At 44.5% G+C, this 144,179-nt stretch overlaps 1 protein-coding gene across 1 annotated transcript; it reads left to right on the forward strand.

The window, feature by feature from the left end:
• The first annotated feature begins 16,046 nt into the window (after positions 1-16,046).
• LOC144128642 (cell adhesion molecule Dscam1-like) lies at positions 16,047-103,715 on the forward strand. Its single transcript, XM_077662191.1, has 27 exons — positions 16,047-16,719; positions 21,390-21,577; positions 47,687-48,067; positions 48,702-48,863; positions 59,490-59,639; positions 66,321-66,438; positions 66,985-67,163; positions 69,059-69,328; positions 69,979-70,383; positions 74,111-74,272; positions 77,575-77,862; positions 78,787-78,906; positions 79,803-79,976; positions 80,905-81,043; positions 81,672-81,823; positions 88,794-88,925; positions 89,895-90,062; positions 90,332-90,402; positions 91,721-92,015; positions 92,505-92,603; positions 97,088-97,273; positions 99,125-99,421; positions 100,087-100,260; positions 100,825-100,977; positions 101,845-101,953; positions 102,045-102,425; positions 102,609-103,715. Exons 1-25 carry the CDS (start codon positions 16,712-16,714, stop codon positions 101,898-101,900), a joined length of 4,527 nt encoding a protein of 1,508 aa, XP_077518317.1. The 5' UTR covers positions 16,047-16,711; the 3' UTR covers positions 101,901-101,953; positions 102,045-102,425; positions 102,609-103,715.
• The last annotated feature ends 40,464 nt before the right edge of the window (positions 103,716-144,179 follow it).

Consider the following 144,179-nt stretch of genomic DNA (forward strand, 5'->3'; position numbering starts at 1 on the left):
CGTTTCTTGACGTCAAGCACGCCCTCCTCGAGCCTCCTACATTGGCCCATTACGACGAATCGGCCCCCATCGTCCTCCACACGGATGCCAGCCAAGATGGGCTCGGCGCTGTCCTCCTGCAAGAAGACGAGTCTGGTGACCACAAAGTCCTAGCTTATGCCAGCCGCCAGCTTTCCGACGTTGAGCGCCGCCGCCACTCTTCAGAACTCGAGTGCCTCGCCGTTGTCTGGGCCGTCGAGAAGTTCCGTCCCTACCTGTACGGCCGTCACTTCACCATAGTCACGGACAATAGCGCTCTCACTTGGCTGCAGTCCGCCAAACATTTGAATGCCAAGATTGCACGCTGGTCCCTGCAACTTCAAGAGTACAATTTCACAATAGTGCATCGGCGCGGCTCTGCCCATCAAGATGCCGATTTCCTTTCTCGCCACCCTTGTTCCGTGACGGCTTTGACGGACCTGAGGACTGCACAAACGCAAGATCCCGCCATTGCTGCCATAATCCACTCCCTTGGCACCGCCGCCGGCGCAGGCCTCCGCCAACTACGCCGGGTCTATCGAATGAAGGACGACCTCTTGTGTCATGTGAAGCGGCTCCGTGGTCGACCACCCGTCTGGTTGCCAGTTGTGCCGGCAACACTGCGGTCGCAAATCTTGCGCGGCTTACTCGACGCTCCCACGGCTGGTCACCTTGGTCGCGGCAAGACCTACGCACGAGTGTCGGAGCGGTTTTGGTGGCCTAATATGTCCAGAGATGTCAAGGAACACGTGGCGTCCTGCCAGACATGCCAGTACAGAAAACCGTCCACAGGTGTACCCAAGCCACCCCCGCAGGCTTTTTCGCCACCAAGTTCACCTTTCGAGCTGGTTGGACTGGATCATTTGGGCCCGTTTCCGAAGACGCGTGCCGGCAACCGGTATGTTCTGGTTGCGATCGACTACTTCTCCAAGTGGGTCGAAGCACTGCCCGTTCCAGACACGTCGTCCGCTCATGCCGTCGCGTTTGTGGAACAGCATCTCGTTCTTCGGCACGGTGTTCCCCGGCGCCTCATCACGGACCGTGGGAGCTGCTTTATGTCCCATGAATTCGAGCGAGCCCTCCGCTCCTTCGGCATTGCGCATTCCACTACATCCGTCAATCATCCGCAGTGCAATGGCCTCGTGGAGCGTGTTAACCGTACCCTCACGGATATACTCGCATCCTACGTCGCTCCGTCCCACACAAACTGGGATCGTTTTGTTTCTGCTGCAGCTTTTGCAGTCAACACTGCAGCGCAAGAAACAACGCATGTGACGCCGTTCTCAGTCGTCTATGGCAGAACGCCCTCCATCCCTCTCGACGCGCAGTTGGGCCTTCCCCATCCCACTGCGTCACCAACTGAATCTGCTCAACGACTTCATTCCGCCCGCCTCGACGCCCAGCGCAACCTCCTCACGGCTCACGCGTGTGTGCAAGCGGCCAACGCGGCAGCACCACCACATCCCCCCTTCGGGCCCGGTGAATTGGTCCTCGTTCGCCGCACCATCCGTGCGACTGGCCGTGCCGCAAAGCTCTTGCCCCGATACCGCGGCCCTTACCGTGTCGTTGCCCGACTCGGCCCCGTGACATACCGCCTCGAAGACCTGCCAGAGCATCGACCATGCGGTGTGCACCACATTTTCCCAGAGCATGTTTCAAACATGAAGCGATATGTCTACGGCGCCTGCGGTGACTCCGACTTAGCTACCGGGTCCTCATCAGTGCCGTCGTCGCCTGCTGGCTCCTTGCCTTCCCCACGCAATGCAGTCCCATAAACGGATCGCCGCTCAATATGCATACAACTCCCTGAAGTTAGCCTAACCGGTGTGGGACCTTCTTCGGTGACTGCAGACACCTTCGCCCAGCTCACACACTTCGAATTCAACGAAGAGTGTGACCGTTTCCTATCTGCGAGCCCACATTGCATCGCCCCAGGAAACCCTGCATCAAAGCACGGCGTGACTTCTCCGCCCCCCCCCCCCCCCCCCCCCCCCCGGTGGAAAGGTGATACGGGAATAAAAGAAGAGGCGGCGAGCGAGCGCGAGCGGCGAGCGCGCGGCTCTCGCACGAGGGAGATAGAACGAGAAAGCTTGGCCGCCGCCGGTCGTGCTTCGCCGGCTCTCCTCCGTACTGCTGCTATATTTCTCTGGGCGGGCCCGTGGGCACCCCGTGGCATCCCACACCGTAACAATATATATATATATATATATATATATATATATATATATATATATATATATATATATATATATATATATATATATATATATATATATTATATATATATATATATATATATATATATATATATATATATATATATATATATATATATATATATATATATATATATATATATATATTATATATATATATATATATATATATATATATATATATATATATATATATATATAATATATATATCGTATGAGACCATCCGGAACGCTGTACGACGAACGGTTGCATCACAATTTTGGAACCAGCCACTGTGGTGGGTTCGAAGTTATGGCGCGCGGCTGCTGACCCGAAAGACGCGGGTTTGATCCTGGCCGCGGCGGTCGGATTTCGATGTAGGCGATACTCTAAGGCCTGTGTACTGTGCGATGCCAGTGCACTTTAAAGAACCCCAGGTGGTGGAAATTTCCGGCACCGTTCACTACGGCGTCCGTTATAGCCTGAGTCGATTTGGGACGTTAAAACGCCATAAACCAAACCAATAATTTTGGAACGGAAGCCTTTGAAGGCACACAATTGAAGATGCGTATGTCGTGGGATCGAATCCTTGTCGCAAGCTAGCCTTCAACTTGGCTAGCACATGTTAACTATATGAAACGAGAAAGAGTATGACACCATCTGGAACGGTGTACGACAAACAGTTCCACAAAATTTAGGTACGAATGTTGTCGGATAAACTAGTGCCGCATTGAGGTCTTCCAGTGTCCAGTATATATAGAAGAATAACATGCATAAGATTATCTGAAGTGGTGGTAATCGGCTTGCTGTGTGCGTCAAACGGCCGCTTGATGACACACAGATACATGCCATGGTTGGTTGTAGAGAAAGTAGTGACTGTTCAACCGAACAACCAAAAACCAGCAGTGCTTGTTTTTGATACACCTACCTTATTATTAGAAAGAAAAACTTTCTGTTACATCTTCATTTTCAACTCCAGACCCTGTAGAAGTTGTACTGCGCAGGATTTTAACATTTTCTAGTTTTTAGTTTTATGAAGTTTAACATCAGAAAACAACTCAGAAAGTGAGGGATGCCGCAGTGGAGAGCTCCGGTTAAGTTCGACCACCTGAGAATCTCAGTACACGGGCCTCTAGCCTTTCACCCCTATCGAAATGCGACGGCCACGGCCATTTCATTTTCTCTTTCTAGACCAAAGAAAAAGCAACAAAGAACTTAATTAAAAGGTTCTAACTTCCAAGTTTCCAAGCCAAAATAATAAAATATTAACGCTGATATAGAGAATAACGGCCTGAGAGGCGAGCTGGTGCATGATGAAATTAACGGCGGCGCAACAAGGACACTAACAAGAAAGGGACATGCGGTGTCCATGTGCGCTTGTGGCGTCCATGTGCGCATGTGGTGTTCCTTTTTTGTTAGTGTCCTTGTTGCGCCGGCGTTCATTTCATCTGCTTATATAAACCTTGTTTTTTGCCGCTTACTAACATCTTTTTATAAGAAAAACAACCTGCCACAATCATGTGAACCGATGTGAAAAATTCAGTGATATTTTTCATGAATCACGATCGAATTTGTAAAGCTAAAGCGTCTTTTTGGCACGAGAGAAGACTTTTGGTACGTGAAGAAAAGGTTAAAAACCAGCAAACCGAATCAGGGCTGCAAAGAAAGAAATATAAAATGAGCCGCAAAGGCCACTGCTCTCAGAAGAGCGGCTCAAGGCGTAATAACTTTAAATGCCACGTGCGATTTCAGCCCTCGCCTTTCGAGCCATCACAAGCCTCACCCACGCACTGCAGTGAAGTTCTAACTTTGTAATGTTCTTGTTTTTAGTTTTAGTTCCACTTGCAAGAAAAGGCACTAGGCCAGTTTAATCACGAAATCTAATCCGTCAGACTTTGTTGCGCTGACAAATTCATTTCGTTTTAAATCCTTTCCACGTGCTCACAGATAAAACACTTCAACACACAAAGTAGAAGAGACCTGTAATTTGATTTTCCAGTAAAGCCTTTCGCTTCCACGAAATAACGAAATAAAAAAAGCAAAGTGGACACTCTTAGCGGTGTAGGCGTATCTTTCGCCATACACGTTCTCACTTGCCTTCTCACACAGTGCCAGAAAGCGGCTTGGGCTCTAATCTAAGGCAGATAAGCTGGGAGCAAAGTTATACGCAAAAAGAATAATAGCACCGAAATACGAAAACATTAGCAGAAAAACAGTTATCCTAAGCAAGAAGCCACGAATGTGAATAAGAAGCCGTAATGTGAATAAGAACTGTGGTTTCGAGCCTGTTACCTAATTAAACGGTAAATAAATGCGTGCTCGAGCCAGCCTAGTTGTGAGCTGTGCGCATTATATCGAACATAAACCTCCTCGCGACTTTCCACAGCGAGGCCTAACATTCCTATGAGAAATGGGAAGACTGCCTCACTACCTGACACCTATGGCATAATCACTCTGCAGCCTCTGTCGGGTTCTTTTTTTATTTAGAAGATTCGTCCTTTGGTATAAATGAAAGCAAAAAGTACAGGGTGGTTTTGTTAATGAATGCTGGCACGGCTCAGCTGTAGGGGCCGTGTTTTCATATGCGTGTGCCGGGCGGGCGGTGTGGGTGGTAGCCCTGGCTGCGGAGATGTCGGTCGCTCGCTCCCTAGGTCCATGGCAAGTTCCTGAAAAATGATTCAGCGCTGATTCCCTGAAGGGAGCAAGGCAGAAAGGGCGTGTCAGTAAAGAGGTTTGCGGCCTGAATATCCCCTTAATTTTTGTGATGTTTCTGAACACAGTGTTCTGTCAGAGCGCTGAAAGAATTGCTCTCCCATAGGTCAGCTAACATAGGGCAGCACTTCCTTCTTTTTAATGTTGCCAGTTGCGTTGAAGTTTTGTTCATTCAGTTCTAAAGGCCAAGATCGTTTTTTTGTTTTGTTCACTCATTACAGCAATATTGCAGGTTGCTTTATGTGTAGTCCGCGAGGATGACCATCGGTTTGTCGATCACTAGATTGTTAAGCGAGCCGCGCTTTGTTCATTGAGGTACTTTGTTATCCTGGCTGGGTATTCAACGGCAATAATTAGGGCTGCGCTTGCGTTATGGTCAAACTAAGATCAGTTATTTCCGGAGGGCCACAGCAGTGCAAGTGGCCGATAAAACAGCAAAATCAGTTCCTCAGGAGTAATACAGAACAATGTTGATTCTGTCGAGTGAGTTTATTGATCCTCCGTAATGAAGGCGGCCACCGATATTGGATATGACGCACTGCACAATATATCGTATGAGTCAGCGCGAAAGGAACAAGTATGTGCTCTGATAGTCGGCATATTACTTCGTAACAACAAGCCACTCTTTTCCTGCCTTAGTCATGAAAAAAAAAATCTGTCTGCGTACATTGCGCGCAGTACGACAGAGAGCGTCTGGCGTTGTTCTAAATCGTGATCAGTAGTACTTTTATAGCGTTGATATTTTCCAAATTCACAGCAACAAGAAGCATCTTGCGTTGTTTTAGCATCCTCCTGCATGTACATTTTTTGTTCTTGCTTTTGCAATCGGTTACTCCTTTCATGGAGAGCTCGGCGCTCTCTGTGTGAAAGATACCATGGAAATTGCCAGCTCCCCCTGCTACTGTGGCACATCATGTGAACTGATAATTTGTGAAAGTGACATTAGGAGAAGCCCGTAAACGCTGGTGAGCGTTTAAAGAACGAACAGTGTGTTTCCGCAAAATGTGCGGATGATGAATTCCGCGCTCCAGCCTAGGTGAGGAAACATAATACGGAAACATAATAAGTTGTTCAGTATATGATCCATAATGTACCAGTTGGGTAATAGATAACTAGAATCCAGATTTAACGTAAGTAACGAAAGAGAAGGCAGCCTATAAGTTTGTCTGACAAGTTTGATTTCGAAACAGAGACAGGAGGCATGTTGAATAGCTATTTCTGGGTAATCTTCTTTAGGCTTAATGCTGAGCATTTCATGGGAGATTCCTGTGATGAAAACTGCACGGGTCGTGAATTTCAGTAATATAAGCGAGGCCTTTAACAAGCGTAAATGCACTTGTTTGAGGAAATGTTCAATACTGGCGTGGCAGGTGGAAGGTGACGTTTGTACTAGCGCGGTTCTTGCTACAGTACTGTAGCAATCGCCACTGCTGTCACAGACGCCTTTACACATAATTCTCTTCGAGGCAACAAAAACTTATACGCATCTAAGGGAATCACGAAAAAACAAACATTCCTTTGCAGAAAAAGAAAAGAAATTACGGGGGTGCCTAAATATCATTAAAGAGTGAGTGAGTGATTGAAGATTGATTGGAGTGAAATAGGCGATGACGAGTTAATGAAATCATTGTAAATAATTCATTTTTTAAAAGAAAAGAAAAAAATGAGAAAAGGTGGTTCAAAGGTGCCACAATGCTCCGAATGAAAAGTGCAATGCTTGATGAGGATAATTAAGAAAATATAGAGTACGTAATTGATCAATTCAGTAATCAAAACAATTGGATTAAAATGAAAAATGCGTTGAAATGTGTTTTCAACGGGCAAGGCGTTGCGCCGAACGGGTGATGGCATTCCGTGGACTCCCTGGGAGCGCTGAAACACGCTGTCACGTTGCACTCCTAAAGGCGGAGCTTAAGCGTCCTCTAATTTTCTCCTTGTTTTTATTGGGTCCTTCTGCTTCTTATCTTTTCTTGAAGTTTTTTTGTGTACTTTGTCAACCATTTCTCTGCTCGCTTAGGTGCTTTGCGGAACTGTTTCATTAAAATTTTCTCATTCTCCTTTTCTAAGTAAACTGCGCCACAACTTTTTTGCTCTTTGCTGAGTCATTCGTTGTAATAGTTAGTATTTGTCAATTTTACACAGTCGCATTTTGGGTTCTTCCTGTGGCATCTATCTTCTGGTCTCTCCCTCCTGCCACCTACAAGTGGGTGGGTCTCTCCCTCCACATTTTTCCGCCTCCAAACCTTGGGAGGTGGCTCGGTCGTGTACCAACCGTGGAAGGAGGCGAGTGTGCACAACACAACGCTGCCGGCTCACGCCGGACACTTTTCTTCACGGTGGGGGTTCTAATGCTAACGCATTAATAAAGAACAAGATCATCTTCCGTGGGGAAATTGTATGGCTTCGTTTGCTCAACTCTTTCCTGACGAACCTTAACACTAGTACAGCGCTGAGTGGTTTCAACGCAACGCCCGATATTGTGTTTATTTAGCGAACCTCAGGAAAGCAGTGGTTTCAATGGAAATATTTCCATTGGTTCCCGTTATCTGCCTAGTTTGTGGAGGGATGCGCAGCAAACAACTAGCGTCCCCGAATTAAATTAGCAGACAGAGCGATACTTTTCTCCTTCCATCGACGGCGAGAAACAAGCCAGAAAACAGCTCGCTTTTCAATCGCAATGTTAGGAAATTTGGTTGTGCAAAAGCAACATGAAAACGAATGAAGGTTCAAGCCCATGCTCAAAATTGTCGATTCTTTCATGCGCCGTTGCAGCCAGAGGCTTAAATTAAAGAGGAAAGGGCCCGGCTGGCACAATTTCTTATTTATCCCGCATTGCGTCACGCCACGTCGCATAATTACACCCTTGGCGAGCAAAAACCTGTAATGAAGGTAAGAAGGGTTAAAAAACCGATGCCGCCATCTGTCTTTCGCTCCATGAGCCCATTCACTGTTACACTGTGTTTTGCAAACGCGACCCTATATGTTAAAATTGTATTTCAGCGTTATTCGTTAGTCTGTCTAGTGACAGTGTGCGTGGTTACTCAGTATACACCTCGTGATGAAAAAGAATTGTAAAATCTGCGATTGTTTGAGCAAAACACTAAATTATTGCGAGAGCTGGCGCGCTTATCAACTAAGAGAGTTGGTCCGTGTAAAGCAAACGAAGTTTGCAGATATTGGGCAGTATGCCAGGTGCAAATTAGCGTCTCTCAAAACAAGGATTAGGTGCCAAAACAGTTGAAAGGCTGAGTTTTGACAAGTGTTACGGAATATGAAAATTATAACATTGTCACAAAATTTCCAGAGGTGGTAAAAAAAAACATTTAACAATATGACCGTCTGCACACTTCGAGATTCCGATCACCGCATTCGTTATGTTGTTTTAGCAGTGTAGTCTTCCTTCATACAAAAACCAGTGGTCTGTGTGCGTGCGTGTGTGGCACCTCCAGCCTCCGGAAACACCCTCCAGGGCGAGCATTCTCCGATGAGTGCAGGAACTCTCATCAATGATCCTGAATTCGCTTCCCCATCACTAACTACATAAAGGATTATAGACACCTAACTTTTGTTCCATGATTTTTTTATTCAAGTTAGACATTAGATTACATGTATCACCTCGCGGTACTCGCCTGCGGTCGCTAAGTAATGTATAATTGGATTTCTTCTTGACGTTGCTTTCGGGTTCGGTTCATCAACTGAATGTTGGCTGTGAAATGTAGTTCATACTCAGGTCATGTGAGGCAAGGAAAAACCTGCAATATGAACCCTGACAACAAAAAACCTGTCAGTAGTAATATTTGCATCTTTTTTGTTCCTTCCGTGACTTAAGTATGAAGTACACATCACAGTCATCCCTTAGTTATGAAACCGAAACAGCGTCAAGAGGAAATTGAACTGTAAATGTTTTAGCGGCCGTAGCCAAATACCACACTGTGATCCACGTATTTTGATGTATAACGCATCGTTAGAAAGCGGAAAACATTAAGCAAAAATTTGGTGTCTGCAGTCTTTTAACCTTTCAGAGGACTTCCATTGTCCAGATGCCTCTACCCATGGGAAACCCACTCAGCAGTGGAAAGAAAAAGCGATAGGGAAAGCATGCCGAGGCTCACCACCTGCACATTTCAAACCATCAAAGGCCTATTCGGAAGCAGAACGAAGAGGCAGAGGGGATTTTAAATTTAAAAACGCGTTGCGAAGACGAGCATTGTAAAAGCGAATTGTAGTACATCCAATACTGCTAACGGTCATTGGGACCATCACATCATTTGATTGCCTGCGCATTGCTTTCTTTCTGTACAGCTGCTAAAGACACACTTTTCGTTTTTAGAAGGAAGCTGAAAGGTTAGCTTCACTGAACTGAAATAGGGCCATGGATCGGACTGATGTTACTAGGTTGTACGTCACTAATTTCGAAAGTTCCTAACGAGTGTGCCAGGCTGCAGAAACAAATAAGCTTCTCAGTGGCTCAATAAACGATGTACAAAGTAGAATGAATGTGTTTGTGGTCTGTTTGGCTTACTTCTGCAAAATTTCTCTTTTTCCGCCTCATAATATAACTAATTTAAGTAGTGCGGCAGTACGTATGCTGTGAGAGGCGAGATAACCTTCATGATCGAAAAGCGAACTTGTACACTCTTGTACCAACTGCAGTATCCCGCCGAAGTACTCGATTGCTGAAACACTTTCAGAATTTCGTTGATTATGCAAATTCTTATGGTTTTTCTCGCTTACAGCATGAAAACGCGTGCTGTTGCTGTTCGATCTCAATCAGAATGGCTGCACTGTAGAGAAGAATCATTAAAGCGACTTAATAGGGCGAGTTGTAGTGGCAGTTAAAGAGCAAATGCAAGAAGAAAAGTCGATGCTTTATAACTACCTGGCTATACAGGGGGCCCCTCAACTGTCCAGGAGAAGGTAAAAGAAAGAACAGCAATAAAAAGCTAGTTGAGGATGGAATATGCTAAAGGAAGGACATGAAATTAGGTCGCAGTGGCAGAATAGGAGTAGTTGAGGTTACAATGACGAAAAGCGGCCGCGCTTCTTTTTATTTGGTTTTTCATTGTCTGAAATTACTAGGAAGGCGGAAGCTTTCTGAGATGCAAGAACTGGTGTAAAACACACTGTAATTTTGATAGCCAAATTGAGGTCAGTGGTGACATTTGACGCGTTTTGTCTCTGTTTTGACGAAAATTTGCCCTTAGTTCTAACAGTTGCATGTAATGCCCACTGCCATCAAACCTTTGAGGTATATATATATATATATATATATATATATATATATATATATATATATATATATATATATATATATATATATATATATATATATATATATATATATATATATATATATATATATATATATATATAAACCCCTCGGCACATTATGGGCGAACTCTTTATAGGACAGAAATATCGCTATGTAGTTTGGAGAAAGAAAACTAGCATACTAGCACTCGACTGATTAGAAGCACGGAATGTTCATATTGCCTCAACAGTGCGACAAGGACGGGGCGAACCGTAGTTGCTTTTGTGGTGTAAAGTATGACCAAACTTCGTTGGTTTCGAAAGCGTCGCCGTTTCCATAGAACTAACTTCTCTTTATTTTATTGTGTAGTGAACAAAGCATGTCACATTAGAGAATCGTGTTGCCGCAATATACGAAAAAAGAACACTGTAACGAGAACAGACTACGGTGCTACTGTAGACCTGCAATTCCTCTTTAAGCAAGGAGCTGCGCCCGACCACAGCCCACTCAGGTGATGGGCTTCGAGCTAATGAGGCTAGCGGTACCACCGGTCTCTGCTCGACGACCATTAAGAGTTCGCGCAAGCCATTCCAGGAGGCATCTCTAGGCCTAAGAGCCGCCTGAGAGAAGAGGCCTCGGCTTGGCACCGCGAAATTCCAGAGGCCTCAGCGCTGTCATGAACTGCTAATGCAGGTCGGTGCACACCACTCCTGTTTTTACGATGCTCTAAGGGAGCAAGGCTATACTGCTCCCACTGAGGGACTCGGACCACTAGGCAGCAGGTTTATGGCTCCTTTAGCCTCGAAAAGACAGGCTTTGCTCTCAAGGTGGAGTGTGCTTTCAGGCATTGGTCTAAATCACAATATGGAGGGGGTAATAAAACCTTCTGCCCGTACGTTATGTTGGAAGAAATGCATTCCTTTGCCATGAAGGTAAAAGTAGGCCAGACTATCCGTTAAATCGGTCTGAGGTTTTTGTAGGGGCAGCTGACGGTTATGCCTGAAGCGCACAATTAGCAGAGCTGCACAAATAAGCTGACCTGTTGTAAAACTGAGTAAAGAGAAGCGATAGTATCTGGTTTACTTATGAGATAATATGCGGGCTATTCGTTCTTCATAGGAACGTGCTTAGTCATTAAACTTCAATCAGTGATTTGTATCCCTTTCGGTAACTCACTTGATTTCTGCGGCTCGCTCAAATATATAGTCGAACAGGGCGTCTCTGAGAACACAAATGAACTGGAATAATTTCGTCTTTACGCAAGTTGACGCCTTGCGAAACTTATATTAAAGCGGTTGCGAGAATATGTGATAGAATATAGATGATAGAAGCCAGCTAAATGAACGGTTCAACAGGGAAGAAAGAGCGCAAGGCACGCTGGTACTAACTTAATTATGAATTTGAATTTTTCGGTTACTCTGTAGTTTCTAGCTGTGCGCGCAGAGCCAGTTATCAAGCATGTCTAATAGAAATAAGACAACTAAACCTTCGGTTGTTTGTGCCCACTTGCCCTATGCGCTTCTTTCTCTTGTCTATCGCCTATTTTTCTGGCTTCCAACGTGAATACTTAATAACTCCCCCAGTATTCAGCAATACTGGGGAATGGCTTTTTTACTTAGGCCATGCGAAGTCGTGTGGAAGAGCACGCTTGCTTCACGACATTCCTTTTTTGATGACGTGGTGTTGTGATTTAGTGTTTTAATATCTTCCAACAATGCAGCAGCAACTGAAATGAACAACTTGGAATTTAGAGCCCGTTTAAAAAGAAACCAGAAAAAGGGCATGCATCAAATTAGGATGACCATTTTGGGGCTTGCGAAATTCTTTTATCATGGTTTAGTGATGCCGCTTACGAAAGCTTAAGGCGACAACTCTGTGCCCCCTTCCCCACCATACCCTCTCTCTTCATCCTCCTCCTCCTCCTCCTCCTCCTCCTCCTCCTCCTCCTCCTCCTCCTCCTCCTCCTCTTCTCCTCCTCTTCTCCTCCTCATCCTCCTCCTCCTCGTCCAAAGAAAGGCAAATTCTAACTACAGCATTTTTATCATCGACATTTTTGTCATTAAGTGTCAGTACAAAAAGCAGGAGCATTCAACTTAAGTGCGAAAATGAAATACCTTGCAGGACACAGTTTTTCGTGAGCCTGGTAAAAAAAAAATAATCATTCACTGCCATCTTCATGTAAGGTGTAATTTATTTGAGAAGTTTGGAACACACAAAATGCACAGAAAAGCAAAATTGCACTGCACGGATAAATTACCGTTGCACATTCCTCGGCAAAGTGTTTGTTTTTGAACTCTCACGCACGCACGTTACAAGCAGCATCGCTACGATCGCGGGCGACATTTTCCTCAGGAAGTAACGGCAGCAGTGCTTTTCATACGAAAATGGAGCGGAGCATTGTTGGAGGCTGTGTTTCTGGCATTGGAATAAAAAAGAAAGATGAAAAAAGAAGCCAATCGGGAGTCGTCCCAGCGGGCGTCGTACTGAGGATTTCGCCTCTGGTTTCGTGGCGGTGGATGGCGGCCGTAAAACAGAAAGCCTAGAAGCTACAGAGAGAAAAAGGACACGGACATTTAGGGATGACGTGGGAAGGACGAGGTCGAGTCGATATAGGTCATTCCCTCGGGCGAAGCCTTCCAGAGCGCAAGCCCGTGCTGCACCGTGGCTAAAAGAGAGAGTGGGTCAGATTTATAGGCTACAAGAGCTGTGTGCTTTCAGTTAACCTTAAATTACGCCCCGGATTTGCGGTGAAAGCTCTTGCACTATTCTTCACGGTTCTCATTCTCACATACATTGATAATCCTAAGCCTCCGCGAAGATACAGGCGTTTCTGAACCAGGTCCGGCGCATAATTATTTATTTGTTTATTTTTATCTATTAATTAATTAATACCTAAGTGCCCCTGTTGGTGTAATAGAGGAACTAGAGGTGCGTGATTAAAGTATGTAGAATATTTTTTTCACTTAAAGCCTATGCGATTATAGAAAGATCATTCGGGAGCACGGCACAACAAAAAATTAACAGGGCAATCATGCTGTTCTCGAATGGACAAGTCGCTTGGCGTCCATCTATTGGAGATGGGGCCTATTTCATATCCATCAAGATGGGGTTGGGGGGGTTGTTAAAAAAGGAAAATCAATGGCACATGTTTTCATATGATATTTTTAATATCCAAGCAGTCGATCACTAAACAGGATACCGATGCGTATGGCGCCCGCACCATATTTGTTACTTCGGGAAACACTCCCCTTTATTAACTGATCAGCGAAAGGAAAGTAATGAATAGGATTTTTTACATTATGCAAGAAGCAACAACAAAACGACTGTAAATAGTGTAATGTAGGATTCCGTCAGACGACGGATCAGACGACGGTAGTTCCAATACTTGAATTCGTCACCGTGACTTATGCTGGCGGATATTTTTGATTCGTGGACCACAAAACAAAACCGTACATATGCATGGACACTCTCCGATGGTTATGCTAGCAAATTTATTGGTGATGAATACACTTAAAGCGTTATTTTTTATTCAATGCTGCATTAATTTATTGCACTGCATGGAATACCGCAAATGGGATGTGCACACCATGTTTCTCGGATCGGCCATTCAAAAGAGTGCAGGACGATACCGAAAACAAACTGAGCGTCTTCCGTGCTCACCCTAAATTAATACCCCACTAGAGAGTGCTGCTTCGTATAAGAACAACGTTTGCTACGGTCGTTTTATCTCCGGCACACCGTTGCGATGTCCAAATAGAGGGGATTTGAAGCTGAATTATGTTTAGGAAGGAGATGCCATTTCTCCTTCTTGCAAGAAACTGCAAGCCTCAGCCGTAATGTGCATTTTGAAGTTAAGTTTAAGAAGTACCGGTTGGAAAGTCCAGGCAACCGTTGTGTGGATGTCTGGACATTTCGAAATAGAATCATATTTGTATTTACTGAAGGTAAGCAGAGGAAGGCCGCAAAAAGTGCTTCTGCGAAGAAAATGCGCAGTTTGTATTACTATGACTGTACTTTGCGTAAAAACTGCGAGTGCAAGAACAACCTAGAACGCGTTGTTCGCTTTCAATTCTTCCAGGCTACCCTGAGATACTTATTTCCTTGGAAACGTTAACAATTACAGAGAATAATTGGCATCAACTGAAATCGTTCCAAGTGTTGCGGTACTTTTACATCTCGAGTCCTTGCCGGAAACAAAGACCGAAGCATTCTGCAATTACAGCCATCTTAGTCACATCGATGAAAAATTAGAAAATAATGGGGAAGATATAATGAAGAAAAATCATGCACAGTTTCCTTGTAACACCCTCATAACCAGAGTATGAAGACTATTATGACCCCCTCTTAAAACGACCGGTCGAACAATGCGCTTTATCGCTGAACATTTCGTTATTTAATGTAGCGGTTGTCCGTTTTCTGTCAAAGATACACTTAACTTAATAAGCCGAATAAAACAAACTAATGTATAGTAGTTTACAACAAGACGAACCTGTCGGCGCGATAATAAGTACGTTTCTCGTCCCGTTTCTACTTCAACAGCATCAGGAACTTCCACTTTGCTGTGGTCCCGAATATTACCTTCCTCGCTCTTCTATTCCGAAACAGAATAATAAACGCAAGCAAGAAAATACCTTAGAATAGAAGTAAAATTCAGAGGCATAATTTCGCCGTTAGTAGGTTCTGTTCCCAAGAGAGTGCTGCCCAGCCAATTTATATGAAGGGAAAAATAAATAAAATAGAACGAATGTAAAACACTTATGCCGAGCACGTAGGCAAAAGTAAGAGAAGCCAAAATGAAAAAGAAAAGGTAAGCATGTTTCGCGCAGTTGATCACGAGAATTGAAGTGCGGCTCAACGGCGTCGTCGGGTGCGGTGCTGCATACAGCTCTTCGTTCGCCTCTTTTCCTTTCCATCCTTTTATCTTTCGTTGCGGGGTAAGAAATACTCACGGGGCTTCAAAACCATGGTTTCCAACAGGCTTGTCTGCCTGAAGCGAGAACGGGCGGATCTTTCCCCTCCTCAGCTGAGTTCAAGGATGAAAATTCGACGGCTGTCAGGAAACTGTTCGAAAAAAGATTGTATGCCGAAACCTACAAGGAAGTGACAGCCGGTAAAAGTAATTCACTGAAAAAGAAAACCGAAAATAATTCGGATGTGCACGAAAGACCCCGTTGGGAATGAGATGAGGAAAGGATACAAAGGATAATAGAGAGAAGTTAAAGTTAAAGAATGAAATGAGTACGGGGTGGTGTACATGAATAAAGCCTCTGTAATAATGAAGGATACATAGATGATAAGAATGAGAGCCATACAGCGCTAAAAGTACGGTAGGGACTCTGCAATAGTCTACAATAAACGAATATTGGTCTGTTCCGTAATAATTTATTTAGTTTTATTTTTTTGCTTGAGCGTGTAAACCTGTTTCTGTTTTAGAATTATAAACCGAAACTGCGCTGTTGATTTCTTCACTGTCGCTTTTTACAACTAGATATTATTGGGTAAATGGCATTCAGTAGACGTTTTTTTTCTCCCCGTATGCATTAGTTACTCAATATGTCCAAAATTATGGTCATTCTTGAAATGCAAGAATAATCCCGAGAGGTAACTGAGCATGCGTGTAAAGTACAAAAGTACAGGTAATGAAATTTCCGCACGCGAAATAAAGAGCCTCCTGAAAAAAAACACCTACTTCGCCTCAATCGGCCTTCGCGTTCGAGGTGGGAAGAGGGAGCGAAGGGAGCTGGGAAGCCACCCCGACTGCCAGTGCTCCTTCTTCCCCTGGCGGCGGTTTTCGCTCTCGGGCTTTCCGGGAGTGCTTTCCCTAGCGCTGCCGGCGGACGGCATCAAAGGCGGCTCGCGCCTGCGTCCCAGTCGGTGCGCGGAGAGTACACGGTGCGGAACCACTGCTTTGTGCTCGTCTTCGACCGCGCTATGATTGAACCGAATGAGAAATGAGTCATCGGCGCATTCGAGTGTGTTGTGGCTGCCGTGCAGTTAGACTGCTGCGTGAGTAACCGAGACAATCCTATCCGGAGATACTCCCGCAATCCGGGGAGAATGTGTGAATTTGTGCCGGTTTTGAGACAACCTCCTCTGTGACCACGTGCGCTGTTGACGCTATCAGCCTAGCCGGAGACACTGAGTATAACGTGATGTTTGGTGACGAATTGAGCGGATGGGAGACGACGTGAACTGAACCCTTTTTCTGTTCCTTCAGCGTGCTTATTAATTTTATAGGCCAATGTGGTTAAAGAGGTCATGGAGATGTAGGAACAACTTCTTTGGTGTCGGTGGCTTTTGGTTCGTGAAGCGGAAGATCCAAACCCAAACTTTTTTTCGCTGACATTCTGTGTTCTTCGGTCCATGTTTATTGAGGAGGGACGAGATTTTTGGACACGTCTTCCTAGAGCCAGCATTGGTACACAGCAACTTTTTTCTCTATGGTAAACTACAATACGTGCGTTTGAAGTCATGTTTGTTAGTGATCGTTCCTGCGATGCATATCTCGATGCCGGCTTCTACGGAAGGTAGGCTATGAGCAGGTAAGACGTTCATTGAATTTTGTACGTTGATTTGCTGCAGTGGTCGCGGGTGAATTTAAAGGGATTGCTTTTCGAAACCATGAGCGGAACTTGTTGTTGAAGTAGCGGGTTAGTAATTTGCTCATAAAAACAACATTCAGATTGTCCTCCTTTTAACCTCGTGATGCGCTTTCTTTTATTGCTTGAGTTAGAAAAGCGGGTTGTTACGTTAAGTTTCCAGCAATTTTCTCAGTTATTTTTTCCCCCGTGAAAAATATACTATAAAGAAATTCCTTATGGACACACTATGATTATTCTCGTCTTCTATAGAAAAAATTTTAGATCACTGGGAGTGATGTCACTACGATGTCAACTCTAGCTTTGAATTTGGTGTTTACTGTAGACTGAGTAACTCTAAAGTAACCTAACATAGAGCTTACACGCAATGTTTGATGTTAACATGTTATCAGTACTGAACACTTTATGAACGATATGTTTCGCACCGCTATGCGCAAGCGGCGGGAAAAAAGGGGCGGGAGTGTGCGACGTGCAGTCTCTGTCGAACAATTTCTCGTCTATAATTTTCTGAGAGGTTTTACATAGAAAAAAAGAATTCAACTGATCGACAAAAAATTATGTTGTCCCTGCGCCTTTCCGATTGGCGCGAAACCTTCCATTTGGTCTCGGTCTAGCAGCAGGAAAGGAACCAAGTGCAAATTTACGACATACCGATTTCTCAAATTTTAGCGCCGCTAACAAATTAAAAAAATATTTTGAATGTGGGTACATTAGATAGCTTAATGTGAATGCAAAGATTTCAGTTTAAGTTTTTTCATAATTTGGGCATCAAAGGATTGAAACACCGGTTTTTCATGTTCATGTGGAAAACACCCTCGCCCCCCTTCTGTGGTCCAACCGCAATGTACGAGCATTGTTTTGAAGTCTGTCAACGGATGGCACTCTACGATTTCGTTCTTAATCTAGGGGTAATTTTGATTTAGGATTTCAGCTGGACTTTTGGTAGCATTGAGAAGAAAGTGAATGTTGGAGCTTCAATAAATATTTAGTTTTTTTTGGTACTTTTGTCGTAGAAATTTATGGCAGAAACCGAAACTAAGCGGTGCTAACGAAAAAAAAATAATATGAAAAATTTCAACGTAAAGTTTTTAAAAATAAATGAAAAGGGCTTCTCTGCAAGAGGTGTGAGTCACAAGGAAGACGAAAATAAGAGAAGACCATGGGCAAAGGGCCAAGTCAACTCGTATAAGCGTCGCGGTTGGCTGAGAAAATAAATCAGGTCACTTGAGACGTCATTTCAGCCCCCTCTCTGGGAATTCGATGAACCCCGTGGGAAGGCAACCAAGAAAGCCAGGAGTAATGAACTGATTAGAGTAGGCTTTCATTCAGGGGTCGTGGCATCAGAAGTCAAAGCGGCGCTTCCCATGAGTCACAGCTTCGCGCAATTTATTTTCATTCGGTTGTTGTGGTGACCACTCCTCTTTACGCTGAAAGGTGAGACTGTGAGAGTTTAAAGTAAGGAAATAAACAAGGAATTTCAATTTGAAAACAATAAGGGCGCGAGTCTAATTAGTGGTCTATATTGGGAGGCAAAGCGATGCTCTTAATCAATCTGCCCGATAAGAACAAATTCTGCCTCAGCAGTCAAAGAACTCCTGGTAACCACTGGTGGGGATAATGTTGTCGCCGTCGATCTCCCGTTGCTTCTTACTGCTGCGGGAAATTTGAAAGCATCTATCCTTAACGGTCGAAAGCTCCTTGGCGATTTAGGCGAGCTTGTCGGGCTGATAGGGTGAGCACGGGAGAAGCGGCTCTGGTTGCGGTCGGCGTTTTCTTTTCCGCCGGCTGATTGGATTCGTTCAGGCTTGACTCGCTTTGGGTCACTTCTTTCTTGTTGCTCTCTCACGTTCTGAGGCGATTTGTCTGATGCCCAAAGCATGTGGGTGCTGAACGCTCTACTACGGGACTAAAGCGAAGACTAATATAACTGTTAACGAGGAATCACTGCTGAACGATGTTTTCCTCTTGAATCACTACAGTCTACGACGGTTGTACGGCTTTTGACGCAATGTAAAAAGCGCGAATTTCGCTTACTTATTTAGTTAATTTTGCTCATTTTTTTGAACATGCTGCGGCGTTAAGTGCGCTACTGAAGAACCGGACAAGAAGATGCAGGTGGCAACGACAAAAAAAAAAACCTATAGCTCTACGAATTTACACAGTTCACGCGGATATAATTGCAGAGAAACTTTCGCAGGAAGCATATGGAACTGACCAGACTCTAAAGTACATGATTATATTGTTATGGGACGGCAAGCAGGTGAAAGCAGGACTACACGAGAGCTGGCGATGGAATGATTTAATGGCGGTCGGACTAGCGCGAGCGCTCCCTGCCGCGTGACTGCCCACTTTGTCGTCTTATAGTCCGTCACAATATTTCTTCGATAACGGATATGAAACTACGAAATCGATGTGAAAGGAAAACGCTGCGTGATGAGTTTAATCTTGCATGGGCGGGGGAAAGAAAGAACTGAACTTGAACATGTCAGCAGGTGAGTGGCAATGTGTTAGGTCAGGCCGCAAAGTCTTTTTTATGGTGCTTTTTCAAAATTAATCTAATATTTCTATCTACGTCGCTTCCACTTAAATTTGCGTTCTTCCTGTGTTCGCTGTTAGCTTCACTTGTTCCCACTCCTCTGTAGTACAAAAACCTTGAGGGTAAAAAATATAATGAATAAATTCCTGTTTAGAAGTCAAATAGAAGATGTTGCTATACAATGCAGGACGTTTAAAAATTCAGCGCGGCAACTTGCAGATAGCGGGGTTAGGTCAAGTAAAGGTAGTCTAGAAGAGCAATGCAATCATAAATCACACAGCTCTGCTCCAAACGGGTCTTGTATTTTTACTGCAAGTTATTTTTGCCGGTTCGAAAATGCGTATTCATAGCGGAGGTTAGGATGAATTGGCGTTTTAAAGAACAGCAATTTAGTACCTTTTGGTTTGTACCTCAGCTTGAGAGATGATATCTGTAGCTCTCGCCCTCGCTTCAACTATTACCTGCGTACGAAATACTATTAAGCTTTTTGCCCTTTTCATTCATCTGAAATTGAAAGGAGAGCTTTTTATTCACACTTTGCCTCCTCAAGCTATTGTAAAGTGAATGAAGGCGCAAGTGGAAAGCGCTTAATCTGGAATGATTTAGTATAATTTGCTGTTATTTATCTCATTCGTTCAATTCTAAACCAGCCAAACGCAATGTCACACTGTTCTGTAGTTCTCACTTTAAATCTTGCAATTAGAACCCACTTATTATTGACTTATTCAGTTTTTGAAAGTAGCGTACTTGCGTCCGCGTATCCATCCATAGTAAAAAATGGCTGCCTATGAAAGCAAGGAAGCGATGAAGAATGCCCAAAGTACAAACCTTTTTCTTAGTCAATAAATGTGAGATTTTCCTTTTGAGAGTTGTGTTCTCGTGCCTTCCCCTTTCTTTCTAACTGTCGACCTCCCTATATAGATCCTTTGTTGCCTGCTTTAATGTGTGTGCCTTAGCTGTGTATTACTCTTACTTTTTTTTCTTTCAGTCCGTTTTTCTCAAAAAATCGTTCACAAGATCACAATACTAGAGGATTACCCACTGTGCTGCCTTGCAGCAGGAAACGTGGTTCTGCTGCACCTGAGTGTATGCATATCTAGAACATACAGATGTCCGAAAAAACATTCCACGAGGATAAAAAAAATGATGCATCAAATTGACGCTGATGCCACCGGGATTGACGCAGGCAACTGGCCAATGAATCGAAATGGGAAAAAGCTTTTAGTGGTAGCCAGGCACTCGTGCCTTATCGATGGATGACCCCAGTTAGCATTTATGATTTTTTTTCTTCTTCGATACAGCACCGTTCGTGCCAGTGCTGCGCGGTGAACAAATTCGCGGCCTTCTTCGCTCTTGTTTACTTGCCTTGAAAAATAGGCCCGAAAGAGAACTTTCATTGAACGGTCGTGGAACGCGACTCTTCCACTTGTTTTCTCTATGGATCGAACAAGTGGACCTCGTGCAGAAGAAAGGGCCCCTTTAAGTGAGCCTCACTAGGGATATCTGAAGAATCATCATTCGCTGTGACGGATTTGATTCGCTGCCGCGCTTTCGATGTGGAGGTTCCCATAGTGACCATTGATTGAAATATTTTGTTTGCTTTTTTTTTAGACTGGCCAAATATTTATCCTTTTTCATGCTCTTAGATATCATTAAGAGGCACCGGAAACATTCTAGTCTCGATGACAATCAAGTTTGGTGGTAACCTACTAGACCTGAAAGTAATATGGCGTTTGTGAAATATGTAGTTCGTCGCCTAGCGGCGCTGAGGTTAGCGCTAAGGATAATTATTCTCTCGTTCCACTAATACCTGTCCGTAGGCAGATGCTGCAAAAATGGCATTAAGAAAACTGTTGAAACGCTAACGCGAGGGGCTAATTATGAACGCAATAAAAAAAAAGCCGATCAAGTGAATTTTGCAGTTAACTGTAAATGTAATTAATCTCGCATAATATGCTCGAAGTGTTCATTAGCAAACCAAAATATCTATGATCACTTTGAATGGTGCTCACCTTGCTCTGTAAACGTCACGTCATTATGTCAGCTTTGTTTTTTTGCTGTTTATGACACGATGCAGCGCTGATGAGGTGGTGCCAACCCATGGAATCCGTGGAGCAATGACGGTGCTGCCGTTGCGAGTGCTGGGGACTCATGAGTCCTCGCGTGGAGGAAGAACTGATTGCGACCGCACGCTTTCGCCGCACCGACTGCCCCTCAACAGGCTAGGGATGTTCAAACTGCGGTCCTTCATCACAGTGGTGTTTGGTAAGTGTGGTTAGTTTAGTTTCGTTCTGCAATGCATTATTGTAGTTTCTTTTGAGGAGGGAATGCTTGGTGCAGCTTACAAGGTGTCATCAGTGTCATCAGGTGTGGTTCAGGTTGACACGAAACATGAAATCTATTTGAATCAGCTTCATCGTTTCAACCCCGTTCTCAACAGTTTTGAGCGAATGGGTTGTCCCTTCCATTAGAATGAAAAATAGAGCTTATCTGTCCGAAGCAATTGGCAAAGCATTAATGCCAAATAATGGCTTCGAGCAATAAGGCATGCAATATGGTTGCGTCCAAATGGATATCTTTTTTGAATTGCCTCTGAAACGTAAATTTCATGCTGAATGAATGTAAGGATTACTGATTGAGGTCACAGGTGCAATATCTCACTCATTATCATCACTAGGTTGGTGCGCTGACTGGTGTTAATGCACTATTAAAATGTTTGATGTCTGAAGGTAGAAGCAGTGGATTTTAGACATGCGGCAGAAGATTGCCACAAGAGGAAATATTGGAAAATAACCTAAAACAATTATTTTGCCTTTTCAGTACGTAAGGAGCCACTTGATTGAACACATGAACGGCACAGTTTTCTCCTATCCATAAGTATTCAACATATAATACAAAAGTTAGAAAAAAAAACGCGTGGCTACGTGATCAGGAACAAAATAGCTTGGTCAGGCAGCTGGCCCGCTGCGCGACTCATAAGGCCTAAACTACTCGCAAAAACGTTTCCCCGCAACGATACAATAAACGTGCCCATGAAGTGGACCCTATGTTCAGTCTATTTTCATGCCAGCTGTTATTCACGCAAGCGGAGAGACAGAAAAATCTTCCACACGCAACTTCTACACCAGTGTCTTTGAGCAGGTCAAGTTGCGTATATCTATATTGCTTTCTTTTGTAAATCTTGTGTCCAAGACTAGTGTTACATTTTTTGTTGGCCTGGTCTATGCCAGGCGCTAACTTTACTGATGTAGAGAAAAAATGGGAATTTTAGCATTTTTATTGAGAGCTGCTCACATTTATGAAACAAAGGTGACTCACCCTGCGTCGCCGACGACAAAAATAGTGCCCCCATTGGGGCACAAAAAGAGGAAAAAACTCCAAAAAAGTCACCCTGCTAAGCAGTTCCTAAAATACTGAATGAAGAAAGGGCGACGCTATATATTCTGTTCGTGCTTTTATAATTACGCGTCTCGGTTAGCAGCAGCGTGGTGCCAGACGATTCGTGATCATTCTTTCAATAGAACTGCATGGTGGGAGCGTTTTGGTGCTGCATCCGGTCATCACTGCCGCGCTATTTTCGTACTTTTTGGCTTGGCGTTTTGATGTTACTGTACCAGAATGTGGTAGGAAATGAATTACCCATATAAAAGTACTCTATAGAGTTACAGGTTCTATTGCCTTCCTGTATATATTTTCTTTATGTACTATTCATAGTCTATAGAGTGTGTACAGAAAGAAGTCTACTAAAAGTGTATGGCCTTAAATCTTTAGATTGTCTACAGACTGCCTATATGATATGCATTGCCTACAGACCATTATACAGGATTTATATATTGCAAGCCTTTAGACTTTGTAGACTTAGTCTACGGAGAGTCTATAGACTGTACAAAGAAATTTTTGCAAGGGTAGGCCGTAGTTCATTAGGAAATACGATACCCAAACACAATGACGCACTTGTTCAATTTTTTTAGCTGAAATATTAACCTCGGCTGCACTGTTCAATCTGGATCCCTTTGGTATTTTGCTTTAACGTGCAAAGCGTATAGCCCGGGAGACATCTTTGCATTCTAAGTGTGGATCATAGATAAGCAAAATATAGAGTAGTACTTGGATTGTCTCTCACTAGCCTGGTAGACTTGCCCATTCTCAAACTTACTCTCTGGACCAGAAGGGCAATTATAATTCATTCCAAGTGTGGTCTATTGTGGTCCTGCAGCTTCTGTGCTAAGCTAAGGTAATACGCTGTTCATGGAGAATTTTTGGCGTATATGTGCTGGTACCATTTAGGGGCAGGTGGTCTGTATTCCTTCAACGCCGTGTCACAGCTCACTTTGCTATGCCGCTGTCACATAGCATCCTCGCTCCTTGCTTTTTAATTTTCTCCCCCTTCCTTTCTCCTAACATATGTAGGAGGCTAAAAATACGTTTTTCCAATCGAACTTTTCAAGCCTTCTTACACAGTATCCGGATTTTTTTTTTTACTTTTTATAGATCGTCATTTCAAACCCTGCGAGAGACACATCTGTGTGGTCTGTGCAGATGGATTGTACAGCAAGTCGGATATTATGTACGTAAAGATCTCAGTGACTAAGCGATTAATTAACTATAATTAACTAATCAACATTTTATTTTTTACTTTATGGGCAAACTTTATATTAAGAAATTGCAGGCGGTCAACAGATTAGCTGAGTGCAGTTTTTAAATTTTCTTTTCCGGCAGTGCACTTCGAAACATTCAATGTCAATAATACGCATTTTCAGCTCTTTAAGTTGGTTTCCCGCAATGGCGATTTTTAAAATGGTGTCGCTCGCACTTGTAATACATAAAATACGGAAGCCGTGCATTTTTATGTCATAGAAGCTGTTAACGTGATTTCTCCGACAATACTATGCACAGCGACACCTTTATAAAAAGGTGCATTGCGGGAAGCCAGCCTCACTAGCTAAAAATGAGTATTTTTGACGTTAAATATTTAGAAATGCATTGCAGATAAACAAAATTTAAAAACTAGACTCAGCTTCTATGTCGACAGCCTTCAATTTTTTAATATAATGTTGTCCATTGAAATTAAAAGTATAGAGCTCATTAGGTAATTTGAGCTAATTGTTTAATCACTGAGCTCTATCACGTACATAACGCCCACCTTGCTGCAGAGTCCACCTGCACAAACCACACCGACATCAGTGAACGTTAAAGAACCCCAGGTGGTCGAAATTTTCGGAGTCCTTCACTACGGGTTCCCTCATAGCCTGAGTCGCTTTCGGACATTAAACGCCCATAAACCATAAACCGTATCGCTTGCAGGGTTTAAAACTACGATCTGTAAACAGTTAAAAAACCACCCGGTATATTTTTCTCATTCCGCATTAGCGTGCACTAACCTCGGCCGTCTCGTGCTTACTACCGCAGTCGACACTCTGTTGTTTCATCGAATAGCAAATCTAACAGGAAGACAGTTGGCCTTAATCACGTTAACGTAGCGAGACTGTAGCTCGCTCTTGATACTTTACTAATAATCGTGCCGGAAAGTAGACTTTGCTTGCTTTTAGAAGTTTGGAAAGCGTCATAAGCTAGAAACCGTCTTTGGTACGACGTGTTGCGCATGGGTCAAAGCGCATGTCTGTAACAAAAGGGGGCAGTATGAATGGTCGGTCGTATTCACTTTTGTTACAGGTCGTGCAGATCTCTCTCTTGTTGCAAAACTCTTGTTGCGGATCTGCGCATAACATTCAAGCAAATAACAGTTCTGGGAATACGGGAAACGGCTCTTGCTTGGTAGTATTATGAGACTACTGTTGGGAGGAGGCTCGAAAGTATTACATTCCTCGTAAAAATAGTATACGTGAAGTAACAAGAACAATGAAAGAAAAAACAAACAAATATACATGCCAAAGGTGGGACAATAGGACAGTTTCAGCGATCCGTTGCGTTTATCAGTATTGATTGTAAGGGTATTCACTGCGGATAAAGACAGCCCAGGCGATCAAAGAGCGCAGGGAACAAAAGGCCAGAGCCTCCTAGAGCACAGGCACAAATGGCGCCAATAATGACAGCACGTGGTGCCTCAATGTATCGTGCCAAACGCACGCGCTGTTCATCGGGAACTTAAGGCAGCACGAGATAAGAACCACTGTATTCAGAAGAGCGCAGATGAGGCACAAAGGAACAAGTTAAACAAGCTAAAGGAGGAGAAAAACAGAAGATTTTGATGTACCCGGAACGGGTTTAATCAAGAGAGTCATGATTGGGACGATGGAACCGTTCTTCGTAGCAGAGGTGATTTGTGAAGTCGCACGGAAGAGGGCAAGAGGAGATGAGGGGGCGGGGGTTAGAGAGGGGGGGGGGGGGGGGGCTCTCATGCGTTATTCATAAAAGGACGGATCAATGCTGCGAGGGAAATAAAAACGAACGCGCCTGATTTAAGGTGCCACTTGTTTCTCGATAAATGTGACCACTTTATGTTTTTGTAAGTTTATTATGGTGCTGTATCTCATAAAGGGAGTGCTACTGTAGCAGAGTGCAAGATAGCCATCCCCCAGAAAAACAATGGTAGGGGGAATCTCATTTAAGAGTATTGCTCATTAGCCCGGCTTTCTGCAGAATATATTTGCAAACAGTACAAAGCATTGAAAGAGAAAAGATGAAACAGATAACTACTCGTAGGGCCTGTTTTTTCCTCCGAGTATAAAAAGGCAACCGCTGATAAAACAACAAAGGAAAAGTTAGCAGAGCGCGTTTACGTTCCCGTCTAATGTGTATAGGCGCGTGTAATAAAAGGTGCGTATACGGTCTCAGGACTGTACACTTACACTGGTAACGTCCACGCTAAATTATGTAGAGTGATTTTAATAAGGACTTTGATGTGGGGCGAGGAAGGACTGGTTAGACCTACGAAATAAACTGCCTGTCCTTTAGGAAACGCACACAAAGAAGTGAAACAAATTCTAATGTTATTCTCAATGCTATTGCTGATCGGCGATTCGCTTTTACAACTTGTTTTCGATGGCTCAATTTCACCAACATCAAGTAATGTAGCCTGGGCATTAAAAAAAAAAATTAGTCTGTACTTGAATCATAAAGCGAAGGAAATTCAGGAAAAGTTACTTTCGATAGCACTTCTTTATTTCTAGTAAAATGATACGAGAAATTATGTGCTGGTATCAGATATATACTCTTTTAACAATAAAGTTGTAAAATACAAATATGACCTGAGAATCAGAGGTATTGGAGGAACTAAAGCATAGAAATTCTTTCTGATGTGACGCGTCAGAATTTCCATCCTTTAAACTCTTGTAGCTCTCTCAAAATAACGGCTTCCGTGAAAGCACCGCTTGTGAACACGACTTTGATTGTTAGCTATAGCGAGACGTGAAGCCATTTCAGTGTGGCGAACAAATTAGATGGAAGTTTCTTTGCTCAGGTCTGAACCACGCCTGACATCTCTCATCTCCGTTGCAGTGAAGCACCGCGAGACGCGCTCAACCCTTCGCGAATGAAATGGCCGCTGGCCGAGAGCGCCCTAATCAGTCCCAAATGGTGGCAGCCGTTAGGCTTAACGACTAGTTCTGTGAACGACGTCCACGACCGTGCCATTTCTCCCCCACCATCTGCTGTAACAATGTGGGCCCAGGCTACCGACAACCTGCCACAAATGATTTGAGCGGAATGTTCGCTCTGCGCCTGATTTCATTACACCCTCCCTTTCGCGGCGGCTGAACCCCGTATGAGATAAATGTCACCAGGTTTACGAAATAGTATTTTCATTTCTCTTCCAAGCATTCGCATTTTTTTTTTGTTTGGTTCTGGCGTCTTCGTTTGTCTTGCTTTGCAGCATTCTCTGACTAGTTCTTGCACCGAACTGCTCTTTGCTGACAAGCCGAGGAACCACATTGGACTTGCTTTGTTTACATGCAGGACTAAAGCGGCCACTGTAAAAGGCCTGTTCCGATAGATTTTGGCAAGGATACTAGATCATTGCCGTGGCTTATACAGAGTGCTGTATGATACGTAAACGCCGAAAATACCTTTTATGGCATGAAGTGCAAATTGCTTTTGCACTCTGAAATTCTAGCTTTGTTGGTGTGTTGCGGTAGTGTGCCATAGGCTATGTTGACAACTTTGAGGCGCGAAAAGAATCTAACGTTCTCTGCCTGCGCGATGCGCTTTGCTATTTTGTTTAGTCGAAGTTAGTAGCATTTAGGCGTCACCTTTGTTTTCAGAAATCTCTCAGTAGCTCTTCTGAATACAGTAGTCTTTAAGTAAGGTATGTTGCCGGGCTAGTTAGTTTTGCATTTCCGAAAAAGAAATGACGCTACAAGTGCAGGCACAAAAAGACCAGGAGACGAAATACAGGCGACGACTTCCAAATATCTTTTCTATCCGCCTGTCCTTCGTCTCTTCGTCTTTTTGTGTGTGCACTTGCAGCGCGATGTCTTTTTCAAACACAGTAGTCTTCCGCATTTTAGCATTAAAGGGCATTCTGCAGTGCGCACAGTTTGAACCACATCACAGTCCCGGCTAGGCCTTTTGCCGTGGAGGTGTCTTTTGTCATTAAATGTTGTCCAAATCAAAATTTTACAGAACAATACAAACAAGTACCTTCTCGATGACTTTCCAATAGCTGGTCTATTTTCATTGTCGCATTTCTTGTGTCAGAGCTAATAAGTGCTTTAAGGAATGTGGAGCCAATGCTTTGTGTACCTTTACTTTCATTTCGTTTCAAAACTTACTGCTTTCGTGCCTGGTGGGTTTCATTTAATTCGTGTATGGCGATAGCGTTAAAGCGCAAGTTACTTAATCATGAATTTCCTGCTTTTCGAATTCTTTGGAAAGAGGAAAGAAGATATTTCTATCCAAGCGATAAAAGCACTCCCATTTCGTGGTCTGACTTTTTGAACAGAAAACAGTGAAATTATTCACTGTACAATCTTTGTGCTGCCTTTTCATTTTCCTTCTCGCTTCTAGCAGAAATAACTAAGTAGAGCAATAAAATAGCATTCAAAATTCCCTGCAGTATTCAAGCCAACACATCATATAAGCACGTATAGCACAGCAAAATAATTGGAAGTGAATCTTGAAGAAAAAAAATCGAAAGGAAGTGCGCTGGAATAACAATAACTTGCGTGTCACCTCTACGCAAGTGCTTGTCCTACGAGGACACCAGAGAAAGTGCTGCAACACTTCCTACATGAAACCCGCTTGATACGCTGGCAAAAGGACGCGTGTGACTTGGGATAGTAGCGCAATCGATTACATAAGCCAACCTGACTAACCTGACCTGCGCCTGTGCCAGCTATGGTTATTAGGAACTACGGGCAGTTCATAAAAGAATAACAGAAGTGCACATATATCATCGTAATTTTTTTGTAATATTTTTCTTTTTTATCATATCCTCTTCAAAGACAGCTACTTAAATAGCGTTCTTGTAATTGTCGCCTGCCATGCTGCCCTTTCATGAGAATTTTGTGTTGGCTCCTAGTTTGTGTTGTATTCGTCATAGAAACAACTGCCCATGTACAAGCAAGGAGTGGGACGCATGCAATGCGATTCCCAAAGAGCTTCTGTCGCTACCCATGTTTGCTGCTTTCTTGCGCAAGCCACTATATTATAAATATATGAGCAAGTAGCTTGCTTAATTTGGTCTTGGTGTCTGTGTCGGAGTTATGCAGTTGCAAGGCGCTGTGAAACTTTTTTGCTCGAAAAAGAATCCGGGAGAAATCAAAAACAGGAACGTGTGGACAAATCCACAGTAGTAAATATGTTGTTCAACAGTGAATTCAATGTGCAATTAGATGACAGCATGTTCTCGGCAACGCATCACCAGAGCCTGGCCTAGACTTCGAAAGAAAATTGAATGCAAGTTGTTACGCCGATGCTTCGAGAAATTTCAAGCATTTTTAAATTCCTTCACATTCCAAACGCGTGAAGCCTGACATCTTTTTTGGGGGGCCAATTGTGCGCGCTGTTTTTTTCTGCACTCTCAAGGGAACAGAACTCAGAAGAGAAGCAATACGATTAACAGCTGTAGAGAGGGAAACCTTTAGTCTGAGGAAGAATGGAGAGTTCAGGTGCGGTAACACGCCTCTAGTATGCTCCTGCCACTTTTGACTAGGGACAAGAGAAAAACAAAAGGTTGCACAGGCGAGCGAACGATGTGATGCGGCAATTATGCGCTAGCAATACTGTACAGTTTACTGTAACATTTATCGCCGCACCACTGTGTTTCTGAATTTATATTCGATGTCGCTTTTTCCTTCTGCTGCTGAGTGGATCTCAGGCGATTGCGCGTTCTGGGAGAGTGAATGTGGATGGATGGAGGCTGGTAGGCGGCAGTTGAATTTTCACCAGTGGGTGGTAGAAGCTGCAATCATTGGACGGTGCTCGGATGAAGGCACCTATCCGGAGAGAAAAAAAAAGAAACAGGGTGAGAATGAATACCAGCCGAAATGATGGCATAATTTCGCGAGATGTGCACGCAACGCTGGGCGCACGCAAGCACAGGCACACAGTAAACAAAAGCAATGCACAGCAGCTATAAAAGCACACGCAGCCTCATTGGGCATTCTCAGATGAAAAAATATGATAAAGAATGGACTTCTAGGGTCTAGGGCAGTGCGTCATAAAAAAGTTCAGCACTACATTCGTTGTGCTTGTCAAAAGAGTATGAGAGTTCCTTCAAATAGGGTTTGAGGGGTCAATTCATCTGGAGCTATAAGAACTACTCTCCTTTCATGTGGTTGCGCAGGGCTGAGACAAAGAATGGGGAAGATAGCCTGTGGTGCGTCCCACAGGGAGCAGTTGCCACTGTGTTGCTATCCACGTGTGCGAATGAGACAGGCATAATTTTCTACCTCTGCATCAACCGGCGGGTTAAAGCATCTTAAAGATAATCTGTGAATAACACGCTGGTGAAGTAAATTTGAAGAGACAATTGTTACTGCTGAGAAAATCAAATGCAGGGCAATAACTGTTGCCAGTCATTCAATAACTGGCATATTTTTACTCGTATAACATGCTGTAGTGTGCGGTTGGCTAAAAGAATAAGCCACATGTAAGCAATGCTTGAGTTTTGTGCAGAGCAGCAAGGCATGTTTCCCTGGACGTTAAAGTTAAAAAAGTGAGAATTTTTGCACCTACTTGGCGCTCAAAACGGGGAAAAATTTTGTCCCTTAGGTGATTTGAAAATGTCGAACAACAAAAATGCGAGAATAGCTGCTCAAGAAATTGTCTGAAAGGCGGTGGTGGAAAGGGGGAGGCTGCCTCATTGAGCTTTTGGAGAAAAATCGAAAGAAGGGAGTAAGGAAGAACTACCATACACTTTCACGTCGATTCTTTGAGAGCCAGCGCTAGAGTGGCACCGACGTCGGCAGACGCGCCACTCTTTGTATCGGAAACAAAAGGGAGACGTCGATATTTCAGACTGCTCGCAAACATCAGCGCGCCGCTTGCTCGCAGCGGTAGTTTCTTGCGCCAGAAAGCAATTCACCATTCGGGCACGCCCTTACGCCATCTCCTACGTTCCCCCACATCAAGGCTTCAGGACTCTCGTCTTCGACGACGTTGATTGCTCCCTAGACGCACTTTTTATCCTCTGTGTTATTTTTGTGTGAAGCATTGTTTTCTGCTATCGAACCAGACGTCGTCAGTTGTGCCTGCGTTGGAGTCGGGCTTCAATTCACAAACACGTCGGTATCGCTGGCTTGGACAAGAGAAAGGTTTCGAACGATTTTTCTGTCGCTCTCGGCGACTGCCTTTTGAGTAAGGGGTCCACGAGTCACTCGTAACTACAACAATCGCCGCGTGTGTCACCGGACTGACTGATAAGGTGGAAGGCAACGTGGGTGTAAACATCAGAATCATCTATGCTTCAATCGATGAGTCCAGCTCCATCGATTTTCACTCGCTCCCACGGGTTGCTTAGTTTTCGCTTTATATGTAGGCACACTTGTTATTTTTACTGGACTTATATGCTGATCTCATCGGCAGCTAGGTCTACGAAGGAGGAATTCCAAAGCGCTCGCGCTTTCAGCGCCATGCAACTTCTGGCAGCGAAATCAACTATGCGCTGCAATAATTGGCTGCCGTGGTTTAGGTGTGGCGCTGTGGCCATGCTTATGCATTCTTTCAATAGGACGACCTTGTGTCCATCTTAATAATAATAATAATAATAATAATAATAATAATAATAATAATAATAATAATAATAATAATAATAATAATAATAATAATAATAATAATAATAATAATAATAATAATAATAATAATAATAGGTTTTTGGGGAAAGGAAATGGCGCAGTATCTGTCTCACATATCATTGGACACCTGAACCGCGCTGTAAGGGAAGGGATAAAGGAGGGAGTGAAAGAAGAAAGGAAGAAAGAGGTGCCGTAGTGGAGGGCTCTGGAATAATTTCGACCACCTGGGGATCTTTAACGTGCACTGACATCGCACAGCACACGGGCGCCTTAGCGTTTTGCCTCCATAAAAACGCAGCCGCCGCGGTCGGGTTCGAACCTGGGTGTCCATCTTCAGCGTCTGCTTTCACGACAGCTACAAGCTACCGGTGTAGCAGCCGTTGAATGTGTAGGGAATATTCTTTATTTTCGGGTGAAGACTGTTTTTACTTATTGGAAAGCTTGACAGTTCCTGACGAACATTCTTTGCAGCGCCTCTGCTCTTCCTGCCTCCGAGCATGGCTTGAGTGCACTGTATCTTTCTGTCCTGCCCTAACATGTGGGCGTAGTCAGCAAGGTGGCAAATAAAGAAGGTTGTTAAAACTGTCTATTTGCTTCTCATTAGTATATCTTTATTTACACTCATGGTCAGCCAAATGCAGTAAAGAAGCTTTAGCATAGTTCTTTCGATAGGACGAACTTCTTGTTGCATACTGGAGGCTATGGAGGTTTTCGCATAGAATGCGCAGATGGGATTGGTGGTAGCCGAGGTGACCGATGTTGAGAGAGAGAGAAATAACTCTTATTCGCACTCATCCAAAATTATGGGAGCGAAGTATTTAGCCTAAACCGCTATTCATTACCGTAACCATCGCCCGGAATCCTTTGGGACTCGGCGGCGGTCAGGGCGAAGCCGATGACTTTGAGTTGCTCCTCTGCTTCGTGGTTAGAAACCAGTAAACGATGCCTTTCAGAAGATTTCTCAACGGGGCCTTGGTTGGTTCGTCGCAAGGCGGACGTACAATGCAGCTGCTTGACAGCTTTGAGATCATCAGTAAGGACAAAGATAGCGGTCATAATTTGCGGAATGGTCTCCACATGAGAAAGTGGTGCTAGTCATTAATCGGGAGAGTTGCATTAGGAGTATAGCCCCAAAGTCAGTTTTTCTTCACAATCTTTCGTTTTGTTCCTTTAGTTTGGTTCAATTTTTTCGGTACTTATTCTGAATAAATCATTTCTTTTTGCTGCCAAGTTGATATCTGGCGTGTGTGTCGGATGCGATGGAAATACAAATTTAAAATCTCGCTTGCTCAAGTCAAAAGGACACGATAATCTATACTCACGCTCCGCCAAGGTAGAAGACGAAAAACTTTCCACGCTTCTGCTGACTAAAGTAGCGAGAGCGTCTTTGTGGATCAGTCGTTTGTCTCCAAACACGCTAATCACTTTCGTTCTCTTCATACCTAACTGCAAAACATTTGTTTACTTTTACCCTCTTTAAACAGTCAGAACACGGTTTTTTGTCGCTGGTTACCCCTAAGAGTTATACTATATTGAATGAAAAATGGCCCTAGTAAAGCGAATCCAGAAGCGCGCTTCCTGACAGCTGCAGCCGTATTGCGGAAAATCCTTGCTTTAAATCGATATAGGGCATCGACCTTCATGAAGAAGGAGGGTTCATGTGCTTGTATTTGTTTTCAGATAGCTTAGGTAGGAAGGCTGAAAGGCGGGGATGAATGACGAGCTTTCTGCGGAGAGAAGCGGGAAAGAAAAGGCTGAAATACCTTCTGAAAAAGTGCGGTGCTGTGACTAGGTTGCAGTGGCAGACATCTGTAACATTTTTTCTTCCGTTGCTCTGCAGCTCTTTACCTCCGCGAGGGAAGCGGTGACCCACTCTGTCGTAGCCCGCTGCCCACACGCAAAGTTTTACCGCTAGTCATTTCATGAGGTCGAGGAAAGCACTTCGTTGTGGGCAGTGTACTTCATGGTTGGCGAGGAAGGTTTATAATATACGAGTATTGAAGCACTCCGCTATCTTGACGGCGAATTATGTGGTTCTGGGCTGCCGCCTGTGTTGACAGAAAGATTTTTCGAATTCTTCTTAGTGATGAGTTCCTATGCACACATTGTTTCAAATGAAGCTCTCGAGTTACTGTTTCTGGTTCAGTCGATTCGCGCAGCTATAGACACACGAACGAAAGTTACCGCGAAGTTTACGCTCAACGTTTATTTGCTCTCAAAAAAAACTTTGTCAAGATCTAAACGCCGAATGCATAAAGGAAGGTAAGGAAAAGGTAGGGAGAAAGGGGTGCGCGAGGCTCAAGGCTGCTTTCGGCAACGACCGTCGCCCACGTCAGCAGAGACGTCACAGAGGAACAATCGCCCTGCTTCCACCTGCTTTTGCACCGTGACCGCAGGGGGCCTAATGGACCAGTTGCTGCGTGCACCTCTGGGAAATCTCACCTAATGGAGAATAAATGCGCTGTCCTACATTTTGGGTTGCCGTAATCTCTGCAGAGCACGCACAATGCTTGTCAATGGGGCACGCCAGACTAAAGCTACGCCACTTGCTTCCTTCTTTTCTGACCGTAGTGTGACCTTGTTTCCTTGAGACACAGGGCTCTGACATTGCTTCGATACTTACAGTGGTATGGCCGGCATTTGAGGGGTGCGAAACTAGAAATGTTGCAAGCATTTATGTGTTTATTTCTATGATGACCGAGGTTTTTGAACAACCTAAGGAAGCGTTCTTGCTGGAGGAATCGCCTCGCCCACAGATTGAACCGTCCGCTGCACAAGTTATGAGGCCGCTAAGAAGAATGCGATAAGGGTATAATGCTATCCCTGTATATATATATACGAAATGAGGGGCAAACATATGAAGGAAGCCAACAGTCACCGAAAACAAGGTGTATATGGGAATGTTTTTATTTTTTTTTAATTTGAGGTGCTGATCAGTGGGAGAATAATACTTCGATTAATCTGTCGCTTAAAAAAATTACTTACAAAGCAGCAGAAAAACAACCATGCCGTGGGTGGGATCCGAACCAACGACCTCCGAATATCGCGTCTGGTGCTGTACCAACTAGGCTACGGCGACGGCTGTCCAATCTGCTGCTCTCGTGAGTGTTTATGTTCATTGCGTGTAAGCGAACCTTGAGAGTGTTCACCAGCGCCGCCCTCGTCCGTAGCGGTTAACGCAGCACGTCCTGTAATACCGCGAATGTGACGTGGAACGTCACCCGGATCGCGGCAATATTAAACGTGCTGCGTCCGCCACTATGGACGAGGGTGGCGTTGGTGAACACTCTCAAGGTTCGCTTACACGCAATGAACATAAATACTCACGAGAGCAGCAGATTGGACAGCCGTCGCCGTAGCTTAATTTGTACAGCACCAGACGCGATATTCGGAGGTCGTGGGTCCGGATCCCACCCATGGCATGGTGTTTTTTTCTCAATTTCCGTTTTGAACGCAACATTTTAAAACGCAAATTATAAAAAGTCTCCTATGCTGCTTGGTTTGTGGGGCTGTTGGCTTCTCATATATATATATATATATATATATATATATATATATATATATATATATATATATATATATATATATATATATATATATATATATATATATATATATATATATATATATATTAAGGAAGCCAACAGTCACTGAAACCAAGGTGCATAGGGGAATGTTTCTATTTTTTTAAATTTGTAGTTCCAATCAATTGGTTTAAAGAAAATTATTTATAAAGCAGCAGAAAAAAGAACCATGCCGCCGGTGGGATCCGAACCCACGACCTCCGAATATCGCGTCCGGTGCTCGATATTTGCTTGATGTTTACTTGACCTGCGCCCACCTGCACAGGTATATCTGCCTTACAGAAGAAGATGAATCTGTAGATGGTTTTAGACACCATCGTAAAAACGTTTAGCTTCGCTCAGTGAGCCGTTGTTGTCATGTTGGCGACAAGCGAGGCTTCCTTTTCTTACACTCTCGTCAACCTTACGTTCTCACGTTAGTTGTAGCTTGAAAACAACTGATATATGCGATTCCATGTTTTGTGCGCCACTCAAAAATCCACTTGGTTGTCTATATGCTGAAATTCTTAAAAGAGTTGTTTGTCTCGAGACGGTTTTTTTTTTGTTTTCGGTTGAACTTTCAGAAAACAGCGCAGTGTGCACAGATAAACCAAAGCACTGCTGCTTTACGGAGGTCAGGTGCGTTATTTTTGAAAGCACGCGAGGCGGAATGGACACATTGGGCGAAAGATTCATGCCTGAAATCTGCCACCGCAGTTCATTACAGTCTTATTCTCTCAGCGCTTTCTGCTGTTTTTAAGTTCAGATTCTTCTGGCCAGATGAGGCCTCGCAAAACCCGTTTAGTTGGGAGCCGAAAAGCGTGTGTTAGAAGCAACGCTGCTCTCAGCACAAAACACAGCGGCGCGCTTCGGCTGCGCCTTCGCTGCGTCTCGGCGACGCAGCCGTTATTCACTAGCGCGACGTCGGGAGAAGCATCAGAAGAGTGAGGCTGGGGGTTTCTTTTTCTCTCTTTCTTTCTGAAAGTAGTTTTTTGTGACTTGTTTTCTGCACAACGCGCAACTCACTAGCGAATGCTCCAGGACGAGCTCGGCGAAGCCTCCCTCTTGCACAACTTGGGCTAGGCGATGCTGGCTGAAAAGTGTCGACAAGCGAGAGCCATAATTTATGGCGGGTGCGTAAAGCACGGAAGAGTTGAGAACGAAAAAAGAGGGCCCACCACTCATGATTGTCGCTCTCTCTATCCACGAAACTCGCGCCCAACTGCTAGCATGTGGCTTCGCTGCCCCCAGGAGTGCCGGATTTATATTCAATGGAGACGTTTGAATAACTTGCATGGTGAGATTGCTGGTCGGAGTAACTTCCACACTCAGTACTGACCACCACCACCGCCACCACTATCATCATCATCATCATCATCATCGGCCTGACTACGCCAACTGGAGGGTAAAGGCCTCTCCCACGAGTCTCTTAACCTTGTCCTTTGACAGGTGCGGCCACCGTATCCTCACAAACTTCTTAATCTCATCCGCCCACCTAACTTCCTGCCGCCCCCTGTTACGCTTGGCTTCTCTTGGAATTCACTCCGCCACCCTTAAGGACCAGCGGCTATTTTGCTTTCGCATTACATGCACATCCTGAGACCTTTTGTTCCTCTTGATTTCAGTGCACATAAACACATGTTTCAAATCTATCAGGTGAATAAAGAATGCCAACTAAATGTTCGGAGGTTCAAATGAAAGCTCGATAGTATACTGCTATTCTTCGTCTTTAATATCTGCCGATGACAAGCTTATTCACCACACATCCACTTATTCGAACTCGACCACACTGTGACCATGTGTTAAAGCAATGTAGCACTGACGAATTTTCAGAGTGCCAATCCAAGTATATTCGAAGAGTGAACATAATTTTTAAGTGATACCTTTTTTAGGCAACAAATTCTACGTATTTTGCTGCCATTGGACAGGTAAGAGCGTACGACACACGATGCGCATTATGACGACAGCCGGTCGTTCGGCCCCTGCGGACGCGAGTTGGGTTACGAAGCTACTGAAAAAAGAAGCACTCAAAATTTCGGACGTGCTGACCCGTTAACGTCAGGAAGCCACACGTTAAGTGCCGCTATTTCCTCAGCGGCTTTTCATGGACCGGTTTTAGTGCTACAGTAAGATAGCGTCGGAAGTCAAGTTCCCGTTGGCTGGCGTCGCCACGTTTTGCGTTCTCTTGACTTAAAAATTACTTTTTTGTGACCTTTAGGTCAAAAATTTTAGTTCGATGACAAAGAAGCTTAACTGAACCCTGATATCCAGGCCAAAAAGAGGAAGAGTAAATTCTTAGAAAATTCACTCGTTTAGGCATAATTCTACCGAGCTGACAAAGCGAAATAAATGTACAATTGTGAAGAAAAAAGCAGACTCATTATCTCCAATTTTCTCAGCAAGAACGTAAATACAAAAAACAAGTCTATTTTGTAAACAGCCTTGTGAAGGGCCCCACACATTTTGTTATTTCTTGCTTGCTTTCGCCGAACAACTCGCACTCATTGAGAATTTGTTTTGTTTTAAGCCCTGCACTTTAGACGTAAACAAAGTCTCGCATTTTCCGTGTTGCATGGCAGCTCAAAAATGAGCGCCCTCTCAATGCAAGCTGCCTAACAAGGGATCCGGTGTCCCGCATCAGTAAAAAAGCAGAATTCACCAGCGCTAGATGCAGTAGCCTGGGGGCACGTTGTTCGGAACACGAAGCAAGTAGGTGGCGACAGCATCGTCGTGAAAGCGACAGTGGACCTAACGAGTTGGGAGGTTCAGCTAAATGACGCTGCGGCGTTGCTTGCTATATATAGGGGCGCGACGAGATGCGCTCAACGGGGCGATGAAACAAAAAAACATAAAAAAATTCGAGATGGAGGTAGTTGAGAAAAGAAGAGGGATTGTGAGGCAATACATCAAATCAGGCGAACATATACAAAAAAATTACCTTTGGTCCCCCGGGCATAAGAAGGCGCGGTACGGAAGACCATGTCCTAGCGACCAAAACAATATGGTGTGTTTTATGATGTTTTGAGTTGAAACTGTGATTTCATGGAAATGAGGCTCAGAATGTACTACGTGCATGACCTCTCACCTTTACTTGCGTTGGACTCCGCATCAGATCGAATTTTCTGACACAAAACTGAGTAAACCCTTTTGGTTCAGTACGACACGAAAGTGGTTCATGGGGCTTTTTTCGGAGTAAACGGTATCCACGTGGTCGTCGTAAGATGTCGTAGCCGAAATCTCCCTGCATTCACCTGGTGGCCAATGGGAGAGTTATAAATGTCGACCAGATTGTAGGTGCTACAAATAATGAGTCTTCCGTTGCTGAAGCACTAAGGTTTGCTACGGTCACGTTACCTTTACTGTGCTAGGATAGGGACGTGCCGAAGCATCTTGTTGTCCATTAAGTGAATTGAGAGCTGTTTAAAAACTTCGTTAAACTTCATAAACCCACTCCGTTAAACTAGAGAAGGGCGAGATTCGGCGATTTTTTCTGGTTTTTAGGTTCAGCTACAAGACATCTTGACTTGAATCTCTCTGAATAGCCAAATAGAGAAATAGAGTTGAAACAGCGATTTGATGCTTGTGTGCTTGATGAGGTTGTCCGATACTTTCGTGACTTGCACAACTACTGTTTGAGAGCAGGGCTACAAGAGAGACACTCGTGGAGTGCACAGAATTATTTGTATCGCCATGTCCTCAAGCTCTCTTTTTTCCCCCAATATCAACGTGCAAGTGCCATGAGCAAAGAACTCATTCCCTAAATTTTCATAAACAAGAACCATAATTTATAAATTGGATCTGCTCTGTCAAAATCTACTGCAGGGCGTGGTTTGCTCTCTTCTGTAGCAGATGAAATAGAACTGTTGTAGGCTGGATGATCTAACGCAGCGTGTGTTTTCTTTTGATCCCCCGAGCTCCTGTGAGCAGAGTGGCATCTTCCATCATGCGAAATGGTCAAAGCTCTTAAAAACACCTTGTCAGTCAGAATTTGAATTTATGAACAAATTTGAGTGGTATAGTGGGAGAATTTTTTTATTCATGTTACGTTCTTTTCGTACAACTTTTGAACACTGTATTTTTCCTGCATGTTGAATGTATGAATACTATTCAGAAAAAAAATTCAAAAAGGAAACGAAATGCAAACTGGTCTAACAGTGCCAGCCGTTAGTAACATTACGTGGGCGCGTGATGGTCCCGTTCCCCTGTCGCTGGCTATTGTGATAGAAACGATGGGTCTCCCCCAGTACCCTCAATCCGAAAGAGCAAATTTTCTAAGATACCTCGGAACGCGACTGCAAGTGATGACTGGTGAAGACGAGGAGTTGCGCAACCTAGACTGAAGCCGTCAACGCCTAAACGATCGTAACGTGCCAGCACACCATGCCGAGAAGATGAGACAATGGCGCCAGACGCGGCAGACACGCGAACGACGGTGGTGCAGCTCAGGCGACTGAGAGAGGCAGTCGTACATGAATGCATCATATATAATAGAAGCTAACGTCTTGAAGAGTCGAAGAGAGAGCGGACAAATTAGCAGCGCTGAGGTTAATTGCGTGCGTGGCAATCATTGGGACACGTAGGTGATTTAAACGAAACGTTTCTTTGTCAGTCGAAATGCCAGATTTTTTTTTAATGGCAGATATATAAGCCTTAAAAGACGATTGATGTCTAGAACGCGATGAGAACTTTCTTTGTCGTTCATTCCATTGTTTTATTAGTCACGTTTAGGTATTAGCGTTGTAGAAGCTGGTTTGCTTTTGTGATCATAATTAAAAACAAAACCCAGTTCATACTTTTGCCTGAACAAGATAAGGTTTTGCCTAGGTGTGTCGGCCCCGTAATAAGCCATATTTTGTCGCTGCGGAAAGTTATATTCATCGTTTTTTTTGGCACGCACCTGAGGTGAATGAAGTGTATCCCGAGAGACCAGTGCAGAGCCGCGCTCCGCATTCGTTGTATTCTGGGTCGCAGCCATGCAGTGCAAGTTTAAAGAAAAGGTTAGGACTGGTGCTTGTCGCCAATTCACTTAGGGCTTGGGTGAGTCGGCACGAGATCACGTCGCTTTGCAGCCGCCGCACAACTGTCGGGGCACACGACAAATACGACTCTGGGCACCAATACTGTACAGCGTGTGGGAAGCTATGCACTTCGGCAGGCAACGCCAGCTGATAATAGATGGGATCACTAAGTTGTCTTAAACTTAAGAATGGTTTTTCACTGACTCGCACTAATTGCGTGCAATCACACTGAGGGTACAGTGTCATGATATGGGCCCCTCTCGAAACGCTTTCATGGGGCGCAGGTGGAGGCCTTGTTAATAAAGGCCTTGAATACCTTACGACGCCGCTTCTAGCTCTCATGATGCTGCACGCTTCTAGAGACAAGAGTGTGGGCTAGTTACCTTTTATGCTGCGACGCAAGTTACTCAGCCGAAAGTTGGGGCGAATAAATACGCCGCTGCTCGGTTCGACCTCGAGTCTGCGTTGTTGGAACTAATGCACCATAAAACGCAGAGTAGCCGACACTGTGCTTGCATGTGTGCTCGGCAGCTTAAAACTATTCCTTCTCCATATACATCAATTAAACTAGTAGGAAACCCTGCTCTGATATTCGACGCGTGCGGTCAATTTCCTCATTTCCAATCTAGGCATAAAACGCCAATGTCTAATGGTATTTTGACTGTCACATTTCTACATTTTGAATTTTGTCATGCGGCTCAAATTAACGGCTTTTCATTGAACGCTTGTGTATGGGTGAAGTATATCTTTGCATTGTTTGGTTTGGTTTATGGGGGTTTAACGTCCTAAAGCGACTCGGGCTATGAGAGACGCCGTAGTGAAGAGCTCCGAAAATTTTGACCACCTGGGGTTCTTTAACGTGCACTGACATCGCAAAGTACATGGGCGTCTAGAATTTCGCCTCCATCGAAATTCGACCGCCGCGGCCGGGATCGAACCGGCGTCTTTTGGCCAGCAGCCGAGCGCCGTAACCACTCTGCCACCGCGGCGGCTATATCTTTGCATTGAGACCACTCGCCAAATGTTCTAAGGAATTTTGGATAACTTTCAAGTCTTTTGAAATAATTTTGAAATTAAAGAGTGCGAGCAGTGTTGCTCTTAAATCATGAATCAGCATGTCAAGCAAAACGCATTTATGCTTCTCTGGCAGTGGACATAGGATTTCCTCAGAATACAGGCATGCAAAAAGTTCAGCTTTATGCACAACGGTAATTTATGCGGTGCACATTTTCCTCCTTAGGCGAAAAAAGGAAGCGTTGACATTTCCCTGCTCGTCATGGGTGCACATAATTATTTAGGATGCAAAAAACATAGGATTTGTGCGGCCCGGTGAAACTGATTTCAAAAATAGCAAATAAGGCCTTATTTGCGTCCAAACGGCACGCACAATGTTGTATGCTTCAACCACTACTCCATACTTAGATCTATACAGAACATTTAGTAAGTTTAGTAATAAGGATTTCAATGTGAAGCCAACTGCAGACTATAGAGGAGGAGACTGAGCACTAAGAGAGCTCTGAAGATATAATTTCTTCTTTATATAAAAATTGAACGAGCAAACATTCTACTGGGTGAACTGGTTCATTTTAGACAAAAATGATCAGAGCATGGTGGCAAAAATTAAGAGATTTACTGTTGCGGTTTGATATCTGTATTACGACTGGTGTCATCTCTCATCGCGTTCTGCTTAGTATAACTTCCTGTTAGTGTAACTAACAGGAAGAAGTGCAAACAAGAGCAACCACAAGTTAGTGACACGAACAAGAGCTTAGTGAGAAATGATTTTCTTTTTAAGAAACTCACATAAAATATAGGCGTACGGTGCCAGTACTAATCAGCGGCAGTAAATATAATTTGGTTGAGAGGGCCCCAAAGCGATAAAATACATGTTTGATAACGTGAATCAACTAAAAAGAATAACTTTTGAAGAAATGTAAAAAATAAGCTGCATGACACGTAGTGTAGAGGGATAAAGAAAAATGAAAACAAGATCTAAAACAGATAGGCGGCAGTAAAAATGTGTTGTTACGTAATTCTACTACCTCGACAAAAACATGGACCTTCAGTTAATCTGGCATCCGCGGTCCCAGGCTTCATACTCACATGAAAAATTCAACACCGGGCTTCTAAAAAAGCGTGTTAGCTTTTAAACGGCGATTTTCACCGGTGACTGACATGACCTATGCACTTTTTTGATGAAGAAGGCCTGTTTCAATTCGCGGGCCACACTGTCTCCACTTCTTTCCGGAACAATGGTTTCACCCAAGTGAAGCTTACACTTTCACTGTTTGCAATGAAATGGTAGATAAGATCCGGTATCCTTCTCAAGTGATCGGCCTCGTTCTCTCAGACGCTCATTCAAACACCTCCCTCTTTGGCAATCTGATAAAATGCTTGTCCACAGAGAACTTGTCCATGTCACTATATTGCGTTTTTTTATGTGGTTGCTTCAATAATCCGCTTCAAGTATTCCAGAGGAAATATCAGCTGTTTGGTTTATGGTTTATGAGGGTTTAACGTCCCAAAGTGCCTCAGGCTATCAGGGACGCCGTAGTGAAGGGTTATGGAAATTTCAACCACGTGCGGTTTTTTACCGTGCCCTGAGAGCGCACAGTACACGGGCCTCTAGAATTTCACCTCCATCGGAATTCAACCGCCGCGGCCGGTATCAAACCCGCGTCCTTCAGGTCGGCAGCCGAGCGCCATAACCAACGGCCACTGCGGAGGCTCCGAATATCAGCTGTGAAAAAAAGAACTCTTCCGACTTCTACTAATGAGATTTCTTTTGGCTGATTACTCTTTCAGTCTATCGACCCACACTTTGCCTTTTCTTCACCACTGAGACCTGCTTTGTTTAGAGCAGTTCAATTTCACGTGCTTGGGAAGAGGTTTTACCGCTTTGAAAAAAAAGAATGAAAAGTTATCATGTTTTACAAAAACTCTGAGGAGACATTTAAACTTGAGCTTAAGGGTGTGACGCGTTACCGTTGAAGGGCTACGAGAGGCGATTTTCGTGCTTGCACTGCTTACTGCAATCATTTTCCAACGCTTTAAAGTGTAACTTTCCCAACTTTCCCAACTTTCACTTCATTCGACCGGTACATATTTTAAACAAAAAATTTGCGTTTCTTTTGCGAACAGCGTGATATTCTGGCAACCTCTGATCGCTGACGTCACAAGGGAATACACACCTTCCCGTTATCTGCGGCGCGCTGTTCGCTGCGTTGAAACAGTACCACCTAGATTACTATTGTAGGTGGTATTAACTGAGGTGTTTGCATGCAAGCCATGAGTTGCGATTACACGAAATACTTTGCTTAAGATAAGCGAAGTAAAAGGCATCTTCGTGATTTGTTTCCTGGAGCCTTCAGCCTAGTTCAGTAGCTTAGTGATCCTCGAGAAAGCAGACTTGTTCGTTGCGCCCATCTGCTGATTGTTGAGAAAAATTAAACAGATGCGCGCCTGCTGTATTATTTGCCCTTAGAAACATCTTATTCTTATGTTATTGATGTGGTCTCTTTTTAGCGGGCAAGTATTCCCGCTTGTGAAAAGCGGCAAATGACTGCCTGCCTTCACTGATGTGCCTTTGCCGACTACCAGGTTCTTGCCCGCAATTAGCCGGCTCGATAATTAAACTTGAATTAGCAAGAGGCACCACGAAAGCAGCGGAGAAAACTGACGAATGAGACAGCTTCCGAGTTTCATGCATGCTTGAGTAACTATGCTTAGTGCGCGCGTGTGTTAGTTCAACATGCATTATATTCGGCTTGTCGAACTGTTTTGGAAGACCCAGCAGCTGGCAAAACCCAATGAGACTCGAATGTCTCAGAGCCCACAGTGACGAATATGTGCCATCGTCTTCGTTTCGCCGCGCGACTGCTCCAGTTCCCGAGACAAAATATATTGCAGAGATTGTCATACATGCTGAACAGAGCGCACCCTTCGAGCGCTCTAGACAAGTGTGTGGGCGAATGTACTTGATGATTCCTGTAGACGATAAGTTTCTGTACACTCGATAAACGCTTTCCATCTTCATTTGGCGCTAGCTCTGTTTCTACGAGCTTTTTGCGTACTTCTCATATCTCCTAGCTTACACTCCTCTATTCCTAGCAGCCGGAGTTACTTATAGAACGGGCCCTCCAAGCCCTGCATTGTCACGCAGGTTCACGCAGTCCAATCCGGCGTCGCGCCACACATCGGTGCGCACGTCCGCGCGCAGTCATGGCGCATAGGCGTTCCGCGATCGCACCGTCAGCTCGCGTCGAAGGCCGCGCCCGTGGGTCTACTCGTCTGGCTGCTCCCGGTGTCCCGTGAACAGCCCGGGCGCACGCAGCCGTTGACGAAGGCTCAACGTGACAACTGCCGAGACCCACACCGCAGCTGCTGCGGGGCAGGGGGGCGCGAGCGGCTGTCATCGATCGCTTCCGGCCTAGACATTACGCTGCACCCCTCCGGCGCCCTACTTTCCACCTACCCTCCACCCCTCCCCCTTTACCTCGGAGAGCTGTTCCCTCGACACAGAGAAATGGTTTCGGGAGATAAAACCTGCAAGAAAAGCAGGAATTGCCTGGCACGCTGATCCCTTCCATGAATTGGCGGAGGCCCGGTGTTTTCGGAGCGCCGGATGTCTGCGGCAGCATACGACCACCACTTCGGGCAAGGTTCACTTCGAAAGGCTTATGTTTTGATGTGTTCGGTATCGTTTTCTGGAAAGTTACCATGGGTAGAACACGGCACTTGAAAATGAAACAAAAGCAGAGTCAAAGTAGTAGCCAAGAAAATGAGTTACTAGGGGAAAGTAAGAAACGCATGAAAATTGCAAAGAGGAAGTTGTCAGTGTAAAGAAACAGGGCTGGGGTGTTGTGTATATTGCCGCCTGCAAAATGCTTTTGGAGGTGGTCCATCTAGGCTTAGAAAATGCGCAAGTCAGCTGCCGTAAACATCACACTCAATATGTGGCCGGCAACTGTGGTGCAGGCTGCGGATCAAAAGTTGTAGCTGCGTCTCTTACTGTTTAGAGCGAAGAGGTAAATCTTTTGGCCTGGCTGCGCAATGCTGACGTTGTATACAGCGTGGAAAGCGTGAAAGACTAATGTGAAGAAATAAAACATCTGATTCAAAGCACTCCTTATCACGCTCTGATGATATGTTTAGAAGACCTCAGCGGTCCTTCTTTACCAATTGGATATTCTCCTGAAGCATCGATTTCTTACGCACGTTTAAATGCGAGCTCCACGAGTGTAGAAACAAAGAAAGTGTTCGTTTAATGAGGCTCTTAACAGAAAGGTTCTGCGCAGAAATTTAACCCCGATGCGAGAACACGTAATATTTCGGTTCCCTGCAAAAGTTTCAAGATGAATGCCCTAAGCAATAATAGAAGGGAGCATCTCAAGGAGCACAATCATAGTTATTGTGTCTTGAGCACAAAAAATATGGGCATATGTAATATACTAAACAGTATGAAACGTGGCACCACCTAGAACAGTAATAAATGGCGCACATTAGTAATCTACGGTACTATCAGAGCTTATGAGCTTGGTGGTTTCTTTTATTCTTAATATATTTTCATTATTGCATGAATACTCTGGTCACCTATCTGTGCAATTCAGCTAAGAATTTCCTCGCTGTTTCGAACTAGTATCGTTTTCTTAGCGACGGCTCTTCAGCCTGTCTATATAAGAGTGCATGCATTTGTTCAGCTGTTTACTACATGTTTCCATATTTGGAAAAAAATTAAAGGACAAAAGCACACCAAGAAGATATGGGTCTCTACAAAGAAAAGGAACTTCACGAGACTATTGAAAAATTACTTATGTCAAGATTCGTTCATCAAAACTGGGCTTATTAATGACCGTTTTCTGCTCGCCTATGTCGTTTTTGATGCTCTGTTGCTTTTAATATCTTTCAATATTACTCCCACCTCTAAAAGTACCCAATCGCTACACTCTGTTCATCGTACCACCCTTTCGTAACGGGGTGTTTGCCCTGCGTACATGGCATAGTTTCGTTCCCTGTGCTGAAGTAGGCTGAAACAAAAAAACCGCAGTTGCCCCCCCCCCCCTCCCCCTCCCCCCGACTCCTTTCTGGAGAATGAGTACGGTCGATGTATATTTCCGGTTATAATTACATGAGTGATCATGGCGATGCTGCTGTTCAGTATATAAAAACAGCAGGAAAGATGTGGAAAGATTGTAGGAAAGATGTGGCGAACCTTTTTTTTTTTACCCCGTTGAGTAGCTCAGTGACATAATGTAGCGATTTTTAGGTTCCTGCTAACCTTGACATTTGAATTGGCGGTTTGTTTATACGTGCAGAAAACGATCCTCTCTTAAACTGAAGTAACAACATTAACACTTGGGAAGAGCTCAGTTTACTTCTACCTACTGGGTGGTATTGAGATGCGGAATTTGTCAGCTTTTCAAATGTACTGTAGTGAGGGGTGACAGTGGTGTTGAGTGTCACAGGCTGGTCAGGTCTGCTTTAGTTGAGAGAACACGGCGTTATTCCGCAAGCAAGCGTTAAAGAAAGGCATATGCGACTCGTGATGCCACTTTCCTTCTTGATTGTACAGTTTGCGTCGGGCTTATAAATTATTTTACCCGCACATTCAAATATAACAGATTGGAGCTCCTTCTACTGCGCGAAAAGGACAGAGTACACAACGGTGCCTTGGTGTGCACATCTCTCCTTTGCCTTTGTCTTCCGCAACGCGACTACTTCGAGGAAGACGAAATTGGCCAAGTTTCTACAATAGTCTCGTCTAAGAACCGCACAGATATATTGGAGGCACTAAACGCCCCTAAACTTGGAAGCTCGCACGGAAGTAAACGCGAATGAAGCTTTACAGACTGCAGCCAACCTTTCAGAGTCCACAGCCCATTATGTCATGAGGGTTGGCGCCTGCCTTTTTGAGCTTCCCTTAAACATTTTGATTCACTGTGAGATCTTGAGAGCATAACTTTTTTCTTTCATCTGTTTTGATAGCACTTAAATGAGAATTGTGTTCATTAACGGCTATTCGGCAACGTTAAACTGTTGTGTTTATTTTGGGGAGAAATGAAAAAAAAATAAATAAATATGGGTGTGGCAGCAGTTTTGAAACATTACATTCAAGATGGCTTAGAATGGTTCATATGCTGGTCCATTTTAGAAATGTTATTTTCTTTGCGGTAGTCGCACGAGGACGACGGAATTTTTTCAGGGTGCGACAGGTGGTTTCTTCTTCCTATGGTAATCTGGTGGTTTAGACGAAGTATGAGAGTTGTTTGGCGGCAAGTGACCTTTGAGCGTCAGTTACCTTTCCATGGGCGAAGCAATTCTTCGGACTCTACTTACGTACAGCCTTCTTAGGCGCATAAGCTTAAGCGGAGCGCTTACTGCACTGAAACATTAGAAAAGGATGACACAAGGATTTTTTTCGCCGTAAACAGTTAGAAGCTTAGAGCACTTATTGAACCAGGTCAGCGATGCCTCATTGGCTACACAAAACGGCAAAAGACCAAAAATAAAAAAGCTTGTGTCCCGGAAACTTTTCCTAAAGGTTTTGTTCAAATAGAGCATTCCCACAAGATATTCACTTCTCGACCTTGTATTTTGCAGGTTGCCTAGCCACTACGTGCGTCTCCTCCGCATCGGCTCTTTTATCGCCGCAAGGAAAAAGTAGGGAAGCTAAACCGTCCCTCCGTGGTCCCTCTTTCACGCTTGAGCCTCCACATTGGCTCGAATTCTCCAATGCCAGCGGCGGCGAGCTGCGCTGCGCGGCCCGAGGGGAGCCGCCCCCACGGCTGCGGTGGGCCACTGCGGACGGCAGCCCTGTCCCGCCAGTGCCTGGAGTACGTCTCCTCGCCGGGGACGGCACGCTGGTCTTCCCTGCGTTTTTGGCGGAAGCGTACAGGCAGGACGTGCACGCGGCCTCTTACCACTGCGTAGCTTCAAACGAGCTCGGAACAGTGGCCAGCAGAGAAGTCCACGTCAGTGCCGGTGAGCTCCATGCGCTATTCAGCCAGCGGTCGGAATAAATATGAATGCAACCATGGCAGCCTTAGCCTGCTCGAAAGGACTTTCTCTAGCGCTGTTAATTTTGCAAGAAGGCTGTACAGCTGCCCCTTTCTTGAATTATACTTTAGCATCAGTTTATTAAAGAGCAAGTCACCTTCACTGCTGGAAAGATTCCAGGTCTCACTGAGGGGTTGACTGTTTATGTACTTAGTGAACACCAACACCACGGGAGTGGAGGCAAGTAAAAACACATAAAAATTAACAATGACACGTTAGCAGGTGCTACACTGTGAAAAATGGCTGATAGTTACATGATATCATTCTTCAATCATTGGTGATAGTCGATAACAGCCGTTTGGACACGAAGACTATTGCAATGGTTGCCCACAGTAGTGACAACCATTAAACTTGCATGTCTTCTAAATATGTTTTGTTCCATGCTTCTAACAGTTCCTGCAACGATAACAGTGTAGACGAAAGTTAAACAAAAAAAGGGGGCCAAGCTAATAGAATATAGGGACCCACTCTTAAAAAACTATGCTTTCTAGAGTAGGAAAGTGTAACATCACTTCTGTGTATAACAATTTTTCTCCCGTTTTGTTCTGGTCGCTCGCAGTGGTGGACTATCATTACGAGCCACGCGTGCACGACGCCTTTGTGATTCGGGGCAACACTGCCGTGCTCAAGTGCCACGTGCCGTCGTACATGCGCCAGTACACGTTGGTCGACGCCTGGATACGGGACGACGGCTTCACCATCAACGCGTCTGGCAACAAAGGTCTGTTTCCTCACGTAGGCTAGGGAAATAGGGATTGAGTGTGTGAATGATAGAAATTAACGGTTTTATGGCGATCAAAATTGGCGAAAGCAGCACCGACATGATTGGCATAAACTGCAATGAATTCGGCTTTAAAGGCCTATAATAATGTCAATATATAAGTGCTGACTGCATTCGGTTTCACACATAGTTTTCTTTGGGGTTAGATGCTTACAGAGGACACGCCCTGGTGAGCACCCCCTCGTCAGCAAAATTATCCATTTGTTTCCAGTGAGGACAGACTACGCCAATGCTAACTGCAAAGGTGACGCAGTTTTATCGTGATAGAAGGTCCCATATAGAAAAAAAACGGTGTGAAAATGGTTGGCCGATGCTCTCGGGGACCTGGTTAGATTTCCTTCTGGTGCCGCGAATTAAATGCAACTGTTAAACCTGGCCGTAACGCTTGCCACCGCAGTTAGGACCGCAGCGGAGGCCAAGTGGTTGAACATCCGCCTCTCATGCGGGAGGTGCGGGGTTCTATCCACAGTGCCGCCGGGTACCCACCAGTGATAAAATGGGTACAAGCTTTCCCCCTTATCTTTCAAGCTTTCCCCAAGCTTTCCCCTTATTTGGGTGAAATGCTTGGGGAATGGGTCCTTGACCTCACCTTGTTCAATGAAAACTACCTTGTGCCATGGCGCTCTTTGGCCAATGCTGCCCTTGTGCCATAAAAATTCATCATCATCATCATCAGCTTGCCACAGGGCCTTAGGCATAAAATCATCTGTTTCCTAAGCACTTTCAAAACCGTAGAGTCTCAAGCGAGTTCGCTCTTTGTCGCATGAGAAGGTGTAGAGTTTCAAGTGAAATTAGTTCATTCAGCATTGGGAAGAACTTCTGGTATGCGCACCTTCAGGGTAAGTTAATGTGGCCGCACACAACCCACTACAAGAATCACAAAAAGGAGGGTGTAGAGGACGGAAAAGACATGTGCATTCCGCTATTTGTCACAGATCTTCTGTGCAAATTTTGCGGGATGTAAAGGGGGACGGGGTCTTTGGAGGGATAAAATAAAATAGCGTCCTTGTTTGACCCGATGCTTCTGTGAATGAAAGCGGGTAAGCTCATCACTGTACTGTGTAGGCAAAGGAAGTAATTTCGCGTATATCTTACCGGGTTGAAGTACTGGCAGCTTATTTCGTTCTCCAGATCCCATGCTAGTTCTGGTCAGTGCACGTCCAGTTTCAATATGCACGAAAGAATCACCATTCTAACACGCCACAAGCGACATACCGTGATGCTGATACGACTAAAAACTAGTTACTGATCTCTTAAGTTCACTTTAAAGGGACCCCGAAATGACTTCGATGGACATATTCTATAGAAACAGATCTGTCGAGGTGCTCTTTGGGGGTATTCGAATTGAATTTGGAAGGTTTGAGTGGAACTTATAATTCAGAAGTAATTTTTAAAAATAGCTGCTTGCGGTAGCTCGCAACCAATTATGGCGACATCTCACCAGCGTGGTCTGTGAGGTGTCACCCTTATTTGTTGCCAGCTACAGCGAACAGCGATTTTTAAAAATTATTTCTATATTATAGTGTCCATGCAGATCTTTCAAACTTGACTCAGATACCAACAAAGACCACCTCTACAGATCTCTTGCTCCAGAACATGTCCACAGAAAATATTTCAGGGCCCCTTTAGTGACATATTTCAGGAACATCAATACGGCAGCGAGTGGAGGCGGGAAAACGTATGAAAGCGCCGGGCGCTTGCTGTGTTTGTCTCTTACCAAGAGCTGCGCTGCAGAACAGTTCTTCGCCGTGACTGCCATCGCTAATTTTGTCACTGGCGAAGCACACTTTGTCGTTTTCAGTTCTTCTGCTACAGTCTTAGCTCGGTATGCACTTGTGCTGACGTTTAACAGGATTCCTTAGTTTGCGTAGAAGCGAATTTGGAGCTGTCAATGCCATGTATTCTGTTTAAATCCCAAGTTTTAACAGATAAGCTCACCGCCATCACTAAAAGTTGTCGCATGTAGACGTCTTCATTTTGTGTGAGTGGTCAGTACTTCGTAGTGTAGTAAAGTAAGGGGTGAGAAAGATTTGCAGTCTAGGGAACCAATGCCCCTTTTATGATGAAAACGTTTCTTGTGAAAGATCACCTCAATTTGCGCAGATACTGACAGCCTAGTAGAAAATATAAGCTTCAAGTGTAAACGTAATATGCATCGTACCATAGAAATTTTATACTGAGTAAATTTGCTATTGTATTAATCCGCAGATACGCTCGCTATTGCATGCATGTGGTCTCACAATCTCGTGCCAAAGATCATCCAGGCTCACGCAAAAACACTAATGTTCGTAAACAGATTATTATCGCTATATACGCCAGGATGAAATAAATCGGCGAGAGAAAGAATGCGCTCCTGACTTAAAATTACTTCCCATTACTGAAAGAGTATACTTCTCTCCCTCTCACCTCTCGTTCAACAAAAGGCAAGGAGTAATCTGGCAGCAGTTAAAAACAGCAATCTTTGTGGGACTGCCCGGCGCTGAAGCCGACCAGATCTCGGCACCTGGTGGCAGTGGGACTCTCACCGGACAATCCGGATTCCTATATTGCCTGAATACAGGGTCCATATCATCGTTCACTTCTTGATTTCATCAAATCAGCCCACCTTTTTCTATATATTTAACCATCTTACTCATCTCTCACTTCATATTTTTTATGCCCTGAGGCAATAAACATCGCTTCAAAAAAATAATCCGTGCATTTATTTGAAATTCGGCCCGGAAGAATTCTGACCTGAGTGCGTAAAGTGCAGGGCACCCAAAGTCACTCTCATTCACGTTAGTCTTGAATGCCCTGCGGAGGAAGCTCAGTAGCATTTGCGACTTTCAGACCCAGAGCAGTGCCTTGTCCAGCCGGGACCCGGAGGTACCATTCCGTGTGACGGACAAGGCCGAAGAGGCCGCTGCAAGGCTGTGCTGCCTAGCTACCAGATGTCCAGTGTGGAAGGGAGCCCTCCATGACCTTCAATCCGAATACACCGCGATTCCAATCCTCACAATATCCGACGAATAAAGTTGTTTTACTACTACTATGATCGAGGCATCGTGGTGCAGCCTTATATTACGATCTACCTTGAGCTTGAATATGTTAGTTTAAAGAGAAAACGAAGAAACCGAGTTCTTGAATGCATTTTCCCTTTCGGTGCAGGAACTGTGGACCAGTTTGCTGGTAGTAATCGAAAAAAAGTTGCGCCTACGACGTCTGGTCACCTAATAGAGGATGATGCAAACTGTCTCGGGAGAAAAGTGTTTTGTTTTATAATTTTAAACAAGGAATCAGTGATAATATCTAGGAATATCTAGACCCAGACCCAGGGATCAATTAGCGACGTATGCCTACATCATGTACTACTCGTATAAACCTAAAATAAAACTGATATTATGTAGAAATTTAAGAAACTGTGTTGTATGAGAAATTGGAAAACAATTTGCACTAGTAATTCCATTTTTAATTTACACTGTTGTTTACCTGACTACTAATGAATAACAGTGGTAGGAACGCAGCCAATAAAGAGAGCGAGAGAATGCAAACTACACTATAGGGGTGTTGGAGCATACACTTAGTCCTCAAGCTACTTGCAATAAGCCTAACCGTAGCGTCAGCTCTTCACGCTACTGTTTTTTTTCGCCTCATTTGCCCTCAGTAAGCGGCAAACTCTGTTGCGAACTCAGCTCCCAAGCCCAAATTCACTTGCTGCCGGACGTTAGGGAAAGCTGCCGTAAAGGAAGTGGATAGTGTTACTCAGGACGAAATATTCACAGTTACTCACAGTGGGTAAAGAAAACTACTTTTTTAACCACAAGCTCGCAAAGAGAATTCACTTAACCACTCTTTCGTGGAGCCGGATATTGAATTCCTGTCACGGAGCTTGCTTCTCCAGGTAGATTTCACCCTGCGGCGGTCTATAATAGCTGCTGTGCTAACCACGCACGCTCTGTAAAGCGACACGTCTGGGCACAAAAGTAATCACGCTAATTAAACGGCCCTACTCTCCCGGCCTGAACTAATCTGTGCAGTCAGCTGGAAGGCATGGCTTGGGGAATGTTTTCTCATTACCTGCGGAACTGGCTGCGTCTAGACTCTAATTTCAGGAACGCTCGTAAATATATGAGCGCACATTTGTCTTTTATAGTTGTTCGCTTTCCAGATTCACTGTTTTCAGAAAGATAAAAATCGGCAAGCCAAAATGCACACAAGTACGAGAAGTTCCAGTACGGAGAGTATAACCGTAGAATGCATTGAGTTCGAAGGTTTTCTGTTTTGGCAATGCAAAAAGAGGCCGTAGTCTGCACTCATTGATGAGCTAAAATGTTAGAAGTCTGACGGGGCACAACTGTGAGCTTGATAAAAGCCTCAGGCTGGAGCTGCATTAAGGGAAAAGGCTTTAGCATGGGAATAAAAGGGATTTCGTTATTTCATTACCTAAATGTGTATTGATAACTTTTCTTTGCACTTATTGTTAAACCACGCGCTCAAGAGATTTAAAATGATGGGACCTCTAGCTTTACAATAACTTGGTTCTAAGTTTTATTTTAGGATTGCCTAAACATAACAGCTTCCATAAAACGTTAAACGACACTAATGAAAAACAAGAAAAAACTTCGGCCAGGCTTTCTCTAGTGATTGAGTTTAGGGTACTTGGAACGGGAACCGTTTTCAATGACACCAAAACGAACCACCGCGGCATGTTTCATTTTATTTATTTTTGCTTGCCTTCATAGTTTCACGAGGAAAAGTAAGAAAAAAATGGGAACTTGTAAAAGGAACGTGATGCCCGCTGGGACTTACACGTATGATTGAAAAGGCGAAACCTCTTTACAAGTTAAGTTGTTTTTTTGCGTAGCAGATAGAAAAATTAAGAATTTCAAAAAGAGAGAGAAAGGATGTTAAAAAGAAACGTTTGACGTTTATAAAGCACCTCGTAAAACTACGAGCACAACAAAACAAGATTACCCCCTGGAGACTGGTATACGTCGTGGTAGAAAAATATAAAAATATTCTTTTTTCTATATTAAAGATCGAGAATATTAGAACTGAGCATTTCCTGGCGAAGTGACGTGTTAAAGAAGAGTAAAATAGCTGCCAAAGATGGCAGCCACCGCAGTGGCTGCCCCGCGGTGGCTGCCATTTTGGCTGCCATTTTAAACCTCTTGAATACCGCGGTGGCTGCGTGGCTAGGAAGAGTGGTTGTTAAGCTTATGTTCTGGCAAATATATCACAGCCACTGCAGCCAAATTAGATTAGATAGAAAATGCAATATCTGCCTTGAGCTAGCGTTTCCACACTTATGTGCGACGGGCTTCAAAACACGAATGTAGCTTCAGAGTATAGGAAACGCTTCCTTTGTGTAAGTCGTAAAGAAGAAGGTTTTGCTAAATTGTCTTTCTTTAAAAAGATTGCAATCTGAAGCGGGTGGAGTGGTTTTGAAGTAACTTACGGAAATAGTGACGAATTTGTTAATACACGGTTTGACAATTCGAGATCATGGGTGGAAGAGAAAAGTGATTTGTGTTCCCAAACAGACAACTCAGAGGTGATTTCCGAGTTAGGCAAATGATATCTAAAACAAGGGAAGGCTAGAAAAGGGGCAGTAGGAGTTTGTTAACTACACGACGTTAACTACACGACGGTTAACGGGAGACAGACGGAAACTACGACGGCAAGCGCGCACTGACAAGCCTTATTGACGGAGATTTAAAAGTTTACATAATTGTAATTGCTATTTTTATTGTACGATACTGACAGCCTGCATCTGCATCACATACTGCCTAAAGCAGCTAGGACGTGAAGTGGAAAGTTTTCTGCAACTTCTTTTCATGATCGGGAAATTTTAACAAGCTTATTCAGCTCTTCCGTTCGCAAACCGCTACCTTCTAGCTCTTGAATCGTTTGCTTCATTATATTGTTATCTGGAGACAAAGTTTTTAAAACGGCATGCTTTAGGATAACCACTGTAGACGGTTGCAGCTCCTCCTCCAATCTCTGTCTAGTGTCTTGCGCCTATTGAGCTGACGCCCAGACTTTTTTGCGTTACCCTTGCTTCAGGCACTTCCACTGAGTGATTTCTTGTACTTCCGTTTCTCAATTTACTTCATATGAAAGCAGGCTTAAAAGAATTTGGTCTGGGCTTCATCACAAACAGATCAGTAGTAATAACAGAACACTATATCCCAAAACAAATAGTAATTTGCTGAGCAGTGCGCGCAAAGATTTTACATCCCAGGAATCAATATTACGATTTAAAAATTCGAATAAATGCCTTGGTAGCCCCGATACAGTTTGATCTCAAAAAATGTACAGCGAGTGAAGAACAGTAATAAAATGAAGTGTGCGATGCATAAATAACAGTATTTCATGTAGTTAATCAGAAAAGGAAGAAAGCTAAGAACGCAATGCAGTGGAATAGAATGACCGTTGTGCCAAAACACAGCGTTGAAAGTGTGACGAAGAGAAAAATTTTTCCTGGACAAGGGACAGAAAAGAATGTGGGCAGGGGGCACATCTACGCTTCAAATCGGATGGAAGCGTAAAAACGTTCGGACATATAAGAAAGTATATGTACAGACATCGTTTACACCTGCTGCTTTCAAACGAAGAGAATATCGGCAAGCAAGGAGTAAAACACCGGTGAATTTCCCTATGCCAGTTTTATTGCGACCTCAGTAACGGTCCTTCATGCACCGATGAGCAAAAATAGAATCAAGACGTCGAAAAAAAACTTTCTGAACAATTCCTTACAGGACGCCTAGGCTAACCGGAATTTGAGTTCCTAGTGGAGTTTGTTTTGGACTAGATGTTTTCGGCTCGACCGCGAACTTGGGCCCCTGGATGAAGACTTGGCTAATGTTGGGCATCATGACAATGTCGCACGTGTGGCCACTTCAGGCCACATAACCAAACACTATAGGGACTGCAAAACAGAAGAAACGGAAGAAAGTGACAATGAAGCCTGTGAACCGCTGTACAGGGAATTCAGCGTGAAAAGAAAACATCATGACGCTCTGACAAGAGAAATAATGGAGGCACATATGATTGCAAGATTATAGAATGTTTGTATAAGCGCACCTTCAATAGCATTGTCACAAGAAGAAATGAAGTATCTTGATTGCGAGATTTGACACGTGCCACATTTCCACCGGTACCAGTTACTTCCATGCATGTCTTTGTGATTTTTGTGCATTCTTTCCTTTCTGGTAGCCAGGAAGCACAAAAGCTTGCTGGCCGTCCAATAAAATTCAGTTGTTTTGGACACTGTAAGGCATGAACTACAGATGCCCACCCCTCCACTGCTCCCGTCCTTTCGTCAAAAGTTAAGCGTCGCGAAATGACCAGTGGGTTTGTCGTGAATCAACCTATTTCTCAAATTTAAGCCTCAGCATGGGAACTGTTTTGTTCATATGGTTTTCAACTTCTTTTTGATTAGCTGATGCGAGAATGAGGTAATTGCAATTATTTTTATTTTCAGAGGCAAAGTTCTTGGACGCGCCGTAGTAACTTAGACGACTTGAACTATTTTATCTCTAAAATGAAAACCCTTAGCTAAATCCTGAACCTCCAAAGGCGTCACGAGACGTTTTGCATCACTAGAGCTTCAATAACTGTTTAAACTGTTTAAACTGGCAGAAAAAAGTAAGCGACGGACTCCTTGTGGGCATATGAAAGGTAGCAGAAATAAATGTACTGGGTCAAGCCTGAACACTCTTCAGGGAGTTCACGAGAAGGCTAAGCACGTGAAAGGTTTTTCTTTCCTAGAACATTTTTATGCTCCAATTAATTAGGTATATTACCCATCGGATTTCCTGCTGAGCTCGAGATAACAAAGCTGCGAAGACAAGGTAAATTGAAAGAAAGATATAGACCATAGTGTGTTAGCTGCTGTCTGCAGTACGAGTGAAGGACCGCTCTCGCCTTGCAACATGAGCAAAAAAATAAAAAACAAAACGAGCAAAAGAAAAATATAAAACGCGAGAAATAAATATGTGAAAAACGTATATCATAAGGGCAGCCGTAGCGCCGTTCACCCTAGGCCTCTTCCTCCTACCAGCGAGATAGAGTGGAGCTATTTACTCGCTGTTCCACCTTAGTGAGCAGGTTGGAAGGATCGCCAACGGCAACAACAGATATACGTCTCTGTCGAGGTTCGGTGCCCGAAGGAGGGAGAAGCCGGGCCGGAAACAAAGGCGGCTCTGCTGTCTCGCCTCGCAAGTGCACCGGTGCACGGCACGCCCAGGTTGTGTAGCTGTTATCGACCGTCGCCACGCAGTTCCGTCCGTGACACAAACAAGAGGCGTTCGTGCGTGCGCGCACGATATAGCATTGCTGCGACGGGCACCGCTTTCTTTGCATCAGTTGCTCGAAATGCTTTTATGGGCGCGCAGCGGTTCCTATTTTTTGTTCCCTCTACATTCAGATGCTTTTCAAAATTTAATGTGAAGTGGATAGTTCCTGTAAAGCGTGAAATGTGCTCCTTAAACTCTTTTCTTTTTAGTTTGAAGGTCCTCATTTACTTTCGTGACGGAGTAAACTTAGATGGTCACGCAAGAATGCAATGTAAACTGCTTCGCAAAGCGCTTACTTTCATCTAAATAATAGGTCTAATACTGTTACCACGCTTCGCTTCAGACTCTCACAAGCGTGCCGTTTTCGTGATTAGTCTTTTTATTGCTTTAGAGCATTTTTCGTGGCTTCTTAGTTGTCGAATTATTAATTAATGATTGTTAAAAGATTAAAAACGACGAAGGAGCACAAATTTAGAAGATAACGCTAAATTTCAGATGAGCTTTATTGCACGCGGACATGAAACACATAATCTCCACCAAGGACTCCAAGGTGCCACTTCGTTACAAAAATTAATTTAGAACAATGCATATTTAAATAAGAAGAAAATATATTGTGTGGGGCAGTCACGACATCGCATAATATTTTGTTTAGTCAACTACTGTGATATTGGGCGTTAAATTACGTTATAATGTGGCGAAGTTCGCATTCGTTCATCTGCTTCAAAGTCTTCTCGTTTATTTCTTATCACAAGCGCGCTATAATATTTTTTTCTGGTTCTTCGTGGTAGGCGAGATGTTTTGCTGATGTATCCACGAGACTACGAGCTGATATGCCAAGAATAGAGATCAGGAAGGCGATGAGAATTGCTCGCGAAGGTGCAGCAGATGAATTATCTGGAAACGGCGCGGTTCCGCACAACCTTCATCCTGTTTTCTGCAGCTGCCAAGTGCGCGTGTCTCGATTGCCGTCTATGCGTTAGTCTCTTTCTGTTTAAAGCAATAAGTGACCCAGTAACAAACTAGTTTTTTGAACTCCGGAATTCCTGCATTTCCTGTTAATTTATCGCCAAGGTGAAAGTGTCGCTATGAGAAAATGCCTGCCGGTCATTGATCCTCCCAAAAAAACTAAGGGATAGTACTAACGTAAGCTAACTTGCCTGGTTTAAGGGTCCAAAGGTTGCTTATATTAATTTTACCGACAAGAATACTTGTACGAGCAAGAGAAAGATGAAAAAGCGAACGACTTCAGTGACGCCGTTACAGAATTTCGGCAAATTCGCTGTATAAAATGAATATTTTTTTTCGAATGTTGGCGGTGCTGTGAATATGCAACTGCAAGTCGCCGCTTACTTCGCATTGCGTACGGTCAGCCTGTATGCGTGAAGCCTTCGTGTACACCAACGTAAGAGCCACAAGTAGAGAGAAATATTTCGGTATCATTCGCGCTCTTTCCGAGTAGTGACGCTGCTATATCATTACAAATCGGCTTCCCAGAATGTAGGTTGGTAAAGTGAACTTCGAAATATAGAATTTGGCGGCGTTCTCTGGTGATAAATACTATAATAAAGGTTCATGTATAGTTAGCTGGACTATACCATTTGGGTTTAGATTTTGCTCCTTTTCCTCAATAGCTTGGAGGTATACACTGCACAAAAATGACGTAACACCCATCGCGTAACGTGGGAGTACAAGTGGACAAGAATATCAAGGGCGTAATTTGCGACATTGTCAGTAACGCATACATCTTTTAGCGTAAACTAACGCGTTTTGTGTTCCTGAAGAATAAAAGATCAGAATAGAAAAGATTCTTGTTTTGTTCAACTTTCCTTTAACCGTTATTTCAATACAGCATGATCTTAGAGGCGTACTCACTCAAGACTCTGCTGAATGAGCGTTGTGCTTTAGTTACTTATTCTGTCTGTTAGGAAAGCATAGAGAAAATTTACAACAACTGGCTCACATAAACTGGAAGCGATAACTATTGGATGTGCTATAATAATTCACCTTGAAGCAGGCGTTGATCCAAACCCACCTATCTTGTCCTGCCCACGACACTCAACCTGTGATCATTTTTAAAAATTGCACAGATAAATTCTCGATTATGTACACTCATATACTAGAAAACAACGGTAGAGAAGGCGCTGGCAGTTTAACGAAAAGCTCGCTCTGACCCGACGAAGTCGTGCATAAATGCAACAAGATTGTCGAGCCATTTTGTTTTTCTGTCGGTTATGCTGCTTGCATTATATCGTGCATAAATGTTAACCTGTCTCCCTCGCCTTCGCAGAGGACCGTTACTCTCTCCTCGAAAGCGGCGAACTACTGGTGCACAAGACGACACCAGAAGACTCCAGTAGAAGCTACCGATGTCGGACGAGGCATCGACTCACAGGTCGCCTTACAGCGAGTTCTGTGGCTGGAAAAATTACTGTCACCGGTGAGTTGTCCGCTTACTACAACGCATGTTGTCTCTTAAATACAAATGAAATGCCCGATGCGTGTTCTGACCGTCATTGCCTGCATCAAATCTGTTCTTTAGTATAGAACTCCGCAAAAGCAACGACACTGAAGGCGCTAACTTAGCACCAAGATATCAGATAGCGTTTTTATTTATTTTTCGCTGTCCTGATGTTCAATAGTACTCCAAGAGACCAAGCAGGCATTGTGGTGATGGATTTTTTAAAGCCTGCGCTGCATGCAGACACGCATCGCTTTCAGCTGAGATGTGTAAGAAGCCGCCGTTTTGCGAAAACCGAGAATTGATATTCTTATCTAATAGTGCGATTTGTTTACTTTAGAAGCCGCGTCGTTTGTATCGCCTTAGACCCGCCAATCTGCCTTCCTCTATATCCATTAGGCGTTTGGGCCATCCGTTAAAGCAAACATATTTTGACTCGTTCAATTATTCCCACACACCTTCATAGAATATATACTGCAGTAGAAAATGGTTTCTCTAGTACATCAGAACCAAAAGGTATACTGCGGTGGGCGGGGCCAAGCGCCAAACTGATTCGATTATTTTTTTTTGTTGGGTTTATGTTACCCTACACCTACGAATACGATACATGTGACGCTTACTGAGCACACACTAAAAACATCTACCGAAAATATGCCCAGATGGGCCTGAAATTCCTCGTCCTTCAGCGTATTCCCTGATGAAAATTGAATTTATCCATCAAAACTGAATAAATAATTTGTGCCGACCCAAGGAGGCTTTTTCCATGCGCAATGGGAATATTTTTTTTAGTTGTAAAGATAGCCTCTGGGTATAGATAGATTTTACAACCATATAGGTCTTAATAGGAAATTAATGAGAACTGTTTTACTTACCTAAGAAGGCATATTTTTGGGTCGTCTGCTCTTCTTGCAGCTTTTCTTTAACCTGCCGCAGGCCGGTAGCCTTTAACCAAAATTCGAACTGATGCTATCCAAACTTTTCCTACAGTGCACATTATGCCTTGCACAGAAACTACACTATATATTGCAGTAGCACAGTCCGACACTCAGGGTGATGTGGATGAAAGAAGAATAAAACTAAGGTGCAGATGCCACCTGACGAATCAGGCGGCATAAACCAGAAAGGTAGATCACCAAATTACCGAGACAATGCACGCTATAGACAGAGCGGCGCGGCGACGGCAAGCCGCAGCACAATTTTGCACTGGGACGTAGAGGCAGCGATAGTGGCTCGAGGTATCCGCGGCGATGGGCCGGTGGACACGTCTGGACAAACTGGCGCCCCCAGCAAGCAAAGGAGCCAGTTCATGCCCCGGAGATCGAGACTATCATTGTGACTAGACCTGAATGCACCAAGCACCACAAGCACCGACCATCGCCGCCACGCAACACGGCCACAGCGCGCGGCACCACCGTCTGAACTGTCCGAGCAGATGTTTGAGGGAGTCCGGTTATTCATAAAACAAGCGCCCTCAGGTGCGTGACGGACAGGGACGCGCACACCCAACGCTCCTCTATAAGAACGACTAGCGCGGCCGCACGAGTGCTGCATTTGGCAGCGTAGAGGGCACAGATGCGCGGTAAAAAAAGCCTGGGCTTTCGTCGTCGGCGCAGTGGAGTTGGATAGCAGCGCGGTTGCAGTGAAATTGGACGCAGAAGGAGCGGCTGAGAGCGGGACGCGGTGAAGGTGTGTCCAAAGAAAGGCCGCCTGCTTAAACGGCTCAGTGGAGCTGAATCTGCGCCGGGAACGATGGGGTCTCGCGAGAGCGGGCGTCATGGCTTGCACGAGCAGGGAAAGAGCCGTTAGGGCCAAGATAGCAGATGCCGCCGTCCACCCGCCTGCAGCAAGATGACGAGCCCGTGGGGAGAAGTGCCGGCCTGAGTAGTGTGCGGTGCACGACGGTTCCAACGAGATTATACCTGGTGGCGCCAGTCTTGCAAACATGCTTCCCAACGGCGCGCAACTCCCATCGAATCACACAGAGGCTTGGTAACCTTTTATGCAAATCGTAATGTTAATGCATTAGGCGAGCAGCGACGTTGCCGCGAGCTTCGCAAGCAGCACGCGTGAAGTGTTTGCTATTGAACCAATCAAAACTGGTCCCTTCACGTCATATAGTGCGCTTCACACAAATACTGGGGTCCACCAGTTTCGGTATAATCTCTACACACTAAACACACCGCATTTCATATCGTCACACAAAAAAAGCAGAGTCGAAAATTGTGGAACAAACTGCGGCGCCCGCCAGTGTGAGCAGCTATGCTCTCCTCCTCAGAACGATAGGGAGCAAGTCGCGGCCGCGTGCCGCACTGCACGCGTTTTTCGCTAAGTTCTTGCTCCTATTCCCAAAGTTCACTTTCACAGCATATTTGAGGTTCGCATCTTGTGCAAGTCTTAGGAGTAGTTCAGACTTAGGAAATGAAGCGGCCTGCTTAATTAATGGCATTCCAGCTATCGCAAGAGTGTTTAGAGTCCAACAAGATCAGCAGTGACCCCCGAGCAGTTGGTTCACGAGAACTTGAAGCGTTTTTGTGGTTGTGCCCATGAGATATAGATGTTTTCTCATTTTTCGTGTTGTTACCTGATTAGTAATAAAACGCGAAAATAACGTTTCATTCGACTGTCAGCCTATTTATATCGTTCATGTGTTCCTACCGTTGATAGTGGGAGCATAGGATGCACCCTGTTTAAACTGAAATCTGAATTAAGCTTAAATAGAAACGGACCCTAATCTCCTAAAGGGAATTTTTTACCAATATGATGTAAAAATACGAGTCAAGACGAGAATAAAATCGAGTCATGTTACGCATATGCATCCTAGATTGGCGACAGGTGTACAATCAGTAGATTAACCTGTTTTATTTCGGAGATACAGAATACATGCCTTGTGGGATGAAAATTAAAATGGCATGTTTTTCTTTGAAACCAGCACTTCAGTAGATTCGTGTTTAGTGTGTATTTATCTCACGTCACTGACTATCGGAAACAAATCAGGCTAGTTTTGGCATTCCTTAGGCTTCCGGAAAAGGCTTAAACCAACCAGCCTGGGCTTGTCTTCATACACTTTCACGCGAGCCCACGCATCCCGGCTTTCAATCAAGGAACGGCTGCAGTATCCGGGCTACGTGTTTGAGAAAAGTATCTCAGAGGACGTGGGTGGACGGCGCCAAGGGGGCGGCGGGAGCGCAGATTGCAGTCCGCATTACCGAAGTACGTGCTGGGAATTCGTTATGGTGCGAGGCGCTCCTGTCTCGGAGTCCAAACATACGCCGATGCATGCTCTCCTGTAAACAGAGCTTGCTCGGGCCGAACGTGCGACGGCAACTAGTTGGCGCCACGTTATCACGTACCAAGGAGCCAAAATACGATTGGCGAAGAGGCGGAAACTTTGTTTTGTTTTGTACCGGTCAAAGGAAACCAGTTTATGGAACAGTGGCTGAGAAAGTTCTCTAGATTGCAACACTGCATATAAGCAACACAAGTTGCTGTGGCGAGGGATTACTGCGCGTTTTTACTTCCGCAGTCGTCTTGATGGTAGCTTACTTGTTTTCAGCGAATCTTGGCACTGGCACGTTTTTTCTTTGCGTCCGCGGCGAAAACTCGCGTTTGCACCAGTGTTTAGATTGCAAGGGCGAAGTTGTGTTTCATTATTCAGGGCGATCGCCGTCTTCGAGTGCACCGAACACACGCGAGCCAGTCGTTCGACCGTAGATGTGCAGCAGAGGCCGGAAACGCCGTAGAAACGCATTGCTGCTTTCACTGGATAAATTATCGTTTGCATTAGCACGCTGCACGCTGCATTATTTTCCAAGGTGCAAGCTCTAGAAAAACACTCTGTTCACTGTTTCGAATAAGAAATTCAGTTTTATAGCGCTGGGTTTCATCTCTTTGAATGGAAACCTAACCAGCAACGTGTTATATATGTTAAGATTTTCAGTTCATCAGGCAACTGGAAAATATTATGCGACTAACAAACGTTCTCTCATAGCACCGTGGTAATGATACATTGCCGAGAAACAGTTATAATAGCACTACGGTTGCGGCAGTTTGCCGATATTTAATAAAGAAGCAGCCAATAGTTATGAGCAACCTTGAGGCCAGTGCAGAATGTAGAATCGGTGGTTTTCACGAACTAAACGGGGCGCCTCAATTAGTTCAATATGGCGGCGCTTTGGAGGAGAGCTCGTGGGGTCAACGTAGGTAGAATCACTGCTTAAGTTTTATTGCGGAAGCAATACTATACGCCAGGTCTAACCGCTCGTCGCGGATGCCGTGCACCCCCTCCCCCCCTACAGAGCCGGCGCTGCGCTTAGCAGGTGGTGTGACGTCAGCTCTCTCCGTTGCTATACGACGCGTGACGTCAGCTTACTCCCCGCCGCAGCTAGGAGGGAGCCGCCCTTCGCGTGTGCCGTGGCCCCCGAGCCGGCGCAACGCCTAACAGGTGGACTCTCCGTTGATATGACGACCTCCTCGCCTTGCGCTCGCTCCGTGGCGTTTCACTGGGATATATAGCGGTACGCTACACGTAGGTTCGGAACAGTTAATTTCTAAGGCAAAAGATAAGCAAGCTGTGAAGAATGTGAGAAAAAGGTTGCAACGTGCCCAGGAAACAGAGGAACAATGAGAAGAACGATTGCGAAAACGACGAGAAGCTGAAGTAGCTAAGCGAGCTTTCTCAGTTCAACCAGGTTTAACCAGAGCTAAACCACAGCCAATTTTATTACGATCAACTCGCGCTTGTTTGTAGACGGTGGCAATCTCATTCCAGGCAACATTTTTTCTCGATTGAGTAAAAGAAATTACAAGGGAAGTAATAGATGGCGTTACTGCGTTTCAACACGGCCGGCGCGAAATCGATGTGGATGACACACAAGGTGTGCTCTGGAGAGGGATTCGAAACTTTTGTCTTCAACGATGAACAACTTTCTACAACGGCTGAATAAAAAACCTAGGTGGTAAGGGAAGCAAGAGCCTGAGATGGTGAACTTTTTATGCTGCTTTGCCGAAGGCAATTTCGTCCCTTGCTGTCGCAAGACTTTGAACATATAAAGCTGCTTCCCTTTGTGCTTTGCCGTGCCTACGTGCTCTGTTAACCATCGGCTACTTTGAATAGGAAAATAAATATATAATCTTGCGGGCATGCGAAAGGCGAAAATTATGTGGTCTCTTTTTTTGCGCGTGCTGTCTTCACTCACCACGTCTTTCACCCGATTTTAATTTTTTCTTGCAACCAGCACTTATGTCTGACCGATTTCACCGAGAGCCAGGACATCACGATATTAAAATGCAAGAGTAAAAATTAAATGAAACAGAAATGAAATCTTTATATCACCACTCCTCCCTCTCATTAAGTAACAAAGGACGGTGCCGTCATTTCCGAAGGCTGTAATAAGGCCCATAATTACAGAAACAGTCGCGCAGAAAACTCTTGCCATTTAGAGTGCCGGTCGGTCATGTGTGCGGAGTGGTTGTTTGTATAAAAAACAGCGCAGTGTATTTACATAGGCCCTGCTAGTTCACGCTGCTGATACTTTTACGGATATTGCCTGAGTGAGTGAGAACAGCGCGGGCATTCACCTGCGAGCGCTGCAATACATGAATATTTCGGCTTATCGTCTCTTCTATTTTTTTTTTGCAGGTCAACAGTTATATGACTGCAGTTTTGCGAAATATTATCTAGCAAGATTTTGTAAGCAACGTCTGAACATACTAGCGAATCACTAAGGCATCAGATTAAATAACACTGTTCCGCATGTGGCGATCAATCTTGGAATATTTCACGACGCCGCTGCAACGTTGCGTTCAGGAGATGTTGCAGTAGTACTGAGGCTGCGCACGTTTTGCTGATATTGCATTAAATGGCTTCCCTAGTGTGCTGTGGAGCCTTAACGCCAGTATAGAGCAGCACAGAGTTGAAAGAGAAGCAAACAGTGTTAAGAAGCGGTCCTTCATTTTTTTAGTCCTCTAAGAGGAGAATGCTGCTGATAGCAGACCTGCAAAATAGATAATTTGGTAACAGGACAAAATACAGACATTGCAAAGATAGTACCTACGATGTGACAAAAAGTCAGGAAAAGCTCGATAAGGGTGGAAAGCACTCGTTTTAAAATCGGTAAGGCCCTCTTCATGATCTTAGAACCTTTGGTAGAACCAGCTAGTGATGCCGACGCAGAAAAAAGAATGTATTTTTTCGCAGACGTTTTCAGCGGCTTTTAAATTTATTGTACTTGCTAATAACCGGCAAACACAGGCGATTAGCGCATAGTGGCAATTGTTTTCTTGATTATGTATCGGCTTTGTTTTGTTACCTTCTTTAACTGTGGGCTGGGCGTAAATATGAACAATATAGACAAACTATTTTGTACTTTGCCGCCCGAGCGTTTATGCTTGAAATTTGGATGGGCTGTTTCATTTTTTTCGTTAAACCTGACGCACATGTGTCGTGAATTGCAGGGAGCGGCGAAGTGTCTATTTCCGCTACCACAATCTCAGCATTCCACACTTACGCCCCACAGTGGGGCACAAAAAAAATTCTCTCCGTGTTAAGCGGAAATAAGTAAATACGTATCATGAATGAAACAAGCAAGAGCAGACGAACTTACAACTTTACAACTTGGGACGAAACAAGCTTTACAACTTGGGACCCCTTTCTTGCTGCAGATGCGCACGCCACGACGCAAGTCAAACTCGCACTCACCACTCCTGAGGTGAGGACGAGGGTAGGAGGCCACGTCGACATGCCCTGCGTTGCTCAAGGGTATCCGCCGCCCCACTACACGTAAGAAATACATCGAATTGTTACGCAAGAATAGATCGAGCGTGAATTCTGTTCTTTTATTTTGAAAATAAAGTTGACCATTATTATATGACAAGCAGGAGCTGAAAATATGCGAAAAGATGCAATTTCTATTACCCAAATTACATCCCGCTATAAATGCAAAATCACATAAACGCGCAGAAAAGATTGCTGTCTCTGGGAAGGTCAAAATAGTTGAAAACAACACATTACGAACGTCTTTTAAGATGTGATTCATTGTAAACGTTCACTGACCGTCCCTAGTTTTGGTGCAGCACACTACGAGCACGATGTTAATAGCTTGCACCGAAAAAGTCAAGTTTTGTCTCCCCTGAGATAGTTTCGTTAGAGCTAAGAGGAACAGACCGTTTTATACTCATTGATGCTGGAGCACAAATTCTGTTTGTTATCAGTCTTTTTGCGCATCGTGTTTACACGGCAGTCATAAAATCCCTTTGGTTCTAATGAGTGGAAATTTGGCAGACACAATCTGAAACAAACTATGCAAGGCCCACTTTCATTATGCAGCTGGTATCGACAAGACGGGACAGGGAGGCGTTCCTCTGTCACAGAGTCGCACCGGCTGCAGTCTTCCAATGGCGTACTCAGCATACGCGGAGTCAACGTGCAAGACGGTGGTCGCTACGTCTGCGTCGCCAGGAACAGTGTGGGTGAACAGAGGGTGGAGACGGTCCTTACAGTGGCAGGTGAGCCCCAGCTGACCATCACAGTCTTGAAATGCGGTCTCGTTTACACGAGCTCGACGCTAGCGGGTCGAATCTCGTCGCGCCAGATATCGAGATGACGAAACGCGGGTTCACACTGGCGAGTCGCAAACGTCGCGCTACCGGATTCGGTCAGTTAGTTACGGTTTCAGAAGCACTGTGAAAGCACAAAGGGAGTGTAACAAATCAATTTAAATCGGTCGCGCCGCTTCCGCGACTCACCAGTGTAAACCCGCTTTCAGCCCAAACCGGCTGCGTCTACACGAACCCGTTTCTGTCGGGCCGAGATCGCTGCTACACCTAGCGTCTAGCAATGAAATCACGCGCATACGGTAAAGGAGGAGGAGGATGAAAGCGCAGACGAACATTTCGCGGTTCCCTGCGCAACTCCAGCCAGCCCAGAGAGGAGGCGATGGCCCGACAATGTAGCGCGCTTGTGTTCCTTCCAAACGCGTCGGGCCAAGTCAACTACCGCCTGCAATCGGGCTGACCTCGTCCGACCCAACGGGCGCTTAGCCCGACCGCCTAACGTTTCATTGAGCACGACAGGCTGAAAATCGACTTGAATCGACTTGAATCGACTTTGTCGGGATCATGTAAACCTCCGTCGTGTCTCTGGCCAATGCAGCTGCTGTTTCACGGCCGGGGGGGGAGGGGGGGGGGGGCTTTACGGCGGTGGGTTCTGCCTTTAGCACTGAACACTGTGTAGGCCTCGGCTTGTAGGGTGGTGCCACGATGAAATTATTACTTTCTTATTTGGGACATAACAATAGTGGGGCCTTAGCTGGCACACGAGAGATTTAATAGGAGAGAGATGGCGAAGCCTTTTGTGTTGCAGTGGCCGTAGCTAGGCTGATGATGATGATTCATCACAAGTGGGTAGATACACTCGACTATTTCTTGCCTGTACTGTAGAAACCAGTCCCCCTAAAATTTTTGCGAAATACCATGCGTAACGTTGACTCGAGCCATTAGTCCTCAGTCTACTTAAATTATTGTCATTGTTAGTCATTTGGTTTTGCTTCAAACACAAAATGCTTCTTACAAGGCATCCTTAAAGAAGGGGAGTAGTCTACCTAAGGGAATTTTGGTATAGTTGTACTTGATATTGCAACTCTTTCTTCTGTAGCATAAGGAGTTGTTAAAAATGCGGAAGTGTATATTAAAAGCCAGCTCGTCTTGGAGTATTTTTGAAAAGATTAAGGAAGATAATTGATTTCTTAGGTGCCGAAATAAAACCTAGAGCTAGAATCAGAAGCGCAAAAGTAAGTGATAAACAAAAAGAAAAGAGCTACGAAAAGGGTACTCTCTGCTTATATAATATGCTGACATATAAGAAAGGTAATATTTATTCAGGTACTCTTTAACAATTTCCCGCCTCACGGAAAAAATCCATCGAATACCTGATGCCTCGCGATTTGCCTGTATAAATTTCAGGCATGCCACAGTGGCTAAATGGTTATGATTTTTGGCTGCTCAGTCCATGCTAACAACAGGTGTGAGCCATATCTCTGTGGAGACAAAAGGCAAAAAAACTTCCCTTTACAGAAAATAAGGTCGACGTTTCAGAAAACCATGTATTAAATTTTATCCGTACCCTTCAATGCGGCGTGGCTTGTAGCGCGGATGGCTGCTTCCCGCGTGAAATTCATCAACCGCTTACGTACAGAGAGCGAAAGCCATAGACTAACCCAATAGCCTCAGTGGGTATTATTTAACGAAAGGGATTCAAGGGTTTTGCTGTCCTCGTTTTTAGGAGGTTCACTGAAGGACAGAATTGAGCGTATTGGGACACATAATTTTCCCACTAGCAAAATTTGTAAATCTGGAAAGTGTCAGTGGCTCCCATTTATTTTTTTCTTCCCTCCGACTCCCAGTGCCCCTGAGTGCGCGGCTGGAACCTCGGCTGCAGACGGTGGCCATCGGCATGCCGGCCGAGTTCAACTGCAGCGTGGAAGGGCAGCCCGTGCACCGCATCACGTGGCGCAAGGACGGAGCCCAGCTGCTGCCGGACGGCCGCATCGAGCTGGTGGCCGAGGACAGGCTCCGCATCCAGACCGTGCGCCGGGAGGATGCCGGCATGTACCAGTGCTTCGCCACAAACGACCGCGACTCGTGTCAGGCCGCTGCCACGCTTAGGCTGCACGGTGAGTCTTGCCAGCATTCATGCATGTGCCGCAGGAAAACACGCACTAAAAGCTTGAAATTACCTGATGCAATTTTAGACCGCTTCTAGACCAGCTGTGGAAGGGCTTCGCGTGGTCTCGATTAAGCGGGTTCTATATTCAGTCACAGCAATATAATGAAGCAGGTGGAACCAAGGAACAAGGAGGCAAGGAAATTGTATTATTCACTTTTTCTAGTTAAAGTTTGGCGCTCGAGAGATAGCGTATTGTAGAGATATTTGAACGCACCTCATTGGCTGCCCTATTCAAGTGCAAACTAGCTATATTAATCTTTACGTGGGCCAGTCCCATGGTGGTCTGTGCGACAACAAGTTAGGCCTCTTTCGATTGCCGTCAAGCAGTGGCTGGGGCTGTGGTTACCAAAGTCAGCATCGTCTTCTAAAAACGAGGGATCTTACACTCCTATACTTACGAAAGCAAATAGCCGCCATTCTTTGTCGGCAGTGGAACTCAGAAGCTCGGTTAGCCGCCATATGTAAACCTGTGAGTACGTTTCGCACTTTCATAGACTGGAACTGTATGTCATTTCTAACGGCATTTATGCTGGAGAGCTTATGCGCATTTATAACACCGTAAAAGACAGACGTCCCTTTTATCGTTTTGCCTCGCAGACATTTCTCCGACGCTGGTTGACACCTTCGAGCCGCTGACGGTGAAACGGGGAGACCCTGTGTCACTTCTGTGTCGAGCGCGTGGCAGCCCAGCGCCAGAGATCAGCTGGGCCATCGACGGCGACTTTCTGTACCCTTCGCACCGGCTCAAGATTAACACCGAGCGGAGTGCCTATCGAGTCGAATCCATCCTGGCCATATCAGAGGCACGCTTGGAAGACAGCGGCGAGTACAGTTGCGTCGCTCGCAACGACATCGCCACCGAGTCACATACTGCGAGACTCGACGTCCAGGGGCCGCCTTTCGTCCGACCCTTGCGCAACGTCACCGTAGTGTCTGGCACCCAGCTGACGCTACGGTGCCCCTACGGCGGTCACCCCATTGAGTCTCTTGCATGGCACAAAGGCAAGTTGAAATGATGTTGATTTTCAGTGCCATCGGCAGCTCTATTTCAATTCCAGCCAGAATTCTTCCTTCGCAATGGGAGCTGTTTTGACGTCTCGGCTTCTTTACCCGTCATGAGATGGCGCCGCTTATGAAGAACGGTGGCTTACGTCATAATGAAGCCTGCTGGAAGGGCTGTCGAGTACTTATCTGTAAAGCACCGCCTTACTCACAAGTGAACGAAATTTTTTTGTCTATTTCCCGTGGCGTGTAGCTAGCTATGGGACAATGTCCGCTGAGTGCTCGTTCCCAGCAGGCAAGGTCAGCAAATTGAAGAGCTTAAAGGCGTGTAGTAGTAGAGGGTAGGAATTACAGGCTGGCGTTGAAATCACAGAGGCGGTTGCGTGCACAGAGAAGTGCCTGATATGATGTGAAATACAGGCAGATAAGTGTATTCTCGATAGCGCTGTTTGCTAATATAGACGTTTGGACATGGTGGTCTGATATGAGCGTACAGTGCAGTGCAACGGGAACACGGACAAATCAAGAAAAAACACATACGCAAATTTTAAACTTCACTGTAGAAGAGACTCATTAAAATAGTTTGATATACGGCTGATAAAAGCTTCGACATTAAAACACTTTTCAAAAAAAGCCACGTGCTGAACTCGCTTCACTGAAGAAAACGCTTTCATGAAACCTAAAACATACAAAAAGTAAATGCCTTAATATGCATCCTGACCTCATCTTAAAAAAAAGGAAAGTGAAACGTTTTCAAGACAAAGATAAAAAGAGTATTTGCAAAAGCATGCGCAGTAGGTAGGGTTCCTAAAAGATAATAAGGGTAGATAATGCGCTCTTGATGACCAAAGAGAGAAGCTGCAAAGGCTTGATGGCCGCTGATCGAAATGACGTGCTCGTTTCAACATCGGCTTGCGCATGAGGTTGGCCGCTCGCTTCCTGCTCATCTCGCTGCCCAAAAATTTAATTCAGGCTGTCACGCATCAATTTCTGACTTTGCATGGGGATGCATTTTATCTCTCTCGCTCGGAGATGCTGCTGTATTCTGTTATTTTTTTTAGGGATAGCTACATTACGGCAGCATTTCGAGCCTTCAGCGTGGCGGCGCCGTGGCGGTGTCTGCGCCGTGGCGGTGTCTGCGCCGCCACGCCGTATCGTGGTGATCGCGTGGTGCGGAGCAGCTGCCGGCGGTGTGGTGCCGTGGCGGACCACGTGGTTCGTCACGTGGTTAGTCACGCGACCAGCCACGTGGTGCGGAGAAGCTGCTGCGAAACCGAGCTGGCACAGCTGTGCGCATGCGCCGTGTCAAGTGGGACGAAGATGAAGAAGGAACGCCCAGCGAAACGGAGCGGCGAAAGACTGACTTTGCAGTTGAACTCAGCAAGTTCCACTCGGCCAGCTGTAGCTATAGCGTCGCTTCAGGTTTAACCAGAGCTAAACCGCTGCCATTTTTTTTTTTCATTTTAACGCTTACGCAAGCAGCACAGGTAACTGGCCCAATATTGCAACAGGATGGTTCAATCCTGGTCCTTTGTAGGACCGGCCTTATCCAGTACGGTTCCAATGGTGGGCCAATTACCTGTGCTGCTTGGGTAATCCTTCCAGCTTGTGCAGGTAGGACCAGAGTTTCGAGAGCTTTCAGAAAAGGAAGCTGTGAGATTCACACCACCTGTGAGTACACAACGGATTTCATTAAAGCGGTACAAAACAAAAAAACTCGCCCATAAAGGACAATTTCTCCGCAGTATAAACGTAAGAAGAAACTGGAAACACGGACAGGAGTGAACCCGAGCTATTCAGATAGGTTGCATACTGCTTTTTTTTTTAAATTGGCAATACACCTGAGAAGGACCTTAAGCTGGAGCCGTTGAGGAAAAAAATATTGAAACTTGGTTTGAAGTTATGAAGAAGTATGGTAACTGTGCAAACGAGGGAGCTTGATAAAAGAGGCACCTGAAGGGAGGGGAGGAAAGTTCAATTCATTTAATGTAGGAGGAAAAAGTTTAGTTGAAGCAGGCACCTCTAATTTTCTGAAGGCAGACTTGACAGCAAAAAATTGAACATGATCTGTTTTTCTTTTTGTATTTTGGGTCATGGAAACGAAATTCTCTCACTTTTCGGCTTCTCCAATGCGGCCTCTGGAGCGAACAAACAGGTTTAAACTAACAAACACCATGTTCGACTCGGAGAGTAGTTGAATAAGGACGAGAAAGGTCAAGGTTGGGAGTTGAAGGGAACGATTGCGCGTAAATTTTTTATTGTTCTTTTTGTCTCAAATTTTCGTTTAAAAATTTCAGAGTAGGTCTAATATCATAAAAGAGAAATAGAGAGCAGCTTGGAGAATGCATCAGAATGGGTTCCTTTTTTCTGTTTGTTGTGCACCTCACGTAAGGTGAAAGGCCCATTCAAGAGAAAAAATGTAAGCAGTTCTTTCTTTCTCCAGGAAAGGGCATTTGAGATTCAACGAAACACACATTTCGAGAGGCAGAGCCGTTTCGTTTAAAGAGGGGCCGGAGTAAGGAAGGACCCAAAATGGTCTTACTCTGTTCAGAAGTGTTTTTATTTTTGTACCTGGAAGGAAAAATGGCGTTAGAAATGGTGGTTTCAAGTGAACGTGTTTTTCTCGAAACACAACCGCTTCAGCCGGAACGCAAGGGGATTCGCGCCTAGGTGGTTCTCACAAACACCGCTCCTTCGCAACGGCTCTGTGGTTCCGCAAAGCACGTGGCATAATCACATGAAGGGAAAAATATATGGAGGTTAGGCGGAGGATGAGCGCGAGCTGGTTTCTTGTGCTTTTGGCATGCAGCGTCGCATACCGATGCCACATGCCAAAATTTCTTTCTCTGCAAAATTCTCTTTGTAAAGCTTTTTACATAAAGACGTTATTGAAACGGGAACCGGAGCACCCTGGTTCAAACACTACCGCGGCGGAACGCAAAAGGCGCCCGTGTGCTCGCATTGTCAGTGTAAGTTAGAGATCGCCAGGTGGTCAAAATTATTCCGGAGCTCTACACTACGGCGCCTTTTGCTCTCTTTCTTGTTTAATTGCTGCTTTCCTCCCTTCTCTCATGGCACAGTTGGACTGTCCATTAAGAACAGAGACAGTTACTGCCTGTTTCATTTCACCAAAACCAATTTTTATTTTAATTTCTGTCATAACCACGCATAGGTTTGACATCTTGGCCTTACGAGCTGGTGCTCTAAAATACGTTAGGAAATAGTTACGACGTCGAGAGGCCCGTGTACTTTGCGATGTCTGTGCATGTTAAAGAACTCCAGGTGGTCGAAATTTCCGGAGCCCTTCACTACGGCGTTCCCTCATAGCCTGAGTCGCTTTGGGACGTTAAACGCCCATAAACTATAAGCCATATTACCACGTAAGTAAGAAGGCATATTGGGGTAGAGATTGATCCATGGCACAATATACTGTCTTGTCAGTTTTCACAACTGTTATTACCTCGAGGTCCGAGCTTCGCATCCCACTAGTAATAAAAGTGGAAGAAAAATGCTTGGTGCAGTAATGGGAAAAAGAAACGCGAGAGAGGAACAACATTAATGCGAATTCGATTTGGCTAACTGTTATCGTATAACTTTTTTTAAACATAATCTGAACATGACTAAGCTGACTTGGCGCTGTACTCTCTGTGTTCGGAGATACACAGGCGCCTGCTTAATTTCCTGAAATCACTGTCCATCCCCATTTCTTTCACCGTGGTCAACGCAGCGGGGCTGGTGCTGCCTATCAACTACCGCCAGTCGGTGGACACCAGAGGACGCCTTCTCGTGCAGCAGGCACAAAAGCAGCCTGACGAAGGAGAATACACGTGCGTTGTCACGGGAAAGACGGGTCTCGTGGCGAGCGGATCAACATACGTGTCCGTCGTTGGTAAGTGTTCCGTTCTTGGCACTCAAATATGCAGGCATGACTGCCGAAGCATGCATCTTTGTTTGCTTCTTAGACATTTTGCAGTTCTGCGTTTTGTGATTAGAAAGAAAACCTGACAGGCAGAGTGGACAGTTTAAAGATTACGAAACCTATGCTGCGGCGAACTTCATGTGTTATAATTTATGCGTTAGGAATTTCTGCAGTACTTATAAACTGTAATCTTGTTGTGTGGAGAGAAAATTCGCTCCTTTTTGGAAAATGCATTTTGGCTACCGCCTCAGAATTTACACATGCTCAAGAACGATAGAAGAAGACAGATGTCAGGAAGAGATGGTTTGATTCACAACTTCCTCTGCAAGGTTTACTAACACTCATTTCTTTTGGGAGGGTACCAGACTTCATTAAACAGGCGCTTAGAAAAGAAAAGTGTGCATACACAAACTGCAACAAAACAACTACAGCGCACAATGTCTTTCGTGCCTATGAGATCTCCAGACAGACCACGGCAACTAGATCTTCGTTTAACGTTCTGACGAATCAAAGTGAAGCTGTGTGTGTTTGCAATCAGCAGAAACACTTTGGCATATACTAGAAGGAATAGTTATAAATAATAATAGTTTTAGCGATAATGGTACCTAGACAGCTGAATTTAAATGTACACGAATTCACCAGCAAATCCTTAAAGTGGCAATCTTGAAATACCGAAGCTGTTCATAGTAACAACATTAGAAATAAGCTTTATGAGAGATCAACAAAATTTTTCGACGTGCGCGCCTTTGCTGAACAATTACGGCTGAACAGCTTAAGTTTTCTGGCTGCTGGCGTCGCTCGAAATCAGCGCGCACTATCGACAACTGTATCAATCACTTCTGGAATAATAGGCGCAGCCTGGGGCGCATTAAGAAAATTGGAAGGGACACTTAAGCTCCTCCTTAAAGACATGGCGGGATAGAGTAGTGGGTTAGTTGCAACATATGCAGAATGTCATCCTCTATTCTATATTCATAGATCCCTGGGTGTACTCGTATCCTTCTTTGGCGCAGTGGCACAGCGGTTAAGCAATGCGCCACAGCCGTGCGGTGGCAGGTGCCCCCAGCGGTAGGCCTTGTGCGGCCGGGTTGAGCTTCCCGAGCGACCAATCTTTAATTTACCAGCCACCTGCCACGATGGGCGGCTCGCTCATATCCGGTTGGCTGGCTATCATGACGCCGCAAGGTCACGCGACCTATTTAGACTGCCTGCCTTCTAGGTTGTCCTCTGGGGACCACCTGATAGAGTCGTGCTCGTGATTTCACGCTCAAAACGACCACGCCGACACCGGGTTTTTTAGACAACGAGGCCTTTAACGCTCTCGCGTGAAAAATTTGCAGTAACTATGCCTTTTTTGAATTTTCTCCGTTCTTTTGACACACTACAACGTCCTAATGACGACGTTTTAATAGATATGCTTCAATTAGCTGTATTGTTACTAAATGTAATAACTTCCTCTCAGTCGAAGTTGCTTTCGGAAAGAAAAGCGGTCGGGACTCCTCTTGCGTCCGGAGAATGAATGTACTATGGATACACCGAGGCAAACTTGTTTCTTCGTGGTAATCCTTAAAGACTGTTTGCTGTGTGCTTGTAAGCCTGATTACAACAAAATCGTACAACTGGAAGAGACTGCGGGCGTCGGTCCTTTCCTCACAACCGCCTCCTTAGGACGCTAACGTGGCCGTTTGAGAAGACACGCAGGTGTTCGCTTGATGAGGGGCGAGCTTTTCCTCTGCTCGTAACAACCTTGGCGAGTGACCTTGTTGCAAGGTCACTAGAAGGAAGGAAGGGAGGAGAGAGAGAGACAGCGGCGATCCCAGTGGACGGCTCCGTGTTCATTTCAATTACCAAGAATTCATTAACATGCACTAACAGTATCGCACAGCACACTTGCGTCTTTTGTATTTGGCCTCCATCAAAACGCGGCCACCGCGGCTGAAATTTGTGCTGCTTACTTTTCCTCCAATGCTTAGCGTGAAGTTTTGGAGCATTGGAAAGTTTTGATGCTGCGAAAAAATAAGCCTGGAATTACACCAGGCCAGAAATCAAAAGAAAAATAAGTCAGTAAAATATGATAACAGTAATATGTATTGTTGCTATCGCTACATGACGAAAGGCCCTGGAAAGCTCGTGGGATTCTGTTTGAATTAGGAGCCGCTGTATAAGTGACCAACGAAGAATTTTCTTGAAAACGGAGGCTTTGAATGTTCAAAAGGTGTAAGGCCACCTGGCAAAGGAACCATGTGCGCTTTTTAAAGGTATGTAAAATGTTGACCTACAATAAGTGACCCTCTTTCGAGGAAAGAGTTAAGTAGGAACTGCGTAAACTTGCCTATGTGTTCATTAATATGGCGTTTTAAGATCCAATATTTCAGCCGTAAAGGCCAGCCTGATTTTCTGCCTGTCATGTATTCAGTGCGACGGGCGCCTTGTGAGGTTTATGTTGTGGTGGCTTTACATACTGCGGGGGAAAGAAATGTTTCCTTTTTTTCTTTCATTGAACTCAAGGCCTATGAAGTGGCCCTAATTGTTTGCGTCAAGAAAAAGTCTCTGCCCTTTCGGTGTTACCCTGTTCTGTTCAATTCCTGCCGTTCTGAAAACTATTTGGCTGCATTTCATCGAGGCTTAACGAGTGCTTTGTAAAGCTGTATCGTATAGGCTCCCATTAGGGCACCTACAACGAGGCCAGAATGCCCTAGAGATCGCTCAGTCACCGAAATACATGTCTGTTATGATTATATTTTATAGGAAAACTACGCGACAACTGTTTCTAAGCTCCGCAGTCCCCCCATGTGCCTTTCGTTCTGTATTTTTTCCCGTCTTTAGATCATTTTGTTTAGGAACATAGCGAATGGAAGGTATTGGTGAAGGGGGTGTTGTGATTACGAGATTACGACTCGGAAACTAGGGTCCCGGAGAAAGACCATTACACAGTTGCATTTCCAATCTATCTGAATGCAACGCAGATGCCACCACAGCTTCGATGATGACTAGTACAACAAGCCAGGAATAAAACGCGAACAAGGCAATCGAGTCACGGACAGCAAACTAAGAGACACTTAGCGAGAGAAAGCTCCATACTAGCTTCGGGTAATTTCACTTAGAAGACGCGAAGACTATTTTTCTGAAGTATTAATCAACCTCGGTTGTGTTTCGTCACAATGGAGCTAATATGTTGTCTTTTTTGTCTTGCGACCTGAATTTTCTTGTTCGCGTTTCACTCGCTGCTAATAGTGCTTCTTGGGTGTTTGTCTCTTTCCTACGCTCCACAGTCGCCCCAATTATCGATGATCACTTCTTCCCGGACGTCATCAAGGTTGAGGAGGGCAGCCGGTCACGACTCATGTGCTCCGTGTCCAAGGGTGACCCCCCGCTTCGTTTCCGCTGGCTCAAGAACGGCCTCAGCATCGGCTCTCACGGCGAACGCGTCATCGAGACCACCGACGACTCGTCCATTATCAAGTTCGGTCGCGTGCGCTTCGTCGACAGAGGGCGCTACGTCTGCTTCGTCTCCAACGACGCCGCCTCCGTCAACCGCACCGTGGAGCTCGTCGTCCACGGTGAGGCAGCTTATTCCGCAAGAGAATAAGAATACAAACTATTCCAAAAAATTTGGCTTTCTGCTTGTTTAGAACTTTAACACTGAAAGATGCTTTACCTTAACCATTCCCTGTGCCACAAATGCACCCACTCCCAGGTATATATATAATCATCGAAATGATACAGGAGTTTTATTGTTGGAGTTTCATTGCAGGAGGCACACTGCCTGCCTCACATGCTTCTTGCGGCTTAGTCCTACGCGTCCAGTGTTGCTATCTGGTAGCTGTTAAAGGCGGGATGTTTGATTACAACACTATTGAGCCGGGACCATTTGCACCAAAGCCCTTTATACAGTTATGGCTGCGAAATCGGCTGTTCTTCAATAAAACATCGTCCCACACATCTCGTCTGAAAGCACTGAACGAGAAGCCGCTCACGGAATGGCCTGTTTCAGTGTATCATCACTCTGGGGAGTGCAGAATGCATATAAGCTAATAGCTAAATCAGGTTGCCAGCTTTTACATTTGTGGTGTTCATTGTGATATAGAGCTGAGGCTGTGAACGAAAACAGACCATTCGTGTTTATTGAAGTTATCAATGCTCAGCCCATTCTCAAATTACCTCTCGAAAACATGCGGTGGTGACCACAACAGTATTTCGATTTTTGGACTTTTCTAGCATACATACGCTCTGTCTCCGGTAAGAGTGGCCTCTTCGCGATTTGAACGTGATAGTCTACCGACACAGTCTAGTTTCTATTTGTCCTCTGTGTGTGTTTACAAATTATTAACAGTGTTTCAACAGGGCACAAGTGATTATGGCGGAGTGTTGGCGGCGAATGCACCAAGAACCTTCGATACTAACATTTGAACAATTATGCTCATTGGTTTTCTTGTATGTATGAATTTTATTCTTTTTCGTTTTTGACTCTCTTCCTGTTCAAGTGAGTCCTCGTTGGAAGACGGAACCGCAAAATATCTCAGTCATTCTAGGGGCCACTGTTTTATTGCACTGTTCATCGGATGGTTATCCGACTCCCTCTGTAACCTGGAAGAAAGGTGAAAGTAAGAAAAATCTTTTTTTTGCTGTCTTTTCATTATATCACGCTCATATTCTTGAATATAATGCTATCGTGTCCAACAATGTCGGACAAAAATTTTGAAAATTTGAAAATTGTAAGACATAGTTACGGAAAGATTGAAGGTATAGTCCATTCTTCTGCCATGTAGCAAAACTTTCTTTTTTAGAGTGCTTCCATCGATCAGATCGAAAAGTTAAGACTGCAATAGAAAACGAATGGGGAACACATTTGACGATAGCAAAAATATTAATGAAAAAATATTCAAGAGTGCCGTCGGGTGATCTGCAGATGTATTGATTGTTATAGTGGAATCTTACATGATATGAAAAAAATTGCGTTCATAAAAGGCTTCCTGTTCAAAAATGCTTTTGCCCAGAATTGTTAGGTGTGAAGCTGCTGTGTACTAGAAATATTACACGGAATTAGCAAATATAGGTCGAACACGAGTACCACGTTGCAGTACATTTACTGCTAACATTCCCAATGGCCATAACAGATTTTTCGAGTAAGGCAGCGGCATCTAGAAGGTAAATAACGCACATGCATCATGAGCAAAAGGGAAGATTCCACGATGGATGAAAGCAGATATGTAGACTTGGTAGCGCCCAATCTAAAAGAGTTTTAGAACGTTTTTTTTTCCACTGCAACGAAAGTGAGCCCCATACAGTACTTATGAGAATATTTACTGTGGAAACTGATTTAGCAAATGGTAATAAATGTTCTTCGAAGCGAAAAACAGAGCAAGTAAAATGACAACATCGTACTGACTCAATATTTTTATGCGTTCAGCAGCAGGATGTCTTTATTGGCATGCCGAGAAAATGGCAAATTTAGTTTTTCGCACAGCGTAACGAAAATATCTAATATTCTTTCCCTTAGGGAGCCAGCCTCGAAATTTCTCGTACGTTCACTACAACTTTCGCAATCACCATTTTGTGAATGGTAGCCTACAGATTGGAGAAGTAGAAGAATCTGATGAAGGCTTTTATTTGTGCGAGGCACACAACGGTATCGGAGCTGGGATCAACAAAGTGGCCTACCTCAATGTGAAAGGTGAGTACGCAGGCCCCAGTGACTACTTTCATTTTATATTTCCACTTAGCGTGACCATCAATGTGTTTGATCTTGTTCTTTCTGATACTAAGAAACGCCCCTATGAGAGTTATTGTTGCACAAATTCTTAAAGAAACTAGTAAATTCGGAAAAGTTTAAAAGGGCCGTTATTTATTTTTAATTTCGGGACATAAATAAGATAAATGAAATAAACTAATGTATTTGATAAAATAAAGCTGCAGAGTGAGATCGTTAGAGATGCAAGCTCTCTGGGACTTTCGGAACTGGTAATTTAAACGTGACCATGATAACATCCTGCCAGTTCGCCCCATTTTGCCGGATTACAATTTTTTGTCTTCATGGTAACATATTCAGTGTTTGTATACAGTAAGAAGTTTTCATGCGAAAAACAAAAGAAGGAAAGCAAGTACTGGTACCTGAGGCTTTGTTTGTGTGATTCTAGATAGAAAATTAGATTTTGCACGCTTTTCACTGCCGTTACACTGAAGAAGTAAGTTGTTACCTGGAAAGTTGTTACATGAGGGCTTTTAGTAAAAATTTTTTTCGGTTACAAGGTTTGGTAGACATATGAGTAGCGATGCATCCTTGTCCAATAAATTGGGTCTAATTATACATCTTTCGCTTGCTTGGTACATACATTCGCAGTAAAACGTCACGACTGGCTGTGGCTTAAATTACGCGCATATAACACGTAATGACATGTTTTCTCCGCTTTAACTACTGACAACCAAATACAAAAGTTTTGTCCTGGTTTAGCAAAGCTTACACGGTGCAGCTAAACAAATATTGTGGTGTTGTATAAATGCCTTCAGTTAAAATTTTATTGCTTCATATGTGCATAAAATTGTGTAACTAGCCCGAAAGCCAGTTTTTTTTTGTTGTGATTGTTGCCATGTTTTCTCTGCAGTTCCACCCAGGTTCGAAGTCAAACACCGAAGTTTTCTCATCAGGAAAGGCGAAGATTTCCATGCAAGCTGCCTAGCTCTAGGCGACTCTCTGATTCTCTACTCTTGGGAGAAAAACCAAAAACCTATTGACAATGAAAGGTAAGAAATTTTTTTCTGTTCTACGGTACTCGATGTTTTGTTCCTTCTCGATTTGGCAGCGCATTATCTCTCAATGTTCTCTAAAAGTTGTAATCGATACAATGAAGGTTACCTTTCAATCGCAAGTTCAAAGTTTCTTGTGTTTCCGTTGTGAGTGTTGATGCTAAAGTCGTGCCGACTTTCACTGTTCTGTGGAGGGCGCGTGTCAGCACGCAACCTAAAACAAAAAGATGATATCTGGCCTTTTCCACACACCATTAAATTTCTTTTTTGCGGCCACAAGCTCACACAATGCACAGTGAGGGGCGCGAGCAGCGCGTTCTCAGTTTAACATCAGCTGCTAAATTATTCAATTTTTTTCTGCATAGAGGTAATTACGTGCTACCGAGAAACCCCTAGAAATTTGCGAAAATTGAAATTTTTTGCCAACCTAATACAAGGAATAAAACTGTTAGTAAAAGCAGTCTGCGCCTTTTTTGTTGTGTCGAATATTTAGTGCGAATTTGCTGCAAAAGGTGCGTGTGATCCATCATGAAATTCGCGCACTAAGAATTTTATATGTTTAAATTGTACCAACCTGTGTTCACAAATCGATTTATGCGTTTGTTTTTCTGCATTTTTTGAAAAGGTACGAACTGAAAGGGGGACGCAGTTCAGGTGGTGAGCTTCAATCGGAGCTGAAGATTCCCCAAACAACTAGAAACGACTCTGGTGTCTACTCCTGCAAAGCCAAAAACGCTTACGGAGAGGATTCAACTCATTTCCAAGTCATCATCCAAGGCCAGTGTGCATAATAAATTTGTCCTTATTAGCTACGTATTTTATTTCTAACCTGAACCTCCGCAATTTATATGTCTTCTTAGTTATGCTCTTTGTCATAACGTTCGCAGTGCTGCTTATTAATATTTCGCGGTATATGTGGCAGCGTCATGTGAAGTCTGTACTCAGCCTGCTGCCTATGTTATCGCCAAAAGAAAAGCAAAAGCCGCGAGACGCTGACAAACCAGTCAGACGAGAGAAATCACAAAGAGCTCTTGTGCCATTTCGCCGAGAATCGAGAGCTGGGCTTGACGGAAAAGATTCATTAATGAAGAAAACAGAGCAGAGACGTTATTACTAAGTAAGAAGAAGCGACACACACAAACGCCGTCTGTGTCGCTTCTTCTTACTTAGTAATGTCTTGTGCGCTGCAGTTTCTTCAATAATCTAGCAGTCTGCCTATGGATGACTATGGTACCTCACTATAAGCAGTGGCGTAAACAAACTAAGCTGTGGTTCGGCGTACGTTAAAGAAACGGATTTTGATGGCACACATGTTAATACTGACTGTGTTGATGCTGGGACTAAGCACTCATCGAGTCACTGATTTCTTGTCATTTATTTTCTGGAGGAAGACTACTAGCCTTATGGAAAAAAACACAATGGAAATCACAGCCAAGAATAATTGTAGGGAGAGAAACGAACTCAAACACTTCGTAACAGTGCTGTAAAGAATCGGTTGGATGAGCCTGTTCGCACCGCCACACGTGTTCTATGGTCATCTTATATGGGCTCGTATTTCTATGCACTGAAAAAATGTAAGAGCATATAACCCCGCAGTACATATTATTCAAAGTTTTTGGTGCCATATATGGGGCCACTGTGACATAGTGTGACGAAGGCGACGAAGATGGCAGTGGCGCGTGACGGAGCGTTCACGCTAGGCCAGCGGCCATTAAATCTTGGTTAGTTGGTTGGCCTCCAATAAAGATTCCACATACCCACTACGGCGGAGTGGCCAAGACACAGGCGGTGAATTGCTGGAAACAGGACCGTTTAAAAGTGGGAAAGGAGTAGTAATCCATTTAACCTTATCTCTGGCATCGTTACTGCGCCTCATTCGGCGGCTGGTCGCCGCATAACAATATTAATGAGTATTTCTGTTTTCGAAAAAAAAGGAAGGCAGAAAACGTGGGCTGCACGTTTAAATCTTTCACATTCAATGAAGTATTTTCAGTGTATGTAGTTACCAGTCTAAAATGTTCAATGTTCAGTTTAAATTATTTATAGCAGAAAACAGAAAGCAGGGAGCGCATGACGTAAGTTTGAAGCAACCTCACATATTACCAGAATAAAATGTCTCCGTTCTGCTTCGATACACTCACGCATTTATTGTCCGCTCATTTAAAAGAGCGGAGCTGAGGGATGTATTTAATTCTGGTGTGAGAAAATAAAGGCGGAACGCAGTGACGAAATAAAAATCCCTTAAACCACCTCTTGATTTAAGCAAGGAGTGGGGCGCAATGAAAATATCTTTAATCGTCACAGTGAAAACACATCTAAAGGATACCAAAACATTAGCGCCAAGGCAGGGGAGAGATCGGTAGGATTGAAACGATATTCGACAGAATAATAAGCACAGGCAAAGCCAGAAGAACGCATGAACAGAAGTTTTAGCAAAAAGGCCCCCACAATTGGCAGAAAGAAGAAAATCGATATGCCACACCCCCTCAGCTTCACTGCGCCGATTCCACTTTGGGAAAATTAAAGGTGCCAGCCCGTCTCACTCGCAGAGACTGCTATTGGCTGCCAACTTTGCAGGCACGCTCGCGTGCAAGCACGCACGCACGCACGCACGCAGATACGCCTACTCGAGTTAATGGGCCTAGCTTTATTCTGAGTGCTCACTGCGGGAGCCGATTAGGTTGTGCTGTGTTTGGCGACGAACGACATTCGAGAATCGAAGCCAGCAGTGATTTAGAATCTCCGGACATTGCGATCGTTGACAGCAGGCCACAGCTTCGCATGATCAGGACGATATTTTTCGACTCCAGTTGAGATAAAAGAGCGGCAGAGGTCTCTAGAGGCGCAGGTTCCGCAGGTGTAGCACAATGGTCTTTCCTATAGAAGCGTTTGATTCAGGGTAGGAGAAGATGAGTGATAAAGTAAGTGGCAAATACGATTTTGTTCTATTACCGGTTACCTGGCTTCGTTACCTGGCTTCGTTACGCAGAAAATACGGCGTCGGCGTTGTCAGTGGTAAATAGGGGGCGTAGGTTGCCCAGGCAGCTACTCCCGGAGAAGCTATCTAGGTAGGCAACCTTGGTCACAACCTACGGTTATCACAACCTACCTACCGGATTGTGAGAACACTAATCACACTGGCTGGCGGCAGTTCACTTACTGGTTGATCGCGAGAGGCTGCTCGGGAAGAGCAACTTGGGTCGGTGCGGCACCTGCCAACGCAGGAGGACAGTGGCGCATCTTTTAAGCGCTGCACCATTGCGCCAAGAGTGGAGTAAATATGTAAAAGGTTCTTCCTTCTTCACACCTCACTTCCTTCGATGTGCTCGATGATTTGGCGTTGGACTCGCTGCCGACAGCCAGACGATGGACGATCGATGACACACGGACGAACAAAGGAAATGGACTTTTATAACGCTAAAACTGTGCAGAAACAAAAACACAGGAAGAAACAGTAAAAGCGAGCTTGGAGCTCGAGCGTTACATTTGTGACAGCTTTGGTAGCTAAGCGCATAACCCCTGTTTCTTGGTGTGGTCTACTTAGGTATAGCCGTGTTAAACTTTTACTTAATTTATTTATTCTGTTGGGTGAAACCTTGACCTGCCGAATAGAAAAAATGAGTCTCTCGGCCCTGCCGACAAAACAGTTTGGATGTTTCTACGGAAGCATCTTGCAACCGGCGTCTATCGTGTACCCAAAATAAGGTGATTACAGCGAAACCGCACTTGAAGTACTCAAAGTGCAATTGAGTGCCGAGGCTTGTCGGCAGCGGCGTTGGGGCGTTGGGACGAAGAACTGCACTAAACTTATTTAACAAACATTCTAGTAGTCTGAGTAATGGGATAAATTTAGACTCTCAATTTCGGCTAAATTTTGTTCTTATCTCTCCACACTTCAATCGAATACAACGGAACACCCTGCTAGCTGCTACCGTGCTCGTTACAAGCAGAAGCCGCTAGCAGTGGCTGCCATTTGGGCATGGCTGATTGATGGCGTCGTGTAATCATGAAGAATCTTGAAAGCGACTTTGGACAAGGCTTGTGTTGTATCTTTAGACACACTGTAAATTTCGAATATACAACGTGAACTGGCTTCGTCAAACAGTGCGCCCGGGAAGAAGATAGGTACAATTGAGGTTGTAAACGTTTCTTAGTAAACCAAGAACTTCTTTGGCGTTTCATTATTTCTGGTAGAAATATCGATATGTTCCTATTCTGCTATCAAAATTCCAGTCATGCTACTCTGAGCTGGTAGACGACGAAAATGTTTCAAGCAAAGTGCATTTGTTCTTCCCTCATGTCCGCTGCCTGGCTTGTATTTGATAAGCCGAAGTTTTTACTTTGCGTTGCCGGGGAAACGCTTCTGTTATTCTCTTGAACAACGGCTTCAATCGAGAAGCCGGCCGGCATAGAAACTGTCAGACCTTCACTTGCGGCGAGCTCAGCCTAAAGATCACGGGTTTTAATCCAAATGAACACGACTTGTTCGGCCGCATGCAGCTATAGCTGCAAGAGGCAAGCTTCCTCGGTTCCGTGATATACAAATCCGTGTGGTGCGTCAGCTATCACGTGACCCCTGTTCAAAGGTGCTAAGCAGTACTAGAGTAGATAGAGGCGGAATAACGGCAGGATAGTTAGACGATGAGAGCCAAGTGCGCGTAAGATATGCTAAGCGACAGGGTGACACGTCACGACCCATCATTCGCATGCCATACGTGCCGAATGCAAGCCGCAGAGCGGCAGCGCCGGACCATATCGCTCTGGAGTTGCGGTGGGGCACATAGATACCTGGCGCGTCACAGTGGCAGGTCACTCTCGGTGAAAGCATGGCACACGGACTCTGGGGAAAGACGCCGTGCGAGAACCCTTGCTCTGGCGTGTTGGCTCGGGATGTCGCGCGTACGCACTCGATATGAATCAGCCGTGCTACACGCTGCGCCTGCGTCGGTTAGCGCGCTTGAATAGCTCACTAGGCAAGAACGCGCGGGTCTTTGGAAAAGAGAGGCTCTGCAGTACTTCACAGGTTGAGCTTGCGTTGCATCAAAAACGTGAAATGCTGGCTCGGGAAATTGATGCAGTAAAGTTGGTTAAGAACTTTTAGACAACCATCTAGCGCTGATATTCGTGCATCAACGAATGACTGTTCGTTGATTTTTTTTTCTTATAATGCGGAACAGCAAATAATCCCTCGGGGACCATTAACCGCTGCTTAAGTAAATTGCTAGCCTTTAACGATAAGGGCCTAGAAATTGAATACGAAAAAAAAATCGAAGGGAGAATTAAACTAAATCTTAAGGTTATGACGCGACAACGTTAACGATTAAGGCTCATATACGTAGAATTGATCATTCGCTACATTACATTCATGGATCCCTGGAAGCCCTCATACCACTCTTGGGACAGTGGTGCCGCGGTTAAGCGATGCGCCACTGCCCTGTGACGCCAGGTACTGACACCGATGGGGCTTGTGTGACCCAGGGTGATCTGTGTTTACGAACAACTTCTCGCGACCACTCATTAACTTCCACCTTCCACGGTGGGCAGGCTGCGATGACGGCACAATGTAACTTGAAGAAGGATCGACATCTGAGCTAGTTAGTAATGCATCACGAAAAAGTGGCGCACTCAGAAAAAAAGACCTCTTTGTTCGTCGTGAGTGCGCTAAACTTTTTCGTAATGTAACGCGACCAAGGTGGCTCACCAGCCGCCTAGGTTGCATCTCTGGGGTTTTTTCGTAGATTTTTTTGATTACGGTCAACGACGACGACGCCGTCGACAACGCCGGTGTCTCTGCGACACGGGCTGCCTAACGCTATAGCGCTTAAACTGGAAGTGGTTTTGTGGACATGTGGCTATCTTCACCGCAGCTCTGGTTTATTCCTTTATTCTTCTGGGCTTTAGCGCGAAAGCTGCATGTGAAATGTTCATCAAAATTATGTCGTCGGCATTGTTCACAATCGCCTCGTCTCCTTCTCGCTCCTCTTCCACAACCTTTTGTTCTTTCCTTCTCTTCATCACCCGATTTCCCCTCGGCGCCTGTGACGCCGGACAGCAGCCTGATATAGGAGGAAAAGGCACTCTTTTACGGCGCAATAGTAGTGCACGTTAAGGATGCGAAGTTTGCCGAAATTAGTTCATTCCTTCGTTACTGCACCTCTCTCTCTCTTTCTTTTTTCACTTTTTCCCATGCCTTCCCTCACAACGTGGTTCAGATGTGCATCTTGAAGCGGGATATTTACTGCGCCATTTCTTCTTCTCAAAATACTGTTTTATATATGGGACTGAGCGATGATGCATGGCGCAGGCCTGACCTTACTAAATAAACACTCCGACTGGCAAGAGCACTTCAGTGCTTTTGAGGTGGCGTTGAAATCGTATTAGCACAGTATTAAACGACCTTTCAATTCTCTTGCCATTTTGGTTAGGTTTATTACTTTCTTAATCGATCGTTATTTTCTCATCTCCCCTCAACCTCCTGAAATACATTTCAAACTCTGTTCTTGTGCGAGCATTTTTCATTATTTTTCTTCGAATTCGAAATCACTTATGTTTCTTGCTTTCAGTCACACAACACTAGGTTAAGTATTTTTGTTGTTCTTCAGGTGACTATTAATCATGTTCGAGGTTTCGGCTTGCTGCTTTTCAATATTTCTGCAGTAAATGAACAAGCAGCTTGCTGGAATGGGACAGCTGGAGAAGGACAGGAATATTTTGTTTTCGTATTCTCGCACTCCTGGCTACTTAATTCCTGCTACGCGAAGAAGGAGTATAGAAGGCATGATATTTCAATGCCACCCCTTATGCCGCTCATAGCAGGAAGAAAATTTCCAGGTAGAAGTTTCCGTGGCTCTACCCGTCAGCATCTCCGCAAACAACAGGTTGCTCCAATACGTCCGTACCCCCTCCTTCTCTCATTCGCTAAACAATGCGGCATCACTGTGACAATTCACGCACTGGATCTTAGATCACCAGAGATTCATGATACATATCAGCTTCAGTACCGGATGCATTATCGTATTACCATGAAAAGCGGTATGCATGACTGTTGCTATCAGGTGCTGATGATGATGATGAATTTTTATGGCACGAGGGCGTCTGTGGCCAAAGAACACCATGGCACAAGGTTATATCTTCTACTCAAAGTAGCGTCAGAGACCCATTTCCCAAACATTTCACCCTAGAGAAGCCGAGCACCAGGCAGTGGGAAAGCTTGTACCCATCGGATCCCCGGTGGGCACCCGGCGGGACTAGAGATTGTACCCCGCACCTCCCACACTCGAGGCCGATGCTCAAACGACTTGGTCACCGCTGAGGTCGCCATGAGGTGTTCATGTGTTAGTAACGCACGCCATTGGACAAGTTGATGCACAGCTCAGTGGAGGCTAATCCCATAGAATATTGACGAGAGAACAACGCAAGAGCTTGTGTGGCTGGGTTTATAAGGCATAATAGCCCAAAGCGACATAGGCGGCGAGAGACACCGTTGTGGAGAGTTCCGAAAATTTCGACCACCTGGGGCACACAGTACACAGGCCTTTTGCGATTCGCCTTCATCGAAAGGCGACCGCCGTGGCCGGGATCGAACCCCCATCTTTCGGATCAGCAGCCGAGCCTCATAACCACTGAGACACCGCGGCTTCTCCACAAGAGCTTGTACTATCGCTATATTGCAAATACAATCTCTATTTATGCACTTGGTGTACAGTCAGATAACGTTTATATGCTTGCATTATCATTGCCTTTCCAGAGCCCCCCGACGGTCCGACAGGGGTAACGGTGACAAATTACACGAGTCGTTCAGCGACCATGCAGTGGCAGACGCCTTACAATGGCAACAACCCCTTAACGCGCTACATCTTGCAGCACAAGCTGGAAAAAGGTGAGAAGCGCAGCCGGCTAATGGCGTTTCAATGGGTGCTAAACCAACGAGAACATGTTATTTTTTAAGGCAGAAAATATATTCAGACCATCTGGGCAAAAGTTCTGAACAAGGAAGTTTTCAATTGTATCCAAGATTTTGTAAAAAGAGAAACAAGCGAAACATTTGTAATATTAGTAGCAATACAAGATTTTATTTCTGAGCATAATAAAGCGTTCACAATTTGCATCGCCTGCCACACCTGGCGGAAAAATACGAGCTCTTTCTTTTTCCGTACTGGAAAAGCAGGAAAGTTTTTGCGCAATAAAAACTAAGGCAGCAGCCTCATTGCGGTATGCAGTGAAAACAAAGTAACCAGCTTATTTTTGTATTCAAAGAGATAGAACACTTGCATTATGATTAGCCTGACGTAGGAAACTATAAAAATTGTGCAAGGATATTGAACGACAAACAATGCCTTCTCAAAAGCAGTTTCACATGGAAATCGTGATGATACACACTGCATCGCCGCGCTAAATATTTGTCACAGGCTACTATCGGCATACAAAATTCGTTCCTTCCTTCATCAGCCTTTAAACATAGTCAGGGGCACTAATGCAACGGACAAATTAACGATGGCAGCGTACGACACGATTTTCTGCGTCCGCAGGCTTAGTGAATAAACGTAAAGGTACTGTATTTTCCTAGCGGCTTCACCTGGGCACGCCCACAAAGAATAAATTGGGGAAGGCTGTAAAGAACTTAGGCTTATTAATTTATTAATTCTTGCTCAAAAAAAGACTTCAACGCTGATGTATTTCGGCACTATTCGGGGATTCTGGATAGGGATCCTAATTACGATAGTAAGGTTAAACCTGTGCAAAAGCGCTGCTTGCAGTTGCGCTTTAGAACTAAACACTTAGAAGAATAGCACCTTCTCATAATGGGTCCTTCACGTGCTGTGCATGTGCGGGTTTCTGTCTTGCTTAGACCCTTGGAACGGGCCAGTCTCGCAACTGGTGGTCCCGGGGTCTGAGACCCGGGCCAGCGTACGTGGCCTCCAGCCGGTCAGCCAGTACTCCATGCGAGTCGTTGCCGAGAATTCACTAGGACCCGGCAGACCTAGCGACGAAGTGCTGGTGACCACTGGGGAAGAAGGTGAGCGTCCGCGACATAAACCATACTAGTTGTTAGCCATTTGCATCCTCCAGAGACCGCAAAAACTAGACTACACGATGATCTTGTTCAGCATCAAACTCACCAGTTCGAAGTAATTGAAAACAACTGCAAAATCTGCACTGTTCTGACATGCGTGTCACCGTTTCTAGCTTCTTGATTTGGCTTTTGCGCTTTGGTCCTGTAGGAACGAGAAAGTGTTGCTATTTTGCTGAAACTCCTCTTTCTGTTCTACACTTTCCCGACAACAGCTCCCTCTGGTGCGCCTTCATCTTTGACCGTCCACACTACTGGTTCCCAGTCACTCAAAGTTTCGTGGAAGGTGGGTGGAGCAGCCATAGCGGCGGTGCTTTAATCGCTTGGGGCGTATGACAGGAATGCGAAAAACAAAAACTTAAGACGCCATTTTGTTGACATGATTTGCTCGAGTTATGCTGTGTACTCTCCAAGCTGACTGCGTGTCTACTTTGTACGAAGATAATGGCTAACTTCATATTATAATCTTTCCAAGCAAAAGCAGTACTTCCGCTTTGTACAAAGCTATATGTTTACATGTTTCGGTGAATGGAATGGGTTCAGTACTATGCGGTATCGACTTCAAAGCTGGGAATATTGTCTTTGAGCCCGGGAGGAAAACTTTGAGAGCATTTACAATTAGGGATGGAATGTAGGGCTACATTCCTTTATTCTTGGTAGTTCGCCTATCACAAAGCACCTTTTAGCCCTGTGGGAAAAATTTATAATGCCTTATCGACCTATTTAATGACTTACACGTTGCAATAGGACTAATGGTTTTGTTGGCGGTCCCGTTTGCTACATTAATTAATATATAGAAAGCGTCGTGATATCAAGTTTTAAGTTTCACTAAACTCTGATCTAATTGGAGCACAGTTTACTTTAGTTAACTTTAACTCCTTTCTCGCATTTTTATAGAGTGCGTTGGTTTTACTACTTCACAAAATTGTAAAAAAAATGTGGTCTCATTTACATAATTTTATTACAGGCGACATTTTGTATTCTTGCCAAATCTTGACAATGTTTTTAGTAAGCATGTTGTTAATGCTGGAAATTGTGCGCATAAAAATGGGGGTAGATATTGGTGATTCTAGTTTTAGTGAAATTTGCAGCTCTTGTGCACACTTCCTGGTTTAATTTCTCCGTCTTGTGTAGCCTACGAAGAACGCTTTTTATCTTAAAAATAGAAAGCTGCGCTTATGTTAAATAGACAGCAAGAAAAGCCTTCGATAAGCGAAAGCTCTCTCAAAAGTCGTTTTGGAAAGTTAGTGAGGCCACGGCTTCCGTGGCCTGAAACAGTCGGTTAGGTCGACCTCTACACACTGTCGTTTTTCTGCCCGCATTTTCCTCGCTTCTCACAATTTCTGCCCACGCTGTCCCTATATGAGGTGTTCGCAATGTAGCTAGACTGCCAGGCACAAGGAGCTGACTCTCTTTTGACCTTTTCAATACAGCCATACTCAGACAAAAACACACACAAACAGACACTGCTTCTTTTGCGACCCTCCTCGTTTGTACACAAGAGTAGTTTGCTGCTACGCACTCCACACGTAAAATGCCGAGACCTCGCAGTCATTGTTCAAACTTGTGGCCTTTTCTTCCCTCACAACTTTTTCTGGGCACAGGCGCCGACCAAGGAGCAGCAGCACGGAACCATTCTCGGATACCGCGTCGGTTACCGTGTCGCCCACACCGACGACAGCTTCCAGTTCAAGCAGGTTGAAGCTCGCCGGAAGACCGCGTTTTCACTCTTAGAACCGGCAGAGCTGCGGGCTGAAGTACGAGAAGAGGACGAGCTGGAGACCACGTACCTCACGAGCCTGCACCGCCTCACCAGGTACGGCGTCGTAGTGCAAGCCTACAACAGTGCCGGCATTGGGCCAGCTTCCGACGAAGTCGTCGCCACAACTCTCGAGACGGGTGAGCCATTCCGTATTATTTCTAACTGTTATGGCACTGCAAATTACGCAACTGTTTTCTAATAAACTCTGCGAGCTTTGTTTGAAAGAAATGTTCACGTCACCCCGTACTTAACACCTGCTGAGAAATTACAGCAGTTATGTGTAATTTCAAACTCTAAGGTTCGTTGCACAAGGGCTGTTACAAAAACCACATGTGACTTGGCAGACAGCAGACATTTGACGGAGATTTCGCACTTTACCACGTGGCGTACACATACTGTACCTAATTTAGCATTACCTGAGTCCGCTCGTTAATTTAACTTTCTAACGTTCAATGTCAGACATCAAGTCTGCATTCCGTTATCCCTGATGTGAAGTGTTAGCGTCATATAACATTAACATGATACTCTCCCCGTGCCTTTTACATCCTCAGCAATTAGGCATGTAGGGCTGTAGATACAATAGAGCGGGGTAGAGATTGATTATTTTTTCTGGTTATGAATTCCAGCTCCGCCCACTTCGCCTCCTGTCAAAGTCGTACCGCTCTCATCATCATCCCTCTCAGTTGAATGGGAAACAAATCCCAAGGAGCAATTTTCAACAACAGGTAAATGCTCCCCGTGATTTCACATACAGGTACTCAATTTGTCGTAATGATTTCTAGTACCTAAGCATTTGTTTTGTTCGTAAAATAAAGTGTAATGTGACGGGACACACAGAACAGAAAACAAGGCCGTATGTCAGACGCTGCGGCGTCGAAATTATGGGGAAATTTATTAGGAAGTGGCCTGTGTGTCTCTTAAGGCACTATGGCTGTACAGTTCTCATACCTGCCCCTAAATGTCATTTTGCGAAAGTTAACGCCCCTTTCGGACTGCGGTCACTCTTTTTCTCTCTGTTTTGCTTCCATGGAGCCCTTTGCTGTTACACGGCCGGTGTGTCATGAATAATGCCCTCTGTTCGTGCGGCACGGTACTGTATTAATTATTTATTTACCCTCAGGGCAACTGACACTTTAGAAGAGCATAAAAGAATGCTTTGATGTTTGGAAGACGTCTGTGTGGTGCCTCTTTGCTTTTACACATATTAGTGGCGAAGCGTTTCTGTAGTCTTCTGTTGCGTACACGCTAAAGGGAGGTGAAGCCGTAATGCCGAAGGACAGAGTTAAAATTTTTGTTGCGTCGCTCTGTTATCTACACACACAGATCAAAACGAAAACAAACTATTCACAAATTAAAAATATTAGCTTAACCGTTTGATGTGCAAATAATGGAAGAATAACAGATAAAACCCGCTACTTTCACATTTGCTAGCTCAGGTACCGACATTCAGAAGTTATCAAAATTTTGTTACAGCCGCTAAAAATTGAGAAATCGATATCTCGCCGATCAAAAACAATTAGCATGTGGTTCGTTTCGCGCAGCTATTCCGAGTCGTGTGAAACACCAAATGAGAGGCCTCGAAAGAACCGAATGGCTCCGAGACAGAAAACTTTTTATCCAAGAAATGTCCTATTTTTCTTGCCTTATTTGTCAGAAAATGAAACACGAACAGTTAGACGCTAGATGGAAGTCACATATTCGCGTTCCCTTCTTCTTCACGTTGTTAGGGAGGTCAAACATTCTTACCGGAATGCTCTGGCTACTGAGAAGATATAGACGTAGAACTTTTTACCCAAGCTCCATGTAGTTATTAGTAACCGGCGTGCGAACGGTATGTCGCGAATTCGCTAGGTTTTACAGTAAATGTTTAATTAGGTCAAGAACAAAGCAGTTCTTTCATATTTGCAACGAAATGAAATGCTACCACTTTATTGAGGCTTAATGGCTTGAACCACGCTAGAAAATGCGAGGTATACGTAGGTTGATATCTGCATTGTGCTTCTCCGGTGTTCTACTAATTGTGGGCTAAAGTGATACTACCTTCTTTAGAGGAGTACATTGAAAATGGTTACAACTTAGGGGAAGTAAAGCAGTAATTTGAAATCACTTGTATACGTTACTGGCAGATGCACACATCAAAATTAGAAGATACCATACACAGTCGCAAAATTCTCTAAATTTAATCATTCAAAGAAATTTACATTTTGTCCAGAACTGTAGTAAATATAGACGCTGTATTCAAATTTGTATTCTGCGAATCAGTCTGAAAGCTCAGTTTTTGAAGGAGAGCAGATGCGCAAAATTTAGGACAAAAATTGTGCCAAAAATATTTTTCCCAAAATTTTTCCCAAGGTTTTTCCTAAATATTTCCCATAGAGTCAGAAACATGAAGGTGGAAACATCATAGATGCAAACGCTATTTCAGGCCACAATGGTACGTTTATTCAGCACACATTAAGAGTGAATTGAGGCGTTCGGTGCGACACACATATCACGTTGATGATGATGAACGCTATGATGACTACTTGGCATTTTTAATTCTGCTGGTAGGTAATACATATGAATGCAGAAACTCGTGCGATAGAGAAATAAAAACGAAGCCATCAGATATGGGAGGTAAAGAAATAATAAAAAATACCAGGGATAGGATCAGAGATTGTGTTCGCATAAAAAATTCACCACCAATCTTCAGTAAACTTCGATTTCCTTTACGCGTTAGGTGGTCAACTTGACATCATTTTCTTTTCACAATTTTTTCGATTTAATAAAAGCACGTATGGTCACATACAGGCACAGCTGTCGCTTTCGTATGAGCTTGGATTGACATTGCCTCCCTGCCATCGTTGCACATTAATAAGTATGGTGGAACGAACTCGTCATATTGAGAGCAGCACTGCGTCGTCAGGTCTGGCTCATCTGTTCGTCCAGCGTCGGCATGCAAACAAAGATGGCTGGAGGACATGTTTCGTCTTCGCGTTTTCAGCTGCGCAAACACGGTTCAACGCAAATAGAAGTTCAATCCCGTCGCAACAATCTCTGTAACACCACGCTGAACAGCATCTTCCTTGGATACCATGTTTTCTGCGCTGCGCTCCTCTACCCCTCCCCCTTTCATCTGGTTCCAATATCGGAACCTCTATGCTCGTCTAGATTACTGATATGATCTTGAAGCCTAGCATCGGAACACAGTGGCGCCTTTACTATTTACTATTAAATGTAGGCGAGATTTATACGAGGTGGGAATCACGGGCGTCACTCGTGTCGGAATACTTTCACTGTCTGATGCACACGTGCGCCGGTAAATATATGAAACCTCAAAGTAAACTATAGCCGAAGGGAGTTTCTTTACACGCACGCTTTACGTTTTGAGATTTTTATTTAGCATTGCCAGAAGGAAAGCAACAAAACTTTTGAACATGCGATTTTTATCACGGAGTGCAAGGTAAGGCTTAAAGCAAACGAAACGAAAGGGCCATTGAAATAAATGTAACTTCATAAGAATTTCCAAAATTTTGCGCTGGACGCAGGAGCAAATAAATTTAAGATTGATTGCAAGTAAAATAAAAAATTCCAAGCCTGAGTTTCACAAACAAAACAATTGACCTACATTACTGGAAACGATAACCGCCTTCTCGGCTACCTTCAAAGGAAAACTCTTCTAAATCACCCACTACAGTCAAAGATTTTGATATATCATGGGTTTGCTGAAAGCGCGAATACGCTGCGTAGATGTGAGTGCCTCTGAACAAGTCGCTCATATCAGCTTAGGAAGCTGTTCAAAACCGTGCAACTCGTTTTGTTCTTCACAACTATGATCAAAGATTTAGTGTCACACTGATGGAAAACGTACTGTGAACAACCACGTATTTATTGCGCTCGAAAATATCACACCTCTGCTCTGTCTTGAAGAACAGATTGCTCCCTCCTCTCGCATAAGTTTCATCACGCACACATCGGCCATCTAAAATGGACGTGTAACGCTGCCGCGCTGTGCGCGATATGAGTGCACGTTAATGATCGCCAGTTGGCTGAAATTATTCCGGAGCCCTCCACTACCGCGCCTTTATCTCCCTTCCGTCTTTCGCTTCTTCCTTTATCCTATCCCTTACGGCGCGGTTGAGGTGGTCATCGAGATTTGAAACGGTTACTGCGTCATTTCCTTACGGCGCGGTTGAGGTGGCCATCGAGATTTGAAACGGTTATTGCGTCATTTCCTTTCCTCAAAAACTATCGCTCACCTAAATTATTTCATCAACAACATCACTCATGTGAAATAATTTTGCATTCGCAGCAGGTCTATTACCGACGATTTGGAGCTTTTTAAGGAAAAATTAAGTGTCTATTTCTTTGGGCCATGACTTCCGTTTCTTCCACCTTTAGCGCCGCATGAGTGCTCTTTTCTAGTTTCCTCTGTGTCTCGATATTTATTTTTCTTCCAAAGTTTGCACACAGGAGCACACTTTTTGCAACTATATTGCTATATGCAGTAAGGTTACCCATATGTACCGTTTTAATGACTAGCTGTATGTTCACATCATGATTCGTATATCAGGCTCATTGTTGCATTTGCTTTAATAACGCCCTAAGAGAGAAGATGGCGTTTGAAATAAATGAGTAAATAAATGAACATAGATATTTTTCACTGAGAGACTAAACCTCCCATGTGGCCCAGCAACTATGTCTTGTTAAGTCATGGGCAAGATAGTTGACTCCTATATTTACAAGCAGCGCTACAAGAAGCCACAGTAGGAAGAAGTGGAGAAAACTGCGCTGACGCACCGTTTGGCAAATTTCTTCTCGATCTTGTCTTTTAAAAAACCCGTTTTATATATATATATATATATATATATATATATATATATATATATATATATATATATATATATATATATATATATATATATATATATATATATATATATGCTTGATTAGATATAGTGAATTTACTGTATATAACACGACTTATATTTTTAAACAAATCTGAATAAAATGATTTTCAAAAAGCACATCTACTTACATTATTTACCCGCAACAGATTCTTGTCTAGTAGTGGAGGGAAATAACTACTTTTCAAGTGATGCCTCGTTTCCCGAAAAAAAAAAGTGATAATAGCCGAGCGCCCTAGATACGATTAAAATGGCACTTTGCCTTAACCCAGACGCATTGAATTGTTCCGCTCTGTGATGCGGGTGGCCCGCGTTTCTGACAGAGTACGTATTGCACTACGGGCCGGAACACGGGGTGTGGAAGAAGCTGCCTATCAATTCCACTGGACAGCCCTTCGTGCTGGATGGGCTCAAGTGTGGAACAACGTACCGCCTCTACATGACAGCCTCCAACAGTCTGGGCAGTGGGGAGCCCGGAGAAGAGGTTCTCGTAAGCACAAAGGGTGCAGGTATGTGCATAGATTAAGCGGAACAACTTTCTTTGTTTACAACGTGCGTAGAGATGAGAAGATATCAATTAGCATGCGTGCTCTTTTCATACACTTACCTGCACTAACTGCTCGCTACTTGCGCACGTGCGTGTTTTTTTCGTTTTTGATTTATTTTTGTGTTCAAAATCTGAAGCAGAAGGGTGTCGGCTTGTCATCAAACTTTTTTGCTGTATGTGTGCTTTTGTTGCCACGGTTGCTTGCAGGTATATTGTTACCATGTCCTTTTGTGCCCACTATCATACCATAATCATTGCCAAATTCATTCCTGTGTTTTGCTTTTGTACAAAAGAGGACAAAAATTTAGTTTTTGAATAAATATATTTCGGCAGCTCAGAAACAGTTCAAAAGAGCATGTTGTCGGGCAAGTTGGCTATGCATGATATAAAAGAAGTGGATCCTAAACTTGGACAACGACCGAGAAGAAACACAAATGACAACTGAAAAGCGCTTCTCAGTCGTCATTTGTGTTTCTTCTCGGTCCTTGTTCAAGTTTTGCACCCACTTTTTTATATCAGAAACACATGTGCAGTTTTCGAAACCATTGATATTTTCCTTTGATGTCAGTTATAACGTCAAGCATTTTTTTTATTCACTCTTCGCCTCTCGTTTGCACAATGTAGTTACCTTGGACAACTTGTGTGCAATCTTTGTCAAAAGTGTTCTTCCCAAGGAGTCTGCTTCTGAGCCCTGGAACGCGGATCCCCGTGCGTATTCAGGTACCCTAATCTTACGAGGGCGGGAGGAACTTAAGTCCCCAGCCCTCCAAGTCCTATGACTGTAAAATGTGCTACAGCCCCGATACATGGCTTTCATGGATACCCCTTGGGCTGAATATTTTTGACAAAGACTGTACATTGAACTTCTTGTGCTCAGAGACTTGCGTATCCCAATTCCTTTTACATTTTGAGAGTCTTCGTCCGGCAATGGACTCAGCTAGGAATACGATTAAAGTTTGCTGCGCGTTGGTGTTGCATGCTAACAAAAACATCTACAAAACAAAACAAAGAAAACGAAAAAGCAAATGTCTGATTACGCCGTTTAATTTATGGATTCAATCTGTTTCTAATATACAGACCAAAAGATCCTTGCGGTATGCGGTTTTTAGTTTACGCTGATGAAATATATCATATAATCTTGATTGCAAAAATCCCATGGACCAACAATTGTGCCTATTTCTTCTTATTTTTTCGTTTCGTAAAAAGCAGCTGTGAGAACAAGATAACATGGCATCAAATTTTCTTGGATGTTTCCGGCTGAAATTATTTCTTTTATCCTCCCTACCTTTCTGCCGTAATTCATAGTGAGGAAACACTCTGTCGTGCAACCCTTCTTAATATAGAAGCTGGCAGCCTAGCTCTGACCATGCTCTTTTACCAAGTGGATACTCTAAATCTCTCCGTGATCCGATCTTTAGGCGCTAAAAATACTTGCCGGCCTTCGGTGGTTTTTTCGTAACATGCGAGGCAAAGATAGCTCTTGTTTACTTGCACGTTCAGAATCGTTCATTGATTGTCCTCTTTGTTCGTATATTTTGTGGGGCCTCTGGCGGCGCCATCGAAATAGTGCTTCCGTTGAGGTTGTTCGAGCTCTGTTGCATGTTGATCACACAGGTATTGCAACGACGCTTTTTGCAACGCCCAGTTTCCTTTTTTTAAAGGTAACGCAAAGCACCTGACGCAGTAAGGGCCGACACAGGTCGGGAGGCATTGTTATAGACCAAGAATTGCGCACTCATAGTTTTTAAATACTTGTATTCTGGCATAGCTCTCATATTTCGGTGTTTTTCTTCCCTGACTGCCCGTAATAAAGCGCCCATCTCACCTCCGGTGGACAAGTTTATTACGGCCAACGCAACGAGCGCCACGCTTCACCTGGACACGTGGCTGACAAGCGGCTGTCCCGTGACGAGTTTCACTGTGCAGTACCGACCCCGTTTCCAGCAGGAGTGGATACTCGTGGCGGACGCTCTAAGGCCGCGTCTGCGGCGCTACCTGATCGCAGATCTTGTGCCTGGCCGCCAGTACCAGGTGCAGGTTGTGGCGCAGAGCGAGGCTGGGGCTACGCAAGCCAACTTTGAATTCCAAACTCCGGAACTATCTGGCTTGGGTAAGCGATGATCTCCCCCCACCTTACATATCTCTCTTTTCCTTTCGTAGGAGTTTCATTTTGTGCTCAAACCTTTCCCAATGTCCACCTCGTCAATTTTTTTAAGTTTCTGCTTTAGACTACAGGTTGTGAAACTGCTGTTTTTTTATGCGTTTTCTTGCTTAAAGCTTTTTTCTTTGCAGTTCTGTTCGCAGTACCATATGTGCCTTTTGCGATGGTTGTTGGTGTTGTTTTGCAGTGCTTTTTATGCTGAGAATTTTTTTTGCAGAAAACGTTGCCCGTGCGTTCTACGTTGTTTTTCCTTTGTTTTTCTTCCTACTTTACAAGAGTTCAATGTATTTCAGTAACTGACGCTGACGATGTCTTCAATGAAAGCATGGAAGGTTTTTTTTTTTGTTCTGTTGGCCATCTCACTTGTCTGAGAAAAGTCGGCGTTGTGCTCTCCCTCATGGCAGTTCACAGCCTTTTCTTGCCACTTGTGCTTTCATTGTGAAACGTTCACCAGCCCTTTGCAAGAAACACATCCATCGCTCCGCAAAAAAAAAAAACGAAACGTTAGTGCTCTGGCAATACCATTCTGCTTCTGGCAATGAAAGAGCAATAATTCGGAGTCCATTTGTAGGACGCAGTTTGTTGGGCGATTTATTTTTTCGTTTGCTGCGCAGTGGCGACGCTGACCCCCACGGCAATCCTCGATCAAGCATCGGTACCACTGTACAAGAATGTGGCTATATTGGCACCAATTTTGGTGTCTACCATCCTGGTCGGAGTGGCAGTGCTCACTGTATATGTGGCCTTGAAAAGAAGAGACCTATGTCGTGGCAGTTCCAGTGGAAACGGTAAACAGCGCACACGACCTTGTTCTCATGTTTCTTCACTTCCATAGTTTTTTTATCCTGCAATGAAGTGCATGCCGTCCGCCATCCTCCTCGCCATGACAGTACGTACTGGCGAGCCTCCTAAATTCACCTCACCCCCTGACCACTACAATACAGAGACAAAAGTTAGTCACTTTCGTTTGCAACGCAGGAGTGTCTTACTGACTAGAGCTCAGGCATTCGAAGACTACGTGCGCACTCAAACTAACATCACCTAGTCTCTAATTCCCAGCTCAAAACCACCCTATGTTGTAACCCTATCTCGTTAACGAACAGGCTGGCTTCTGGACATAGCTTTCCCAATAATATGCAGGAGCTGTGAACAGGCATTTTAGAGCTACAGCTGTCCTTACTTTGTAAACTCCTGACATGGTGCTTAATTTAAGGCTTTCCCACTCTTTGTTTATTTTTTATATGCAAAGAAAATCTTAGTTATCGTGATTGATTTTTTTAACATTTAGAAGCATCCTTGTTATCCTGAAGGCTGGTTTCCTTTTCTTCGCAAAATTCTTCTTGCATTGGCAGGAAGCGCCCATACAAGTAAATTGTACCTGGAAGAGCCTGTGATCTTGTCTGAGTACAGCGAGAAACAACCCGCACCTAAGAACGCTGTAGCAAGCGCCACATACTACATGGCTCATCCACAGAAGAATGTTCCGGTGTCTGTCAAGAATCAAAGTGAGTTGAGTACGTTACTTTTGCTACGGGGCAAAAACACAGAAACAGAATACAAGTAGGTAGAAAATCTGACATATTTGCCCGCTTCACGATGCCGCACGTAATAATAACTACTGAAAAAAAATAATAGTGTGATCGCTATTCGGTTGAGTTAAGATCGATTATGGCCGTGCGAATTATGGTCGATTGCAGCCGCAAAATCTGAGACGTCCGCCCGCTCCACGACAAATCGCCTTAAACCATTGGAGACACTCGGCGCAGGTCTTCATTTTAAACAGTAGTGCGTTTGGAAGACTCGCAAGCGGAGAAAGTTGCTAGCATAGCTCGGGCTATCCAGGGTGCGTCGTCTTATTTGAATTGGGGACGGCAAAGTGGGGGAAATAGGAATCCGCTAACGCAAATACGTCACGTAGACTTCCGGTCTAATCCGCCAATTTCAGCAAGGTGCTGCAGACTGCGCCGTTGGCTTGACAACTCCTTTCATTCTGCCACAGCAACATGCTACCCGCGATCCGTGATCGAGATCTGCCAATAGAGTAGCCTAGCTCCGAAAAGAGTTGAAATAATTGATCCGGAAATGCTGCGTATCTACGCTTGGAATTCACAGGTAACCGGTTATAAGGGAGGAACTCCTCTGGGTTTGAGTAAAACCGACGAAACGCTTTTGCGTGTGCTCACTTGCGCCACAATTATGCCGGGTGTCGTTCCTGAACTTGCGCTCAGGGACACTATAGCTCTCTGTACACAATTTCGGCAACGCCTTAAGTATTGATACCTGTTCGCGGCTTTCTATAGCCTGTAGGAAGGCAGAGGTATACAAATCACTCCGCCGTCATTTAATGTGGCGTTTTGTTAACACTTGTGCAGATCAACCAAGAGATCAAATTAAGTGCAACGCCTATGCCACGGCTGAAGTACTATGAAGTTGTTTGGCCAAATGACAATCATGGGACTACTGGCAATTTGCCTCAAGGAGGTAAGCCTTTACCATTTTCTTCTTTTCAGAGAATTGCGTTGCCTCTATTAATCAGGCCTATTTCTTTGTGTTTTGCTTGTGCTCTTGGCAGGTCATTCAAGCAAGCACTATGCCGTGAGGCTGCAGTTATCCCAAAGAAACATCACCCTTCAAAGAAGAAACAATTGGTGACACGGCTGACAGGGTAGATAACCTGAGGGAGGCGGCCAACAATGACACTGCCCCAACATTTTGGCCTCTTGAGGCAGTCTGCAATGCTTACTCTAAAATATTATAGATGTCACGACAGCAACCCCGTCGGGAGCTTTTTTTATTAAGCAAAATCGTGAAAGATGATCTTGCGAGCTCAAGGCCACGTTGTCAACTCAACTGATTCCTTAAAGTTGACTTCCAAGTACTCATCCTCTGTGACGCCCTTTCCTGTCCTGAAAGGACCTCAAGAAACGCTTCCTGCAGAATTCATGTCACAAAGGTGAGAGTACCGTGCTCACAAAGGACAAAACTTGAGAAACGATCTTTTCATAGCTGCATATAGTTGCTGGTAGTAGTGACGTTAATTTATCAGTAAACTCCAGTTCAACGTCATTATTCATATAGCGATATTTGCTGTTTATAAGGTCTGAATGAAAGCCCAGTGAACACTCCATCTTTACAGGTCCCTCTCAAGACAGCTTCAGTGCTTATCACGGCATCCACCAGGGAAGTCCTTGGAACCAAGCATGTTCTGCTTGGAGCTCTTTGTGTTCGGCGGAAGGCCCGCCAATGGACCACGTGTCGTGATCATACTTCATCGACTGTGATCAGGGCTCAAGACACGACACCTTTGTGTGCATTGCTCCTACAGCGGGGAGAAGGGTTGGACATGGCAATCTCGCATACGCCCGAGAAAGAATGCGGAGACTTCTCCTACATCAAGGAACGCTGGAACAGCACCTGTAGGGACGATAATTGCATAAGTAATGACGAAGTGCAATCACCTTTTGAAACCACCATGCGCCGTGTGCGTAGCGGCATCACTGGTAGCTACAAGCAGATTTCTGTGCCTTTTGTTGCGTCGATGAAACCTGCGACGATGGAATGTACTACAACCGTCAGTGTGCTCCATTCTTTGCTGACAGTCCTGCGAGAGCTTGTGGTGCTTGAGTGTCGTATGTGCGCTGGCAGTGTTTGCAGCATCTTCGCTGCAAAGAAAGTGAACTTCCGGTTATAAAAATTGATAGTAACGAAATGGCGGCAAAAAGGGCAATGAAACGGAGGTATTGCTGCTAGCGAAGGTAGAAAAGGTGCCCGCATTTTTCGGCCTTTTGTGCCATTGGCAGCTGGTGAATCAAACACTAACGTTTCCTTCTCAACTGTGTTTCATAACCTGGTATGAGGCTACAAGATAAAGGATCCCTCCAAATAATCTTTTTTAGCTCAGTGATTCATCTTCCAGAACTGATGACGTTGGAAGTAAGAATTTATTCCGTCCGGGTATTTTAAGAAAAATCCTGAGGTACCGCATTTTTTGAACAACGGAAGTTGTCTCACTGCTTGAATTCAAGTGCTGAAGAACAACATTATGTGCATTTCGCGTTTCCAAATGCCTCCTGTGTTGTGGAAGCGCTTCAATTTCCAGCAGTCAAGAAATGTTTGACCCGTTGAGCACTCTTGCCAGCAGGACACATTATTTGGCAGCAGTTTTTTGACCAACCGCTGTTTACGGGCACTATTCATAATTATCAGATTGAATAAATTTCACGATGTTTGTGACGAATTTTTTTCACGTTCATTGTTCAGAGTTGGCTACGAAGGAAAGCGTGGCTGGCATAGGCAATGACTCATCATAAACTTCCTTCTTCCTTTCTCTTCCATGCCATTAACCCCTTTTTACAAAGCACGATTGACGTGACCGCCCAGAGTGACACAATTACGGCAAGTATCCTCTTCTCGTAACTTTCTCCTCACTGGCGCAACATTCACGGCAGCGAGGAAGACAAACTTCTGTAAACAAAAGCAAACTGACGGGATGGAGAACACTGGCGGCGAATTTCAAGCATGGAATGCATGGAGGCTTCAAAATTATGGCTACGCGGCATGCGACTTCCCTCACAAAGTCATCAGCGAGACAGAGAAAGAATAAGCATTTAACTGTAAAAAAGAAGACAGGAGCGGTGTGTGGGTGAGGTCCTCAGTCCAAGACTTCAGTGGCTTCCGCCGACGTTTTGACGATGGCGGGTAGCGCCTCCTGGTCTTTCAGGGTGCCGCTGGCCAGCGTCACCTCCCGCTGCTCCAGCGCTGTGTGGCTTTAAGTGGTTCGGTTTAGCTGAGCATGTCCGTGTAATGTGCGCCAATGTAGGAATTTCGCCACACCTAAGACATGTATCTGCGTATAATGCTGGGTGAATGCGGTGTAGGTGGTGAAGATTCTAGAAAGTAGGTGTTTGGATGCGTCTAAGGTGGTAGGAGTCCTCCGGGGAAAGTTTCTTGTGTGGCGGGGGTAGAGACGCCATCAGCGAGAATCTAAGAACAATACTGGCGTTGTCTCGTGAGCTGCCGAAGGAAAGAGGAGAATGTGAACTTTTAGTCACCGAAAGAGGCCATTATCCCATGGGCTTGGATACAGTGTGGGGTCATCAGGTTGTGAAAATTTTCAATGTGTCTACATATTTTCAGAAAAGTGGTTTGATTAAAGAGACGCCTACCAGCCGCACCTTCTAGGTTAGTTTTGTTTGAAAGATATTGATCTAAGGCACTGCCGTGGCAAACATTCTTTCCACGATTTAGCCAGTTTATTCTCCACAAGGCTTGAGCAACAATGGCAGCGTAATCTATCATTCTTGTTTTTTATAAGGAATGGCACGACCAAAGCATCATTTATAAAGCAATCTTTAAAAGACCGCATGTTACCTAATTTATACGTCTCCGCTGAGTACGGCTTCAGAGCGTCTCTAAAAGAATGCTGTCTTTTGATGCATTAAAGCTTGCAAACATTTTTCATGCTCAAGAGGAAACGGCTTCTGAAAAGACGACGCTCCACAGAGTCATATACTGCGATGTTTTTGATGTTGATGTCTATTCGTACGCGCCACAATTAAATATTCTGTCGGATAATATAGCCAATCTTTTCTTTTGTTTGATGATTACCCGGGCATTATCATGAAACATGGTACCAGCGCAAGAGACAAGGACAGAGGAAGACGACAACACAAACGCCGGACCGGAACGCCGGAAGCCGGTGTTCGTGTTGTTTTCTTCCTTTGTCCTTGTTTCTTGCGCTGCTACTATGTTCAACAATAATGCAAACAACCAACTAGCCCAGCTGTCTACCCTTAGCGATTACACGGGACCTTCTGCACGGATAAAGGGTTCTTTCTCCGCCGAGTTCAGTTGCTTCGTCGTTTGCTTTGGCTTCTGCAGTTGTCTGCGAACAGTGTATAGTTCACTAACTGCTTACCACCGTCACTCAGCTGCATAGGAAGCCCAGAAAATGTGGACAAGCGCTTATAGTTTGTGTGGCTGCCACCATGTGTTGTATGGCGCTAAGTGTGGAAATTTTTTGCGGGAAGTGTGAATCTTTGGTAACCCCTATCCATTTCATATGGCCATTAAAACTCTTCAGTAATCTGTTCGGTGCAGGCGCAGCAAGCATAAGATAAGAGAGATTCTGCAGCACGTAGGAAGAGTAAATTATCAGTCTGAATATCTTCGCGCGCCATTTGTCTGGAGGCTTTAGTTTTCTGTCAATTACAAATGAAATATCTCTTTTGCGCAGCCGAGAGATCACGCCCGTTGGTGATGCCGAGGAGAGCTGGGCATGAGGGAGATTTTCACTACGCTCATTATGCTGAGAATGCTGCTGTTTCGCAACTTCAAAAAGAGCCCGCCGTCAGAAGTCTGTCTCGTCGTTTCATTTCGCCCCTTACCCTTTAGCATAGGAATGTCTAGATTGTTTCTAAGTGTATTGGTGGGAATAATTTTTTGTTCTCTTAGAACTCCTGATATGATTTCAATCTTGGCGTAAGAAAGAAAATTTTTGGTGGATGAAAAGATTTTTCTATCACCGAGTTTTTTATGAAGGTCTCCATATTCAATTTTCTGGCATTCAAAGAGTTACCATGACAAGCTTACAGAAGCCATGCATGTGGACCTAAGCAATGCTTGTTTGTAGTCTCGCTCTTTTAGAGCATCTGCAGCTGCAGCCCACGCAAGCCAAAGCCAGTCAACTTCTATACAGGCTTTAACATCTGGCATTTTATGTCGAATTCCTGAATGCAAGCTTGAATGGATGCGGTGTTGAGCAAGTTGGTGCGCTACGAATTTATCTAGAACTTGCGCAAACAACACAGTCACAAGAGGTGAGTGGAATTTCGTCAGTCCTACCTCGTCTCTGAAGTGCGTAGTCGGCACAATGATTCACGTTCAAGCTTTACTTAGTGATTGTTCACTGATGTGTAAGTTAATTAACCTCGTGTTTCACATATTCTGATCAGGTGAAAACGATGACATAGAAAGATCCAGACAGACTGAAGTTGGAGGACAGCACATAAGCACTCAAAATGATTTGGCTTGCTGCACCACGTGATATCCAAGCTCGAGCTAGTCTCACTTAAGCCAAGCCTTCTTGAAAGAAGAGAGGGTATAACTAGAACAAGGTGATGAGGGGAGGTGCGTTTGACGATGAATGGAACAGAAGAATGGTATTAAAAGCAGGATAGTTTCTATTTCTATCTTTGTCGACCATAAAAACGAAATAGAAGGAGCAGCTGCAACTTTACTGAGTGACATGTCTACCAACCTTTAGGTCTTTCTCCAAGAGAAAATAGTTGTATATGCCAACCTGCTGCTGTGTGAAATGAGTAATCTGACTTACTAGATGAAGTTAGGTTGGAACGTGTACCGAGAGCTTCTGTTTCTAAAATATAATGCCTTGCCAGTTTTCAGTGAGAGAAAAAACGATCAAGTGATCACTGACAAGCATTTAAGCAACAACATAGCTCGAAATCACTGTAAACATTCAGCTAAAACAGCTGGTTGACAGCTCAGGCTCCACTATGCACGCGTTAAGATGGAAGGACACATTTTTTGGAAAACCTAGATTTATAGTAGATAAAACAAATATTTAGTTAATAATTTCAATTTATTCAACACCACATATTGAAAAAAAAACCCTCCTATGCTCCTAGGTTTTGGTAACTCTTGTCTTCCGTCATGTATGTCATAACGAGCGCCTCTTTCCTCTTTTACTTTCTCTTGTCTGTTGATAATGTGAAAATGTAGCATAAGAGGGATCTCGCACAGCTTCCGCCCTCATCGGTCGATCACGCTGCTACGTGGCACTTGCGTAACACAGGACGTACTGCGTCCGCCGCTATGGACCAGGGTAGAGCTGGTGTCTCAAGGTTCGGTTACACCACACATAATAAGTACCACCGAAAACAGACGATTGGACAACCGTCGCTGTAGCTCAGTTGATAGAGAACCGCACGCGAAATTCGGAGGTCATGGGTTGGGATCCCACAGGAGCATTGTTTTTTTTTCTTCTGCTTTTATATCAATATTTTAGACATAAAATAATCTGCTATTAATGTGTTCTTACTCAACACCACAAATCGATAAAAAAATCCCCATATCCTCCACGGTTTCACTGACTATTGGCTTCTGTCATGCATGTCAAATGAGCACCTCTTTTCTCTTTCCTTGCTCGCCTAAAAATTTATTTTTAATGCCTAAGCTTTGCTTGGCTCTTGCGGGGCATTTGCGGAAAGTGTGCACAGAAAGTGTGGACACTTACCCGAGCTTACCTGAATTACTCGGTAGTAACTCGGGTAAGCTTGGGTAAGTTCGGAGGAGCGTCGCGCCAGCTGCAGACAATGGGTGAAGGCCAGAATAAGATCGGAGGAACGTCGCCCCAACTGCGCGAGAAGTTGCTCGTGAAGAGCAACACGGGTCGCACAATCCGTACGGGTGATTGTGACAGGAACAGCCACCTGCCAGTGCAGTTTGGCATCGCTTAACCGCTGCGCCACTGCGCTGGTAGTGGTACGAGGACTCGGCACTATCTATGAATGTTAAGTAGAGAATGACCAATTCTGCATACATAGCATTGACGCAGGAGCTCCGAATGATGTGCGCTTTGGCGACTAACATGAACGAAGTTACACAAATGCACAAACCACAAACACACCTACGAAAACAGCAGCAGCGCACAATGGTTTCTCATTCATAACACGTAAGGAGACCTAAGTGCCCATGGTTGCTTCTTTAGTTTTGCTTTTTAGAAACGCTTTCATCCCTAAAGAACATACCCTTAATATAGAACGCATGTATCAGCCCTGTAAAGTACATAAAATTGGTGAAAGCTACCACAATTCGCTATTTAAACGCAGTGCGGCTGGGGGCAGGCGTCGTTTACGTAGCTGATTTTTGGTTAAAAAAATTCAGAAGGTTTTAGAACGACTTGCATTTCTCTAAATTTTGAAAAGCGTACTAAAAAATTTGGTTTTACATATGAACAGTTGAGTTTTTAGGCGCACTGCCTGTTTGTTAGCGTTCTACCGTTCTCAGTCGTAATGCTTCGCTTGCACCAGAGCTTTTGAGGTTTACGGAAGCTTGCGATTGCTCCCCGTTTCTCGATTACGTTGCGAAGACAATGATGCCTCGTTTTTAGAGCGAAAGCTCTAATCCGGGCGTTGAGAGCATAGAAAAATTATCTCTTGCGTGTATGTGACCGTCTGTTGTTGTTGCTGACCTCAAGAAGATCGTCTCTTGCGCCTATGTGCCTAGCGCGAGCGCTCCTCACCATCGTCTTGAATGCCGCACTGCCGAGCGCGAGGGCTCCGTCCCTCGTCACTGCCTGCTCACCGTTATCTTCTGCATAGAACTAATCCAGAAGTTCTGATCCAAGCGAAATCATCTTTCGCACCTTCACTAAAAAAAGAAAAAACTGAATCAGGAAGCATGTGTGTGCTTTAGTTCAGTCATTCCTGCATGTAAAATAAGTAAAAACCGTCTTTACCAATAACAACACTCGCGCTTTCGCTCTGAATAAAATTTGCAAACATTCTCTGCCATTGTTTTTGCCAATACTTGAAAGAACGGTACATTTTGAACGAAAGAGCATATAACAGTAAGTGTATTCTGTTATATGGGGTAGAACATCATGGACAACAACCAGGTAGAAGGAAAATGCATTCACATTTCCGCAAAAAACAAGAGGAGAACGGCAATAAAGAACTTTGTCAATAACTGCTTGAAAAGACAGTTCGAAGAAAGGACGGTGAAGACTATGGACTAGGCGCATTTTAAGATTATGATCGCTGCCAAACTTTAAATGGACTTTACCGAAAACACCAGTTTTTTTCCCCATTTAAAGTCTGCTGTCTCTGCAAACAGTAAAACATTCACTGTTATTTCCTTAGGTTATTAAAGTACTTGTATCTGGCTGAAAACGTTTTTATTTGAGAGAATGTTTGTTTTTCCAGAAAGTGCAAAATGCACCAGTAACTAAAATAGCATGTTGAAACGATGATAAAAGAAGTACAATTAAATTAAGGAGAAAGTCCACGTCGTGTACAACGATGACAACATTTATTACTGTAGCTTAAACACTTTGCTAAAAAAGATGCTCAATAGAACTTAAATATTCTAAATATATTTTTCACTCAGACCAGCTTCCTTCAATTCTTTTAACTGAAAATTTGCTTGCTGCATGTTAAAAAACGTTGTACGAGGTTTCTGAAATTTTAATTTGTTTTTTTAGAGACCGCGTAAATGTTAGGAAAAAATTGCGGCTTTTATTACCTGCCGTCCCCCTTAACAACGCTTAGGTAAAAGTTTTATTGAAAGAAGTTTATTCTAGTATCTTAGATGCCACCAAGCATTTCATGGAGAGTGCGAACGCTCGAATGGAAGCAACCAATACCGGACTTCTGTTTGGGCTACCATTAGTGGCAGAACCAAGCGCAATATTAAAGAGCACAAATTGCGCTTCTGCCTGCCGCTTTGCTGCTGGCATTGTTTTCTCAGTATGAGCCATTTGTACCGTTATAATCACGCTAACTTGATTGCTCACTGTTTTTTTGAAACTAAAATGCCACCAGAGCCGAACAACCTTTCAGCAATAAAACCACTATATCTGATTTAGTCAATCACACAAAATGCCAGCATACACCTTTTTCCGTAAAGTTCCGAGACTGAGTCCATTTAAAAAGATGCGTTTAACACTGAAATCATTTGTGCAGCACCCCTTCGAAATAGTCTCCCTTGCAGTCTATATACAGCTTCCAACGCTTCTTGGGGTCTTGGAAACAATTGCAAAACGCTTCTTTTGGCAGCGCTGTCAGCTCCTTTGCCGTGGCGCCTTGAATGGCCTCCATGCTCCCCATCCAGCGACCTTTTAGGGCTCTTTTCACACGAGGAAACAGAAAAAATTGCATAGGAAGAGGTCAGGCGAGTATGATGGATGGGAAGTACAGTAATTCTGTGCTTGGCGAGAAATTTTGTCACGCTGAGAGAAGTGTGCGGACTTGTGTTATCGTGAAGAAGGCTTCATTTTCCAGATGCCTATAAGTTAGTGCGACGGCGTCGCAGTGCTTGACGCATGTGTTGGAGAACGCGGATATAAAACTCCTGATTCACCGTCTGCCCTTGTGGGACGAACTCGTGGTATATGACACCTCTGGCATCGAAAAAAAAACTATCAGCATCGTATTTGTTTCGGTCTTCTGTCGCCGCACCTTTACCGACGCCGGAGAGCTTGTGGACCGCCACTCGGCGCTCTGCCTCTTTATTTGAGGATTGCATTGAAAACACCGTGTTTCGTCTTCAGCAATGATACTGTCGACGAATGCAGCATCCTTCTCTGCCTTTGGAGAGCAAATCAGCGCTCACTAATGCACGCGTGTCCTTTTGGCCTTATGTGAGGGAGTGCGGCACAAGTCTGGCATTCAGCTCTCGTTTCCCCAAGTTTTCACGTAAAATTTGGTGACATGTTGTCTTACTAATGTCGAGAACATCTGATAGCATGCGGACTGTAATGGTGCGGTCTTGCTGTACAAGTTCCCTGATATAAGCCACGTTTTTTTCATTCCATGAGGTTTAAGGGCGTCCCTGCCTTGTGTCGTCTTTCACCGACGTTCTCCTCGAAACGAACCTCTTGTGCCACTCGAAAACTTGCGTCCGCGATAATGTCTCGCCGTAAGCGTCACAAAGGAGCTCATACATCTGTGTGGCTGTCTTGCCAAGCTTTACACAGAATTTTATGTTTACACGCTGTTCGAGGCGGACGCCCATCTCTCCATGTTCGCTCACAGTAGAATGCACAGACGACTAGTGACAACGTATTTTTCTACATGTAGTGCCATCTAGCGGCAGCCACAGCAATTAACATAAATAGCCCAGGCTAGCCCGAAAAGATGTCCCTACACATACGCACCAATATTTGCTTTGAGGAATCATTTCTAGAGAAGAAATTAAATTAGTCTCGAAACTTTACGGACAAAGTTTGTATAGCTATGAACTTTCATCGCTGGGAATTTTAATCCCTTTATTTTGGGTAATGCTAACAAGCAGAACATGGAATAACATTCTGAGTTCTGCTACAATGTGGAATCGAATCCATTCAATCATCATCAGACGCAGTGTGTAGAAAACAAAAGTAGCGTGGACTGCTTCACGCTTCGCTTTTTCTATGTCAGTCCCGAATGATCATGGCTGAGCCTCGTTTCCAGTAGGTAAAGCACTTAGTAAATGGCATGTGATACACCAAAAAGAAGGGAAAACTGTTTTCCCGCAAGCGAGAATTTTTCGCACAACCTGTGCTCCCCTACATGTTCTGTGCCGGCAAGCTACCAATGTTTCGCACTGAGTGCAAGAAAATGTGAGGTTCATAAAAGCTCTAAGTTCTCTCAGATGATGGCGTCTACTACCCTAACCGAATATTGAACACCACTATGAAAAGACGCACAGACACGTCACAGAAGGAGGCACGATATGGACCTCGTCATTGATTCCTGGAAAATAATATATTTTTTATAGTTACCGTACAATAAGTAATTCCGTTAATATTTCAGATAATATTTACTATGAAGGAAAGAAAAATAAATTATATGAGTCCTTTTGTGCATGATTACTGCGCTTCTTTATTCCATTTCCTAATGGTCATGCTGCCCTTCAGTGTGGCTTGAACATTATTTCCAGTAGCTATAGCCTTTGATAAACGGCATGTAGTACAGCGAAATAAAAAAGAAATTTGTTTTCCTACAAGTGCACAAGCTGGAATTTTTTTCCACTATTGATGTTAAAATAGTGGCCAAATACCTACATGTTGATTTCATACACAGAAAATTGTTCGCCAACAAATGTGCGCCGCTCTCTTTCCTTGACTGAAAAGAATGAAAAAAATATTTTCTTTTAGATCAAAGTGCCAATCCTTCCAAGAGCTTGAACTGCAAGGATGTGCTTCTTTTCCGCTCTTTGTCTTTTATAATGTTAACGGTTGTGAGAGTCGGCCGTTGGTCATGACTGTGAATCATACGAATTAGATAGAAAACGAAAACCACATTCCAGACAGCAATCAAACTGATATAACCTGACCCGGGATCTTCATGCCCTTGTTACCTTACTTACAATGGACGAACTATCAGATACGTGTTTTCTGGTGTGCACGTTGTATGATCCTCCACAGCACGATACAATCTTGAATGCGTTGTTGATGCGATGAGCTCTGCCACGAAATGTCGTCCCTCGCGGCTATCTAGGTTGTTTGCGTCGTCTCAGGTTTCTTTTTGTCGAGCTTGCAATAACGTCATATATTCTGCACTGTGGTTGTGCACTCCCAGAGGGAGCGTTACAAAGGTGGCACTTTCTCTATTGTTTTTCTTTTTATGGCTCTCTTCAACCAGAAGTAAGCAATACAAGGCGACCTCTTCATGCCGACCTGCTTCAACAAGGGAGACCATTCGACAAATAGGCGCCTGGAGAATTTCCATTCCCGTTTCAAACCCAACTGATAACATGTCATCTGGCTGACTTTGCAACGCCGCTTGTCATGTCACCTTAGGATATAAGATATCCGTCACACCGGCTTTGCATAGAAATTCAGCGAAAACGTTATTTACAAAATACAGGCCTTGTCTGAAAAAAAGTCTTGCAAAAGATGTCACGGGCCTCAGGGCGCCGAGCTGTCGTGACAATGCACCCCCAAATAGATTCTTCAAAGAGAGAAAGAAACTTAAAAGCGAAAGGAGGGAAAAACACGCTGTCTTTTCTCAATGCAAGACTCAAGTTTCTTGCTGAAATCTTAAGAAGTGGAGAAGGCAGAAAAAAGTGCTTTTTGAATGACATACGCGTGTTTTCTAAATTCTGGACTCGTTTCTGACCAAACCGAATTCTTTGTAAGCAGGAATTTTGGACAATTTACACGTTCATGTCATGTTTTCTTCAGCAGCTCCTACAAAGCACTTCCATGCTTAAATATTTCTCATTATCAATATACATACTCCTTTATCCTATAGCCTGCACTGACCCTGACAGCAAAAATGGTCGTACTATATAGTTTAATCAATTATCTGAAAGTAATGAATTATAAACTAGAAGGATGGCCGGCGAGTCGTCGGCCTAAAGACGAAAAACATTTATGTTAGCTTGCTGACCCCAGCGAGAAGCCCACCGATTTTCGAATATGATGAACATCAATGTTGTGACAAGTGAATTCAATACGCGCGTAGCAATATAGGTTTCAGCCCTATTGTATGCCCCGCGTGCGCACAATACCGCAACACTGATGTCATCTTCCGTACCCATTATAACACAGAACAGAGATGTCGTCACCTACCCGATCAAGCATATAGAAGTCTTCAGGTAAGAAACCGAAGCATGGCCTTGTTTTATGGCGTCCGCCTCGCATTCGCGAGGTGCTGGGTTCGATCCCCAATGCCGCCTGGTACCCAGCAGTTTTTAATGGGTAAAGATTTCCCTGGCCTGGTGCTCGGCTCTTTGAGGGTGAGATTCTTGAAAAAAGGTTCCTGGACCAAACTGTTGCATTGATGGATCAGAAATAAGTTCCGCCTTCAAGCAACCCTAAATCCGCCTCGTGCGGTAGAAGCCCACTTGCCACTTGCCACGTGGCCTTCATATACATGAAGGCCACGTATACACTCTGAGGAAAGGGAGCCTTCGGAGTGGTCTATATTCCCGGGTGTGTTTTCTATCTGCCAGGATTTTATGGTTTGAGGTTGAATGGGTTGAGGTCGGTACATATTTAGGTACGGGTATAGGCAAAGGAGGATTAAGGTGACGTGTGCCGTGTGGAATCTGTTGAACACATCGGCCATTGTGGCTTCGGCATTAATTTGCACACTAATAAATATCGTGTGGTTCTGCACAGTTGTGCTACTGGGCGAAATTACAATGCGTGATCTGAAAATAGACTAGATAGAGTTCACGAAAATTTGTCCAGATATCTTCAATATGCTTTTGAACATTATACAGCTTGTTTTCATGCCTGTTCAAACAGGCGTTCTTTCGAACTAAAGGATATTTGCGCCCGCTGCGACAGGCACTTTTAAATATCGCGAAAATTTAAGTATGATATAAGTCCATTGTCGTAAGTGAGGTCGAGTCAACGGTTAGTTGCCCATGTTGAGGCTCAAGTTTGTTTAAATATGTTGAGATATGTGCAGCATGGTTATTTTTATTTCAAGACCAGATGTCCGCACAGTAATGACCAAGCTTTAAGCAAAGTTCTTATTCCTGTTGTTCGTTTCTTACTGCGTTTCAAAAACTAACAGGCCTTTGAAGGAAATTTTGAAAGGAGAAGACCACCGAAAAAAAGTTAAATAAATGAAAGTTACATCGACCGAAGCAGAGTTGCCTAGGAAAAAAATTGTTAATTTCGCTACATTGGCATTGTGCATGCGGATAATTTCTTGGGTTGGAACCATATAGTTTCTTACTGCAGCCCTCCTAAAGAGAACAGTCAGCAAGCAGTGAGTGGCCTTCTCTTCTTGTAGGGAGCAGTGCATGGTTCTCCGCTAACCAATATGTCCGTGCTTTAGCAGATATGCTAATGTCATTGCTGCATATTTCCCCTCTTTTAGGCTCACTGACTGGCGGATATTTTTCTTTGTCGATGAACACTGAACATTGCGCCCAAAAGATCGTGAAGGAAATTCGATGCATGTATCGAATAATCTGAAACGCTGCTGTGAACCAGGTTTCGTCTCATTTCGGCTTCAAACACGTACTTTGACCTTTATCATTTCAGCTAACTCAACCTTGGACTGTTGTGTTTCTTCCACCGCCTTTTCGGTCCCAGTTCAACAAAAAATGACTTATTTAAGCCTGTTTCCTTTCGAAATATTCCGCACTCACGCTGATACCGAGAGCAGGCAGGCTTACCTGCCTTGTGGGCAAAACAGTTCACTCCCTTCAGTCAAAACCGCCGAAACTGGCTCGTCTGAGGAACACAGACCAGATCAAAATTTTCCCAACTTGGGGCTGCAGGATGGCCAGGAGCTCTCGCTCAGCTTATGGTCCTTATCGTGTGCTCAACGCGGTTTTCCGCGATGGGGTGTACGTCATTTGACGCTGAAGAGGCCGCTGCAACTGAGGGTAGGATAGAAGCGTAACAGCTTTCTCTTTTGTAAGGCATATCATCGGGCTGCAGCTGTTGCAGCATCCGTGCACACTCGGTCGACTACAGAGAGCGCACGCGATATGCACCCCAGAGCACCCGAAGAGGGGGTCTCCTCGAAGCGAGCCGTTTATGATGCTTATGCACTCCGTGGTGTCGATTCCCGGATCGCACGTGCCACGCCGCGCGGTTCTTGAAAACGAACTAAATCATGGTTACTGGGCTTTAACTTAGACCGTTAGAAGGAAATCTGGGATTGTTAGAAACAAGTGAAAGCAAACGATCTTCAAGCAAAGCATCTTTTCTAAGGTAGATTTTATTTTCGCGTTTGCTTCCCTCTTTTTCCTTTACAAATCTCCAGGATGACCGCAGAACAGCTCCCTTCAGCAGCTTGAGGGAAACGGGTACATAGCCATTGAGAAGCTTCCGAATGATTTTTTTTTAAATTCCAGACCTAAATATCACTGTCCAGTTGGTCACAGTGTTTGTTTTCCCTGAGAATGCGAATATTTTTCTTACCGCTTAGGGTTTTTTGCAATTTTGCTGGCGGCGAAGTTTCTTGTAACGCCCGCTCATAGAGCACTTGCGTCAGCATAAACGTGGAAAAATATCTCAGCAAGACATCATGAAACTTAATATTTAGCTGATGGGTTTCTTTTCACCGGGGGCGTTGTATCCACGCTGATGCAAGGATAAGTAGACGGCATAAGGGCATACCTTATCTCAAAACGAAAAAAAAGGTTAACGCTGCAGAGCCTCTACCAAGTCAGGAAATACCACATGAGCGCACACATATTTTCGTTTTCTTTCTTTTTCCAAACAGCAGCGCTTCCCTTCAGGGTACTGAGAAAAGAAAGAAAATCTAGGCACCGAGATCGAAGGAAAAAAAGAAACATGGTATGAAAGAATGAATACATAAAGATCACTGTTTAGAAAGGAGCCGACTAAGCTAAGCGGCTGTAAGCAGTTACCCTTTTGGGATCAAAGACTGAACGAAGAGCACCGGCAAGAAGCTGCATCTGCAGCCGGGTGCCGATCGCTTCTGTCGTCATAAAAATCCCGAGGTGCACTACCGCACTCAACTGCTATAGTGTGTTGGAACGTGGAATGGAAGCGATATGAAATATGAAACGAGCCGAAATTCCGCATCGTCTTTGACATCTGGACTGCCTTTATTATAGATTCATGCAGACCTTTGAAAACACCCACTCGTGAGCCGTCGAAGTTCTCTTCTCTGCCGTCCTTTGCTTGTAGCTGGTGTAGCGTTTTTTTTTACTCCTCTACACTAGAAAGCTCGGTGCACTTCTTTTCCCCCCTAGTTTCGGACCTATTGAAGCGAGGACCTAATAAAAAGGAACGAGGAATATTGGAACGCAGGTAAATGTAACGAAAAATCTCGGACGATCATTGACATGACATTTAGGGACGGCTGCAGTGAAGGCGAAGATTCCACCTGTGTCTCGTGGGGCTGCTTTCTTTCATGTTACAATGGTTGGTTTGTTTAAGTGTTTGATTTTTCCTGCTTCGGTACTAACGTTGTTTACTTCTTTACTGTAAGTGCTATTGTAAAGTTAAGAATTGCTGCACCGCACCATTCCTAGAGTTTGCCTCATTAGATGTTTCCCCTGCTTGAATGGAACCCTCGCCTCTTTGCTCGGGCGCGCGCATCGCTCGATAGTAACGCTTTCACCGGACGTGATTTTACGCTTGGCACTGAACGCTTTCTTCGGCAACCACAGTGCCACCATCCGCTCAAAGATCTCACCCGAATGCAGGATACGAAACACGCAAGCACAGATGCATGCGTGCCCAAAATGGCATTGTATGAAAGACGGGTAAAAAGAAGCGGAGGCTGACACAGACCGGAGCAAAATTAAAAAAAAATACAGTTTGTGTGGGGTGTCTGAAACCCACTCTCAGTAAATAGAGTCTAAAATGCAAAAAAAAAGCACTGAAGGAAGGTTTTCATGACAGGAAGCTGAAAACAGCTAAGGAAAAAATGTTTAACAAAGGTAGGGATAATATGAAGAAAGTGAGCTGCCGGCGCTCAAATGCACTGTGTCGTTTGCACGTCTAGCCTGAAGCCGAGGCTTCTGGGTCGCAGGGTGCAGCCAAGCAGAAACGAAACTGAGGCAATGCATATTGCAACTGGCCCAAGCTAGTGCAAGACTATCGGCGACTGTTCGTCGCAAAATTTCGCCCAACCGTCCTGCTGCCATTGATATTGTCACCTAGATTCGGTAGAGTGTTAGAAGAAAAAGCAGAAGGGCACACCAGGACTAGCGCACCAGAGACACTCAGCCAACCCACGCTGGAGCAGGTGAAAACGAGGTAGACCAGCGGGTGCTATCGCATGACATGGCGGCGCCAGTAAATGGCCAACAGTGTGGCAATATAAGTTAAGCTTTTAAGCAAAGAGGCTTAGTGCGGGCTGTGTGCAATGATTCTTGCTGTCAGCAGTAAGAAAAAGTCTGTAAGACCAATAGAGAACGTAATAGAAATGAAAGGCCAAATCAAAGTGATGAAGAAAAGAGGTTGAAAAAATAGATTGCAGGCCATTATTAGCCCTGGCTGCAATAAACTCTAGCGCGAAAAAAATGTATTCTTTCAAAAAGGTGCTCACTCGCTTCTATATAAAGTGAATAGGAAATGGCAGAACAGGTCAAATTCAAAGATCTAAGTCAATACTCGTAGCTGTAAATAAGGAGAGCTCTTGTAAACAGACTGAGTCAAAACTGCGTGACATTTTCCTGGATAGTTTAAAGGTATTAGCTGTAACACTTATTATATCCTAGCTCTGCCTCTATTTATTAAAGCTAGAGTCATCAGAGACACGACTTCCTTTCCTGTCGGCGTGCTCTTTTGACACTAAAATATACATATACGTGTTACATTTGTGAAGTAGAGTGATTTGAAATTTGTATACCTTATCTTTTCTTTGTCCTTCTCGAAAAGGCCTCAAGAATTAAGACTGCTTTGTGGAATAGTGAGATCCCTTTGTGCGGGCACTGCTCGCGGTGCCCGAATAATAAAACACTCGGAGAATAAAACAGAGTCTAGACGCTTCGTATGTTGCCATAACTTGAAGGCGACTACATGTGAATTGGAGTTGCCGACGATTGCCTGAGGGCGTATGTGGCAGTTACCTCTCCATTCTTTCTCCTGTGCACATTCGTTTCAGCTTCTACACGCTTTTCCTGACAGTGTGGTTGGGGCACCCCGGTTAGGAATGACTTCCCCGCCTGTTTTCTTTTTAGAGTGTAGTCTGGCAGACCTGGCCCTGGATAAAAAAGTCATCCCTGACATTCATCCTGCTTCTCTTTTCTGTTTGTTAGGAATACGTTCTAAAGGCGTCACTGTAAGAATACCTTACTTTAGTAAGCGGCGTGTATGAGCACCGAGGGGTTTCATGAAACAGAATGATCGTCAGTCCTTTGCAGATTAACAGGCAGGATTCTAGATATGCTTGTGGTACGAGGCCCCGCATTGTGTGGCACCAAATTACTGAATGCATAATTATACCGAAGACTATACCAGAAAGCACTAGTTTGAAAATTTTTATTTCACCTTAATCCAGACGTGGTCCTCACGCCAAGCTATAGCACCTTGCCAGGGTGACACGTACAAGAGATAAGTATTAAAAAATGTTGTGAGAAGAGCTCAACTTCCGCAGAGCGGAATAAATAACGATAAATGTTCTTTCCTTCAAGAGAAGGCTGCCCAAAAACAGATGTTGAAGTCGTTGCAGCCCATATAAAGGCGCAATTGTCCAGCTTGTGACTGTTCAATTGAGCTAAATTAATTGCTTGTGAGAACAGACTTTTACTGGGATCTTTTAATGAATGTAAGACTTTCAAGCTGCTAGCACCGCCTCTAACGAACGCTGTCGCTGCGTAGAGCTGATACTGCGTTGTGTGTCCAGGTGCAGCCTTGTGACAAAGAGCGAAGAGCACGAATTCCTACAGTAAATAGCTTCTTGATCTTTATCCGAAACACTACTTTCTCACCAGCTTGTGTGTTAGGCGACCCTGAAGGTGAGCTTGGGCAAACCATAAGTAAATAAATAAACAAATATTGCCGTGGCTGGGTTTCAAACCCGCGACGGAGCCAGCAGATCAGCTTTACTGGCCACTGCACGAGAGCACTGGGCTATTACGTAGCCGATAACGCCTCCTGTTAAACTCCAACGCATTCTGCCACGGTGAATTTCACCTTGTCTTTTTCATCAATTAGTACTACTATAAAACCAATATTCGCGCTTTGAGGTATGCGGCGGTAGTCACAGAAAGATGTGCGCTGCGTGTGTTCTCTTTGACAACATTGCGGCAGAGACGCCGCTCTAGAACAATACGCGTTGGCGTTGGCAACATTGCCGCGGAAACGCGGCACTGGAGCACAGACCGCCGGTGTACATTGGGTAAATTGGCATTGACGATGAAAAAATTTATGACGCGCATAACTGGCTCCCTGGGCCAGTGACACCTCAAGTGCGCTTTCAGGTACGTGGCGGTGGTATCCACCTGCAAAAAACTGTGCTTTCGCATAATATTTTGTGCTTAGCAATGGTAAATCGCCAGCCAATTTTGTTGTTATTCCTTAGCGATGCAGATAGCACTGCTCGAACCTCGCTCCTAACTACTTAGTCTTGTACACATGCTTTCTGCCGTAGCGGGGCAGTGGCGCGTCGCTAAACCACTGCACCACTGCGGTATTAATGGTGTGAGCACTTCCTGATAGCTTTTAACGTAAATTAGAGAATGACCAATTCCGCACACATGAGCATTAACCCTTTAAAGCTATTGCGTCATGTCTTTCAGGCTGAGCCCAAGTGTATCCTCTAGTTTTTTTTTTTTTACGTGCAAGTTTTTTTGGAAAGAACGACACCAATTGATGATCGATTGTAATACTGCTAATATTGTTTTCAAACATGCCTCTGCTTCCACGTCGCCACTAGTGTTGTGTTGCATAGAACTCATATGTCCCGTGGTAAGAAAAAAGTCCGCTCCACTGCGCGTCTCTTTATAGACGAGCTGCATTGAGTAGAAGTGGTGCACGAACGGCAGATGTGGCGTCAGTTGTCCAGAGTTCAGTGCATAGGCAAATTCAGAGCACGCAAAACGGTAGTATCAAGCCAGATCCTAAAGCGCCCCGTACGCTGTTTGACTGACCTCACCTCCTCCGATAGCCGAGGTAATGATCGCTACAAGAAAGGAAACCCTTTATTGCCCGCTAAGTACGTATCTAGTGCACGCTCTCGCGAAGGCCATGAAGTAGTAAAGTTGCAGCGTTAATTGCCGGTGCCCTGCCCGTGAAGCCGGCAGATGGCCGAGTCGATTTTCTTTCCAATCACGCTGATCGGACGAGCACATACCCTCCTTCCGCGTGGCTGCGGTAATTAGGAAGAGCTCGTCGGTTGGCCTCCGCGCTTCCCAATGACTTCCTTTCTCTTTTCCCCGACGCGGCTATTTTCTTCCGGGAGAGCCGAGAACAGCACTGGAAGTAGAGAGCGCACCTCGCTGGCAGACAGACAGCTCTGTACTGTAGAAACCTCATCCGCTTGGCAGTCACGTTGCTGAAGAAGGTTTCCGCGTTCATCAATCCGCACGATCAGTGTCGGACTGTCCTATGTCTTTATTAAGTTCTGGCACCCGCCCTGTGCCCCACCATGAGCGCCTGATTTGTTTCCGACACCAATTACTGCCCCTCTGCTCTCGACGAGTGACATGTTCCTCCCTAGTGGCTAGACGCTTCTTTCCCCTGCGGCCTTGCTTACTTTGCCTTCTCCCTCATTGGGAAAGAAGAAGGGAACATAAAAGAAGAGAGCACAGGCAGGTAGGTTACCCAGGCAGGTGATTGGCTATAACAGACATGAAAACGAGGACGACAAGAGCGAAAAAGAAACAAGAAGAATAAAGTTCATTTCGTCGTATTAACAGAGTGTGTACATGCTTTAACATGGCTTGTAAAAAGAAACAGTGCCCACAATGTTAGTACAGACTCGCGCTCAGGCCTGTGGCGCTTAATATTTCAGCGGCCCATTGACGGCCGCATTAGTAGACGGCAGTTGACTTCATTGGCTTAAAATCTTTATTTTTGTTAGATGACGTGAATCCAAAAGGCGCTGTGCTTGCTCCTGAGAGACTCGTCCGTTGTCAAAGCGGAGTCAGCTGCCAAGTAGGAGTGCAGTAGTGTTCCGGAACATCAGGACATTAAGGGATAACTACTCAATAAAAAGAAGCGTACACAAATGTCACTCCAGCTAGAGGTTGCCCAATAAGATTAGATTTTCACTGGGGAAGCCAAACGGTAGCTTGGCTTGCTGTAAGAGGTGTTTACTGTGCAGGGGGGCCTTGGTATGTAAAAAATGAAGAAAAGTAATTTACAGCTCCTACTGTACGTGCATTCTTGTATGCGTAACATGCTCCGCTCACAGGCTGGGAGAGAAAAAAACGCGTATATAAATCGAGCAGCGAACTACCGTTCTGCACCCAGTATTTATGGCCGCACATGTTCTGGAACACAGTCGGTCGAGCGACTTTTTTTTATGTTAGAGGGGAAGATGTAGAAATGGCACGACCGTTAAGCTTAACTGCAAACCCCGCCAACTGGGACTGACTAGGGAGCTCTCATCCAGAGACTATTTAGCTGGATCCGTTGAGAGCGCAATTCACACTGCTTGTCTGCAAGGGTGACATGTTTGGCGTGGTTGGTTCGTGAGTAAGGAAGCCTCCCTTCAATTAGCTCCGCTAACTTAAACGGTTCTGCGCCTAGCATCATAGCAAGCAATGAACTTCAGTTACCCAGCTGAGCACACGAAGAAGGTTTTCCTCGCGAAAGCTACCAAGGTTCCAAAAAATTAAAGCATGTATACACTATCGCTGCGTCAGTTCTTAACCAGAGGGCAACATAAGAACCCAGAGCAGTAGCGTGTAGCGCTGTTGGTGTCTACGACACTACAATCCCTAGGCTGCGCCTCCGTGCTGCTTGTTGCAATGGCGTTTGCCTGTCTTTAGGCAGCAGTCTTTTCCATCTCCTATGTTTAGATTCTTCGAATCGGTTGCATGCATAAATCTCCGCAAAGGGGATTAGCGATGAGTGGTTTTCTTGCACGATTATTCAGAGACTCGCCAGTAAATTCAAGTTGCTTCTTGTCGTTTCTTCGGAGGGGCACAGGACCTCTCCAAACGTGAATACGACGGTGTTGAAGGAGAAGATGATGATTGACGCCAGATGATGGAGACAAAGAGAAAATATATTTACAGGATGTACAATGGCAAACTGCGTTACAAGTTGAGTCACACAGAGAGTTGAACTTTACCTAAAAAAAAAGATCGCACACAGAGAAACTCGACAAGACCTTACTCATCGACCCGAGGTTAGAGTCTAAGAATGTAGAATTACGTGCCCCTGCACGGAGCTTCTAGCTCAACTAGACAAGACGACCCTCCAATGATTTTACATGCAATTTTAAAGCTTTTGCAAACAAAGAAGTTAGGGCGGTCATATTTCGAGTCCCGCCCTAAGCAGCGATAACGAATAGAAGTAGCCACAGCTATTGAAGGTTGGACCCAACTTGGAGCCCGGGGCTTGGCTAAAGCGAAAAAGAAACGCATACCGAAAACATTCTGAAAACCCTCTCTCCGCGGAGAGTTCTCGTCCTTATTGCTTGTTGCTTTCCCCTTCCCTGCCGCACCCGCGCGTCGCCTCTCGAAAGATGAAAAGCAGTTTTTTTTTCAGCTAATTGGCGGGACCACTAATCGACTGGCTCGCCGCAGGAATGTCAGACGGCGGAGACTCGCGACGCTTCGGTGCCATCGAGAATGCGAAAAAAAATGGGTCCACCGCGGAATGCGATGTGGTTCGCATATTTCCGCAAAGGTGCAGTATGGGGGTCTGCCGCCGTGGGAATGCTGCCTAAGACCAAGCGGCGCCAGTGCTCGTTGTGTGCGCCTCGCATGCTTTCTTGGTGCGCTTAACAAAGCCAGGTGTCTTCGGCCGTCACAGCAGTGCTGTCAAGCAGCCAGTGCCTCCTGCGCCTTTGCCACTGCTTAAGGGGGGGGGGGGGGGAGGTGTCACGCGGTAGAGGGAGCTCGGAGCTTCACTGAGAGCTCTCCACGTAGACCGGAGGCCCGCAGTGACCGCAAGCTAAGGGAATAAAAATAAAACGTACGCGTTGATGAAACGCGGCCTTACAGAGTTTGTGTGTTATCGGCGCTCCGTTTCTTTAAGTCTGTAACTCTGAAGTGTGCTTTATTAGCGACAATGCTCCGGCTGTAATCATTTGAACTAGAGAGAGGAAGAAGCCGTGGCTTTGAACACGCGCTGTACTCCTCTACATTCCGCGATGCCATTCAGCTGTGCTCTCATGAATAACACATGAGGTTCCGAGTAATTTCTGAAATAGCCTTTCGTTATGTCGAAGAGCCCCATCATTACAATCTTTGGTCTCTTGACAAAACCCTGTATGGTTTCAGGAAACGCCTTTCTTTTGCCTTCCTTAGGTTGCATAAGTCGTCGCATTGGGTTGTGGAGGCTTGTGTATCATTTTTGCTCTTCTGTAGGCCGTGATTATTCTACCGTGCAGCCGTAGGGCTTTATGCAAGCCGCGCATTTCTTTGACAGGATGAATTGGAACTCGTCGGGCTAGAATTATGGCGGCGATATTCAGCCGGCCTCGGGGTGAATCTCGAATTTTGTTTCTCGAGCTCGTCCACGAAGGGGATTGTTTGCCAGGAGACCTTTGCGGGTTGTAAAAAATAAGAATCCCGCTGATTAAGGAAGGCTTGAATGAGGAATTTTCGTTATACGAACAAGAGTTGACTAAGCGGTACCTGCATGGTCATCTCTTTACATGGACTGACGTTACCGCCTTCCTTTAACGGTAGCGTTATTATTTTCCAGCAAGTGAGACTACCCTTCTCTAGCAGCATGAAACCCACCTGAATGATTGTGTACCGGATGTAGGACAATGCTGAATATGTGGCCAAGAGTGAGCACCAACAATGTTCGCACTCAGGTTGGATTTATTGGGCGTTGAAGTAAACAGCCATTTATATAGAGTTACATCAGGCTCATATGCTGTGACTCATGGCGAGCGTACTTTTATTAAAAGAGCAAAAATAACTTTAACGTGAAACGAGCTGTAAATATAGCCAGAGGAAATTACGTTTTACCTTGTCTGCACATTGGGAGAAAGCAAATAAAAAATAAAAAACGGACAGTTTGATAATTCAAACTGATAACAGGGTAGTAAATTTAATGAACTGCATATTCGGTGTCCAAAACAGAATAAACGCCATACGCCTGCACATAATCGATATACCTTCACGAAAAATTCTGTTGGTACGGAAGCCTCGGTGGGTTTTGCGGGAACGCTGGAAAACCGCCTCTTCGGGTTGTTTAACCCATGAGTAAGGCGCACGCGAAAGCCTCTTTGAAAAGAGGTGGATGTCAAGGTGAGCGATCGTCGGTGGAAGCGAAGTGCTGCTCTCCCATCTATTTATTGATAGGCATGAACGGAGCTGGAAAAATTGTCACTAGTGTCTTGGAGAAAGAGCGAGAGAAAGTAAGCCTTTACGGATGCTCTCATGTCTCCTTTTGTTAGTGAAGGTAAAGTCTAGTATGCGCCACGTGAACTCTTCACATCACAGGGCTTGCCTTTGGCGTCGAAGCAGATACAGATGACGAGACCACAAGTCTTGGCAACCAATCGTGTTTTTAGCAGAGATGGTTCCACCGAAGTCTTATGGCTAGCTCTAAAGTGGGCGACAAGAAACTTGCGAAGTCGACATTGGAGAATGAAATGCTTAAGAAGCAGTTTTGTGCGCGGATCAACTTAGACTCTGCGTTTGCAACTGCTGATCAGCACCTATACTATGTTTGTTTATTTATTTATAGTCCCACTCAGGGCCAGAGGCATTACAGAGGGGGAAGGGGTGGAGGTGGAAAAACAAGAATAAAATTAGAAAAAGTACAGCAGAGAGACAAATTTGAATAACACCTGAGTATACAATGTTAGCTATGGCTTTGTGGAGCATCTCGTAATTATTAAGGTCGGCAATATCGGCGGGGAGGTGATTGCAGTCGCGTGAGGTACGCGGCAAAAATGAACGAGAAAAATATTTGGTATTGCAAGAATCAAAGCCGACTTTATGGGAATTATTAGTACGATGGGAGACATAAAATGGCTGTGGGATAAGGCGACCGTGCAGTATGGGGGGATGGTACAATTTGTAAAACAAAGCGATACGAGACACTTCACTACGAAGTGACAGCAAATGAAGAGAAAGACTAGATTTTATTGTTGTTATGCTTACAGTGCGGTTGTAATTAGTGGCAACAATTAGAATTAGTTGGCAAGAAACCCACTCAACACTTATGGTGTGTTCACGTTTCCAAGTAAAATATTGTTGTTTACAAAGACATGCTGATGGGTTCCAGATCAGGAGGAAGCGCAGTTATTTATCGTAATTATTTCCGTGAGAAAATTGTCTATGCACGAATGTAAAAAAAGTTTAATGTACAAAGGCTAGTTTCATAGCTGGCTGTATGCGTCAGAGATGCTGCAGGAGGGTGCTTATATCCTCAAGCCCTCGTTAACTAAGATTTATTTGAGTTCGACACGTTTCGATATTTGCCACGCTCTTTCAAACAGGTTGTAATGTATGCGTGAATGCTACATCTATAACGAAGACGTGCATAAAAAATACGTCACTGGCCGCAATTGTCTTTTTTATTTGTTAATTTTCTAACGTGTCGCATCCGTTATAATTTTACTTTGCCCTCTACAGTTGTTCTATGGCTCGGCGGTTGCTACCGAAAATGAGTTCGCGGATTAAATCCCGGTCACGGCAGCTGCGTTTTGACCGATCATAAATACGAGAACACCTTCCAGCTGTGCTTTACATGTTTGTTAGGAGACCCATCGTGTTTGAAACTACTCTGAGCTCTTTATTGGAGCCTCCATCAAGAGTCACACAATTTCATTGGTCCGCGAAAACGTATTACACATGGTTCAAAAGTTGTTCGCGTATTCGTTCAAGAATTCAGGTACAAAAAGATACTCGGTCTTTGAAAAAATTTGATGCTATTCTATAGCAGGATTTAGATACCTACTCATTGTCTGAACCAGCGAACAAGCATGCTAATGGCAGGGTACGTTCAGAGTAAGTAGCTTTCTATTCGAGACCACACAGTACATGTATGCTAGAAAACAGAGCGCAGTTTCTGAGCCGTTTCGGCCCTCCAGAACGCAATCACCGTAATTAAACAGCCTGCTCCGACAACCGGCGAAACTCGCAATTGAACAAGATTATTAATTTCGGACACTGAACTTATGATCCCTTCCCAATGGTAAACAGCGAATGAGAGCAAACCCCGAAGGTGCGCGCAAGCGTGCGGATCATTTAAAATGGTTTCGCGATATTCGGTTCCCCAAAAAATGCTTTTGGGTAAAAGAATCAACCAGAACCACCACAGCGTAGAGTGACGCAGTATCACTGAAGCTATTTGCTTTGCCCCTTTGGGATGCGTGCATCATGTACTCGCATATAATTGCCCTTCGGTCCCGAAGGATGGTGTTAGCGGTCGGGGGCTCAGTGAGAACTTCCGCATGGTGTAAAGCAAACAATTCTGGGAAAGAAAAAAGAAAACTACAAGCGCGGTTATGTTGAAAATAGTAGCCCATAAAAAGGGGAAATCTCTGTGGCGTGCTATACAGGGTAAAGCGAAATTTGAGAAATTGGTGATTGGTCTTTTTGATGAATTAAACATAATGCCCTTCACCAATGTACGTGAGTACAAAACGGCCATTTTAGTCCGCCAGATAATTAGCACGAACTCTCCACATCCTTCTTCCATATTCATCTCTCCCAAACGTGACACTAGGCAGGCACAGCACAATAATTTTAATTTACCCATAGCTCACAACATATACGGGTGGCGCTCAATTTCTTTTATCGGGGCTAAAATATGGAATACCGTGCCGTGTTACATGAAATACACGTCCAACTTTGTTTCTAAACTAAAACGCCACTACCTTAACAAGCAATCTGATGCACCAAGCTAAACACGTGTTGTTGCTCATAGCAATGCTCCATATAGTGATTGTTTAACTCTGACAATGTTTGTAATGGATCCATCACTAGCCATAGCGGCTAAGGATCCAGATGACTACACAGCATTTTGTGTATCAATTTCTGCGTGAATAAACGTTCTGATTCTGATTCTGATAATGCGGGAAGGGGGGGGGGGGGCTTTTTGTAGAATGAGGACACGAGTAAAGAAGCGTAGAGGGAAGAGAAATTCGCCTGATAGAGGACGAGCGAGTGGGCGGAAGGTAGGCATAAAGAGAGAGACGCGGTCGGGAAAGCAGCAGCAGTACGTTTTCGATGATTTCTTACCATAGGGTATAATAGTTGTAGGGAATGGGAAGGATTTGCGGGGGGGTGGGGGGAGGTGGATGGGGGTGCAAAAAGGAATCAGTCTCACACGTGGTTTCAACGCTGTTATCTCTGACCTCATTACACAAGCCTCCGAAAGGGGCTCTCAAAATCCCGTGCGCGCTCAGAAGACGGCATTAGTAAGCATTAGGCCGCTACCATGCAAGCTCAATACTCACTATCGAAGTCATAATAGCGAAGGCAAACATTTCGCGTTTCTTTCTGCGTAGTTTAAGAGGTCAGTTCTGTGTAAAGCAGCAAGCAAATAAATAGACGGTTAACCGTAAATTCATTCAAAGATATTATTTAGCTCTATAAACAATGTCTTACACGTGTGGACTTCCCAGACTTAGCGAGGTTACTTGTTGCCGTGCTAAACATGTTGGCATAGACGGAATTATGGTTGCAACATAGTTCAATACACAGAAGGAAAATTGCATTAGAATAGAGCTTTAATCACATAAAGCAATAGCGAAAATTGGGCGAGTTGTTGAAGGTTCACGAAGCAAACTTGCGCGAAGCGAAGGGAAAAGGCGCTATTTTTAATCATGAGCGCTTTATTCACGCCGGGCAAGAACTGCAACCATAGCAAAAACATCACAGGGGCTACTAATATCAGGGTATGAAATAAAATGTAACAACACTGCGTGACTGCTGTAGGTATTGTCGTCTTTGCAAAATGCACGTGATCATTCCTCGCTAACTATAGATGGCTGAAGCTAAGAGAAACAAAATGAGAAAAAATGGCAGTGATATTCGGCAAAGGACGCCACACACGAATGGAATTCTGATCCGTGCCCAGAGAGGCAACTTCTCCTGACCTCAGATACGCGACGGAAGGAGATTCTTAACTACAGCAGAATACCTCGCCTGCTATTTGTCTCAGAACCGTTCAAAGTAAAGTTCGTTAGTTAACGTTCTGGCTGTAAAGCCAATAACGCATTCTAGGCGTGGTGTTTGCGAAAAATAAATACTTGCGCTCTTTTTCTTAAATCATGCCTCACTCGGCAACCTGAGCGTTCTCTAGGCAACCTGAGCTCAATTTTATGCAGTTTCATCCGAAAAGTAGGCTGCGAATTGGTTGACACATTATGAGACAACTTTACCCGCGGATTTTTTTGTAAACAAGTGTTTAGCAAACAGTGATGATTCACTGACTATATAAAGAGAACATTTCTCTTGTGGTGTTTTTGAGCCTTTTGTAGGCAGCTATGTAGGTTTTTTTTTTCTTCAGTTCGCTCGCACAATTTCCGTCTTCCACGGTATCTATAGAAAAATTTCTCTTGAATAATAAGTTAGACTGAAGTTAATTTGCAGAAACATTAGAGACTGGTGTCGCCTTATTTGATTCTTTAGCAAGCTGTTCGGAAATTTTTACGAAACGCCTAAGGTGTTTCGGTAAATGTCACGGATGTTGATAGGAGTCGGAGTATGTACCTCTAAGAGAATTTTGTGGCTCAACGAACATTGCGATTCTTGGGGGGCCATAGAAAAGGATACAATCAAAGATGTTCCTTAACTAAAATTATTTAGATAAAAATAGGAAATAGTGAAAGAAGAAATAGTGTTATGGCAGTCTGGTTGAACACAAGAAAAGCAAGCAGCTCTGTTGTTTCAGAACAGGAAAAGAAACACCCTTGGTCATCTCAAACTCTTCTGGAAGCATAGAGTGATGTTGGCATAGTTTGCACGCCGCGTCACGCACAATATAGATTTCTGCGTGCACGGTTACCCCCAGAGCATTAGACTGTAGCGTTACCTTATGGCGTAACTACAAAGGCAGCAGACCCACGGTCAGGCACAACGCCATTCCTCTTGCTGCAACCACATATGTGACCTTGAACATCAACGCACCGAGCAATAGCCGGCAGGCGAAACTGTTTATTGGGATTTTCCAAAGTGATGTCCTCTCGATCGGGCGCAAGTGGCAGGTAGGCGAGCAGCGAAAATAGAGCGGCGTTATTTCGGCGCCTAATGCTCCAAGCGTGGCCTCGGCTTGTCCGCGTGCGGTCGGTGGCGGTCCATTGGCAGCATCCGACTGCTGTAAAAATCGTTCGAGCACCATTTGCCTTAGATTTGGACTACAAGTCGCGAGGGCTGTTACTAGACAAAAGTACAGTTCTAATCGCAAGCCGCGTCTTCCGCCTCCTGTGCGGTATATCTTTGGTAGCATCTGCGCCGCTCATCAGTGCAACACCGCGCCTGCGTGTCTTGTGAGCACAGCTTGGGGCATCGACTGGAGTATGCACGTGAAGCATCGCTGACAAGCATCCCTCGCAGCCGGTGGCGGGCGAATGGCAGAATCTGACTGTAACATCGCTGCAGGTGAGAAGATGTATCTTTACTGGCTCTTTTTAACGCGGCAGCGTTAATTATCCAGATTAGGAGAAACCCAGGCGTCATCCTGGTGGCGCTGTTGCAGAAAATCCTCGTCATTCTTGACGTCGCCCATGTATGTCTTGGATGAAAATAATTGAAAGAGTAGTTGTAATTTTAATTTAGGGCGAGGGAGTGTGTCTAACGATTTGTACTGGTAAACTAAATATTTTTCGTATAGAAAAATTTAATAAATTTAAGCTTCGATTCGAACCGATGTATCTTCGGTCGCCAGCCAGGCGCGCGACGAACTAGGCCTCGTAGGTCCGATGACTTGACTAAGGAACAAGGAAGAATCATGTGCGTGTGTTGTTGGTTCAGTTTAATGCTTTGTTATTTGGTAATAGTATAATGCGCTAGAGATGGACTAATTAGAGATACTAATTAGAGTAAGATTATTTGCGTAAACTGCACTGTGGAAAAGTTTACAGACAAAAATAGGGAATATGCGTTGTGATGTTCGTAATAAACGTGTGAATGTGAAAAAAGAAAATTGATTATGTCTTAAGGGAAACCTCTGCAGGGAGTCGGCATCGCGTCATGCTCTGAAAGGTGGAGCCCAAATGTCCACCTAGTTTTTTTTTCTTTTGTCTCACCAGTTGCGACGGTTGGTGACCTTCACAGGCGCTCGAGATTGAAACGTTCAAAACAGAGTCACTGCTAATAGTTTTTGTTACATTTTTTATGGTTGCCAAGTCACAACCTTGCTTATTCCTCAACAGTGGTGGAGTGCCACCCCTGCCTTACATTAAAGGATTCATTCATTCATTCATTCATTCATTCATTCATTCATTCATTCATTCAATCAGCCAAGATATATGAGAAAAATGACACCCAGTTATCCCACACTGCAGAGACTGAAAGTATTTCTTTCCTTAAGCTGTTGTTTCTGAACTCCATTACCAAGTATTCGGACTGTGCTGTGTTAATAAAATTTGCACTGCTAAAAAACAACAACCTAGGTAATGAGTTAGGGAAGAAAAAAGAAAGAAAAAACGAAAGAGATCATTAAAGCATTCGGCGGGGTACTGTGCTGCAAGCTTGCCAGTCCGCATCGTCGGCAAAGACCACTCTGAGAGGCTGCGCACTTCCCTGAAGTGAATAATATTTCAAACAAAATGAGGCCAGCTGCTCGGGATCTAAAGAAACGAGCTTAGGATGAGGATGCATGGGTGTGCTCGCTTCCGCTAAGGGTCCTTTTCAAAGCGGCGCTCACCGCGGGTCTTGGTAAAACTTCAAGCTGGCCTTCTAGTTAGCTGCAGCGCATCGATCCGCGTATCATTAACCATCTTCCCCTGCTGTTTCACACAAGCCAGGGCTAGCGCACTTGAGCGAATCACGTGTGAGGAAGCCCTTTAGGGTGCCGTATTATTTTTTATATTTGTTGGTTTCCTCAAGCAGCGGCAGACTGAAGAAAATGCGGAGATGAATGCAAGGGACCCGTGCAATTGCAGACGAGAACGCGTGCCTTGAGGCCGGTGAGGCACTGGATACGTTTCTTTGCACTGTACTGCTTTGAATTTGTGTTTTAGAAAAGAAGGAGTTATTGGTTGCCTTTAGCGTGCAACGGTGATTACTCTAGCCTCTTTTTTACACATTCGAGAAACAAAATGACACAAATTTACATCGCACACTGGCATCCGTAGACCGAGTGCCATACGTAGCGGACATTCAGGGATCGGCGTTGGCTGTGTGGAGTGATAATTGCGTGGTACAGTGTGGCAGTGCTTTGAAATTTCCGCACGCTGATACTTCAGGCAGAATAAATGCGGCTCTGTGCTGTTTCAAGCTGTGACAACTAACGACACATTTATAAAAAGTATTTTCTGACCAATACCCCTCTTTCCTGTTGTTGGGGTGCGCCTTTCAACTGCAAGTCAGCGGGTGACATTGCTTGCTAGGTTGTAAAATGTCACGTCGTAAGCGACTAAATCAAATGGTAAATAAGGTATAAACAATACTTCTAAAAAATAGCCACAAAATGCGGCTCAACGTCACCACACCAGGTTCCAGTGAGATCAGCTGCAACTAATACATTACAGGCAAAGGGAAAGATGCGGCCACATACAACATTTACGAATCGGTACAGCATGATGGATTTTAGTGTAGCCGCGTCCCCAATAGTTGCATCTTGCATTACTTTCGCGATGGGATGCTCTACACTGCCAAGTTTACAGAATATGTAATCTTGGAGCGTGAACTAGCACAGGCAGCAAATAGGGGAAAAAAGCGATGTTGTGCGAACTGTCAAAATCATAGTCCGAAGTTTGTTACCGCATCTGCAAAACTAAATGCTGTCAAAGGCCTGTGCCATATCTCTCCAATTCACCCTGTTCTGGGCCAGCCGCGGCTACGTTATCTCCGCAAACTACAAGACGTTGTGGCCAAGTACTACAACAGGGTGGCCAAATCCTGTTCTGGCAAGGCAGTGCGTTGATGGCTCTGGTCGCCGAGATCAGGCCGCACACCAAGCCTGGTTAAGCAGTTCCATCGACACGTACAGATTTCTTTTTTTTTTATCGGGCCAAGAATTGCACGAAACCGGTATTCGAACCGGGCTCCTCTTGAACGCGAGGCTTATCATCTACCGCTAATCCATCGCTGCGTCACTCCCAGTGTATTTGATATTTCCGAAGCCGGCTTGTCCTTCTGTTTACAGGCTCAGCTAAGACAAGTGATTTAATAAAACAAACTCCCATTTGCGTACAAACACTACTGGCTACCTTTACTTCTGTTCGCTCCCAAAGTTAAAGCGCGCGATAGTGTCTGTGTTTCTTCAGTGCTTTCGATGAACAACGATGAATAGAGCTTTCGATGAATAGAGGTTGCCCTTCTAGGGCTGTTTGCGGTAGCAGCAGGTGCTGCTCAAATGCAGGGGCGCTGTCTACAAGACACTGACGTTCTTGACATTTATTTGTGATAGGCACGAATTTCTTAATTCTGCCGTTTAATTGCAGTACACAGTGTTGAAACTGCCCCGATCGCTCGTCTCATATCTCGCACGCACGCGCCAGCGACGACACTCCTCAACTCTTGTAAATGTCAGCGCGGTGGGTATGCAAACAGACCTATCTACATCTACACGTCCTTTTGGTAGGCTTCGAAAAACGAAGTTTAATGGAGATCGTCTTTGTGCAGCCTGGAAAAAATAATTTTTTGAACCCTGTGCGAAATTGTAGCCCCATGATATGAAGCGTAGCTGTTGAACAGATGCTCGCGTTTAACGCAAAAAACAAACAAGCAATTATAACGGGCAGAAATGTTTTTAAAGCATCAAGTGCTTGTAAAGGGCCACGCCCTGATCACAAAGCAAGAGAAACTAAAATGCTAATCAGCATGCATAATAATCACAAGATGCACGTACCTGGAACATTTCGCTTAGAAGTTTTAAAAAATAGTGCCAAAGAAAGCTTCACATGCCTTGCGCTTCTACACAGCTGTTCAGGCTTGGCAAGCAACTCCCAAGTACTGTAACGATCTATTCTCTGTATAAAGACGAGAGTAAACGTCATTAGTTAAGCTAGTTTCTCGTTCCTGCTGTTCCATGTCTCCCACTTCTAGCCTGGACGTTAACAATGAATAATTTCTACGTACTCATAGGCATTAGCTTATATTAATGACCCACGTGGCTGGCTGGAAACAAGGCTTATTACAATCTACTGGGTATTTTTCATCGGATTGCAGGCCAACCTATGCACTCTGCGTTTACAAGTGCAGTTTTTCGAAATACTCAGCATAATAAGTGCGGCTTTGTTATGAGATACCAGCAACAATAAAAAAGCTTAAATCTTTAAAAACATGTCCTGATTGAAGCATATTTCTTTGTCTAGAAAAATATTTGTGGTTGGAAAAGAGATTCTCGTCTGGTTCTTCTGATTACCATGGCAGAAGGTAAAAATTTTGTTCTTTTTTTTGCATTAAGTTGATTGCAGAGTTTGGCGCGTAAGTGCAAAAATTGTTTAGAATTACAGGTCCTGCTCTTTTCTTTCAGCTGACAGTTAAGGGAATGCACACGCTTAACCGCTCTTGCCACTGCGCTTATCTGGTTATTAGGAATAATGGCGCAATGATAATGAATGTGAGCATTTCGCTCCCCCTTCCATTGTCATCTTTATTTTTTAAAAATCCTTTTTGCTACTTTAACGAACCAGTTTCTGTCTTGGAGGTAAACTGATTGGCTGCTTACTATCATTGCGAAAGCGGCTAGAATTCAGATGAATTCTTCGGGTAGAGCATCCTTGAATAAGCGTTTTATACCATACTCATAATTTTTCATTTTACTGGAGGCTACAAGAGCACAATATTGGCTGTCTAATGCGTTTTCACTAAAGAAAATATTAAGTGCACAGGACGGAGAGAAATAAAGAAAAGAAAAAAATGACCTGCTTTTGTGGGATTTCAGTTCATTTATATCAACTGCACAAATGCACAAAAGTACAGTAATTATAACATACACTGAACCTTCCGGATACATTTTTTTCCGGACATCGGAAACCGGTAGACTCAGGTGGCATGGCTTTGGTACACAGGTTACGTTAATGGCGAAAAACATTTCACTGCTTCGGTTTTGAAGTGCTGGTAGTACACCTCAATGCCTGATGTCAAAGGAGCCTCAACTGTCGACACCTGGTATATATATTTAGAAATTAAGGACTCGACCTAAAGAAACCGATGTTAACCAAAGGGACGTTCTTGTACAAGAGTACAGGAAGTTGAAGCTGGTTTCGTTGCTTCCATGTTTACGTGGAAACGAAGAACGATGCACGCGCAATGCTGAACGGAGGCTTAAATGACCCGTTGCTTTTTTATTTCACCTAGGCGCAACTAATAAAAAAATGAAACGACCGCTGTAGTGCCCTTCGAATAGGAATATATTTGGTCCTCTAGGAAGGACATTGCGTCTGCCGCCGTAAAACAGAAACGCCTGGAGGGGCCGCTGAGTTCGATCGCTCTTTGATATTTGTCAACTGATATCGCCACGTTTCCGATAATTTGATTTCTAGTGGACAAAGAACCCCAGTGCACGGAACTCTCGTCGTTTCCTTTCTAAGTTCTAGCACTGTTTCGTGGACAGTGTCGCCGTGACTGTGGAGGAGGCTCTTAATTGAACAGCTGGTTTCTCGGCGGCTTTGGCTGAGTGAATGGCATCATGGAGCAGGGTCGAGCGGTTTTCTATGCGATGGGGCATCATGCCAAAAATGGAGTGTCAGGAAATCAGGAAACGGGTTTCCCCTCAGGTGGCTTTGCCGCTGCTCAACTCACCGCTGCTTTTTCACGCGGCACATTCAAAAATGCTGTGGCGGCCTTTATTGCGATTGGCTTATCATCCCTGGCGACTAGGTTCTAGACACCTTTATGACTTTTGACGCAGATCGCTGGTGCGCCACTTCCCTGTGTCTCCCTACCATCCAAGGGCTTTTATTCCGGCGATATAAAAATCGTTCGGCTCCAGAACATTTGCAAGCCTGTGCCGTGCGTATAGGCAAGAAGAGTGCCCTTTAAAAAATAAAGAAAAAAACACCTTTGCTCGGCAAAAATTTATCCCGGCCAGGCATACAAGTTGCCTCCAAGTCTTGGAAACCGAGACTATGGACAAGGTTTATGGGTGTTTACGGTCCCAAAGCAACTCAGGCTACGAGGGATGCCGCAGTGAAGGATTCCGCAAATTTCGATCACCTGGGGCTCTTTAACGTGCACTGACATCGCACAGTACACGAGCCTCAAGAATTTCTCCGTCATCGAAATTCGACCGCCGCGGCCGGGATCGAACCCGCGTCTTTCGGGCCAGCAGCTGAGTGCCATGCCCACTCAGCTACCGCGGCGGCTCTATAGACAAGGTGTACAAGACCCAATCATTGGTGATACTTGCTCTTGGCTTTATTCATGGAACTTTCAGCTCTTTTATATGGACCATTTACTAATGCGTTTGAAGTAGAGGGGCCTATGAAAGCGGAAATGCGACCGCCGTCCGTCAGTAGACAGTGGCAGGTGGCAACCCACCCACCGGACTAAGAACAGACCTATAGCTTGGATATAACGAATCTTAGTATGCCGCGATAGATATAACAGAATTTTGTGTGTTAACGTTGGATATAGCGAATTCAAGTATGCCATCTCGGATACAACGAGCTCGCGTTCGTACATCTCGGAAGTAACGAACTTAGTGCGTTGACCTCGGATATAAGGAACCAAGTGGACCACCTCACATAAAAAGAAATTTGCTGGGTAAACATAAGAATCAACGAACGTTTTGTTGCTAACGCATTCAAACGATGAACCGAGAATAGCTTGAGGGCTTTTATGCGTACATTTGAACATCTGAAAACCCTTTATATTAAGAGCCGCCGTCTATTTGTTATGGAACGCCTCCAAACGCTCGCCTTTAATCAAAACCAAATGCTACTCCTTGCTTAAGAAAAAATGTGGGCATGTTTGTGCTCACACGACTCCCGCCAAGCCCCTCGAAATGGAGTCATCAAGCTGGTGTATCTCTGGCGATTTTTCAAGCCCCCAGACAGTGGCGAGAGGTGGCACGTCCACACTTAAAATCCCATTCTTGGCGATTGAAACAACTGATATAACGCAGTGTGGTGCTAACCAGCCAGGAACACTAAGGCAACGCTGAAGAAGAGATGAAAGACAAACCTGCTTAGAGGGCGAATCCTGACGGCATAATGATAAAGTGGAGCAGCGTATTTCTTCTAGTGAACATTCACAGCTCTACTGCCAATGTAGCTATTTTGCCGATTCCTGCCAAGGGTCGCAGTACAGGAAATGACTTCGATGCTGCAGCAGTGTGTGTGCCAGAGCAACGTCTGAAGAAGAGAGTTCGAAACTTCCATAATAATATATCATAGCAATAGTATCTTTGAACCCCATTATAAGGAAGTCGAAGGGTACCCGCGATTTCTTCGCTGTAGGTGTTGCTTCGTTATAGATTTAAGCAGTCATTTTTGCAACTGTCACTTGCCAACGGGTGCACCTGCCATTGCATACATCGAAGACAGCATATCCAGCGTTCAGTGAACCGCCAGTGTCGGTTGTGGGGGCCTTCAAACGCGTACCGAGCGGCTACCCCGCGGCCAAATATAAGAACGCAAGCCTTGCCAAAGCACGCCTGTCCCTCGCGCGCCCCTAATGGTCTTCGGGGCCAAGAAAACGGGCCTTGGAGGTATACTTTCTTACAGCACTGTGAGAGAGTTATCATAACTTATCTTCATTTTATTTTGTGCTGAAGCCGGCACGTGCCGTTTTAAAAGAGAGCGAACATCGACGGTAGCGTCGTTTGTACCAGTTTTGGTTAGTTTCGCCGCTCAGCTGACGAGTAGGCTGAACACAACACTGCAGGTCATGAAAGGTGCGGCATGTGGAGAATGTGCATGCAAGACCGAATGTTTTGATGATGGTCGTGTTCTGCACAACAGAAATCGGCGCCTTCCTTTCCCAACAGTTGGCTGGGGGAAACATGCTGGACTTCGACACTGCCAAGCAGGGCAAGCGCGCTGCTAATCGCTGTTACATGTAGAGAAACGGAAACTAAGCTCCGCATTGAACCGCAAAAGCAAGAGTGCGCTCTCAGCGGGCTGTGGGAAGCGAGGTGGTTGAGAGCAAGGGATCTGAGATGACCTTGAAAACTCTGTCTAGGAGCAGAATGGTGGTCCAGACCTTGCGCACTGCGTAGCTGCGCATTGTTCTACAGGCGAAGTACCCACTATTCGGCAAACCAGGGAGCATTACTCCTCGCTTTGATGCTCGGTGCCGGTGGACCGCTGCTTTTACTGCTCTAGTAGAATCCGCTTTTTATTTGCGCTCGTGTAAAGGGCCCACTTCACCTCTTTTGCTGCTAATTATTTTCCAGTTGGCAGAAAAATTTTCAATTTCAAATTGTACTGAGGAACGTGGCCCGATTCCGCACTAACTTTGGTATGTCCTCCGATGATAAGGCTAATTATGGAGCTTTTTCTTGTCTTCGTATGTCCACATCATCAGTGAATTCTTCTTTCATGGTGTGATGAAACGTTTCTGATTTATTTATGTCATACAAATTCGATGTGTAAAAAATCGGTTCATTTTACACCTTAAAGCGTTGAGGTTAGTAGAAAAAGCGAACCAAACCACACTTACAGAGCCATACCAAAGCTATCGTTGAACACGAAGGCGCAGATTTTATATGAAAATATTTTGTTGCCTAGATGCTTAGTTTTATATGTTTCTTCTGTTTGTTTTCCACATTCCAGCAACTTTCACAGTATGAGAGAATCTTATGGTGCTCAAGTCTCGTCCACAAGAGTAAACACACCATCAGAAGGTAAGGTTTTCTAAATACGCATGGCCTTTTATGTCCTTATTCACATGTTAAGCTCTTCCCATAAAAACGTGTTAGGGGCTTTCTTGTGTTCGCTTAATCAAACTGCCGAAAAATATTATTGTACGTAAGTTATATGCTTTACACGTTTACAGACGCCAATGTTTCTTGAACCACATATATTGACGTAGAGATGAGAACTGCGCCATTTGGAGAAAAAAGGATAGACTCGCCCCCTGTTTTAGCAGCAACATACAAGGCTATGATAAACATGGCTAGTTTTCAAAAAAATGTTTCTTCAGGCGACCATCCGATTTCCGTAGAGATTCATAAGTGCTTCCACGTTAATATTGCGTGCCCTGCACGAATCGTCAGTTCCACTCTCCTTGGCGAGAGAGTCGCCCTGACAGCCTGGCTGCAATTTCTGGGAAGCATTAATTAGTGCCGTTTACTTCTATCCTCGAAGATATTCAGACGGCAGTCTTTCTAGCAAGCCGAGCGCGTAGCCTAGCTCATGAAGGACTATGGCTCAAATACATGCACAAAATGTTAGTCAACCTCGCACAGAGCGCTATACAGCTTTTCAAGAAAATCAGTGGGCAGTTTTTGAGGCTTTTGGGAGAACAATGTTGTGCTTAATCCTCAACTCTTTTCTCTTCTGCGAACAGAGCAGTATGAGTACCATTATCCTAAAATGTAGGTGTGTATCCCTACTCAGCCGCCGAAAGAATCCTCAGGTGGCTTTAGCGAGCCCAATGCAATAACCACCCCCTGACGATTCTCAGAAGGAAGAAAATAAACATGGCGACAGGTGCAGCGACGCCCCCAAGTGACCGACGAGGGAGAGTGGCTCCGAAAGCGAGTGCATGTCAGCGGATCACGTTATTCAGCGTGCGTCACCGGTTGGTACAGTCTAGCGCTGCTTAGGGCTAACACATTCGTTCCGGCATAAACAGACTAAGAAAATTTTGCTGGCGTGACGGTCACTTAGTGCACAACGAAAATGATGGTGCAGGATAGAGGAATATTTCGGCTATCGATGCTCATGTATTCGTTGCAGTGTTTTTGAGAAAATAAACCATGTTAGAGCAGTTTAATCCCAGTAGGTTAAGCCTGAAGTGACCACTTAAAACGGCGTTAGACTGTACAATGCTACGCGCCAGGCCGGTATGTGTATACCACAAAGAATGTAAAACATAAAATCATTATCGAGCCGTAAGGCCAGTTAAAGTGAAGCGAAGTTTAAACGTAGCACATGTGATGATGATGATGATGACTATTGATTTTTATGGCGCAAGGGCATCTATGGCCAAATTGCGCCATGGTACAAGGTAGTTTCGACTTCTCACGATGGTGTCAAAGGCCCATTTCCCAAGCATTTCACCCTAAATAAGCCGAGCACTAGGGGAAAGCTTGTACCCATTGTATCATCGGTGGGTACCCTACGGCGCTGGGGATCGAACCCCGCACCTCCTGCATTCAAGGCGGATGATCAACCCGTTGGACACCGCGGCGGTCAAAATGTAGCAAATATAAAGAAAAAAATTACCACTCAGCCTTAAAAGTCAGCCGTATTAAAGCTAAATTAATTGGAGAAACATGAAGAAATGAAACCCGGCTAAAAACAAAAACTTCATCCTAAAATTGCAGTCTGCTAGCGGTGCTCATCGCATCACATCATCTCAGTGTCTGTTTATTTTTGAAATGGTTGAAAAGGTTGAAACGAACCGACCATAATGGAGCTCAAAGGGAAAGGCGGCGAGGAAAAGAAAAGCGGGGAGACAAAGAAAGGCACTAGGCCCGGGATAAACTGCGGCTGCCCTCACCGGTGGCACTAACCGATGCCCTCACGTTGGACAGCATCACCCGAATAGTTAGGGGGCAGCTGGTTTGAGACGACGGCCGGCACGAATCGCAATTAGTAGCCACGCACGGTGCCCCTAAGCGAGACTTCTCCTCGTGCCTGGACTCTCTATCCCCTATTACCCTTCTACCATTCCACTGTCCCGCAACCATACTTCTGTCACTCCGGCCATGCTGCAACGTCGGGAAAACGGCATGTGGGGATATACTAGTCGACTGCTCGGACATGGCCTTAATTAACCGCTGGCGCTGCGCTGGACGGTGTAACAACAGCCAGATATGCATTTAGCCTGAGCGCGAGATGTTATACGGCTTTTGGTACTCACCGCCTCTGCCTTTTGTAACGAAATGATTACGCACGGAGTGCGAAGAATTAATTGTTTGGGAGGGTTGTTTTTCCAGAGCTCGCTCTCTCTAGCATCCGCTAGTTGGGAGTTGGCGCCGTGGGCTATTGTGGAAGATAAATGTCACTCTGGTTGTTTAGAATGTTATGGGTAAGGCGGGAGAAAAAAAAATACTGCTGGCATGCATGCAAAGAATCAGTGGAAACGGAGACTAAGAAAGTAGAACCGCAGAATACATTGTTTATCTCTGCACGGGCCCTTCCGAGATATGTTTGTTAACGCCGAGCACATTTTTTAGAACAATGGGGCGTGTAAAGGTTTTATTCTGTGTATTTGTCTATCGAATTTAGTTGGCAAACAGCTAAGTTCGGGCTTAGTAAATACGTCGTAGCTAGTTTTCCATTCAACCACCTTTGCACAGCCTTCTCTGCATGGTACAAGATCTTTTTCTTTTAAGCGCTTAATGAAACGGTCTTCGAGCGCTTTTAGCGCCGGCGGAACTAAAGATTAATCGTTCTGAGAAAGTGTTTAAGCCAGCAACCACAGAATATTTATTTATTTACTTATTGACTGGCGCGCGCAGGTCGAAAGTTTAAATAAATTGAAGTGGCTTGTTTCTGCACTCTTGGATAAAAATTTCAAGGTTTTCCTCGTCAATTAACATGACCGAAGAAATATTTGACAGTATTTGTGCTACTTTGTGCCTCCAAGTTCGTCTGGAGAAAAGTTCTTCTGGAGCAGGTTAGATTCAGGGTGCACCCCTGACCGAAGGCATGGGCAAGAGGGAGAGGTGCTATGAGGTATACGAACTGTCGGCAAATATGCTCGTATCTATTTCTACCTAGTTTCAGGAAGGTTAAAATTAAGGCAACAGCTTCACCGCGCAGAAGACACAGAAGGCATGCTGCCTTTTTTCCGCCATATGTAAAAAATAAAAATAAACGCGCATTAGAAGTTGGCGGAAACGTAGATAGTGAAAACGTAAGCCTTGTGCGCTAACTGGATAGAACTCCAAGCAGTGTTAAAAAAACAAGAGAACTTTTAAAAACTGTAAAACAAGTAACTCGAGCATTTAAACAAGTACTATGAGGAGACGTACGTTCAGTGCACCGAAAACATTGTGCTTCTTTAATGCCTGTTGCTAATATGCTTATAAAAACACGGTCTGCTTGCGACCGGCAAGTGAAAGCGCAACTTTTTATGCATTGAAGAAGCACAAAGAATAAAAGTAAAATGGCTTCAGTGCATCGTTCAAGAAAGGAAGAGAGAGATAGACGAACGGAAAGGCAGGCAGGTTAACTAGGCAGCGCCCGGTATGCTACCCTACACGTGGGAAGGGGAATAGACGGAGAGATAGAAAGGGGAGAGAGCAAGGCGATCACTTTCCACATGTCCGTTGGCCATTACTTGCAGGGTACACAGGGCACACACTGATAGTCCAAAACCTTGCACTCAGTCCTGAGTCCTTTAAGAACTTGAAAAGTGCCTTCAAAGCTGTCCTCTGCGATGAAGGCTTACTCCGAGGACCCAGAATCTTGGCTTCAGTAAGGGGCCGAGGGTCTAAGCGGCGGAGCGTTGCAGCCAGGGGGGCACGCTCACGCTGAAACCGAGGGCAGTTACAAAGTAGGTGCTCTATTGTTCCGTCACACCCACAGTACTCACACGCAGTAGAGTCTACCATTGCGATTAAGTGCTTATGTGGCGCGTGCAGGGTTTGATCTCGAGTACCGCCGGGTATCTGCGAGTGATTAAATGGGTGCAAGCTTTGCCCTGGCTTGGTGCTCTATTTCTCTTTAGTGAAATGCTTGAGAAATGAGTCCCCGGCCCCACATTGTGGAGACCAAAAGCACTTTGTGCTATGGTGCCCTTTGGTCATGGATGCCCATGTGCTATAAATATTCATCGTCACCAGGAATATAAACAGGGTGCAAATCTCAGGAACAGTGGTCAAAGGTACCCAAAGAAATTACAGGTGACTGACAGTTAAACATGACCAGCAACAAAACAGCAAGAAAAGAACAGATATGAAAGGTGGCGCAGTCTTTTTACTAAATTTATAGGCGCATAAGCAAGAAAAAAGAGAAATCAAGAAACGTGCACGCCTAAAAGATTCTCTCTCGACCTATCCGTTGCACACGCACAATGGTTTGTTTACATTCCTCCTACATTGCTCCCCCCTTAATCTCACCCTTATTCTTTGCGCGTACACAACAACCTCGTCTTGATCCCATTTGGCACCAACGTTTGCTGAGTGGAATTGAGGGGCATCGTTTTTAGTCACTAAGCTTGGTGCCCTAGTGGAGCTGGTGCGCTGTCAGAAACAGGGCCCGCACTGATGAGACCGTCCAGGAGCCGGTGGCACATTGATTCAATCTGAGAACCAAAACTCTAGAGTGAAGAAATTTTTACTATTAATTTCAACAAACTTCCTGAAGAAAGAGCACTCCATTGCCGCTGGAATAGTGTCCGCTGATTCAACCAAGGACCAGGGTAACTATACATCAGCTTTAATGGTGAGGAAACTGCGGAATATTGTAAGGTACTGCTATGTGAATATCAAAGATAATGACACATTCTTTCAATGCGTATCAAATCTCTCTCTTATAATTTGTTCATCTCTCGCATCGAGTAATTAATAGTGTTTTGGGAAGCCAAAGAAGAGCGTTTTTCACGGTAGAAAATACGTTGCCAACAAAAAAACAACAACACAAGCTTGACGAGCGAAGATGTGCCGATATATTTATTTTTATAGTGGTACCCATGATACACAAAAACGTTGCGTTCGTAAACAATTTCGCAATAAAAAAATGCGCCCGTCCAGAATTTCGCGGCATTCTCATGGAGAATCGATTTCTTTGCGGTGGTTTTCAGGACTACAAGATTGAAAAAAGTGCGCGACGAATTAACCGCCGTATTCGAAGAGAGTCACCGAGATTGTCGCAGACGCAGAAGATTAATATTGCCCCTCATCGGTAGAGCGTGGCACGTCTTTCTTTGGCTTGGTGACGCTTCAAAGGACTGACCTGAAAATTGCGAAGCCCAATAAGCAATTAAATTAAAAAAGAAGGGATCCTTGGTCGACCCTTTGTTCAGCAAAGCTTTCTCTTTTAAAAAGTTGGCTAGTGTTGGCTCGTGCTTGATGACCTTTTTTTTCCTATGCTACTAATGAGAGGAGAAAATTTCTTTTTTTGATCTCCATATTTATTTTCTTTCCTCTCAATACAGTGTATGAAGCGCTTTATCGGAACACGATACTTGGAAACTTTTTTATTAAAGATGGGAA

This window comes from Amblyomma americanum, chromosome 4 (assembly GCF_052857255.1).
Source record: "Amblyomma americanum isolate KBUSLIRL-KWMA chromosome 4, ASM5285725v1, whole genome shotgun sequence".
NCBI classification, from domain to species: domain Eukaryota; kingdom Metazoa; phylum Arthropoda; class Arachnida; order Ixodida; family Ixodidae; genus Amblyomma; species Amblyomma americanum.

Excerpts from the sequence above, each read along its gene's own strand:
- LOC144128642 (XM_077662191.1), top strand. Across the intron at positions 59,640-66,320 it reads TGGAAAAATTACTGTCACCG|ATGCGCACGCCACGACGCAA; the intron begins GTGAGTTGTCCG and ends TTCTTGCTGCAG. Across the intron at positions 77,863-78,786 it reads CGTGGAGCTCGTCGTCCACG|TGAGTCCTCGTTGGAAGACG; the intron begins GTGAGGCAGCTT and ends TTCCTGTTCAAG.